We start from the raw sequence: 144,179 nt of genomic DNA, 5'->3' as shown, positions 1-144,179 counted from the left end.
GAAATCATCTATACCACTACTGTCTGAGATGAGAGGCATCAGTAGGACCAAGAGTTAAATTAAGTTAAATTAAGGCATCTCAAAGGCCCAGTGACCCAAGCATCATAGGGCCCTACAGTGTTAAGAAAATCAGCAGAAATAAAAACTACAGGGATCATCAATAAACTCTACTCGGGTCCCCTGACTTACACTTCAAGCCAAAACAGCCGACAGTATTTTATTTCCCCTTTGGTAAGCAAACCCAATGAAACCATCTAATTTAAAGGCTGTTGTTTTGTTTTTTATTAGAAACCAGGGGAATGTACTGCGTATCCCTCTCTAACAGTCTCAAGCAGGTCCCCAGGCTCAGGATGAGAGGTTGTTGGAGGTGCTGTGGTGCGTTTCAGCTGCACCTGCTTCAGGCCCAGAAGGAAAGGTGGTAGCAGCAACAGAGGATGGCAGGAACTGGTGTTAGCCAAACCTGAGAGCCTGGACAGCCCTCTGCCTTTCTTCCAGCTCTATGCAAGGCTGGAGCATTTCAGAGCGAAAATATGGCTGGAGGATAGGGTGTAGCAGTGCCGTCTGAACCCCTGGCTCTGGCTCGGTCACTTGCCTGCCCACCACTCTTCTTGCCGTTTAGTGATTAGGTATTTGAAGAACTCATACACAGACCATGCGATGGCTGTGGAGGGGATCTGGTAAATTACTCTAGCCTGCACCCCTCGGAAGTAGGCAGTCACCCCACCTACTTGATACACCGTCCTGAAGGCACTAGCCATGCCTGTGATGTGTCCTGTAATGTTTGAGTTCAAAGCCAGGGATTCCTGGGTGTTGAGCAGTGTTTTGCAAACGTCCAGTGGGGTTGTGGCAGCAGCAGCTACAGCTCCTGCACAGGCTCCGGAGAGGACATGGGAGCTGGGGTTGTACCGTCTCTGAGGGTTAAAGTGCTCCTGCAGAAATTCATAGGTCATGAAGTGAATGGCTTGGAAGGGAACATTCATAGTTAGCTGGGTGGTGTAGCTGCGGTAAAAGGCTCCGGCCCCTTCATTTTGCCACACTGCCCGGACACAGTCTGTCACCCGGTGGTATGGTGAGTTGTACATCTGCATTCTCTGCTTGATCACTGGAGTTCCGTTAGCGAGGAGGAAGGAAATGGTGACAGCAACAGCCAGTGACCAAGAGTGTCCAGATGCAGGGTCCAGAGTCAGCATGTCAGCCAATGAAATGGAGAGAGAAAAAAGTATGAGTGAGCTGCCAATTAACCTGCTAAGTTCATGTTTCCTTTTTGTGAGGGCTGGGAGAGGCAGAGGGGTTGGTAAAGAGTAAAAAATAACGTGTCCTCCCAGGAAGAGCTCTTTAAAACCAGCCAGTGAACACACAGGATAAACCTGTAAGTTAGTAACTCCAGACGGTCTTCTTCAAATGAATACCTTTTATTATCTTTCACAACCCCGACAAGAAATGACTTAGAGACAGTGAATGTAATAATTAATACGGAGCCCTAACAATCCCAATCCTCAGGGATGAGGAGCACCTAACTCTTAAAAATATGGTAATAGTTATTGTCCCAAAAGAGAAGAATTGCTACCAAAAAGAAGATTCTTAGCCAAAAGGAGTTGAATATCAGTTTCCAAACATCTCCTGCTTTTTCAGGTACATAACGTGGTAAAAGATCTACAGCTTAGCTTTGACCTTTTTAGCCCCCAGTCTCGTCCAGACAGACACAGAACTGGTACATACGGAGCATCATCTGACAGTGAGAATGTTGTTGGAGAATTTCCTTCCAACTAAAGGCCAAAGTCAAAGCAGAAATATAAGGCCTGAGCTCTATAATCTTTCATTCCTATCTCAGCTCTCTTCCTTTTCATAAAGCAAACTTTTAAATGTCAAACTTTTTCATCTCCTTGAAGTAATCTGCTAAACTTTCACAAGAGATAAGGTATACTACAAAGGCAGGCCCAGGAATAGGCCAATGCAACCATCTCTTATTTCCAGGGAAGCCCCCAAAACAAGCAAATCCCAATAAATAAGCTTTCTGTCAAAGGGGGGTCTCTCAAGTAGTGAAAATATGGAGGGAGCGCCCTCTAGTGATACAGCAAACCAACATGGCATGATTTCCCACCCAAAAAGACATACTCTTGTCTTTTTTCTACCAGCCGCATAGCAAAACCCTAGACATGCAGATGCAGCTGACCAGAGGGACAGGTTGAGATGTCACTACCTTCTGCTGGATTCATGGCTGCATCATGAAGTAATGTTGCCACACACCCGGCCGCACCTGCAAATGAGAAAACAACTGCCACATGTAAGGCCATGAGGGGGTGACCAATTCACTAAGAGCCCCCCCCCCAAGTGATGGGGAACGACTGTGCTAAACCACAGTGAGCAAAGAATGCAGCTAACAGTCAGTCCAAAAGAAGAGAACCCAATGCTCCCAAATACCTGTTCCCAAAAAAGGAAAAGACTTGTTCCCACCAATTTAGTAAGGTCATCAATATATACTCCACACCCTCAGCAGGAAGGCCCAGAAGAGGCAAGGAAAACAGCTAGTCCAGATTTTATCAACACAGATGGTTTTAGGAATAAATGCAGCAGATGGGTATGGTGGCACACGCCTGTAATCCCAGCTGAGGCAGGAGGATCACTGCAAGTTTGAGGCTGGCCTCGACTACATAATAAGTTCAAGAACAGCCTAAGCTACATGGCAAGACCCTGTCTCAAAAAAAAAAAAAAAAAAAAAAAACAATGCAGCATATGCTCCACATAGGAAGCAGGTACCTATCACCAAAGGAAGCTGATGTATCAAGTGTGGCCAGTGTAGCGAGCACTTAGGCTTCGTGTGGTCAGATCACCATGGAACCCTGCCTTCAATCCTGTTGCTCCTAAGCTGTCTAACCCTTCTCCAAATTTTAGCATTTGTCCACCCACATCTTCCCTTCAAGTCCTGAACTACTGCAGCCTCACCCTCTCCCCATTCAACTTGATTCTCAGGTAACCTTGAAACCCTGAGCTGCTACCCCTTCTTTTGCTTTCATCCATCTTCCAACCTTCTGCATTCTCCAGTCACCTAGCCCTACCCCTGTTCACGCGTCAAGACTTGGTCAAGTCTCCAGTGACAAACTGCCTCTGGTCAGCTGGGATCCTGAAAAGGTGAGATGAAGAGCTGAGGCTCCACTAGTGTCTTCTTTGGGTGCCTGAGTCACCTCCAATCCTGCCCCAAGGAGCAAGACACCACCCAACTATCAAGAAACAAACAATGGAGGCAGTTCAGCGTCTGCACAGTTGATGTCAGAGAGATGACCAGAGAAAGTCAAGTTGGCAGGTAAGGGAGAATACTGTAACCCTTTGTTGAGGTACCCCAATGAGGGACGGGGTCAAAGCAGCCTGCTGTCTGAGAACATCAGGTTTGGAAGTCCCTCCCTAGAATCTGGCCTACCCCAGCCCAAAGTTGTAGCTCCAAACCATACGGAGACCAGGAAGCACTGACAGCAGCAAAGCCCAAAGAGCTGGGAAAATGGGGGAACCAGCACAGGAAGGCTCAATACCATTGGCAATATGGCTATTGCCCCCTGGGTGGATTACATCACTCAATGTCTTTTTCAACTTTTCGTAGCAGGCAAAATAGAGGGCATGGGCAGGCCCTGCGCCTGTTGCTGTGACGTTCAGCCCCCGCATGGGCCTCCACAGGCCCTCCGTTCTTATAATCCTCCAGAGGGCCTCCAACACATTGCGATAGCGGGCAGCGGGGTCAGGCTGTAGACTCTGCATCCGGGTCTGAAATCACAGCAAGGAGAAGTGCAGTGTCAGTGATGCCAACGTCTCACCTCACCTTAACACCCAGGATTTGGGCATTGGGCAGGCCTTCTAGATGGATCTGTGCCAGTTTGTGGAAGCGATACATGACAGCCAGCTTCACTCCTTCCCAAATCTCTATCTTATTTTCCAAGCTTTGGACTTTTCCTTTTCTAGTCATCTGTGATCCTGACAATGGAATATCATTACTTGCCCTGAGAACATTATTACTAATGATTCATTGCCCCAGCAATAAAGTTCAAGCTTGTGATGCAAAACTTGTTTGTGTGTTTTAATAAATTAAGGTGAGTTTCTCAAATGGGCTCTTAATTCAAGTCCTCACCCTATCACATACTTTATGCTTTAATGCTAAACACCAGCCCTGGCCCTGCTTCCTGACCACACAGTATACTAATTAATAAGATGGTGGCTCATCTTGTGATACCTTCTTAGATTATCTGGCATTGCCAGCTGGGCCTATCAACTAGTCTTGGCAGAAGTAACATTCCTAGTAGATGTCACTCTTGTTGCCTGGGAAAGAAAATTTTCCCTCAAAATATGAAAGTGGAAAGTGTTCTAGCTAGAAACCAACTTAGCCTCTAAAAATTAAAGAGCCTTTCAGATTTTTTAAATTTTTGAAACAGGGTCTCACTAGGCAGTTCTGGCTGGCCTTGAACTCACCATGTAGTCCAGGCTGGCCATGAATTCATGCTGATCCTCCTGCTTTAGCTTTCTGAGTGCTGGGATTACAGGTATGTGCCACCTTGCCCAGCCTCATATTTCTTATCTAAATGGACTGAATTCCAAAATTGACATCAGTAAATAAAATCAATTCCTATGAAACACGACCCTTGGAATCTCAGGAAAATTTGATGATTAGAAAGAACATATAGTAGGTAGAAACTTATATGACATTCCCACAAAGTTTTATTTAAATTTAGGAAATTAACCAAGTTTGAAACACTTTGCCAAATCAGACCTTTTTGCCTTTATGTCTCACCACAAAAGTCTCACCTACCAACTCATTTCACGGTTACAGTAGCACAGATACTAATAATTTGAAATCAATGTCTAATGCCTGGCACACAGAAGACACTTAAAATTTGCTTGTTTAATGAATGGTCATAAAGCTGTGTGTACACTAATTCAGAAAGTAACAACTACAGCCATTGATGAGCAAAGAGGGGGAAAATGGTGCCCAGGTAGTTTAAATGCCTTTGTTCAATCACTAGATTCAGTTTGAATTTAAATTGTGAGCTTTCTGTTGGTCAGTTGGACTCCAAGAATAATGCCTTTGCTCCAATGCATGGGAGAAAAAAAAACTAACCAGATTAACAGGTCCTAGTTAGCCACAAGCAATCCACATTCCTTTAGAGTTTTCTCCTGCCTTCTGCCAACACAAAAATTGCACACTTAAAAGGTTAATTTATTGGATGTCCAATTACAAAGATACAACTTCATTGATCACAACTGACACATTCTTTTCCACTTCTCAAAGAGATCCTATGAGTTGCAATAAAGGATGTGCTGTATTGAATGGGTGTTTTTTTTTTTTTTTTTTCACCAGGGATCAAACTAACAACTGTGCGCTTGCCAGGCAGGTGCTTATGCCACTGAGCTAAATCCCTGGCAAATGGATGTATATTTTAACTGAGCTGGTGGTTTAACAATGTTTCAGTATGTTTGTTTGCAACTGATCTTGTTCAGAGGAAATATACAGCAATGGCTATATGCATGGAGTCAATGGTGCATTTGGCAACCAGTGCTGAAAGTTCTGGCCTTGTAGGCCTGAAACTCTTCATCCTCAAGAGAAAACCAGACTTTGGTTAAGGTACTCTGAACATTTTAGATACCCCTCTAAATTTAGCTCAGCAATATTAACTGAATGAAAATATATACTTAGGCAGAGGACCTGAGCATAGGGTATAACAATATAAAAATGAATATAGATGCCTGAATTTGCTGGCCAATAAAACTACCTTCACAAAAAGATGGAATCTCAGAAGTTTTGAAAAGCCTCCATTATGAAAAATCACTGCCTGGCTTTGAAGAAAGCCAAACAAACTAACAAGTGGCTTGTTAAGACAATCCATATCCAAGTCAGAAAGCCTGAACTGAGTCTCAGCTTTGTCAGGCTTTTTTTTTTTTTTTTTTTTCCTGGTACCAGGAATCAAATTTAGGACCTTGCATTTGCCAGGCAGGTGCTGAGCCACTGAGCTATATCCTCAGTTTTGCTGGGTTGTCTTCAGTATGTCACTAAACCTTTTTGTCATTTACAAGGCCAAATGGCTGGTTTCTCAAGCTGCTGTGGGGATTAAAAGAAATAAGGCATGTAAAACTATCGGCAGTTCAGAAGATGCTATAAACATAAGGCCTTTATTGCATTAAAATACAACTCCAAGAATTTACAAATTATGGCACCATTGCCTGTAGTATAAATCATTTCACAAACAGGCACAGGCAACCAACTGGCTCTTAGCCACTAATAAATCAAGTTTAATTTTGTATTTTTTTAATTTTAAAGCTTCTCTGTGGATATGACTTACATGTTTGGCTATTAATCTAAAAGTTACATATTCAGAGAGGAGCTCTCTTGTGAAATCTTTGCCTTCCTTCGCTCTTGAAATCTCTTTTGGGAGGCTACAGGGAAGGCTTGTGAGTCACACAAACTGGGTTCAAATGACTCTACCACTTAAACTGTGATCTTGGACAAGTTAGCTTACTGCTCTCTAAGCCTCCTTTCTTCATCTATAAAATAATGAAAATGGTGTCTATTTCATAAGGTTGTTTCAAAGAGTAAATGAATAAATATATGCATGGTATTTCAGATAGTGCTTGCCACACAAGAACAACTGTCATTTATTGAATATTTAACTATTATTATCACATGCAAGAAAATCAAATAAGCCAATGTTTCTTCCATTTCCTAACCTTTCACTAGTACATGTGTCTAACCGTTTACATCTGGAATCTGGAAAAGATTTTTCTCCCTGCCTTTTTAACTTATTAGGTAAGTTGATACTTGCTTCACCATTGCAGAACCAAAACCAGCAACTTGGTAGTAGGTGGGTCCTTAGATGATTTTGAGCCTGTTCCTGATAAAGTCTGATACTTGCTCTTGAGGATTAGAGGAGACTAGCATTTGTCTGGGTTCCAAAGTCTCCCTATTTGATGATGGAAATCATGGTCTAGCAAGGCAGTGAGTGTTGATTTCCCATGATCCCTCCCCAGGATATTTTAAGTCAACTTGACCCTGATAAGTGGCTGGGAATACAGAGATCTGCATGCCAAGAGGCAACATCAGATTTCATTTGCAAGCACTGTGGTTGCCCTTTAGGGTCCAAACAAATAAGATACCTGCCTCCAGTTTTAGGGTAAGTTTGGGCTGGTTTTCCTTTCCAATATCCATTTATGGTAAAAGTACTGTTAAAGTGAACTGAGAAGCCCTTTCTAAAGGATAGGATTCCACTTTTGCTTTCCTGGGTAAACAAAAGTATTTAGCATAGACACCAATTCATGCTGGTCTTCCCTTTAATCATTTAAATCCCAGAATTAATGACAAGCAAAAATGATTCTTCTAAGGTAAGACTTATGACCATTTTTCTTTCCCTTCTGTAATGTAGGGCCTTGAGGCACAACCGTAATGTTGTATGACTAATTTTTTAAACAAAAATTCTAAAACTTATATAGATGAGTAAGGTCTGCTCTTCAAAACAGCTACCTTGGAAGGCTAGAAATGACTTATTCCAGTACTGTTGTGGTTATGCAGAACTTTCTGGAATTCTTTTACAAGTGTTCCTTCAATGGGTTTATAGGCATCAAAGTTAAACAAACAATCATCTTGCTTTCCTGTCTCACTTTATCTTTGATCCTAAGTAATATTACCCATTCATTTTGAGTTTTCACTCTGCTGTATTTGATCTTGAGCGGTCTCTGTTTCTGCAAAATCAATCATTTAATTGATTTGTTTGTAAGAGGACAAAGATCTGCCCCTATTAACAATATACACCTAAATATTCTGGAGGCATTTTAACCAGGAATTTATAAAATGCTTATAACAAAAGCATTATGTAAATAACACAGAGTATGGAGATAGCCTCTAACTGCAGTTATAATAAGCAACAGTTTAGATTGATAATCTGTAATAATATTTACTCACATTATTACACTGTATTTTCTAAGCCATTCAATAATTTTCATTGCTTTCCCTGATTTCTTTTTTATTTAATACTCATTCTGAAATATAGCACCCTAGACTCTGTACTCTGCTCATAGTAGAAGCAGAGTGAGGGTTACTCTACAGCTAGATCATATTAACTTTTGGATACGTAGCAGTATCAAATTCACAGTCAGTCAACATAGAGTCTTACATAAATAATGGAATCTTTAGTATTTATATATTTTACATTTCAGTAGTTATTTCTTTCAAACAGGTTTCACTAATTCTTTAAGTTGACATGAACATTTAAAATTCTAATGTCCACCTCAGTCATGTGCATTTAACCATTTTCACTGGCTATGGCCTTTGTTAGTTATCTTGTAATGTGCTAGAGTACTCCTGCCAAATCAGTTTACAATGCTTCATGAACATTCTCTCTACTTCCTCACCCACATTACTAATGAATACAAGAAATGGTACTGGAACCACGGAAAAGCAGAGGAGACCTACTTTGTATTGTTCAAGTTGATACTCTCATTCTTTTGAATATATAGTACTGTCCTAATGTACAAAGAAAACATGCATCAAAGACTATCGCCATTGACTATAATCACTAACACGTAAAGGAAGTACCAGACTCATCATATTTATTTCAGCCATGCCTTGGAGCTTTCTTCCACCTAAATTTAGAACTTATTTTTAGTGGCTGGCATATTTACTAATGTACACAGATTAAAAATTATAAAGGACGACAATCTTTTCCCATCTTCAGCCAGCTTTCTTTAAAAGAATCTGACTTCTGTGTCCATTAATAATCCTGTTTAGCTGTGGATGAAATCAGTTTTACTTTCACACTAATTGTGTCATTGCCTCTTCACTTACATCTACTTTCTAATACGGGCACACTTCCCTTCTAGGCAATGTTTCTCTTTTAGTCTTCAGGTACTCAAAGAAACATACTATCAGTTTCACTGCACTTGTGTCGGGACTGATGCATTCCCCGAACATACACAGTCTTAATCCCTGTTCAGTTTTTGTTCAGGAAACAGGGGAGTTATCACACTCTAGGCAGAGAAATCGAAACCTTTTCCTGAACACGATCTTTCCCGTATGACTTTCAGGCTGGAATTCTGACTTCTGACTGCACAATGATTTTCAAACACTCATGCTTTAAGATTTAATGTGTCCTTTATCTAGCTCAAAAATCCCAGGCTCCGGTTCCTGCCCCTTTTTATGGGAACATACAGCAGAAGCCTGTAAAAGCATCTACCCGAAGACCATCTCAAGCCATCAGATCTAGTCTGGTTCAGGCTACCTGGCTTCACCTTTATCAAGTTAGTACCACTTACCTGTGCTTCGGGATTTCCCCTATCCCACCCTACTCCGGTTTAGTCCCAGATGGGATCCAGGGCTCTGGCTGACAGAGTTTTGATTCTGAGTCCCATTTCAGATCTCTTTGACGGTTAGAAATAGGTCCTGGTTGTTGACTGGGATCAACTCCCAGCTGGGACCTTGCTGGTATGGAGTACTGTATCGGCTGGAATCGTGTAGCTGGCAGGAGCCAGAACCAGTAACCCGGTGGGCTCCGGCTCTACATAGGACACCGAGTTGGGTCAACCCCAGGTTGGGTTCGGAGCCTGGTCCAGGTCTCACCTTGACGCAGTCGATGGGATACATCACGCAATGCTCCAGGATGCCCGCCACAGCGCCTGCCACCATGTGCGTGGTGACAGTGGCTCCAGCCGGCAGCGTCTCGTAGTCCGGGCCGGTGTCTGAATCCTGCCGAACCGGGGGCCTGCAGGCCCCGGCCTCCCCGCCGCCGGCCCCCCGGCCCACGCCCCGCTGCAGCCACCCGTCCAGCAGCGCCGACTCCCCGGGGCTCCGCCCGGGCCCAGCCGCTGGTCCCCCCGCCACACCGCCTGCACCCCGCCCCTCCAACTCCATCCACCCGGGCCAGCCGTGGTGCCCACCGTGCCGCCCCCCAGCCCCGTCGCGTTCGCCTCAGGCGCGGCCCAGAGAGCCCCGAGCCTCTGGCTCCCGCTTGCCCCGCGGACACGCCCTCAGCCAACTATTGGTGCAGAAGCCAACCCGGCACCACCTATTTCCTGACGTAAGGAAGATGTGTCTGTAGGCATTCGTGAAGCTACCTGTCACTCTTCTGCCTTGAGGCGTAGCTGTCGCCTAGAACCACCCCCCCTTCCTCTTTGATCTTGGACGTTTCTTGTTTATTGCCCGCTGATTGGCCAACATGTGAGATTAGTCCGCCTCTGACTTTCCAGGGGCGGGAGAAATTTCAGCCTGATCCTCCATAGGTTCCACACTCCGGCTACTTTGGCTGCGGTCATTGGACCACACCACTTCGCTCTCTGATTGGCTATGCAAGAGAAGCGCCCGGGGAAAGATAGCGATTTTGGCACCCAGACTGGCGCCTGTGAGACTGGGGGCTCCGCCGGTGGGGCGGGTGGGCGCTTTGCGGGGTCTCAAGGTCAAACTGCAGGAGGGCGCCTTTAGGACACGCCCTCGGAGCTCCGTTGCCCGGCCTGGGGAAGCGCTGTTCCCGGGGGATCTCGCGGGGCCGGGGCCCGGGCCGACCCAGCTGGGCACTCCCCTCTCTGCCGGGTGCCCGACCCGGGGAGTGGCTGGGGCACCCGGACTGGCTGCGAGCCTGCTTCACCACCAGGCTGACCGCCACGATCTACTGGACCCCAGTCGGGTCTGGAGTTTGGGGCAGACCCCAGGCGACTCCGTGTGCCCCGGCCTCAACTCCCTCGCGGGGCCTTGCACCCGAAGTCGCTCCTTAAGTCTCGCGTGGTTGAATGAATCAGTGCTCCGGGATGCCGGGCGAGGCTGGGCTCTGCGCCAGGCTGGAGGCCGGGGAGGGGAGATGTCGTAACGTGGCGGGTGACTAGACAGCAGCAGGTGGAGAAGTGGCTAGAGCCAGCGTCCCTACCGTGACAAGGACCAGTGCCAACTGGGGAGGATCGGAAGTCTACAACCGTAGCACTTTGTCCCTGAGAGGCCTCACTGACAGACCCTCTGCCTGTGAGAATTACTCTGTGGTCGGATCACGCTCGTTTCTGGTCAAGTCTGTTTTAGAGCAGTGCCATTGCTGCAGGCTTCAGGACTGGTCCAGGGCCGCGACGTTGTGCAGAAGCCGGTGCTGCACAGAGGTGCAGAGGAGCACGCTAGAGCTGAAGCCTCGGCTAAGAAACCCAGACGCCTTTTCCACCTAGTCTGTCCAGCTGCTTCATTCTTCCTTGTCTGGATCATGTTTCCACTAACTATCCCCGTTTTCAGGTCTGTCTTTATTACTTATTTTAATGAGATGATGTAATTGTAAACTTTCCCATATTAAAAACAAAAAGTAAAAGAGAATCTTCACATCTGTTTATAGCGTTTCCTTAGATGGGAAGGAGGTTTTCCATTTTCTCTAAAGTTTAGCTCTTCTCTGGACCTCTGATTTCCTTGCTCTGCCATCCTTTCAGTTCTCTTGTAGTGGTGGTTAACTTTCCCGTCGCGACCTTTTGTAAAATAATAAAGCTACAAATTCACTTTCTCCTCCTTTCTATGTCCCATGTACACACAAAACTTTACATATAATACCTGAGTTGCAAAGTCATTTGTGTACTTCTTAGGCATATATTCACATATACCTTCCCTACAAGGTATTCTCTTGCGCATTTCTCTTGAGAAATGAATAGGGGTCACAGAAAGAAAACCACTCAATCCTGCTCAGTAGTGATTCCCTTAACTGCCAGATTGCTCCAGTAAAGACCTTATGCCTCCTGTTGTAGTCAGGAGTTGTTAGGAAAACAACTACAGAATTTACAATATTATTTTATGATCGTCACCCAGAGTTAAGCACAAAAAGTACAGGAAATCTGTCCACAACACTAAAGACCCAGAATATTCAGCCAAGGGTTTAGATCCCACAGCAATGTCCTGAATGAGTCCAGATGAAGGTCTAGAGTCCATGATGATGCCTCCCACAAGTCCAGCTGGAGGTCTAGAGCCCATGAGAAGCATTCACACCAGTCTGTTTTACAGATCTGCACTGGAAAAGCCTGAAGGTCAGCGGTGCAAGCTAAAAAATCTGTGCCAGCGAGATGAAGGAGCTGAGCCAGTAGGTTAAGGGTTCTACACTAGAACCAAGAAGTCACGTGCAAAATAAGGACCAGGGCTGTTGTGTAGCCATCCTCAGTGACAAGGAGGTCCCCAGCTTCTCTGATAATGAGAACAGTCAAGTACATACCAGAAGGCCAGTGTGACAAACTTGCTCTGGTGATTAAACAGCACCTTTCTTCCCCTCTATAGACAGGAAGCGATGTACAATATAAGGGAAAGAGCTCCCCCAAAATGAACCACAGCCACTCTCACCAACAAGGTCCTGAGCTCCTCTGATGACAATGGCCAAACTCATATTGGAGAAGTTAATCATGACAAGCTCCTCCAGGAGAATGAACAGCTCAAAACAGCAACACTTAAGAGAACCCACAGTGCCTACCTCTTCTTCTCCATGTCTCTATTTATGCTGGCAACTTTTCTCAGGTGGAACATCTATGCTCAGCACCATGCTGATTTAATTCAGCTGATGTTGACTCTCAGTTTTTAACTCATAACACCTCTTATGCCCTTTTCTCTTTAAGCACTATACTTTGTACTCCTTTATTCAGTGACCATAAATGTTCTTTCCAAATTCAATGGCCGTTTTTATTTCCTTTTTTTCAGACAGAAAGAAGAGTCACTCCACATTAACACATTTGTCATTGCAACTTTTCCCTATCATCAACAACAACTCTGTTCTACCTTTTATGATTTCTCAATCTTGTACACTTCCCTAGCCATTGAGGTGGAAGATTCCTAAAAATTTAACTTTTGCCTGTCACTAGTACCTTCAGAGAACTTGGTCATTCCAAACTTCTTTTCTCCTTGAAGCTGCTACCTTTTATTTCGCTATTGTGTGTGTGTGTGTGTGTGTGTGTGTGTGTGCGCGCACACCTGCTTGCACATGCCTCACATGCACAGTTCTGGGATCCGGGTCTTTATGTGTGCTATGCAGGCACTGTATGTCCCCAATCCAATACTGCAGTGTGATAAAAGTGTGACTGACTATATGTGGCCTTGGACAGCTCCCAGAGTCTCACTATATAGTGAAGGTTGGCCTTGAATTTACTATGTAGCCAAGGCTGGCCTCAAACTTGTGGCAGTCTTACTTCAGCTTCCCAAGTGTTGAGACTATAGGTGTGCACCACCATGCTCTGCTAAAGTAGGCATATTTAAAGAGTGGAAAAAAGACTAACGTGAATTTCTAAAAAGCCATTGCTATTAATCTGAGTCTTGGTTATAGAAGCTGAATTTATATCCTGACAGAAACATACTCTTCCCAGAGTACATTTTTCTCTTTGAAAAATCAAAATTCTCATTCTTTAGGGCCCACACATGAAAGTAAGACTGCTTTCTTTAGTCACCTAAAAAGAAACTGACTCCTAAATGATAGGCTATAAGAACTATAGGAATTCACAGGGCAATGAATGATAGGGCAACCAATGAGGACCGAAGAGATGAGTATCATAGTACATGTCAGCAGTTTTCAAACTGGAGAATATGTAGGGAAAGATTTTCCAAGGGATTTGTGGGAAATAGTTTCAAGAGAATCATTGTGTTATTCTTCATTTGCGTGTTTTTGTGTTTCTTCCTAAAATTTGTCTTCCTGAAAAAGTAATTGTTGTCCTTTCTTTCCTCCCCTTTCTCAATCTGTCCTGCCCACTACCAACAAAGACAGGAGTAACCTCACCCATCCCTCATCTTGCTATGATTCATTCCCCTAATGCATTAAAAACCTCTGGAAAGTAATAGACTCTAATCCTGGTGTAGGCAAAGCCTTCTTTAATCAAGATGCAGCTGCAGACCCCATATCTTTCCTGGCTTGCATATATTTCCATTTAGGGCAAACCTTTGCTTTAAGCACAGACATTTAGGCCATTGTGGGAAGTGACTCTTTAATTTAACATTCTAATTCCTGATTATTACAAAAGGATACACTGCTGAGCCAGGTGTGGTGGCTCATACCTGTAATTCCAGTACTTTGGGATACTAATACAGGATTGCAAATTCAAGACCAGCTTGGGCAGTTTAGTGACTTAGTGAGACCCTGCATCAAAATATAAAAAGATTTGGAGAGGGTGAGACAGGGTCTCACTATGTAATACAGGCTGGTCTTTAACTTACTGTGTAGCCCAGGCTGGCCTTGAATTTGAGGCAATCCTCTTGCTTCAGCCTCCTGAGTGCTGGGATTACAGGCATACACCACAGTGTTGGTTACTTTTTCTTGTCACTAGGACAAAATACCTGACACCCAGAATTAAAGAAGGAAAAGTTTATTTAGCTCACAGTTTGTGGAAGTTTCAGTCCATGTTCAGCTGGCTCCAAGGCAGAGTGGCACATGATGGAGGGCAACAGTTCATGAGGGCAGAAGACAGCAAAAGACAGAATTATTATCACCCATTAATTTTACCATGGATCTAAAAGTGTTGCAAGTAGGTATTAGCCAGGCATGGTGGCATATGCCTGTGTTATGGTTTGATAACTAGTGGTCAACTTAACGCCAGCTGGATTACATCAGCATGTATTGAGAGAAGATGCTCCACCTGAGGAGGGTTGCCAGGATAAATAGGTGGAGAAGAGAGGTGTGTAGAGGGATTGAGGCGGTATGGAGGCATTGTTAGTTCTCCTACAAGTTGCTGTCTGAGCTGTTGGTTCTCCTGGAGAAGCTTTGGTCTTCACATCGAGCATTGCTTCCTGGCTCTGGAGGGGAAGACATGTGCTGCCTGGTCTCCAGGGTGAACTCGTCACGCTGCTTCCTGGCACGTTCCTGACTGTGCTTGTCGTCAGAGGAGCTCGGGGCCTCCGTGTTGCTGAGGACAGTTGTGGTTCCTTTCAGGACAGCCCCGTTCTTTGTTGTGAGTGTGACTTCTCAGCTCCAGTGTAGAACCCTCATCCCACTAGCACAGCTCCTTTATCCTGCTGGCATGGACTTTCTGGCTTCCACCGCTGACCCTTGGGTCTTCCCAGCACGAATCCGTAAAAGAGACTGGCATGAGTCCTTGTGGGCCCTGGACTTCCAGTTGGACTCATGGAGGCGTTGTCCTGAGTTCTGGGTTTTTATCTGGACTCATGTGGGACATTGCCATGGGGTTTAGACTCTTGACTAAATAATCTATGTCGTTGGTGTTGCGGATAGATTTCCTGCATTCTCCTGTATTAACTTCTGGTGACCATTATAAAAATATTATAAACTCCATGTCCTGATTTGAATTGTTCTCTGTGTACAACCCCTGACTACAACAGCCTGTAATCCCAGCACGCGGAAAACTGAGGCAGGAGGGTCACCACGAGTTTGAGGCCATCCTGGGTTACACAGGGAGTTAAGGCCAACCAGAGCCAAATAGCACCCTGTCTTCAAAGAATAAATGCAATAAACTCTTTAGTATATCCTTTTGTTGGGGAGGGGAGCACTGCAGTTATATTCCCACCAGTCTTTAAAAAGTTTGTCCTAAATTACTGTATTTCAAAAAGAAAATTATCAGTTTTGATTTATGATAACCTAGCATCTCGGGCACACAATCTAGAAAAATTAGTTTTATTGGTGGTCGTTCAGCAGGAAGCTTCAGTTCCGTATCATAACCATACTCAAGTTGAAAAATACAAGTAAGGAAAAAATTGATATAAAAGTCCATGTTCATTATTGTTTAGGCAGAAATCTCACTGCCATTCATTTTTCTTCATTTATTTCTATCATAGCTTTATTGCTTTAAGGCAAATATGTTGAAATTCTGTAAAAATGCCACCAATTATTTTATATCTTTTTGTAAGTCCTGTACCTGTTAAGTATAAAATACTTTTATTGTTTATTTCTACAGAGAAAATTTCTGTTTCTAGTGTTTACATTTGCTCTTAGCAAGACAAAAGTGTTCCCAAAATGTAATCTAGAATATAATGCCTGGAACTTTAGGAAACTGTTTCATTTGATCAGAATTAATTTCCACTTCTCCAGTGTTCACAGGTTAGCTCTATCAAATATGATTTTAAACTTATGGTATAATTTTGAAATGACAAACCTTATATAATATATTTCTAAAACCAACATCTATCTGTAATGCCTTCTTATGGGACTGTAAAATGGTCTAAGTAATTGAAATAGGGCTATGTTCAAAATCAGCTAAAAGTCTTGAGATGTAAGATTCTGATTTTATGGGTTTTTGATAAGACAAAGTCAAACTACGTAGTTTAGTTTAGCTCTGAACTCACTATGTAGCCCAGGCTGACTTCAAACTCATGGTGATCCTCCTGCCTCAGCCTCCTGGTTGCTGGGATTACAGGTATACACCACCACTCCCTGATATTATAGTTTATTTTTTAAGCACAAGTTTTATCTAATCTAAACTCTAAAATACAAATGACTCACTGAAAGAATAATGAGTACAATTAATCATTGATTGACAAGTTTTGATAAAATCTTTTTGGTAATATTTTCAGAGATAGAAAACGTAGTTATACCAGTGAGTAATGCATCTTTTTGCAAATGAGATGTTTTTTAATTCTTTAACAAAATTTAAGGAGATGAAAGAGCTAAGTAATAAATACAGTATTTAACAAAACTTTCACCCATTCACTTATGGGTGTAAAGAGGCTCCTTGGAACATACATCTATAATAACAAAAATAGAAGTAGAACTAGTGATGAGCCTTGTCTCACTTGGAAAAAAAGATAGTTATCTAATAGTCCATGAAATAAATAAAAATATTTTTAGAGGACAGATCCATTTGTTAACAATGCAGTCTATTTTTACATTTTTTAAAGAGACTTGGGATTTAGGTCAGTGGTAGAGCTCTTGTTTAGCATATGCAATTGGATCCAATCCCTAGTACTGGAATTTTTTTTTTTTTTACTTTTCATGTAGCAGATTGTTATAGCTTATATCTTGATGTTCCCCCAAAGCCTCATGCTCTCATAGGTAGGGCTCCTGGGGGTGACTGGATCATGAGCACGTGATATCAGATTAGTTAACTGACTGGTTTAGCATGGTTCTGGCTATGAAGATGGACTTCCCAAAGAGGAAAGACCCACCCTGGGTGTAGGTGGCACCAACAGATAGGCTTGCAGTTTAGGAAAGGGAATAGGGGAAGAGGGAAGGAAAGAAGGGCCAAGAAAAAATAGGAAAATAATGGAAACAAAGTTTTTGTAAATAAGGAAAGAAGAATTGGAGGGAAGAGAGGGGAATGAGAAAAAAAGAAGCAGCAAGATATATTATGTACAGATACGAATTCCTTATGATGAATATGATCATTATGTATATCTAAAATGTACCAATAAAATAAAAGTAAGAAAAAAGTGAAAGGAAGTTTCCCTGTTCCCTGCTGTCATGCTCCTCTGCCGCAGCACCCTGCCTTGGAGGCAGATAACTACTGACTGAAACTTCTGCAGACTCACATCTTTTAATTTCTGGGTGTTGGGGATTTTGTACCAGCCATGCTAAAGGCAGTAATCGTTCATCAAAATCTTCTTTTATTTTTATTTTTTTATTTTGAAGATAGTAAAATACAACAGAACAAGACAGAACAAAGCAATTGAGACAGTGTAGTGAAATTGGTACAGAACTTCACAGCAGATTATCAAGATAACAGTAATAAGTATCACAGTATATCTCGTTATCTTCACAATAGTAGTTGTTCTTTCAATCACGTATAACAAAATGAAATAAAGTACAGAACATTATAGAACTTATCAAAACAGAATATTGAATATTGAATAGACCATTAATCAGAATAAAGCAAAACAGTGGTAAAAATATTTGCCTTCAAAAAGATAGAAGGAAATCCCCCTTATTTGCTATATTGCAAATGGTCAACCTCCCAAGAGATGCTCAGATCTCTGGTTCCCATTTGCTAAAGGCGGGCAGGGGAAATGGGATGCTTAACTCTAAGCCTGCGCACTGGTAGGCTCACTGTTGCTTAACAGGGGAGCGAGCTGCTTTCTTGGTTTCCCAACATCCTAAGATCCAACACGCCTCAGATCTCAGGAGACACTGGTGGTTCTCCCCCTGAGGCGGCTGCAGCCTGCCACACCATAGCCGCTTACCAGGGAGAGGAGCTGCTTGCTTGGTTTCCCAGCATCCTAAGTTCCAACATGGTGCAGATCTTGGGAGTCACTGGTGGTTCTCCAAAATCTTCTTGAATATCTACTTTAATCACTTTTCCTGATCTCCCCGATTTGACCAGATTCCCTTTCATGTGCCTCATATCTTTAGTAGAATTTAGATAATTATAATTTTGCATACGTTTATAAAATTATTTTATTTATGTCTATATCCACCAATCATTGATATGACTGTTAGTTGTGATATGTTTACCTGACTTAAGTGAGAATCACTTAGCAGATTAGTAAAGCTCTGGATGTATCTGTGGATGATTGACATGTAGGCCACAAACTGAAGAGGGAAGACTCACCCTACATGTGGGATGCTACCAACCAGTATGTTTGCAGCCTGGATGGAATGAAAAGGAAATGAAGGGAGCCAGGGGTTTAGCTCAGCAGCACAAGTGCCTGCCTGGAAAGTGCAAGGTTGTGAGTTCGAAAAAAGAAATGAAGAAGCAAGTCTTCCTTTTATTTTTTTTTTTTTGAAGGAGTGATGGTCTTTGCCGTTGCCTTTGGACATTTATATGTAATTCCTTGAGGCTTCCAGTATAGACATCTATTTTGCATTCTTTCACCCTTGCTGCCATAGGCAGCAATGGGAAGCCTACATAGAAAGTCCTTTATATAATCATATGCACATTTTATGTTAACTCCATTCCTTTAGTGAATCCTAACTAATACAGATTTTGGTACTAAGAGTGTTCTAGAGAATCAGAATTGTACAGATAAGTTTCTCCAATAGGTTTAAGTTCTTGGAGTTGCCTCTGAACTTGAAAGAGACCTAACGTTGCCACGGTCGGTCGTTCTGATAATGTGGAAAAAACTGAGAGTCTGTGATGTGAACTGTTTAAAGTAATATGCAATGTAGGTACATTTGATTACCCTAAAATATCACTTGTGAGATGTGAGGAATTTAGTGACTATACATACAATACTTTTTAATGATTTTAGGAGAGAGAGGAATACAATGATTGTGGCTGGTTGTTCTTTGTGACCCTGGGCAGAACTAGTAAAGAGAAATCATGAACTCCAGGCATAAATAAACAATCTAAAGGCTAAGTGTGAAGACAAATTAATAAAGGAAAACAAAGAATTCAAAGATTCAAGCTCCCAGTTTCAGACACATATAAATAATCCAAAGTTTTCTAAACATGTTCTGAAGGAGAACCTTCTCTTTTTTAGTCACAGGGCTAAAGTTGCAGAAACCCAAACAAAAATCCTTGTATTTCAATTGGCTGAATTACAGCATAAGTTTAACCTATTGAACCTTGAAGTATATCTGAAGTGAAAGTTAGGGCAATAATCAAAAAAAGAACAAGATCCTGTATATTGGGATGCGGATGTTTGGGAGGAACTTGAGGAGGCTTGGGACAATGAGCTTCTAAATCTTGATTAAATTATTTTGCCAGAAGAAGAGATTTCCCTACCCTCTGTGGCAAGGGCATCCCAACACTTATCTTCCTGTGGTATTGGCCTTGCCTCCTATACATGAGGAAATAAAGCTATGTTGCCTATGGAAACAGTAATAACTATTCCAGATGCAGTTACTAATCAAGACAGGGATAATACTCTTAAAGACCCATCCTCACCACTCACTTCTATCTCTGGCAGTCAACTGGAAAACTTAAAAGCAGTGGACTTAATTGGGTTCCAGAAGTGGCAATGCTCAACCACCAAAGATAATGTTCATGTCCTTATTGGAACAGAAGTCTGACCAGTCATAATAACACTGGCTAATTAGTCATGGTGTTTGCAAAAATGAAATAGGTAGGAAGCCCATACATGCAGGAAAATTTTAGGATAAATGAACCAAAATTATCTCAAATCATAGCACAGTGAATCACAAACTCTTAACCAATTCCCATATTTGAGAGAGTCTATAGACCCGAAACCCTTTCAATGATGGGGGGACTAGTTCACTCTTAGAAAGGACCCTGGTGCACTACTAAAAAGTTATACTGTCAATCTTTCTTCCAGTCTTCCCTAAATGGATATAAGGCATTTTACCAGGGTAACTGTACACTGAAAAAAGGGAAATAATCAGACATTTCAGGGACTACTGAACACTGGCTCTGAACTACTGCTGATTGCAAGCGATCCATAACATCATCGTGGCCCTCCAATAAGAGTAGGAGCCTATAGATTCAGGTGATCAATGGAGTTTTAGCCAGGTGATGACTCACAATGGATTCAGTAAGTCCCCAAATTATTTCCTCAGTCCCAGAATGCTTAATTGGGATAGATATGCTTAGTACTTGGAACGTGCCTCACATTGATTGCCTAACCTATAGTGTGAGGTCTGTCATGATGGGAAAGGCCAAGTGAAAATGATTATAACTGTCTCTACCTGGGAATGTAGTAAATAAAAAGTAAGATCACATTCCTGGAGGAATCAAGTTAGATTAGTGCCACCATCAAAATTCAAAAGGTGCATGGGTTATGATTCCTGCCACATCTCCATTTAATTCTACTATTTGGCCTATGAAGAAGAACTTGGAGAATGACTGTGGATTATCATAAGTTTAATCAAGGGGTACTACAGTTGCTGCTGCTGCTGTACCAGATGTGGTTTCCTTGCTTGAGCATACTAACATATCTGGTATTTAGTACACAGCTACTGAGTTGACAAATGCCTTTTTCTCCATACCTATCTGTTATGGCACATGACTGGATGTCCTCCCAAAGCTTCATGAGCTTATAGGGGGGACTTTTGGGAAGTGATTGGACCATGGGTATGAGCTACTAGATTAGTCCACTGATAGTTTTACAGCTGTTGTGATATAGGAAGATGAAGCCTGGTGGGAAGAGGTGGATCTGGTCTCATCCTGCTTTAATTACCCTCTGTTTTCTGCCTGCCATGCCATTAGCTCTTTCTTCTGTGCCATGCCCTTCCATAATGCTTCCCTGCCTTAGAGCTAGCTGACTATAGACTAAAACCTCTACAAACTGTGAACTGAAATAAAACTTTCCTCCTTTAAGACATGAGTGTCCAATATTTTATCCCAGCAACCAGAAAGTAAGACACAATCCATTCAGCTGACAAGGCCAGCAATGCTGTCCTACTTCGGGTGTATATTAACTCTCCAGCCGAGTGTTACAACTAGCTTTGCAGGCATTTTGATCACCTTTTTCTTCCACAAGGTATCAAACTGATGCATTACATAGATGACATTATGGTGATAGGACCAAGTGAGCAAGCGATAGCAACCCACTTTGGCTTTGTAAAGCATTTGTGTGTCACAGGATAGGAAATTAGTCCAACAGAAATTCAAAGTCCTCTATTTTAGTAAAATGTGTGAGGCAGAGATATTCCTTCTAAGGTGAAGGAAAAGTTATTGCATCTGACTTCTCCAACTCAAAAAGAGGCATAACACCTAACGGGCCTTTTTTAATTTTAGAAGCAACACGTTCTTTGCTTGTGACTTAATGACCTGCAGGTTTCCAGTGGTCTTAAAACACAAGAAGATTCTGCAACAGGTCTAGGCTGGTGTGCAGGCTGCTCTGCAATTTTGCTCATGTGATCAGGCAGGCCCAGCAGTATTTAAGCGGTCAGTGGCACATAGGGATATTGTTTTTAGCTTCTGGCAGGCCCCCATAGGTGAATTATTTTGGAAACCCTTAGGATTTCAGACTAAGGCCCTGCCATCATCTGTAAATCACTATTTTCCCTTTGAAAATACAGCTCCTGAAAAGACAAAGAAAAGTAGCTCCTGCTCTGCTATTGGGCCCTAGTGGAAACTGAATGCTTGACCATGGGCTACCAGGTGACCATGTGACCTGACTCATGAACTGGGTGGTATCTGATTCACCAAGTCATAAAGTGGTATGTCACAGCATCATCCTTCATTAAATGGAAATGGTATATGAGTGATTGGGCCGAATAGGTCAGGAGGCACAAGAAAGTTACATAAAGAAGATGCCCCTAATACTCATGGTTCCTACTCCTGCTCTTTTGTGTCCCCCAACATGGCCTCATGGGATTATACCAAATGATTAATTGACAGAGGGAGAGAAGACTGTGGCCGGTTTACAGATGATTCTGCACATTATGTAGGTACCATTCCAAAGTGGACAGCTGCAGCAGTCAGTCCCTTTCCAGAACACCCTTAAAGGACAGTAATGAAGGATAATCTTCACCATTGGCAGAACATTGAGAAGTGCACCTTCTCGATGCTTGGAAGAAACCCAGCTAAATGTGCAAGTATATATTGGGCTGTAACCAATGGTCAAGGACTTTGCAGGAACATGACTGGAAAACTGATAACAAAAATATTTAGAAAAGTATATTGGTAGACCTCTCCATATGGGCAAAGGATATAAAGATATTTGTGTCCCATATAAATGCCCACCAAAAGATGACCTCAGAAGAGGCCTTTAATAATCAAGTGGGTGGGATGGTCCATTCTTTGGACAGAAATAACCCTTTCCTCAGACACCCATGTCATTGTCCAATGGGCTCATGAACAAAACAGTAGCAGAGATGGGGCTATACTTGGGCTCAGCTATATGGATTTTGCTGACCAAAGCTTAGCTGACTACAGCCACTGCCAAATGCCCAGTTTTCCAGCAGCAGAGACCAACACAGAGCCCTTTATGTGGCACCATTGCCTGGAGTAATCAGCCTGTAACCTGGTGGCAGGTTGATTATATTGGACTGCTTCCATTATGGAAAGGATAGCACTTTGTCCTTACTGGCTTAGACACTTATTCAGGTGTAGACTTGCCTCCCTTGGATGCAAGATTTCTGCCAAAACTACCATCTATAGTCAATTTATCTTTCTTTTGGTCTTTTTGTCAGTACTGGGAAATGAGTTCAGGGCTTGTGCATGCTAGGGAAGTGCTCTATCTCTGAGGTATATTTCAATCCTTTTTTCATTTTTATTTTGAGATAGGATCTAAATTATCCAGACTGTACTTCAAATTGCAATCCTTCTGCCTCTGCCTCCTAAGTAACTGAGATTACAGGTGCACAACTATTTTTAGCTAGAATTTGTTATATTTTTTAATGCTCCATAGTACTGAATCCTTTCTAAGTGTGTAACTTATCAAAGCAATTATTTACGGTAATAGATGCAGCAAAAACATGAACAATAACAAATCATTATTAACAAAAAAGTAATTATGGAGCAGATATGGGCCTCGAACTCAGAATCATTGAATGGCTAAGTGGTTATTATGTGATTTTCCCAGTTATTCTCCAGGTGCTATTCTTTATTTTTTTGTAGTGCCCACAGCAAGGCACACGCTAGACAAACGCTTAATAATCGAGCTACATTCCAACCCTTATTCCCATGTTTTGCTACTTTTTTTAGAGGCTCATCCCTGACCCTCTTACCTTATCTTCTGCCTTTCCCAGTGCTCAGTTGTTCGTTGCCTCCTTCTCATCAGTCAGCTCTTTCCTCTTCACCCTTTCATTGTACTTGCTTACTCATTACAAATGAGGGTGTAAAAACCCAGAAATGTGTATCTATTGCAACAAAAAAGATTGTTAAATATTATAGGAAGTGGGAACTTATTCCCATAAGTTTTTTAACAGTGACTGTAAAAATCACCTTGGATTTCTACTTAATCTGACTTCGTTATCTACTGGACTTTAGTTTTATGTGCCCACACTGTGCAAAAAGGGCCAAGAGGAATGAAGAGAGGCAGAGAGAGTAGTTCAGTCCTCTGAAACTTGCAATCTCTATGTACTCATTATAAAACAATGCAAACTAACGGCTGACTGTAATGATGGGCTTAATGTGCCAGCCAAGGAATGCACTGTTTCATTTAAATCTTATCTAGCTGTATGTTAGTTATCTGTTGCTTCATGACAAATTACCAGGAAACTCAGTGGCTTAAAACAACAATACACATTTATTATCATTTCTGTGGTGAGAAATCTGATACAGTTGGCTAGGGTTATAGACACCTGAAGATTTTGTTGGGGCTGGAGAATATACTTCCCCAGTTGTTGATAGGTGACTGGAAAGCTGACATTGAACTCTTAGCAGATGGCCTCACTTCTTTTTTGTGTAGGTCTCCCCAGGGAGTTGCTTAAGTGCCCTCATGACAACATAGCATATTGTGCCACATTCTTGGCAAATGATTGTATCCCTTTTTACTATAGCCAATCTAGTGAATATGTAGCCATTTCTCGTAATTTTAATTTGCATTTTTCTAGTGACTAATGGTATTGAAGTGAACATATCATGTGTTCCTGTGCTTGCCATGTATATATTTTATGGATGAAGAGTCCAAATCTTTTTTCATTTATATTTGAGGGGTGTTTTGGTTAGTTTTGAAAAAAATTGGTTTTTTTTTTTTTTTTTTTTTTTTTTTACATTCTGGACACAAGTCCTATATTAGACATGTGACTCGCAAATATTTTTCCCCAGTGGCTTATATTTTCATATAGTGTGTTTTGAAGAGAACTTAAAAACTTTTTTAAGTTTTTCTTTTGTGGATCTTGATCTAAGGATCTAAAATAACTTTGTTAAATCCAGGCAACCAAGATTTACTGAATTTTTTCTTTTGTGAGGTTGTAGTTTTAGCCCTTACATGTAGGATTCCAATATATTTTAAACTAGCTTTTATATGTGGTCTTAGGTATTTGTTAACTGTCAGTTTTTTTATTCAGCATTATTTCTTTGAGATCTTCTCAAATGTATACATGAGCTTCCTTGTACAATTTTTATAGCGAAATCATTGCTCTGATGCAGTTGTTATTCTAGTTGTGAGTAGACAGATAATAAAACTGTACTATACACTGCAGTAAATGATGACACAGGAAGGGCAGTTATAATTTCCAACAGAGTAGTTAGGGAAGATCTCATTGAGAAATAGGCATTCTAATAAAGACTGAAGAAGGTCAAGAAACAGAGCACCAGGTGGGGAGAACAGATACACAAAACCTCTGGAGGAGGGAACATAATACAAAACACCAAGCTCCCTGTGTTTGGAGTAAAGTGAATGAAGCAAGTAACAAAAATACAGGCTAGAGCGGTAAGGGGGTTGCACTGGGTAGATTGCAGAGCTTTTTAGGCTAAGAGGGTTAGGTTTTTTACTCTGAGAAAGACTGGAAGCTACTGTAGGGTTTGGAAGAGTGACCTGATCTGATTTAGACTTGAAAGATTCATACTCTTAAAACCCTTCAGAAGAGACCACAGGGAGGAGACTCATTCAGAAGCTACTGTAATTGTCCACTAAGAAATGGTGTGAACCATGATGATAGTAATGAGGTTATGGAGAAATAGCTCGATTCTGGATGATATACTACTGTTTTTTTTTGTTTTTTTTTAGGCAGGATTTTGCTATGTTGTTCAGGTTGGTATTTAACTTGATATGTAGCCCAGTTGGGCTCAAACTCTTGGTGTTTCTCCTGCCTCAGCTTACCGAGGGCTGGGATTACTCCATACATGTTACAGGCTTTCTGATGGACTGGATGTGAGATGTAAAGGGAAGAGAGGTATTAAGGATGACCCCAGAGTTCTAAGTCTCAGCATATGGAAGAATGAAGTCCTTTTACTCCTTCTTCACCAACATAGTATATTATCAAATATTAGTTTTTGCTAGTTTTATCAAGGACCTAGTTTTATTTTTCTGCAAGTATCTCTATTTTATTATTCCTAGATTTGTCTCTCTAAGATTGTAAGGTAGCTATAGCAACTCCAGGCATCATATCCCTAAGATTATTTCAAGGGCCAGAGACATAGCTCAGCAGCATGGAGCCTGCCTGGCAAGTACAAGGTCGTGAGTTTTATAAATAAATAAATAAAATAAAATTACATCCAAAAGGAAGAAAAGAAGTCTTATTTATCTTACCTTCTGAAAAACTACTTTTTTCCAGGCCTAGGGATTGAAGTCAGGGGCTTGGAACTGAGCTCTAGTTATTGTCTTTTTCTTTCTTTTCTGGTACCAGAGATTGAACTCACAACCTCGTGCTTACCAGCAGTACTTTTATTTTTATTTTTTTTGTCTTTTTTGAGACAGGTTCTCTCTATGTAGTTCAGGCTGGCCTTGACTTCACTTTGTAGCCCAGGCTGGTCTCAAACTCAAAACCATCCTCCTGCCTCAGTCTCCCAAGTGCTGGGAATACAGGCATGAGCCATCATGCCCAGCTAGTATTTTATTTTTTAAAAAAAAATTTAGACAGTGTTCCACTAAATTTCCCCGACGAGGCTCAAACTCAGGATTTTCCCATAAAGAGCTTTCTCACCACCATTTCCCCCACAGCTTCGATGTTATTAGCTAAAATTCTACCACAGGGCCAGGGATTTAGCTCAGCAGCTCAAGCACTTGCCTAGTAAGTGTGAGGTCATGCGTTTGATCCCTGGTACAAAAAACAAAACAAACAAACAAAAATCTCCAACAACAAAAAATTCTACCAAATGCACATGTTTAAACTAATAGTTGGTGAGGGAACCATTCTAAACCAACTACAGTTTATTCCATAGAGCTAGAATTGGAGCCCAGCGTTCTTGAAACACACAGCCAAACATAGGAATGTGGTTATTCTGCAAGTTACCAAGGTAGAAGAGCGAGTACTGGCCTTTGGGACACGTAGGCAGCAAAGTGTACCACACCAGGCTAATAGATTTGGACTACACCCTGTTGGGATAAGGAACCACTAAAGGATTTTCAGTCAATAAGTAGCGAGATTAGACTTCACAGTAATGTTAGAATGGAGGGGCCCTCAGGAGGGACACCAGTCTGGAAATATGGCTATCAGATGAAAGGCTTTATTCAAAGATATTAGAGCCAAAACTACTTTGAAGGCAATAAGATTCACTAAGATGCCCATTCTGGTTTGACTATTGTCTCCTTTGGAAGTCCTGTAATGTTTACAATGCTTAAGTTTTATTGGTCTTGTTCTCTACTGTTTTGTTCAACTTTATAATACCTAATGAGATAGACAATTCTTTTTAAGGAAACAAGAGACATTATGGTAACCATTGTTGATAACCTTGTACTCTGTTCTTACATCATGTACTATGTCTATCCTTGATTTTGACTGACAGCTTTGTTTTGCCATATTTGACTTTATTCTCTTCCAAAAAAAAAGTAATAAGAACTAAGGAGTAATAAAACCCAAAATGTGTAAAATTTGTTGTAAAAAAGAGAGGGGAAAAAAGTGCTCTAAAGGATACCACTGCAAGTGTGTTTAGGGGTGTTAAATAGCTAACCATATTAATGTTTTTGGTTGGATCACTGAACACAACTGTTTGCAGTCTCTCTGTTTGAATGTTCACTTTGTATGCTTTGATACTGTGATGAGCAACTATCTCTAAGACGATAATATGTAATCTATTAACTGGTGATTTCTTACTGTTTTTTTTTTTTGTAGTTCTGTATTACTTGTACCCTTACACCGCTTTGTTTTGTTTTGTGTTTTTCTCTTTTTCCTTTTAAATAAGATTAAAAAAAAGATTTTAGAGCCAAGTGTGGTGGTGCACACCTGTATCCCCAGCATTGGGAGGCTGAGGAAGGAGGATCACTGCAAGTCTGAGGAAAGCCTGGGCTACAAAGTGAGTTGAAGTCCAGCCTGAACTGCATAGTGAAACCCTGTCTCCAAAAGCAGAAAAAAAAAGATTTTAGACACTTAAACCAAGAATATCTAATATCCAATTGAACGGAAGTGGGAAAAGAAAACAGGGAAGAGATTCTAGAATGACTGTCACACAGGCTCCTGGTTGAGTGAATCACAGGGTATTTTGTTAAAGATGGCAACATAGATGAAGGCGTCTGAGAGCACAATAAGAGTGAAAAGCTAGTAAGTTTGGTTTTGAATAATGTCCTGCCTTAAAGACACATGAAAACATAAGAGTAACAATGGAGTGTAAACTCCCTCAGAGGTTAGAGCTGGGTGGAGTGTGGGAGGAAAGAGAATTGGTAATGGGAAAGGGAACAACAGAAACCAAGGGTAAGCTATTGACATGCAGTATGACATGGGTTTGGCTGAGTTAGCGCAGGGTTGAGCATCAAGGGGTTCTTGAGAAAATTTTAAATGTAATTGTAGACAAGCTTTTAAACAGAAATTAAAAACCTGTTTTGAAATATGGGTTTCTATAATTTGTTTCAACATGTTGAGTTACAGCAAATGAATAGAGATGGTATCAACCCTTTTTAAATTTGGCCTGCTAAATGGAAACCTCAGAACTCAGCCTTGTGAACTAGTAACCAGATAAACATTGCAGGTTTTTGTAAAAAATTGTGCTTAACAAATGCCGATGGCATGTGCAATTATTAAAGGAAGTATGTATGGTCCAAATTAAACAGTCAAAGTAAGTTTTGCAAAAAGTGTAATGTGAGTCTTAGGACTAAATGTAGAAGTTTTTTTCCTGCTTTATAACAGTAATTATTTTTATCTTCTACTTTTAGAGAATGTTTCATTGTACTTTTGAATATCTACATAGATTAATCTTAAAACTCAAGAAGACAACTTCAATACAGTTTTAAAAATTATTTCATAAAATTTATTGAGTTCTTTCTATGCCTGCCTTATTTTAGGAACTGAATTAGAATGAATGAATAAAAATGCCTTAGAATGCTTTAGAATAAAAATGCTTTAGAATGAATAAAAATGCCTGGTACCTACTTGTACAATTTTGTGATTAATCCCAACTTTGCATAACTATTTTACTTGTACTTTCTGAGACCTAGATAAAATTTAATATTTGAAGCAACCCGGCAATTGAGGGACAGAAAGAAATCTGAGAAATGAGAATTGAACGAGAAAGAATATGTTAGAAAACTAACTAGACTGAGAATGCCTGAAGGGAAAACTAGTCATAAGAGACTGATTATATCAATTGGACAATGCCAAACAATTAGAACCTCTTACAACCTCTGCAGCAATCACTCCCAGAATGGTCAGCACTTACCAACGACGGCAGCCCCATGTTTGCCTATCCACCCTTAACGTCAGAACCAACGAGAGATCATAGCATATGCTCTCCCAAACCAACCACATAAAATGCCCTTCTTCTATTTAGCTGGCCCCTAGCTTTCCCAAGTTAATGCCTAAGTCTGGGTATAAGCAAGCCCTCTTCTCTTTTTCCTTACACACGGAGCTTTCGCACTCTTCCGACAGCCTTTAACTCTGCTAAATGCAAATAATATTGACTGTTTCCGGTTATAGCCTGTTTTCAATAAAGTAGCCTTTCTGTTCTTATATGTGTGGTCTTTGCTGTTCCCCACATTCATTTATTAATCATACAGTAGTCAAGTTGTATGTGCCAGACAGTGGCCAGTTCGGGAATAGGTGGAAGCCCTCAAGCATATTCAGAGTGTAAGTGAAAACAGAAGGCGTTTTATAAAGGAGGAGTAGGTTCACAGGTCCAGTAAGGCTTTCAGAGGATGATCCTTAGGCCAAATTGTAAGGAATGCGCAAGAGTTGGCTAACAGGCAAGGGAGGTTATTCAAGGCAGGTAGGGGAAGGGGGATAGAGACAATAAACAAAACCTAAGAGGCCAGAAATATCGAGGCTGCCGTGCTGGGAGGAGAGGTGCCGCAGAAGTTACAGTAGTGGCAGGTCATGGACAAGCAGGTCATGAATGTGAACAGTTCGGAAAAAGTTAGGTTTTCTGATGTTCAAGGACTCCTTCTCGGAGTTAAGATCCAAGGCTGGTTTAAACATAAAGCAGCTGCCTTTGTATGGCTTCACTGCAAGATCCAATAGGGTACTGATACAAAATCTCACAATGTGTGACACACTGTGACAATAAACGCTGAACGAACGGAGTTAGGCACTTGGGTGTAAATATCACTGTTTCTAATTTATTTTTTCAAACAGGATAAAGCAATAGAAATGGTACATCAGTTTGGGAGGCGATAGGAAGGTTTAAAGGCGAATCACTGCCATTCCGGAGGGAAAAGCAAGTGGGCATAGAATCTGCACAAAGTTGTGGATAATTTTTACATTTCTTATCGCGAACGCTTCGAGACCCACCAGAGGGACTGGAGTCTCCCTATTCTGGGAGTGCACGTGGGAAAAACTGCCCGCAGAGAATTCGCATCACCAAGACAGCTCCAGACCCAAACCCAAGTGCCCAGTCTCCCACCCCTCCAGGCGTAGTCTCGGCATACGCCCTTCCGATTGGACGCGATTGGAAGCGCTAGGCTGGGCATTAGAGGTCAACACTCTCGGGGATTGGCCACACTGAAGCCGCCGCGTCGTGAGGGGGCGGGCCCCCTCCCAGGTCCCCGTCAGTCATTGGCTCCCTGCCGTTTCCTTGGGGACGTGGCGCCGCTGCTGGCCAGGCTCTTCTTCCGCCTGCGGTGGAGGCCTCGCGGGCAGCTCTGGATTCAGGCAAGCGGGACTGAGGGACCCTCAGCTGTTCAGTCCCGTGAGTGGGCGCGCACGAGAGCCCGGGGCCAGGAGTGACTGGGAGCGGAAGTGGGGACCGCACCACCTGGGGACAGCGGGTTCTCCCGAGGACGCCGCTGGTATTCAGGAAAGTGCCGCTCTCAAGATGCTAGGTAGGTCCGCTGGGCCTGAAGACCAGAGCGGATGGACTCAGAGGAGGCCGTAGCGTCAGTGAGAGATATGGCAGACTGTAGTAAATCTGTCTTGTGATTGGTGTTGGAATTCTGAAACACAGCCAACTCTTTCCAGGTGGCACATTTAGGAGATGCCTGGGACAAGAAGGCCAGCTGCTCAGGGCAAAAAGAAAAGGAGGTGACAAACGTTGAGTCCACTTAAGGAAACCCATGGCTAGGTAAGAGTGCGTACCTTCTTCACTGCAGGGGCCTCACTGGAAGATAGCAGGCAGGCATGAGGGGCTTTGTGAGGTTACGAGTGTGGGCCTGAATTTTGCATTTTAGTCAGGTGTATGCAGAGATGATGAAAGTTGTTCTTTTGAAGGCGGGCATAATAATAGTTTCCAACGCATAACCCCATGGATAGAGTGGGCTTAAAGTCTGAGAATTGCTAGGTTATAATGTTTGTTCAAATTTCCATCTGAGTGAAGCAAGGCACCCATTGAGAAAGTTAAACAAAGAATTTTCTTTTTTTCTTTGAAAGCACATAGGCCAAGAGATCCTCTTAAATCAGTATGGAAAGTAGACTTCAGATCCGAATACATTTATTCTTATATGATACTACTGTAACGCTTTTAAACAGCATTAGTGTGGATCTACATGTTCTAGTTTGGGGTAGGTGAGAAATAGAATAAGCGGGGGAAAGAGGCAGAACAATAGATATGACATATTTCTGTAAAACCAAACGATGGAGATACACAGAGATATGTTACCATGTATATTGCTATATGCTTATGTCTGTATATTCACAGAATCTCCCTGGGAAAGTACTTAGCAACTGATAGCAGTGATTGCCTTTAGGAAGTTGTGGAGCGGGGGGAAAAAGATTTACTTCTCAGTATATGCTTTTGAGTTGGGTTTTGTTTTTATCATGCACATATGTAACAAATTAAAACATTTAAAAATGAGTTGACTAACTTGACTGACTTAATAGCATGCCTGGTAAGAATGTTATGGTTGCTCCGAAACTGGCCTTATCCAGGTGCCTCAAGAAATCTTTGCATTAGCATAAAATTCTTTGAACTTTACTCAGAAGTGCAGTGTTTGAAAAAAGAACTGATAGCCTTTTCTAAAATTTGAGACTAAAATAATATTTAGATTTCTGTTGGCAGTGGATTTGTGCCTTTATAGTTTCAGTCCAATTTAAAAACGAGTTTTAAGCACTCAGTCTTACATTTAACTAATTTGTGTCTCATTTCAGGATCAGTTTTTCTTACCTCTGCCCAGCCTCCTGCTACTTCACTGTTCCCACAGTGAGCCCATTTCTCCGTCAGCGAGTAGCATTCTTGGGAGTATTCTTCATAACCTGTCTCCTTTTATTTATGTTAATAATGGACTTTCAACATTGGGATGCTTCACTACCAAGTGACAGGTTGTACGAAAGGTGAGTCAGCTTTAGATCAGTTCGATTAGATTTGCCACTGAAGTCATAAACATTTTGATAAGCCATTCAACACACTATTACCTTTGACCTTTTTGGGGGTATTTTGTTAGTAAAGTTGCATGCTATTTATTACAAAAGGAAGATCTTACACCCATTTTGAGTACTGTTTTTGAGACGTGGTCTCACTGTAATTCAGGATAGCCTTTGAACTCATTGCATAACCTGTGGTGGCCTCAAACTCATCAAGATCCTCCTGGCTCAATCTTCTAAGTGCTAGGATTACAGTTGTGTGCCACCATACCTGATATTTGAATACATTATTATAATTCCATTTTGTTTCTTGTTGGCTTGTTAGATAAAGTACTTTTTTAAGTGCCTTTTCTAGGGTTTATATTATGGATCTTTAATTTATTGCAGTCCACATCTTCATGGATAATATAAGACTCTGTCTTGGGGCTGGGAATTTAGCTCAGTGATATAAGTACCTGCCTGGTAAGCACAAAGTTATGAGTTTGATCCCCCATACCAAAAAAGAAACAAGCAAACAAAACAATCTGTCTTGGTTTTTTTTTTTCTTGTTGTTGAGACAAAATACATGATGTCCAACATGAAGGAAGTCAAGGTTTATTTCTTACAGTTTTAGAGGTTTCAGTCCATACTCAGCTGGCTCCAAGGCAGGGTGGTATGGCACATGGGCAGTTGTTCATGGTGGCCGCAAACGGCAAGTGCCAACCCAGCAAGAGAGACACTTTCCCCCTGTTTCACCGTATGGTGGCTCCACTCCTAGGCGAGTATAGGACTCACACCACCAGTCCGAGCACTAGACAACAAACCAGTCACAAATGCTAGATTTGGTTATGTCCATAATTGCTTGAGGCTTGGAGGCCACTGACATAAACCATGACATTCCACCCCTGACCCCCAAAGACTCATGCATATCCTTTATACAAAAGATATTTAGTCCATCTCCAAGAGTTGCCAAAATCTTAATAGTTCATCATCACTGAAAAGTCCCAAGTATCAAGTCTCCTTGGGATCTAAGGCAAACTCTTAACTGTAACCCCCCTGTACAAATGAAACAAGGTTAAACATTTCCAAAATGTAAAGGCACAAGATAAACATTACCATTCCAAAAGTTACAAACAGGAATACAAAGCATTAGAACCAAAGCAAGTCCAACATCCAGCAGAGTGAACATTAATTCCTGGAGTTCCACGCTCAGCATCTAAAGCAGTCTGGTTGCAAACTCCAAAAGGCTTGAGTGACTTCACCCCACAGCACTTTCAGGGATTTTAACTGCCACAGCTTCTCTCGTAGGCCCATTCTGCTCAATTCTTGCAGCTTTCCTTGGATGATCCACTTTCCTGGCTTTTCCAAACTTTTGGGGGTCTCCATTGCACCTTTGACTTCACACTTGCAGATTCACGTACTCTATTCCCTCAGCAGCACACTTCCTGGCCTTTCAGGCCCTCTGAAGTTGGAGTAAAAACTGCCTTAATCTCAGAACTTGTACCTTTACCTTGCACTTAAAACCAGTGCCATGTGGATGCTACCAAGGTCCGCTGCCAGCTGGAGCAGTAGCCAGGCTTTTCCTTTTTCTTGGCTGTAGGAGTCAAGTGCCTGGAACACTGAGCTGTCTGAACCTGATGGTGAGGAATAGCTTCTCTATGCTGTCGCCATTCTGGAATCTGGTGTGGTCATTGCCATTTTGGAACTTCACGCGTGAAGGGAGAAAAGTAAAAGTATTTGAGCAATACGTGTGACAGAGGGGTCTGATGGTTCTTTTTGTGGGGTGGGTAGTGTTACAGAGGCTTGAACTTAAAACTTCATGCATGGTAGTCAGGCAAGCATTCTACTACTGAGCTACGTCCCTAACCCTGACCCAGCAGTTCTTATAGCAGTGTACCCCAAATGACCAGATCCAGTGTATTTTGATTATTATATGTCTGGGTATAGCTCTGTTTGGGTTGTAGGTAGCTGGGGTCCTGAATGCTTCATACATCTGAGTATCTTTACCTTTTGCTAAATTAGAAAAATTCTCCTGGATTATTTCTGTGAGTAGCTTTTGTAGTTCATTTGTTTGTGTCCCTACTTCTTCTTTAATGTTCTTAATTCTTTAGTTCTTAAGTTCTTAAGTTCTTTATGTTCTTAATTCTTAAGATCCTCTTATCATCTTCTAGTCTTTGTATTATTGCTGTTTGTTTCTTTGTTATTTTTAAGAAGTTTTTCATTTCATTCTCCCATATTACAAATCTAGCCTCCAGTTCAGATAATCTATCCTTAGTTTATTTCAAGCTGTTATGCCAGTTTTTGATAGTTTTTAGTTTCCTGGTAATCTCTTTGAACCTGCTTCACATATTCTATGCTTTCTCTCTTTTCTCCATCAAACAGTTCTCCCCTCTTTTTCTGTTCTTCCGTTCCACCCTCTGTTTTTTCTTGGGTGGTACTTAGCATTTCTCTAACTATTCTGCTTATTTCTAGCTTCAGGTCATTAATAACTTCATTCCTGAACTTGTCTATGACGCTCTGGAGATAGCGCTTTATGTCTATTGGTGCAGTGTCCGCTATTGCCTGTTTCTCAGGATTGGGGGCCGAGGGGCCTTTCTTGTTGCTCCCTCTTCCCATATTCTTTGTTCCTTATATATCCAAGCGTATATAGGAGGCCCAGCTTCCTTCCCTGTTGGCCACAGTCTGATTGAATTGAGCCGGCTAGGTGTTCCCGCCCACCGCAGCGCACCAGGGAGTTATGGACCAGGCAGCCTATGCGGGGCCTGCCCCTCCAGGTCACCTTCAGGTGCTGGGACCTGGGCTGTGCTAGCCTACTGGGTCTCAGCCAGCAGCGTCACGTAGGCTAGGCACTGCTCACCAGTCCCGCTTGAGAGGGGGATATGTGACTGAAGTCACTACAGCGCCCTGTTCCGGCAAGTCTGCCTGGTCCCAGAATGTCCTCTGTTGGAGCCTCCTAGATCGTGGAAGAGTCCCAGTTTCTCTCACTCACCGCAGGTCGATGCACGGCTCCCCGCCTGTCCTGCTCTCAACTCGGTTCACCGATTCCCGTTCTCAGAGCTTTCGCGCGTCTGTCTCCCTGCTGAGCCGATTCAGACGCAGCTGCGGCGGCAGGAAACCCAAATCGCGGTTTCCAATGGCGCAGGCTCCGGTTTCCACGCTGAGGCTTTATCTGTTCCTGTTATAGCACCAGGATTGCATTCCCAGCTGGTTTCTCTCAGCCCAGTTTGTTCTTGGGTCAGCAGGGCATATCTCCTCTCTTGCTTAGGATTCCTCACTCCGCACCATTCCTGGATTCTAAGCTGGGTCTTTCAGAGAGCCTCCGTAGCTGCTGCTATCTGTCCGCCATGTTCTCCCGGAAGTCCAGATCCAGTGTATACTTGTTATGTTAAATTTATTGGAACAAGTTGCCATAGAGCTTAAGAACTCACAATTGTTCCACTGTAATGATATTACTAAAGTCCTAATTCCCTGTAACGTTCAGGTTGAGTAGCCATGTAAACTAGAGCTCCTTGTTTAATAAAGGTTATTAAACTTTTGGCAGCCTTCAGGAGTCTTTAGGAGGCAAACATTTGCTGAGAGCTTGCTGCATGCACAGCACTGTATTTGGGGCACAGGGTACAAAGGTGAATAAAATGTGGCTCCTGAACTCAGAGTTTATACTCTAGGAAGGGAGGCAGACTTGAAGGAATAATTATTTCCTGGTTATAGTACAGCTTGTGTATAGTTGTATAGGATCAGGAACAAAAAATCAGGAACTGCACAACAAGAATCAGGAACAACGTTCTGACTCAGAACGTAATTGGAAGAGGCCTGTGAGTGATAACTAAATTCGATATCACTCACTTCATGTCCTAAAAGTTCGTGCCCTTTACTGATAAAAGCCTCTCATGTAAAACTTTCTTGCTTCTCTTTTACATACAGTTTTAATTATTGTGGTTCTCGATCTCACACACAGCAGGTGATTAGAATTAGAATGGTGGAAGGTGAATGAGAGGGTATCAGTTAGATGAAGGTACACAGATGACAATAATTAGTAATACCTGGCATCTTGACAGTGAGGCAAGGAAAAGGGAATGTATTAAAAATAGAATTAGTACTGCGGAATTTCTGCAGACAATTTCTGTATTGGTAAACAGGTCTGTGCATTTTATTAAAACTTTTATTACACTAATAATTTGTTAATGTTGACTTAAAGAATTAATTTTTAGTTATTATCTAAATCACTTGAGGATCTTTAACAAATACTATGCAAATAATAGGACTTCAAAGGGATTGTAATATGCAGCTTGGGTTGAAACCCGTTAAGGTAAGGTTCCTCTATATTTACTTGGAGGAGGCAGTATTGTTGTACTAGGGAGAAACTGATTTTTAGTTCTAATCGTTTGCAGTCAAGTAATCATTGGCATACCCTTTACTGTTCTGAATTCTCATTTTCTTTATGTATATGTTGTTTGAGTTAAAAGTAAGGTACCTGGACTGCTTGGTACATTGACTAATCAAATGTGAGCCCTAGAATGGTGTTTGATTTTCCTATTACTTAATTCCTTTCTCTGCTCTGAAAGTGTACACTAAAGATACTAAGCTGCATTATCTCCATTTAAAATTTTGCTTGCGTAATTTATTTATTTTTTTGTGGCAGCTGCTACTCCTTAAGCACTGGTAAGCAATAGCTGATGAGAAAGTGATTAAGCAGATAGCTAGGAATTGATGGAAATATTTATCACTTTAGTCCAGTAAGTAATAAAAAATATCAAAACTGGTGCTTCTAAGTTACCGTTATATTACGTGCTTATATAATATAGTCTTTCCCCCCCTACTTAAATTGTTTCTAAGTCATGTGATGAAAATTTTATCAGTATTTTGTGGTGTTCTACAGAGTGTGCTGTGTATCCAGGAACACTCAGGTGTCTTCACAGGAGCAAATTTGGAAACCTTTAACCCAGGAAAATGTGCCTAGAGGAACATTGCATTCATTCTTCTGTGGTCTTGATAAATAAGGCATTGCTTTAATTAGAAATAGTGTTCTGTCTTGGGTGTTGCATTTTTTTTGGCCTGCTCAGTTTCTGGCCTCGCCCCGTTCACGCTTCCTTAGGTAATCTGGTGTTACCCTGATCTCGGGTGGTCACCATATATATGCCAGAATTGTTACAGACACTTGACTAGTATAGCACACTAGAACTACTGGGTGCAAGTGGTTTTCCCATCTCAGCCTCTCAAGCAGCTGAGACCAAGATATGTGCCACTGTGCCCAGCTGTTGTTTTAAATATGTATGAAATAATGTTTAAAAAATTCTAATCTTTTTTCCCCTTTTTTCATTAGTATATGTTTGTGATACATAATAATTATATTCATCTTGGGAAATCGGTACATGTGCATATTGAATCTTGACCATTTTTATTCCTCCTTCCCTTCCCTTTCCCCTCTTTCCTCCCTTTTCCCTCTTTCCTCATTTCCCCTTCCTGTCTCCACAGAATCTGCCTCCCTACTTCCTGCCTCTCTTTGATTTTGCTCTTTATTTGTATTTTGGGCTTCTCATAGAAGCAGTGTAATATTTAACCTTCTATGTCTAATTTATTTAACTTAACAGGGTCTCAGGATTCATCCATTGTCCTACAAATGACTGGAATTTATCCTCCTCAATGGCTGAGTAGTTCTCTACAGTTTATCTATTCTTTTGTCTGTTGATGGACACGTGGGCCACTTGCATGATTTAACTATTGTGAATTATGTTGCTATAACCCTAGGTGTGCATGTATCACTTCAACTCTGAGGTATGGCTTAGTCAAATGCAATTTGTATTTTTAGTTTTTCTAGGAATCTCCATATGATTTCTATATGGTTGTAGTAGTTTTTGAGGAATCTGCATACTGATTTCCACAGTGGTTGTAATGTAGAAGGGTTCCTTCCTCCCACAACCTTGCAATTCTAAACAATTCTAAGCTTTGTATGAAACTGAAAAGGGACTCAGAATAGCCAATCCTGAGCAACAAGAGCAAAGCAGGAGATATCACGATTTCAGATTTCAATTTATATTTCAAAGATACAGTAATAAAGACAGCATGGTACTGGCATAAAAACAGACATGTTGCCAGGCATGGTGGCACACACCTCTAATCCCAGCAGTTGGATGGCTGAGACAGGAGGATTACCATGAGTTTGAGGCCAGCCTGAGCTACACAATGAGTTCAAGACGAGCCTGAACTACACAATGAGACCCTGTCTCAAAGAATCAAAAATAAATAAATAAATTAATTAATAAAAAATGTAAGGGTCGAGGGTTTGGCTCAGTGGCTCAAGTGCTTGCTTGTCTGGGAAGCACAAGGTCGTGAGTTCGATCCCCAGTACCACCCTCCCCCCAAATTTGCTTATTTTGGCAAGAATCAGAAAGGCTAACAGGATACTACTTTGGAAAGCTATTGAAACTAAGAGTCCAGTTGATTTTGAGTATAGCTGTACAAAGATATGGAGACATTATTAATAAACAAGCAGCTCCGTTGTGAGCTCTGTGACCAAACCATGTAGAGAAATGTGAGAAACTCTGACAATATTGATATGAGGCACCTGCTCTTAAGACACCAGTGGTCCCTAAATGGAGAAGTAGAACAAACAGAAATTTTAGAGGCTTATATAGAAATATAAACAAATTACTCCAAGGGAATAATGACACTGCACATTTTAGAACAAAACAGAAGCCTTTTCAAACCATTGTGGATATTCTCAGGGTTGACGTGGTTGAGTGAAGCTTACACCATTTTTGTGGATATCATCAGGGTCAGCATAGTTGTGGGAAACTTCTGGAAGCCATGTCAAAGGAGACAAGAAAAGAAATAAGTTTTTAAAAAAAAAAACAGGTGAATGTTAGAAAGTTGCTTTTTAGAAGTTGGTGAGGCCAGAACTATTTTCATAACAACACTAAGATGTTACTTTTTTTTTTTTAAATCGTGGTTAAAAAAAAAGATAACATTCACCATGTTAACCAGCTGTACAGTTCAGCAATGTTAAGCATATTTACATTGTTGTATAACAGGTGTCCAAATGTACACAGAGTGAGTGAACAGCTGTTTCCCTCTCCTGACAGCCACTCCTTCCTGCCCTTTTACTTTGGTTTCTGAGACTCTTGACTGTTTCGGGATACCTCACCGAAGTGGAATCATGCAGTATTTATCTTCTAATGACCGGCTTGTATCCATTAGCATAATGGCCTCTTTTTTTTTTTTTTAGTTTCTTTGTTAAAAATTAATTTTGTTAGTATTTTTTGACATAATAATGATTATATTCATCTTAGGGAATTTGTACCTGTTATATGATACATCTTAGCTTTCTTTTTCCCCATTCCCTTCTGGGCCTTTCACTCCTTCCCTTCTCCATTTACAAAACTTTGTTTGTATTATCCTTCCTTCTTTTTAATGTTTTTTATCCCTATTCCTTTCCTCCCTTCCCCCTCCTCCCTCTCTTATTCCCCTTACTATTTAAACATTTTCTTCCTACTTCTCAGTGTCCTCCATTTTGGTCCTTATTTGCTCTTTGGGTTTCTCATACAAGAGAAAGAGTGCAGTATTTAAACATGTATGTCTAATTTGTTTATTTATTAAAAATTATGATCTCAAGGTACATCCACTTACCTAAAAATTTCTCAAGTTTGTCCTTTATGGCAGAGTAGTACTCTGTTGTATATAAAAACAGTTTCTTTATCCATTTATGCATTGATAGAGATACAGGCTGTTTCCAAGATTTAACTATTACAAATTGTGCTGCTATAAACATGGGTACGCATATATCTCTGTGGGATGATATCTGTGGGATATCTTTTTTGGAAAGATACCTAGATGGGGAATAGTTGGATCCGTGGAACCTAGTTTTAGTTTTTTGAAGAATCTTCATACTGATTTTTATAGTGGTTGCACAGTTTACACTCCTATCAACAATGGAAAAAGGATTTCTTTTTTCCCAGTGTTGTCAGCATTTGCTATTGGTTGTTTTTGATAATAGCCATTCTTTCTGGAGTGAGATAGAATCTCACTGTTGTTTTAATTTGCATTTCTGGAATGACCTGTGATGAACATTTTTTCGTATTTCTTTTGCCATTTGTACTTCCTCATCTGAGAAATATTTAGTTATTTCAGATGCCCATTTTGGATTGAATCTTTAAATTTGAGGGTTCTGACTTCTGAATTCTTTATATATTCTAGATATTAGTCCTTTATCTGAGGAATAGCTGGTGAATTTTTGTTTCTCATTCTTTGGATTGTCTCTTCACTCTATTGATGGTTTCTGCGCAAAAACTTTAAAATGATGTGATTCCAGTTGTTGATTCCTTTTAAGATTTCCTATGTGATCAGAGTTTTGTTCATAAAGTCTTTGCATACATCTATATCTTCAAGAGTTTTGTCTGTTCTATTTCCCAGCAGATTATTTCTCGCTTAATGTTTAGATCTCTTACCCATTTTGATTTCAGTTTAATGCATGGTGAGAAATATGATGTTGGCTTAATCTTTGGCATATGGAGAGCACTTTGTATGGTGTTCTGAAGTTTTGTCCATGTAGAAGCATGTGACAGAATTTATTTCTTTACTTTTTTTTTTTCTTTCTTTTTTTTTGGTACCAAGAATCAAGCTCAGGATCTCATGCTTGTCAGGCAGGTGCTGTACTCTGAGCTCCATCCCTGGCCTGATTTCTTGTTTTTTGAAAGCCAATAATTCATCACACATATGCATACATTTATTTATTTCTTTATTCATTCACTTGTTCATTCAGTAGAGGGGCTGGAAGCCAGAGGCCTCTCTCATACCAGAGAAGTACTTTATCACTGAGCTATGTTCCCAGCCGTTTTAAGATTTTAAGAGTGTCCTTCTAAGTTGCTCAAACTTGCTGCAATGTTGTAATCTTCTTGCTGAAGCTTTTTGAGTAGTTGGGATTATAGAAGTCCAACACCATCTGGCTCACATTTGTGAAAATTAGTTTATCCATAGGTTGCATTTGGGTTGCTTCCATCTCTTTAACTGTTGCAGGTTATCTGCCTTGTTCAGCTGAGTTGACATTTGTTCTAATGGTACAAAAGCACTGTGGGATAAAACTTCTGGTGCCTTAAATAAATGGAGAGAGAAGCCCCAAATTAAGAGTTATTACTATATTCTTCATTGTCACATAGTTTTAATGGGGACAAAAAGTAGCTGGTTCTACTTCATGTCTTTTGTGATGAGATGGAAAGTATGCCTGAAGTGCTCAGGTACATACTAAAGTTATGTTGAGGAAAAGTGCTTCCACAGTTGAGCTATGAGCTAAATCTAGCTGCTTTTATCGTGGGGCAATATTTTTTACTTGAAAAAAGGACTGCCAGAAAAGCTAGTTTTTAGACATGGGTAGCTGATGGACATTGTTTTGAAAATGAAAGTAAATGTGTTATGGCAAAGAAAATGATTGTTACCAGGGATAAAATCCGAGCTTCCACGTGGAAATTAGAATTTCGGAAAGCTTGTCCTTGCAGCTGTGAATCTGATAACTTTCCAGTGCTTAGAAGACTTCACTGGTATAATGAGGTGGGCTTTTTTTTGTTTGTTTGCTGGTTTTGTTTTTAGAATGAAATGTGTCAGTGTTAGGGAGATTTACATAATTCAGTGAATCAGTATTTCCAACTTATGATTTTATAAAATTATGTTTAGGTAAGGCCATTCAGAAGTACAATATAGCCAGGCACAGTGGCACATATCTGTAATCCCAGCGCGGGGAGGCTGAAACGGGAGGATTGGCACAAGTTAGAGGACAGCCGGGCTACGTAGTGAGTTTGCAGCCAGTCTGAACTACATAGCAAGACCTTGTCTCCAAAAAGGAAAGTACAAGATGGGCACAGTGTCCTCACCTATAATCTAGCTACTTGAGAGGTTGAGGTAGGAGGATTGGAAGTTTGAGGTCAACAAGGGCAGCTTAGTGAAATCCTGTCTCAAAATAAAATTTTGGAAAGGATCCAGATGTGTAGCTCAGTGGTGTGTACAGCCCCAGGTTAAATGAGCACTGGCTTGAAAAGTTCCTAGTGTTTTAAAATTTTGAGACAGTGTCTCACTAATTCACTGAGTTGCATGGCTAGTCTTGAACTTTTGATCTTCCTGTCTTAGTGTACACCACACACCCGGCAAAAATACAGCGCTGTATATAAATATATTATGTTAATAGATAAAGAATTTATTGTTTCAGCTAAATCAATAATAGTTAAAAATCTTGTTTATTTTGTAATATGCTAAATATAGATAGGCAGAACCCATGTACTCAAACGCCCTTTGGATTCGGTAATTTTTAAAACTATAAAGGAGTTAAGCTGTGAAGCACAAAGTTTGAGACCCATGGCACTAGGAAATAATTATTCAATAAGCAGGAAGGGATGGGAGCTAGAATCTTGTCAAAGAAGAGTAGAAAGGGATGATTTTTCAGAGATGCAAACAGGGAAAGATCTAAGAGTGCTGTGATAGGAAATGAAAAGCCCTCTTTTTTTTTTTTTTTAAACTTTTTATCGGTACCAGGGATCGAACTCAAGACTGCCTGCTTGCAAGGCAGGCCGCTGAGCTAAATCCCCAGCCCTGAAAAGCCCTCTTTGAGCTTGCTTGTTTTTGTTTATTTAAATTTGTCAGTATTTGTAAGAATTCTGTAGCTTGAACACACTTCTGTCAGCTTTCTTATGATAGCAGTGAGCTGTTACGAATTGATTGGTGAATTCTGAACCCACGTCAGCCCAGTAACTTGATTACAGTGCGTGAGTACATGGTGAAGCAAAATCTCCAGGAATGTGAACTTTTCTAATTTCACAGATTTTTGCCACCTACTTGATTTCCCTTAACTTCCTTCCATTTCACATCCAGAAAAACAAAAATTCTATATACCCTACCTTATGCAATAATTTATGGCATTATGTTGAAGGATAAATGTATGGCCTTTTTTGTTTTTAAAAAATGCATTTGCATTGTTGAGTAGGATAGGCATTCAGTTCTACTTCTTCATTTCAGAACTATTTCTTAATGCTCTTCTTTTCATGAAGCTTGCTTTTCTGTCTAAAGCAAGAAACTCAGCAGTCTGCATAGCAATGTGAAGTCATGAATAAACATAATAGGCTAGATTGGTTTGAGGACTGTAACCTGTGATTTAGTGTTCTGATTGGATATGGACTTACAAGAAGCTAATATGAAGTATCTTTACTTCAAGGCTCTTTACTTGCATGGGCTCCTTTTGTATTTTAACAATGCAGTTTTTTTTTTTTTTTTTTTTTTTTTTTTAGGTTTTGCAAATCACATTAGCTTCACGGTGAGCTTCTCGGAGATCTAGGACTTAACTCTAATGAAAATGTTGGATGAGCAGATGGATTTGAGAATTTAGCTATAATACTTGAAAAAACTCACAACATACTTTTCAGAGAATTTATACAGACAATTATTATCCCATTCTATAGTAATACTTATTCAAATCTCAAGGAATTTAGATGATGAAATTATCGTCATATGATGAAGTTCTGTCCTCTTTCTGGTTCTGACAAATTTTGATGTTAAAATCTTGATGTTAAAAAAAAATCTTGATGCTCAGGAGCATTCACCAACTTTTAGCCTTCTTTCTTTCTAGACTTTTCCTTAAGAGTCTCATGTTTGCCCATCTAATGTTTATCTTAGTAGTAGTTATGGTAGCACAGAACTACTTAACTCACTGACTTACATTCTCTTTCTAAGGCTAAGTAACTTTTTTTCTTTTCTTTCTTTCTTTCTTTTTTTTTTGTTTTTGGTGCCAGGGATGGAAAATGGAACCCTGGGCCTTGCATGTGCCACCAAACACTGTGCCACTGACCTGTACCCTAGCAGTCAGTCTTTAACTCTCCTTGTTTTACAGATAAAGAAACTGAGAGAAGTTAAGAAACTTGCTGAGACTCAGTCCTTGATGTATTTGATGGTAGCACCTTCACTTGTTTCATCGTCCAACCATATGTATATGAGTGAAGTTCTGAAATAAAAATCCAACACAAAATACTAATGTCTTAGGGCTTAGAAGCATTTTTTTCTTTGAATAGTGTAGTGTTTTATTTTTAAGGGTGATAGATACATTGCTATGTGTTTTATTGTTATTCTTTACATTTTATACCTATTTTATAAGTATTTTTATATCTACAAAATATTTTATTTCCTTCTTTAGTGGTAGGATCAAACTCAGGACCTCATAAATGTTAGACAAATGCTTTGTCACTGAATTTCATCTTCAGGCGATACAAAATATTCTCAAAGATTACAGAAAAGAAATACATTCTTACATGTTTTTTTTGTTTTGTTTTGTTTTGGTTTGGATGCTGGGATCAAACCCATGACCCGCATGCTTGCAAGGCAGGTGCTCATGCTGCTGAGCTAAATCCCCAGCCCCAAGATTCTTATTAATGCAATTCTACAGTAAAGTATGGAACAACCTTGCCCCTCAAATACAAATTAAAAATACCACTCAGACACTCACTTAACGTGGCAGTCATTACATAGTGTTGTTTATAATTATGTATAGAGAGGACAGATAAATAAAAAATAAATGATTATCGTAGTCTGGTGTGACAAACTACAGAGAACTTGGTGGCTTATCACAGCATAGCCCAGCAGTTTAGTCAAACTCATAAACTCTTCGACACTTGATAAAAGATTAGCCCAGCCATTTTCAAAACTGCCCCAAACTTAGGCAAGTCTTTTTTTTTTTTTTTATCTGCTTGCATTGGTCTTTAGTCAGGCCAACCAGCTGTTGCTCCATGTACAGCGCTAAATATGGCCAATGTGTTTTGTTTTTCCTTCATTAAGACTTCATGAAGACTACATGTGCTTGACACATATACACAGGAAAGACTCATGAACCAATGAAATAAATGATAATACCTTTTATTCACCTGCCTGATTTCTCTTTTTTGCTTGGTTTAGGTATTTGGCTCGGGTAGGGGAGCTTGAAGCTACTGACACTGAAGACCCAAATCTAAATTATGGACTTGTGATAGACTGTGGTAGCAGTGGCTCCAGGATTTTTGTGTATTTCTGGCCAAGACATAATGGGAACCCTCATGACTTGCTGGACATCAAACAGATGAGAGACCGCAACAGCCAACCTGTGGTTAAAAAAATCAAACCAGGTACTAATAAGAACTCACGGTATTTTGTTGCTCTTTTTGTCTGCTAAAGAATGAGAGAGGATAGGAAAAAGGGGGGAGAAAGATAGCTACCCTTTTCTTTGTGGAAGTCCAGGGTGTAGAAGGATATGTTTGATTTCCCATTGCTGGAACAAAATACCTAACCCCTGCAATTTCAAGATGGAGAGATTTATTCTTGCTCACGATTTGAGTGAGTTCAGTCTATGCCCAGTTGTCTCCAAGGCATTAACAACATGGTAAAGAAGGATGGTGGGGAAAAGCAGCTCACAGCATGGTGACCAGAAGCAGAGGGAGGAGGGAGGATTTGGGAATGAAAATATATACCCTTCCAGTTCATGCCCCTAGTGATCATTCACCTGTTGTGATCAGGCCCAAACTAAGACTTCTGGGGACATTTTAGAGCTAAACCATAACAGAATGGCATCCTATTCATTGTCTCCCACTCCTCTCAAGTAAATTAATGTGTAGGACCTTAAGTAGAACCTATGGAGTATCAGTTTTCTGAATTGGAGCGAAGTTCTGAAAAAATCCCACACAAAATACTAATATTGTGGGGCTTAGAAGCATTTTTTTGTTTGAATAGTGTAGAGCTTCATTTTTAAGGGTGAAGGGTACATTGTCATATGATCTGCTTTTAAAAGAAAATATTTTATTTTACTTAAGGAATCTCTGCAATGGCAGACACTCCAGAACATGCCAGCGATTACCTTCGTCCTCTGCTGAGCTTTGCTGCTGCCCACGTACCTGTGAAGAAGCACAAGGAGACACCCCTTTATATCCTCTGCACCGCAGGCATGAGGCTCCTTCCTGAGAGGTGCCATGCAGGGTCTGGGAAGCAGGAAAATGGGTGTACAAGAGTTGAAACATTGAGTGTGCTTCACCCCCTGGTTCCCTAGTCTCAAGATAGATGTGTACTCTATGCAGAGCTCACAGGTAGCCCTAAAAAACTCCTTGCTCAGAAATAAGGCAAGAGGTAGCCCTATACCTGGTTGTTGTATAGTCAGTTGATTGTATTTCCATGTCATTTACTTCTTAGCTTGTAGTAATTTCACAGTTTGGATTGAGTTTTGGAAGTGATGGTGATTATATTGGAATTATGAAGCACCCAGAGAGAAGACATAATTACAGAAGTTAGTGAGAAGACCACTTGAAGATCTGGATATCTGCTAGGGCTCTCATGACAGCTTGGTTAGCAGCGCTGCTTTTTCTGTAACTCTTTTGGTCTTGGTGATAACTAGCGAGTCCCTCCTCTTGAAGCTACAGAAAGCTACAAACCAATTTTCTCAGTCTTAGCCAGGCTTTTCCATTTGACAACGTCTGTTCAGCCTGATGTCTTGCCAACTGCTTCTCTTTTCTACGTTAGGAAAAGAAAAGGAGATTGAGAAAGAGGAAAAGGAGGTTATATTTAGGTCAGGGCGCTCCTTCTTTGTGAATTTCCCCTTTGACACCTCTGAAATCCCACTGCATGGGATGGGAATGAACTTCCTGAGTTTGGTTTTCCATGATTTTTTTTTCTTAATGTGGTAGGAACATTTAACATGAGATCTACCCTCTTACAACATTTTAAACTGTATAATACACGTTAGCTCTGTGTACAGTGCTCTATAGCATATCTTAGAGCTAACTTATAATGCTTAGCTGAATCTTTATGCCTGTTATTTCTCTTAATATAATGAGCATAAGTGCCTTAAGGTCTGTCCATGTTACATATTTCAGGATTTACTGCTTTTTAATACTAAATAGTATTCCATTATATGTATATACATATAATGTGTACAGAAAATACATTATATATACATATAATGGAATATATTTTCTGTATCCATTCATCTGTGCATGAACATTTAGGCTGTTGCTACATATTGGCCAATGTGAATGGTGCTGCAGTGAACGTGAGTGTGTTTGAGATCCCAATTTTAATTCTTTTGAATAATTAACTAGAAGATCATGGTAATTCTTTTGAATAATTACCTAAAAGATCATGGTAGTTCTTTTTTAATTTTTTATCCCTGTGCTAGGGATTAAATCCAGAACCTCACATATGCTAAGCAGATGCTCTACAATTGAACTGTATTCCCAGACCTTCATTTAAAGTTTTTGAGGAATCTCTGCATTGTTTTCCATAGCTGCCATGTTGCGTTACATTCCTGCCAATAGTACACAAAGCTTCCAACTTCTCAGCAGTCTTGACAACACTTGTCTTTTGTTTTGTTTTTATATATTGGCCTTCCTGACAGGTGTGAGATATTATCTCACTGTGGTGTTGATTTGCATGTCCCGATGAGTCGTGACCTGGAGTATTTTCCCATGTACTGTACTAGTTGGCTGTTTGTCTTTGGAGAACTGTCAAGTGTTAAATCTGTAGCTCATTTTAAAATGAGGTTCTTGGAGGTATTTTTACTATTGAGTTGTAATAATTGCTTTTATATTTCAAAGAGTAACCCCTAGTCAGATATGGTTTGAGGATATTTTCTTCCATTCTGTAGTGTGCTTTTTCACTCTATTGATTGTTTCCTTTGCTGTGCAGAAGAGTCCCACATGCTTATTTTTTGCACATTTGGTGTTGTAATAATGAGGTCATTGCCAATCCTAACTTTGGAAGTTAGCCTCCAGGAATGTTCATAATGTCACAGGTACAGGCATTTCTTATTAGCTTAAATATTTCCCATTAGTAAACAGCAGCTCCCTCACATTTTAATTTTTATACATGGCCTTCTTTTCTTAAAATGGCAACATTATACGGCTATGGTGATATATGCCTGGCCTCTCCACACTCTAGGAGACTGAGGCAGAAGCATTGCAAATTCAAGCCCAGTGTAGGCACCTGAGTGACTTATCAAGACTCAGCCCCAAAATAAAAAGTAAAAAGAGCTGGCCTTTTCCGCTGTGAGTGCAAAGGTCCAAATAAATAAGAGAAAAAAAAAAACTATCAGCAATAATAAGAAAACCTAGCCTCATGCTTTCTACCACACATGCCAGACAGTATAACATGTATCAACACTTCTTTCAGTGGAATTCTTTCCTCCTGTTTAGACTCACAGCTCATGTTTTATTGTCTGGTTTGGTGTTGAGAAGCACATTATTTATATAACCATTTCTCAACAGGAAAGGCTTTCTAGTTCATTGTTAATTTCTTCACGTCTTGGTCTTTTAAAAATCTTCAGTTTGTGTTTACTTATTTTTAAAACCAAACAAAATATTATAGCTGCAACCTTAAATCATTAAAGGAAATCTTTAAAGCAAATCAATCAGGATGAACTTTACAACTTACTACTCAGTCAAAAACTATTTTGTCTTTGGTTCCTTCTCACTGTACGTGTATGTGTATATGCAGTGTCTGTGAAGTTGTAATCATATGGCAGATACAGTTTATTTAGCATTTTTATTTTTGACATTGGTAATATTCACATCACTTAAAAATTTTTGGAAACCTGGGAAGAGTATATGACTCGAGGGGATGCCACATCACAAGCTGTGAATGGATGAAGGTGTCACCACCAAGGAATGGAGAGGAAGGCCAGAGAAAACCTAATTTAGAGATCAAAAAGGCAGTTCAAGGCTGCAGGTAGAGGAGCCTGGGGCAGTGACGTGGGTATCTTTTGTGTGTCTGGAGCAAAGGAAGAGATTGCCTCATCTCTTGGCACTGCCCAGCATTGCCTCTGTTTGTTAAAATTTATATCAAACCCAAATCAGCTGTGTAGCCCTACTTCCTCTGTCTGTGATGTTAACTATTAGATTAGAAGCTCTGAATATTAATATTTATTTTATCTTAAGAATTTTAAAGGGGTTTTGCCTTTTTTTGTTTTCTGATCACCTCTCTCAATAATGTACATTTCAGGTCTGGGCTTCATGAAATCCCTGCTGCCTCTAAGGCCAAGCTAGTTGTGACTGTCACTGTAAGAAACTGACTTACATTAGCATTTATGAGTAGTGTTCATATGGGGTTGAATCTCCGGGACTGTATTTTGAATGTATTAGAACTTGGTTTTATTTTGTTTGTCAGTGATTGAACAGAACTTTTTTATGCTTCCCTCGTATTTTGTAGTGGAAATTCCCTTTAAAAAATTACATAGGCAGCTGGATGTGGTGGCACATGCCTGTAATTTTAGCTACTTGGGAGGCTGAGGCAAGAGGACTTCAATTTTGAGGCCAACCTGGGCAATTAGTGAGATTTTTGTCTCAAAATAAAATAAAAAAGGGTTGGGAGTATAGCTCAGGGGTAGAGTGTTGCTTAGCATGTGGAACTTCTGCCATTACACGTTTTTAAAATAAAGAAACAACACTGACTTTTATAGAATGAAAGTTTTGTCCTATTCTGTACAGTGTGTGGTGAAGTTTTTGTTTTTAAGTGGGATCACATTATACATACTATTTTGTAACTTTGTAGTCCTCCACAAAATAATATTAAACGCTTTTATGTAAATAGAACTAGATATAAATTCAACTCATTTCTTTTAACAACTATGAATATTACGTTGTGTGATTGTACTATAAATATCAGTCCCAAACTTTCAGTTTGTTGTTGATTTTTCTTTTCCTTTTTAAAATTTTTTTGAGACAGGGTCTTATCATGTATCTTAGGCTGGCCTTGAACTTATCAGTCTTCTGCCTCAGCCTCTGAAGTGCTGGGATCACAAGTGTGCACCACCCTGCTTGGCATGGTCATTATTATAAATAAATTGTGCTGTAATATTCTCTTCATTCCTTGGAATGAATTTTTTAAAGTATAGTCACTGGATCAAAGATAAGTATGTTTAAAAATTTGGAACAAGTGCTGAGGTGCTCTTTAGAAAGGTGGTATTGGTAATTTATGTTCCAAATAGCAATGTAGGTTGGTGCCCAAAAGTTCTTCCATATCGTCATCAAACCCAGCAAGCCCCACTGTGGGTGGTTTAGAAGCATCTCCAGTAGAGAGAAAAGAATAGCGCACCTTGTTTCCCATGTGAAAATCTTATAAGAATTGAATACATATAACAAAGAACTTTTACAAGAAACAGTGCTTGGCATTGTGCTGACAATTATTACCTTAGTGTGATTCTGCTTACTAAGTCATGCTGACAATTATCTGAGCCAGTAGCCAAATCTATTTTTTCTAGCTTCATATTATTATTTCCTGCTTTGTTTCTTTGTGTTTCTTTGCCTGATAATACTGATAACATACTTAAGACTTTAAAAGGAAAAACAATCCATGGATACAAAGTTTCAGAAATCATCCCCAAATTGGAAATACTGTATTATGAATTTTAGATTTTGAGCCTGATCTGGATTTTTCAAATGATTAGATTTTACAGAGAACAAAAAAACCCTTGAAATATGAAAAAGGACATTAAAATTAATGCCGAGGCAAAGAATTATATAAAAACTTATGGAACTAACTGTACTTCTTAGATGGTAATGTGAGGTATTGTTTCTGCATTATTTAAGATTGAGGATGAGATTGTGTTCCCTAATTTACATTTTCTTTAATACTAATTAAGAATAATGTAATTTATTTATTTTATAATTGTGAAATTATGATACAGTTTCTTGTGGTTTATTATCACTCTCTAAGCATCTTTTAATACTGTTTGAGTTATAACATTATCTAAGGGAAAAGGATACTATGAGTATATTGCTCATATGTTGGAAACTGTCTTTGGGAAGTAGTTTAAGCCTCTGAAATCAAAGGAGGTAGCTGGACCTCTTGGCATCTACCTGTAATCTCAGTAGTGTGAGAGGCCAAGGCAGGAGGATGGCAATTTTGAGCACATTCTGGTCAATTTAGTGACTTAGTGAGATCCTGTTTCAAAATAAAAAAGATTTAGAAAGGCTGAAGATATAGCCCTTGGGTTTAATCCCTAATTTCTTTTGGGAAAAGAAAAAAACTACCAAAAAGAAGCAAGGCTGGGCATGTTGGTAGGGTGGATGAACAGTAATGACGTCATAACAAGACTAAATGAAAGGACACTTATTTGAGGCCGTTTGCAAGGAGCGACTTTCTTATTTTGCTTTTTAAAAGATGGCATTTTTTGTGTTGCCAGGCTGGCAGAGAAGTGAGGACCACAGGCCTGCTGCGTTATACCAGGTAAGAAGAGAGTTAATGGAATAACTTTTGGATTCTTCTTTTTTTGCAGGAAGCAGTTGGCTATCTTGGCTGACCTAGTAAAGGATTTGCCACTGGAGTTTGATTTCCTCTTTTCTCAGTCTCAAGCCGAAGTGATCTCTGGGAAGCAAGAAGGTACTGGGTCTTGAGGGGTGCAGCAGGGTCATTTTTCGGCCATTCACTATTTACCTTAGTTATTGCATGTTTAGAACTAGAAAGGGAAACTTTAACACACACACACACACACACACACACACACACACACACACACACACACACACCAAAAAAAACAAAGCAAGCAAGCAAGCAAACAAACAAACCCAAAAGCACTCTCAACCTTTTTCTGCTCTTTGGACCAGAAAGTAATGTCTTGAAGTTATTAATACCCATACCTGATGCCTGCTTTCCTATTCCAAGTTGCTTTTGAGTCTAGGCCAAGAAACATTTAGTGGGGGAAAAAATGAGAGACTTGCTGCTGGGTTGGGGGTAAATTCTGGCTTCTTTCTCAATGTGCTCTGTATCTTTCACTTCCAGAGTTCTCACAAAGCTATTGCATGCATTCTGTGTAGAATTTCTCTTTGTACCAAATAGTGAGACAAGATGGAATGTATTTCTTCTACCTTGCCAGAAGTAGAGCTCAAGGATTTACATTTTTTAACATCAGTTTTTATAGTTATTCATTGCTATAAAAAAGGAAATTTGGAAGATGCAAGTAATTTTTTAGGAAATTTGGAAGTTGCAAATAATTTTTTTTTAAACTTAAAGATTGGATCTTTTTCATTCTAGGCTTTAACTAGCTTTATAGCTCAAGCTGGCCTTATCCTCACAGTCCCTTCTGTCTTAGCCTCTTGAGCAAATAGTTTTAAAAGTGGGGAGGAATTACAAGATAAAAGACTTAAAATCTATACACGGCAAGTATAGAATAGAATGCAGTGTTATGACTATTTTCCCTAAGAAAAGGGAAGAGAATAGCCCTAGGAAGAGATGTACACACAGTGTAGCAGTGGAGAATTAAGTGAGGCTTTTTATATCTTCTTCTTAGGGGTTTATGCATGGATTGGTATCAACTTTGTTTTGGGAAGATTCGACCACGAGGATGGTGAGTAATACTATTTTATGATAATTCTCTAAGGGCCTGCGGTCTAAGTCATAATCTTTCTGTAGTGTATAAGTGATAATTTGGAGTTGTTTCTCTGTCAGTCTTGTGTGTGGGAATTGAACCCAGGGCCTTTATACATTCTCAGGCCTTTACTTTTTTTTTTTTAATTTTGTGGCAGGGCCTGTTATTTTACTGAGTTGCTCAGGTTGGGCTTGATTTTCTCTTGCCTCAGCCTCCCTTAGTGTCAGAATTACAGGCATGTACTACCATGCCCAACTGTTTTTCTTTCTTAAAGTTTAAGCTGCTTCAAAACACACACACACAAGTAGACCACCTCATTTTATAGTCCTAATTTGCTTTCTTTTGTTTCATTTTAACTTTTTCATATGTACAAACATTTATAAAAGTAGAATAATAAAATGAACTTTCCTGAACTGATTACCTAGACTTAACACTCAAGGTTTTGACATTTTTTATTTCCATATTTCCTCCACAAAATATGTTTTCCTCTGTATTTTTTAAATACAAATACCATATGTTTCATTTCATATTCAGACTAGTGTCTATCTCTAACAGATATTTACAAAACAAAACAGTGACACAAGAACCCAAAATGCCATTCTGAAATTAACAGAATTAACAATTCCTGATTTTGTACAGTACAGTATCTTCTAATACCCAAATAGAGATTTTACTAATGTTTCTCGAGAATATTTCTTTGTAGTTGGCTTATTTCAAATTAGAATGTGAACTAGGGTCCATATTGCATTTTCTTGATTTATTTCTTTAGACTCTTAATTTTTGACAAGAATCTTACCACCCAACTCTTGTACTTTTTTGCAAACCATTCATTAGAAATAAAAAAGCCAAACCAAGTCATTTAATAGAATGAATTTGCTACCTTTTGAAATTGGTCTTCTGAAGTGGTAGTGAACTTACGGCACATGTGCCGTAGTGGATACACAGAACCCTCTCTGTGCAGCCCAGCATGAGATAACACTTATTTTTTATAAAATAAAACCTCACTATTCAGGTTTAATTGCAGTGTTGGCACTTTGCAATAGATAAGTGGGTTTTGGGTTGCAGTTTGGGCACTCAGTTTCTCAAAGATTACCATCACCAGTCTACTGCATCTTTGTGGGATCTTTGACAGTACCCTGATTCTCACTGTGTCCTCTATGCTAGAGGTCAGATCTAGATTGACTAGGTTGAGATTCAGTTTCATCTGTAAGGTGATGCTGTGTGTTTCCTGCTGCCTCATGTCAGGAGTTTCATCATATATGGTTGCCTCACTTTTAGTCATGTTCAAACTGATGAAGGGAAGGTTCAGGTATTATTGGCCTGATCTAATCTGTTATAAAAATTCCTCACCCACCATTCACCTGATGATTGTCAGGGCCAATTGTGATCATTACTTAGATATGTGTTTGCATTAGAGGTTGTAAAATAGGGATTTTTTTCCCTACCATTCCTTCTGTATTTAATAGCTGGGATTTTATATATTGAAGGTCATGTCTTCAGCTCTTTTGGTTATCTTGAAATACAGTTCTTATGAGAAAAACAGGATAAATCCTTATTATTTTCCTTTATTTATTAAGCTTTTAAACAATTTCTTGGTGTCCTAGCACTTTTCAAAGATAAACAGTGAACTTTTTTAAAACCTCCATGAACTAATGCATTTTAATATATTTGATGCTCAGGGCCCATCACACTGAGGCTAGAGGTCTAGCTCAGTACCTGTCTAGTGTGTAGGAGGCCTGGGGTTCATTAAACCCCCAGGATGGGGCAAGGGTAGGGGAGGTCATCGTATCTTTAGGAGTGCCCAACACTTTTGTTATTTCTTCTGCTATCTGACGTACCAAGGTATTCCATCCTCATCTTGGATACTTTTCTACCTCAGACCTGGCATTGGCCATTATTTTTTAAGAAAGTCTGGTTTATTTTAATGAAAAATAATATGTAAAGACTGGTATAGATTCCAGGGGTGCTTATTTCTTCCTATCAGTTTTTAATTTTTTCAGTGATCAGAGGAAGGGTAACACGATTTTTTTAGGAAGGAGAAAAGTGAATCATGATACTGATACTTCCAAATTCCAGTATTTACGATTATGAAGTTTTATTTCATGTCTTTGATTTTATACCTGTATCTTTTTCTTTTATGCTTATCTTTGTTCCTAAAGATAGTTATATAAGCTGGGGGTATAGCTTAGTGGTAAAGTGCTTGCTTAACTTGCTCAAGGCCCTGGGTTTAATCCTGGCACCAAAAAAAAAAATTAATGTGTATGTTTAATTTTAAAATAATGCCAATAATATTATACTACTAGAATGCAATTTAAAATATTTGGGTTTTTTAAATTTTTAGGATATAATTTTCTATGAATACACAGCCAAAATATGTTTAAGTCACTTGAAAGAATTCTCTGTAATATAGTCAGTAGCTTTAGATGAACTTGTTTTAGTTTGCTTCCACATTTGTAAGGGATTGCTGTTTGTTTTGAAAGGGGAGGGCTTTTCTTTTTGCCTTTGGTTTTTACTCACTAGGGCCTTCTGCTTCCTTATCATTTCAGAATCGGGTGCTGAGAGTCCGCAGGAATCAGGCATAGGACGCCGCAGGACAGTAGGGATACTGGATATGGGAGGAGCCTCTCTCCAGATTGCTTATGAAGTTCCTACCTCAACCTCTGTCCTTCCCCCCAAACAGGTGTTTTGCTGTTTATGGAAGTTGTCAGAAATAACAGTATTGTGAAAAGGAAGAGCATTGTCTTTGGACAGAAAGCAGCCTATGTGGGTCCAGATATTTGTTTAGATGCTTGCTTGTGTTATTTTGAGTTGCTTCTCTGAGCCTTAGTGTCCTCATGTGTAAAAAAGATATAATGATAGTTCTGCCTTATAGAGTTGTAAAGAGGAGGTAATACCATGTGTGTGAAGCATTTAGCAAACAGGCTAGTTGGTAAGTATTTGATATGTTTTGGCTGTTACAACTAAAACTCCATATCTTCCATGGTTACCAGAGGAGTAAACATAACATGTGTAAGTCCTGGAGCGCAGTATTTGACATATACCTTTTGTCCCATAAATGGTATTTCTTTTCCCTTACTAATAACTCAATTTCGGTGCCTCTAATGTTCCTTATTGTACCAGAATGTGAGGATGTATTTTGAGGGAGAAGTTTCAGCATAGAGAGGAGAAAAATGCAGTTTTTATAATTGAGTATCTACTATGTGCAAGAAATATGAGAAGTTAGTTATACTGCTCTCCCAAATTTATAATCTGTCAGTGGAGGTAGACTATGACAGTGCTGTAATTTGATCCAAACCAGGGTTTCTCATCCTTGGCATTGCTGACGTTTTGGACTGTATAATTCTTAGTCTTGGGTTGTTGTGTGGCATATGATGTTTAGCAGCATCCCTAGCTTTTACCAAATGCCAATGATAACCCTGCCCATTCCATTTTTGACAGTCACCTGTGTCTTCAGAAAGTGTTAAATGTACACCTGAGGTAGGGAGAACTGGTTGACACTCTGCAGTTTAAATAGAGAGCTTTCACAGTGTGGCAGCAAGCAAGGTCAGCCTCATTTGCAAAGGTTTGCATGGAAGCCATTGATCTCATGAAAGATGAGGGATTTTCCTGGGCTTAGATGACAGCAGGTTTCACACAGTGGAGGTTGAAGGAAAACATCTGCACGAATGGAACAGTGCACAAAGGGACAGGAAGCAGCAAAGAACCCAGAATGCCAAGCGATGATGAATAGCCTGTTGCAGTATAAAGTTTTTAGGTATGGTAATGAAAGATAAGTGGAAGTAGATTCATGAAGAGTCTTGCATGTCATCCTGTGGGGCTTGTTTTTTATTTCTGTAGATAGCAGGGAACTAGCAAAGGTTTTGAGTAGGGAAGTCATATGTTTCAACTCCATCATGAAACAAATTCTGAAGGTCCTTTCCATCTCTTAAGTTTTGTGACCATGTTGGCTATGTTCTGATGCTTTTTAGTCAAATAATTCGGTGTATGTAGGAGAAAGAAATGTAGGGCAGGGAGTCTTAAATGAGAAGTGGTAAGAAGTTGAACAAGACCATGTAAGTAGAAATGGAAAAGAGGAGACAGAATTCAAGAAATGTTTTGGAGTAAAAAACCAATGCGATTGTAATTGAGTGACTGGTTGTGGTGTATAATGGCCAGTGATGCTGACAGTCCAGGAAGGGTACCTGGGAGGGTAAGGAACTAGGATGCTGAGAGAAGACACAGGGGAAAGGGCAGAGTTCATGCTAAGTAAACAGTAAGGTCCTTTGAGGTTTGGGTGAGAACATCTATTGGTCTCCTACCTCTGAAGTCTTAAAACTAATGAGTTCAATTTGGGTATGTTGAATGAAGAATGTGTATGTAAGAATTTCACAGAACTGTTGGCAATATAATTTGGCAATCAACAGAGATCTCCGTGGTCGGGTTGAAGACTCTGGGAACTTTTTAGTCTCTACTTGTTAGTACATTCCCCCATAGATGAGTGAAGGTATAGTTCTGTTTCTTTTTTTTTTTTTTTTTATTTAAAGAAAAGGAAACGAAAAAAAAATATATAAAAAAAATACATGGAGATTAAAGAATAAAAGGGTAGAAAAATAATACTAAATTATAGACAAACAAAAGGTAATAAATTGCCAGTTGATAAGTTACAAATTGTCTTCTTCGAAATGGCTGTTTAGGTTATAGAATTAAAGTATTTAGAATGACATTCAAAAAAGTGACCCTACAAACCATTCTGCTCTATGGCCGAACAAAAGCTCCGTAATATGATTATCAGTCCCACCTATTTGTTTTACATCTCTAAGAGGATAAGGTTAACCATATCAAAACAGAACAGAACATTTAAAAAAAAAATAAAAAACTATTTAAAGAAATACAGATTTCAAAGCAAGTCCACTGGAGATCTACCTTATCTAACTGTCTCTAGCTTCTTACAGATAGTTGTCCCTAACTTCACCCACTTTCTATACTTATTGCATATTATAGAACTAATCAAATCATTACAGGATGATGGAGTCTTTTTAGGTCCTCAAGTTCCAAATTAGGGAAGACATTTCCAACTACCATCGCATCTCTCATTCTCTTTGTGATAGCCGTCCCCATCTCTGCATATGCTGAAGTTGAGCTGAAGAAACCAGTCCAGAGTCATTTTAATCAGCAAGCAATAGGTTGCTAGAATTTATATTATAATGCTACAAAATAAGCCTCGGGTTTTTCAGGTCTCTTCCTCAGAGTATTTGTTCCTATCCTCTCTGTATTATAGGGAAAACCAATTCATAACAAGACAGCGAAACAATTTCCTAGATAAACATGCAATGGATAAGACTTACAAAACTATAATATAAATGATCTTCCGTAGCTACTATGTTTTCTCTTGTTATTTTCAATAGATTTGTCGACAACACTGGCTTATTATAGTTAAATATACTATCACCTATTTTTATAAAAACTTATCTTTGACTGCATTGTAGTATTTGAGAACTGTTACTGATTCATACCAGTATGGATATCCTTTACATCCTGTCATGCTCAGAGTAGTTTCCTCTACTTTTAGGGTTGATTCTAACACGCATACGGATTTCAAATAGGATCAGTCAAGGCCAACCAATAGTCTTATGATTCAGATACAATTAAGATCAGTCATAGTAAGACAATGTAAGTAATACAGGGTTTCAGCTTAAGTCAATAGGAAAGTAAGGATGGTTACCATGGTATAACCTGCTATTTTTGGTTCTAGAGGTCTGTGTCTTCAAATCTGATATGAGTAGACAGACCAGAACAAATTTAATTCAATCTAAATATGGCACTAGGACTACTGTGTCTTTTAAATCGTTATACACCATTAGCAATGACCTCTGCTTTTTTTTTTTTTTTTTTTTTAAATATAGTTTCAGAGCTGTCTCTACCAAAGACTAGCTTACCGTCTCTGCCTCATGTCTGCTACTCCACTTTTCTGCTATAATTTGTCCACCTTATTCCCTCATTCCATGGTCTGCCCCGTACACTGAGGCCTCTCTGCCACTGTAGCTGTAATCCTGATATTTCTTCCTCTCTTTCTCTGTAATGTCCTTCAGCGCTCTGTAGGGTTGGATTGGTGGCCACGAACTCCCACAGTTCCTCCTTGTCTTGAAAGTATCTTATTTCTTCATTAATTTTTAGAGAGAGTTTTGATGGATATATGAGCTTAGGTTGCATATTTTTTTCCTTCAGGACTTGGAATATTTCTCCCCACTCCCTTCTTGACTTAAGAGTTTGTGTTGATAAGTCTGCCGTTATTTTGATAGATTTCCCGTTATAGGTAACCTGCATCTTTTCTCTGGCTACTTTTAATATTCTGTTTTTTTGGTGGATTTCTGGGATCTCGATTATTATATGCCTAGGCGTAGATCTGTTTTGGTTGTAGGTAGCTGGCGTTCTGTATGCTTCTTTTATCTGGATATCATTTCTTTTTGCTATACATGGGAAATTTTGCTTTAATATCTCTGTGAATATTTTTTGTATTTCATTTTTGGATGTTCCTGCTTCCTCACTCACATTCTTTATTCTTAGGTTATGCATCTTTTTATCATCTTCCAGTTTTAGAATTGCTTCTTTCTGGTTCCTTGTTATTTTTAAGAGGCTTTTTCTTTCACGTTCATAAGCCCTAAATCTCTCTTCAAGTTTCAGAAGGTTGTCTTTAGTTTCTGTCAAGGCATTTTGCCAATATTCAATGGAGTTTTTAATTTCCTGATTTTCTCTTTGGATCTGTTTCATGTATTCTAAGTTATGCTTAAATTCTTCAGATGCTTCTCTTTCTTTTCTGATTTCCTCAGTTCTTCCATCTGTGTTCTCTTGGGCAGGGCTTGTCATTTCTTTAATTAATCTCTTTATATCTTGCCTCACTTGGATCAGGAGTACATCTTTAAATTCCTCTATGAGATCATGTAAATACTTTTTAATTTCGGCTGATGCTGAGTCGAGCAATGGATGGTTACTGTGCTTGTTCTCTTCAGTGTTTAGTTCTCTTGGGTTTAATTTCTCCTGTTGAACAGCTGGAGATTTTTTTTTATTTTTATCTCTTGTCATGTTTCTGGTTTCTTTCAGACTGTCCTGGAGTTCTCTGGCCCTCTCCGAATTGCTTAGGGCCTTTCAGAAGCGTGCCGGCTTGAGTTTTTGCTGTCCTCCCCAATTTGCTGTTATCTGGGGTAGGCTGGGATGCAGGGGCGGTACAGTCTAGTCTCTAGCCTCTGTGTCAGTTAGTTCATAAATTAGGCTGTACTTTCTGGTTGTCACTGAGTTGTGACCATTCTGCATCCGCCCATTGGGCCCCAAGCAGAGGCCTGATCTAGCCCCAACAGCTCCTGCCAGTTCTCCCTGAATCAGAAGCAGCTGGGTAATGGCACAGGATTCTGCCCAGGTCCCAGCCGTTCTCTTCCAAACCTCTCTGTGATAGGAGCTCTAGAAAAGCAGATCTGCCCAAAACCAAGATGGCTCCCACTAAGTTCTCCGTGCGGAGCTGAAGCCAGCAAGCAATCAGACTCTGCCAGGACTCAAGATGTCTCCCACCAGCCCTCCCTACAGGGGGTCCTGGTGATGTCACCAAGCTGCGATTTCTGCCGCCAGGCTAATATGTCTGCACCAGATTCTGTGTTATTGATTTCCCCGTGGTGGCGGGCCAGCTGTTCTCTGGCCAAACCCAGCCGCCGCGGGGTTTTCTATACTCACCAGAGTCCGGTGCAAGTCCCCGCTCCGGGACCGCCACACACCAAGCCGTCCACTTTTCCCCACCTCGCGGCTCAGCGCTGACTGGTCAGATTTCTGTGCACCGTTTAGATTCGAAACGCCAGAGCTCTGTACATCTGCTCTGGTGCAGCGGTGCAGAACTGGCTGCTGCCTGGAGTCTCGATCTGGGTCTCAGTTTCCGCAGTCCCCAAAAGCAACTCAGCTTTTCGTGTTGGGTCCACGAGTCTGTTCGTTGATTTAAGGGCGCGGGATTTGCAGCCTCCGGTCTCAGCACGACTTTAAATCCTCCAGCTGTACTGTCTTGGTTGATAAGAATCGCTATGGATTTGTCTGGTCCTCTCCATGCTGTCTTTTTTTTTTAGCTTTGAGTTTGAATTCTCTGGAGAGATTCTTCGCTCGATCCCCTAGCACGCCGCCATTTTCTCTCTCCCCCCCTATAGTTCTGTTTCTAAGGAATAGGTGATAAGTGGCACTGGGGTGTAAATTCTTAAATGACTTTGTGTGTGCAGATTTAGAAAGCAACACTGTTACAGAAAGTACACTTGGGAGCAAGAAATTAGGAATATACATAGCAATGTAATGACATAAAAATGGATCTTAGTACTTCATGAAAAAGGAAAGAAATAATGAGACATATAAAGCATTTTTTAAAATTTAAATGATCCCTAAATGTATTTTTACATTTACATTACATTACATGCTTAATGTCTTTTTTGTGCCATTCAGAAAGTTATGCATATGCACAAAGTTGTACCACCATCACTTTTGAATTCCAGAACATTTTCATTACCTCAGAAGGAAACCCCGTATTTCTTAACAGTTACTTCCTGTTGTCTTCTTACCCCCTGAGAAGCACAGATCTACTGTGTGTCTCCTAGAGTTCTATCTGTTGAGTTTTTCTTACAAATTAAATCAGACAGTGTGTCCATTTGTGTTTACCTGTTGCTTAGCGAGGGGTTTCCAGGGTTTGTCTATGTTGAAGCACATATCAGTACCTGATTGTTTCTTATGGCTGAATGATACTCCATTGTATGACCGTGCCATTTTTGTTTATTGAATAATCATTCAATGGACATTTGAATCATTTCTACATTTTGGCTATTCAGAATAATACTGCTGTGAACTTTGACATAAACATTTTTGTGTAGACTTAAGTTTTCAGATCTTTTGTGTATGTACCTAGGAGTTGCTGAGTGTAATAGCATTTTCATAAATTAAAAATCAAAAATAATAATTTCTATTTTACAGCAATACACATGGGGATTTAGCTCAGCAGCATAAGCACCTGCCTGGCAAGTGTGAGGTCATGAGTTCGATCCCCAGTACCAAAGGGGGAAAAAAAAAGAAACAAAAGAAAATTACTCATTAAGCACACTAGAATAGTTGCCTGTGGCAGGAACTAGGTTAGGTGTGGTATGAGGATAAATGGGAATAAATAAATAAATGCAGTGACAGTGTGCCTTGAGCTGAGGAATATGATTATTTGCCTTCTGCACTAAAAGAAAAATTTTTAAAAAGCACTTTTTTATTGGAGGTAAAATGAAATTGAACCTTCCCAATGCCCAAATTCATCACAAGAAATACTAGGAATTCTTTTTTTTATTTAAAGAAAGACAAAACAAAACAGCAAATGGGCAGAAATAGTACATACTTTCAAAGAAAAAAAATAAACAGTAATAAATCACTAGTTAATATTTACATATTGTCCCCCCACAAATAATTGTTCAAGATACAAAAATGGAGCATATAAATGGGAATTCAACCAGGGAGACTTCAAACAGTTCTGTTCAGCTATCCAACAAAAACTAAGTAATATGGCTATCAATCTTATACACTTAGACATGTATGCATTTATCCATATCTTCATTTATGTTGAGAGCAAACAAAACATAATAGATTAAAATCATTCTGAACAAAGCTTAATGGTATTGCTAGATTTCACATCATGACACTCCAGAATCAGCACTGGGTACTGCAATGCCCCTTTTTTCCCTTCAAAGTATTTGTTCATTTCATCATGTGTCATAAGATCAGTTCTCATAAACTGTTTATAGGTTTTACTCAAGCATGAGTCTTAGCATGTATTTCTATCCTTTCTATATTAGAGGGAGAAACAAAACAGAACAAAACATATTCCTATAGACACATAAGACTAAAAAGACATGTAAAACTGCTGTACAAGGAGTTCTATCATGGTTACGTGCTATCTCTTGTTATCATCAGAAGAATTGGCTATATTTTCAGATAAAGTATAATTGAATATATCAGCTCATTACAGAATTAATAAAAATACAACTTTGTAGATAGTGTAGAGCTACAAAAATAAGTAGTCAAGTCAGAATGGGTATCGTAGAGAATTATTGTCATTTTCAGTATAGTTGTCTATACTCTCCTTGATACCATCAACCAATGTTTTGAGTAAAATCTGTCTTAATAATAAGCAGCAATCAAACAAATCAGATTTAACAAGATCAGTCAAGATACAACAGTATAAGTCATACAGGGATCTGGCTTAAGTTAATAGGAAATTAAAGATGACCACCATGCTGTATCATGATATGTTCGGGACAGCTGTCTGTGCCTCACATCCAGTGCTTATATACAAACTGCGAAGAAACAAGTTCTATCCAAGCAGACTGGTGCAAGTAATATGGGTTTTAATTCCTGATACACTATTAGCAATATCTTCTGCTGTCTTTTTTTTTTTTAAAAACTATTCCTCCCCTTTCACTCCCCCAGGATGTACTTGTATTTTTGGGTTTCCTCAACATTCTCAGTTTTATATTAGGGGGGCAACCTGCTATTTACCTAAGTGTGTCCGAACTTTGTCATTCCTGGATTTGATCTCTAGTTGTATTTCTTCACTTATTAAAGCCTGTCTTTTCAACCTATCCATAAGTACTGGTCTATTTGCCCCTATTACTCTCTGGTTCCTTACCACATCGAGTTCTGTTTTCTCATATTTGATTTTGGTCCATATACCCTTCTTCAGGTTAATTATATTCCCTATAAAGAGCATCTCAATGGACCCTACCTCTTGATGCACTCTGCCTGTGATTTTCTCTTTTTTTCCTTTAAGTTAGTGTATCTAGGCCATCTATATTAGAAATTACATCCAACCTTCTCTGCCTCATCTCTGTTGAGCTCTTTTTCCATCATTAGTTGTCTGTTTGTCTTCTTCATTTCGCTTTTTGTTCCATTCACTGGGGCCTCTCTGCCACTGTTCCTGAAATCTTGGTGCTTTTCTCTCTCTTTAGAATGTCCTGTAGTATTCTCTGTAGAGTTGGATTGGTGGTTGTGAATTCCTCCAGTTCCTCTTTATCTTGGAAGCATCTTATTTCTCCATTTCTAGGGACAGTTGTGCAGGATAGATCAACCTTGGCTGGAGGTTATTTTCTTTCAAGGCTTGGATTATTTTGCCCCACGCTCTTCTCAATTTGATGGTTTGTGTTGAGAAGTCTGATGTAATTCTGATGGGCTTTCCCTTGTAAGTGATCTGTTTCTTGTTTCTGACAGCTTTTAATATTTTGTTCTTATATTGGATTTCTGGAATCTTGATTATTATGGGCCTGAGTGTAGTTCTGTTTTGGTTGTAGGTGGCTGGCGTTCTGTATGCCTCATACATCTAAGCATCTTTTCCTTTTCCTATGTTTGGGAAGTTTTCCTTAATTATTTCTGCGCCTTTGCAGTTCCTTTGTTTGTCCCCCTGCTTCTTTATTCACATTCTTTATTCTTAAGTTATAGATCCTCTTGTCATCTTGTAGCCTTTGTATTGTTACTGCTTGTTTTTTTTTTTTTTTTTTGTTATTTTTAAGAAATTTTTCCTTTTATGTTCCCACACTGCAAACCTATCCTCCAGTTCCGATAGTCTATTCTTAGTTTCTGTCAAGCAGTTTTGCCATCTTTGAGTGGAGTTTTTAATTTGCTGGTAATCTCTTTGAACCTGCTTCATGTATTCTATATTTTCTCTATTTTTTCCATCAAACAATTCTCCCCCCCTTTTTTGTTCTTCCATTCTTCCATCTGTTTTTTCTTGGGAGGTGCTTAGCATTTCTTTAGTTATTCTACTTATATTTTGCTTTACTTGGTTAAATACTTCACTTTTGAACTCGTCTATGAGGTCCTGGAGATACTGCTTTATGTCTACTGGTGCCTTGTCTGATACTGCATGTTTGCTGTCCTCATTCTCCTTTGCATTTACCTTTCCTGGATCAATGTTCTCAGGATTGGGGACTGAGGACATTTTCTTGTTGCCTCCTCTTCTCAAGTTTTTTGTTCCTTCCATTCAGGTATATATAGGAGGCCCAGTTTCTTTCTTTGCTGTTTACAGTTTGTTTGAATTGTGCCCACTGCAGTGTACTAGGGACACAGACCTGGGCAGCCAATGCTGGGCCCGCCCCTCCAGGTCAGTCAACCTGCTGAAGGCTTCACTGCCTTAGGGTTCACTGTCAGGCATAGGGACTTGATTTTGGCTAGCCTGTTGGGTCTTAATCCACGGCGTTACCCAGGTGGAGTACACCCCGCCATTCCCGCTTGAGAAGGGAGTAGCCCGCTGAAGTCAGCGCTGCTCCTTGTTCTAGCCTGTCTGGTCCCAGAATGTCATCTGTTGGAGCTCCCCCTTCTCTATGGAAGAGTTTTTATTCCTCTCACTCACCACAGGTTGATGTGGGGTTCCCCGCCAGCTCTGCTCTCAATTCGGTTTGCCATCTCCCACCCTCGGTGTGAACGCCTCTCCAGTGAGTTGAATCTGGCAGGCTATCATGGCTGTGCCAGTTCAAGCACAGCAGCAGCAGTGAGTCCAAGCAGGGAGTTCAGGCGGCAGTGCTGAGACTGTAGCTGTTCCAATTGTATCACCAGGACTGTATTTTTAATTGGTTTTTTGCAGCTTAATTTGTTCCTGGATCGGGAGGGTGTAACTTCCTCTGTTTGAGACTCCCCATGCTATATTATTTTTGGAATCTAAGTTGACTATCTCAGAGAGCCTCTGTTGTTTGCTGTTATCTCTCTGCCATCTTTGGGACTCTCAATACTAGGAATTCTTAAATAAAGTTTAGAAAAAGGCATAGAATACATCTCATGATGGACCTCCAAATTCCTTTCTTAATAAAAGATTTTTTCCCTCATTATGAAAATAACACATTTCTATTATGGACAGTTGGAAAAGACAGAGCAAATGATAATGATATCTGTAATAATTATTACATCTGTAATAATTCCACCTCTTATAGCCAAAGATACTGTTTGAGTATGTAACAGTACCATAATACTGGTACTAAGTTTTCAAACTTGGCCTTTAATTTGTACATTTTGGTGCTGTCTTGTCATTTCATCTCTTAAAGGAATGGTGTGAGGATGACAGGATGCAGTAAGGCATTTTAGAGAGTAATTCTGGAAAATGAGGCCTAGTGTGTTAAAAGTGTCATAACTTTCTAGAAATCAACTTGAACTAACATTCTCTTTGGTCTTTTAACACCAGGAAGAAGCTGCCAAGATCCTGCTGGCAGAATTCAATCTGGGCTGTGATGTACAACATACCGAACATGTGTACAGGGTTTATGTCACAACCTTTCTGGGTTTTGGAGGCAACTTTGCCCGGCAGCGCTATGAAGATCTTGTGCTGAATGAAACTCTTAACAAAAACAGGTACATAGGTTTATAAGAAATAATAATATTCTGCTAAGGTAGATAAGAGCTTGCTTCCTTCTTTCTGATTACCCTGCTGATGGGTAGCATCTCTCTCTTTGGGAGAGACTACTTGGACGAGGATGCCTTCTGCTGTTTGTTACTAGAACTCGGGAAGGCACAGTAGCTTATTGTGATCTGTCCTGGTGTCACACAGGCAGGCATGGCTTCACAGTGATAAGTGAAGCTAATTAAATGTTTAAAATGTGCAGTATAATGTAGCTCTTCCTGATTTCTTTTACATCGTAGTGCTCAAAACCTTTGTTGGTTTACAGCAGAGTAGATCGTCTTATATGAGAGCTAGCTTCCGCAGTATGCCTAACAGAGGAAACATTTGTAGTTAAAAATCAACTTTTAAGATAAACTTAGTAAGTCTAGAATATCCAGTGTTTCCTCCAGCATTGGACAGATCACTGATCTTTCATTTGAATTCCAGGTGAATTAATTTCACCATAATACTGTTGTGAGATGCCTGTTTTTATTTGAAACTATTTATCATTATGCACATTGAAGGAAAGCAAAATGGACAATGATTGTTTTCCACCAAAAAAGTATTTACACTTATTTATGTAGCCAGAAACACTAGCTTGAAGAGGTACTGGTGTATCCTGTTCATAATAATTTCTCCATAGTAATTAGTTATCATATGTTTAGAGCATGTTGAAGAAAATAATTATCATATAAGCCTAATCACTGCCAGTTCAGTGTGGGAGAATCCTGATGTCCTGGGTGATTGATGATAGCATTAACATCGAGTAGTGTGCTTGTTTTTTGAAAAGAACTTCTGAATCCTTACAAATATTGTTGGGTTGTGACAGATTGCTCCTCCTTTTTCTTTTTTTTCCCTTTATTGTTCTGTTTGAATATTTCTGTCTGGTGTTCTCGAATCCCTCACAATTTCTTGTAAGGCCACATATTTTTCTATGCGTTTCCTGGCCAAGTGTCTTAAGTCACCTGCTTCAGGAATATGAGGAGTAAAGGCTTTTGTAGCTGCCAAACTCCTAGTTCCTTTAGAGTCCTGCTGTGTAGTGCTGCTGGCCTTGAACTCACTTTGATAGCCCAAGCTGGCCTCAACTCACAGCAATCCTTCTGCATTCACCTCCAGATTGCTAGGATTACAGGCATGGGCCACCATGCTCTGCTCTTTCTCTCTTCTTAATAAGGATTTTCTGAGTTTTCCTTATAGTTAGTGTCATGTCTTTGAAATAGCCGGATTTCAGTTGTTCAAAAGCATCCTGCTGCATTGCCTCCTTCCCATTGCCTCCTTCAGTCTTCACTCTTGCAGGTGCATTTTCATGCTAGACTGCACTTCACATCTGCTTGTTTAGGAACTGATGAACAATTAACTTCAACTCACAGATTTATTTATCTCCATGTAATTTCCATCCTGCATATTAATGTCTAGGAATTGAGAACACAGTTTGGGGGGAGGCGTACTGGGAATCGAACTCATGACCTCACACTTGCCAGGCGGGTGCTTATGCCACTGAGCTAAATCCTCAGCCCAAGAACACAAATTTTAGACAAGTAGACTAGATAACTAGAATTGTGTGATGACCATGGCAGGAATGAGATGCCATCCCTCCTCTGTCTACTCAGAGGCTCCTGTCTCTGCAGGTCACTCCCGGGAGCTGGTGCTCCACTGGTTCTGTCTCAGTACTGGCCATTCAGAGCCAGGTGTCCCCACTGTGCCAAGGCTGCAGTCCTCTCCTCAGGACACCCTCCTCTAGCCCTTCCCACTTTGCCTCCTTGTAGTTGTATTTTTAAGCGTAAGAATGACAGCTAGTGAGAACCTTACACTCTTTAAGAGACATGGAGGAATGAAGTTCAGAAAAAGAACAGCTGATTCACATCTGTAGTTTCACTCTGCTGTGAAATGGACATGTTGACAATAGGGTTGAATAAAACTGATTATTGACCTCTCTCCTCCTTCTTCCACCCCCTCTTATTCTGAGTTTAATGAACTTAATTAAATGTACATGTGATGCTACTGCATGCTAATACTGTGTTCCACCCTTGTTTCTAGGGATGTCATGAAAACACCAAGGTATCTATGAAGCACATTGTATTTATTCAGTAAAATTGAGTTCCTTAGTCTTACATTTTGTTTTTGTCATTGTGACAGATTGCTGGGTGAGAAGACAGGCTTGAGTCCTGACAATCCGTTTCTAGATCCCTGCTTACCTGTGGGACTGACAGATGTGGTGGAGAGAAACAACCAGGTCCTGCATATCCGAGGAAAGGGAGACTGGGCAACTTGTGGGGTGATGCTGAGCCCCCTCCTGGCTCGCTCCAACACTAGCCAGGCCTCACTGAATGGCATTTACCAGTCACCAATCGACTTTAACAACAGCGAGTTCTATGGCTTCTCTGAGTTTTTTTACTGTACAGAGGATGTTTTGCGCATAGGTGGCCGCTACCATGGGCCAACATTTGCCAAGGCTGCTCAGGTAAATCATTAATCATAAAGATGACTCAGCATTTATTGGATGTCTAACTTTGTGCCAGGCACTGTGCAGAGGGTTTTGCATGCATGATCTCACTTGAGACTTTGCAGGAGCTCTATGAGCCCTCACTTTACAGAGGAGACAGGGACTCAGAAAAGTTAAGGAAGCCAGGAGTGTTGGTACATACCTATAACCCCAGCCCTCAGGAAGCTGAGTCAGGAAGATTGCCACGTGTTTGAGGCCAGCTTAGGCTTCATAGTGCATTCAAGGCCAGCCTGAACTACATTCTAAGACCTTATCTCAAACAAACAAATTTACAGAACCTGCTATGCTAATCTTCCTTCTAATTAATTAAGTTTAGGTTTTCCTGGCTGTCATATTACCCATGTGTAAAATTGATATGGTAGCTAATGGTCTTTACTCTTTAACTTCCCAGAAGTCTTGTTTAATGTTGATGGCTTAAAAGTATCAACTCATTTATTTTTCCCTTTGCTGGATGTCTTAGTTACAATGTGCTTCTGGTGATGATGTCATACTGGTAGACAAATCCATTTTCTTTCTCCTGGTTTGAGGTCTTAAGGGGTCGGAGTGGTAGGGAACCACTTAGAATATTAGATACAGTGAAAACAATGATGGTAAGAGTATTATTTAAACTTAAAATGGGGGGTTAAAAATTCACTTTGTACATATATATATATAAAAACTTAAGCATTTATAGACTTAAATCATTAGTTACCCTGACAGGTAAAAGTTTAGCTGTCCTTCTTTAGCTCCCTGCCTTAATTTTGAGTCTGCAATAATCAACTTTGTGTGACTATAACAAAACATCTGAGATAATCAACTTATTTTATTTTGGCTGACAGGTTACAGTTCATGGTCAGTTGGCCTCTTTGCTTTGGAGCTGTGGTGAGGTAGCACATCATGTAGGAATGTGTGTTGGAACAAAACCATTTATAGCATGATCCAGACAGCAAAGAGAGTGAGGAGGGAGCTGGGGCTCTACAGTCCCTTCAGGGGTGCTCTCACAGCTCCCACTAGATCTCACCTCTAAAGGTTCTACTATCTGCCAGTGTGGCCACCTTGGGGACTGTCTTGGTTATTTTTCCCACTGCTGGAACAAAATGCCCAACATCTGCAATTTAGAGAAGGAGACATTTATTTTGCCTTACACTTTTAGTCCATACTGGCTGGCTCCAAGGCAGAACGGTATAATGGGCAACCCAACCTCCTCTCTGGGGAGAGGAGAGCTGCTCATGGCATGGCAGCTGGGAAGCAGAGGGTGAAGGGAGGAGCTGGAGAGGCAGATAAACCCTTTCAGGCCTTGCCTCCAGTGACTCCCCCCTTCCAACTAGATGCTACCTCCTAAGAGCAAGTCCCCCATAATTCAGTAGCCCCCATAATTCAGTCACTTTCCCAAAACCCTACCTACAAGAGCGTGAGGCTTTGGGGGGACATCTAGATATAAACCATAACAATGACCAACCCTTCAACTATAGCAGTCATGTCTCTCTCTCTCTCTCTCTCTCTCTCTCTCTCTCTCTCTCTCTCTCTCTTTGTAGTGGGAATTGAACTCAGGACCACGTGCGTGCCAGGCATGTGCTGTACCACTGAGCTATATACCCATCATCTCTTCTTTTTTGTATAACTCTTGACCTGTATCTGCCATCAGAAAAAGATATGAAAAGAATATATCCTCTTGTATTTTTATTCTCTCCTTTTTGTCTTCTCATAATTCTTTAGGGTTCTCTTGGTTAAAAAACAAAAAAACAAACTTCTAACAGAATATCATCCACATTGCTCTTTCCTCTGCACCCTCCAAAAATTTCTGTTTATTCACTTTCCTCTCTGGAGCCTCCAGCTTCTTGGCTGTCCATGACCTGAGGTTTTTTTTTTTTTTTTTTTTTAAATCTCAAAATTCATTCAAATTCTATTCCCTTGAATACCAAAGGGCTCAAGTTATTCCTTATCCAGTTTCTTAGTAGTTTAATAATTTCCCTTCTTCAGGAAAAATAGATGAGTTTGTTCTGTTTTCTAACTCTGACTCCAAGGTGATCTTCCCACCTCCCTTGGTCATCCTATCCAAAATTATAACCTTCCCATATTACCTGTTGCCCTTTCTTGTGTTTTCTGATGAGCATTTATGTCATCTTACATACTTACATGTGTATTTGTATTTGTATGTGTGTGTGTGTGTGTGTGTGTGTGTGTATTTGTTGACTCCTACCAGTAGAATGTAAGCTTCATAAGGACAAGAATTTTTAGCGTTTTTCACTGCTTGATCTCCAGCATCTAACATAGCACTTAGCACATGATGTCTTGTTACAGTGGCTTGGTTACTTTTCTCTCATTGCTGAGACAAAACACCTGAGGCTTAAAATGAAGGAAGGAAAGGTTTATTTAGCTTAGTTTTTGGAGGTTTCAGTCCATACTCAACTGGTTCCAAGGCAGGGTGGTATGGCTAAGTGGCAGCCATTTATGGCAGCTGTGGCAGATTCTAAAAGCAGCAAAAGGCAAAAGGCAAAAGGGGAAAGGCAGGCCTCCTGCCCTCCGTTACATTGTATGCCAGTTACCCGCCCCTGGGTGGGTGCAGCACTCACACCACCAATCCCAGCACTAGGCAATGAACCAATCACAGATACTAGACTCAGCCGGCCTGATCTCCTATGATCACATGAGGCTTTGAGGAGGAGAACATATAAACAAACCACAACAGTCAGCAAATAGTTTTCTGAACAAACCAAAAGGAGCGATTTTGGTGAGAATTACAGTATGGAAGCAGCATAATGATAGGTTTTTTTACCTTTATTAAAAATTTTTGATTAGTACATATTTATATACATAGTGCTCACATTCATCGTAGGGAATTTGTACTTGTACATAACGTATCTTCTTTTTTTCCATTCCCTTCCCTTCAACCCTTCCGTTTTGTAGTTATAGAAGCTTTGTTTCCATTTTTTCCTATAGGTTTCTAACCATTCTGTTTTACCTGTTCTCCCTAACCCCATCAGTGCTACATAGAGTAGAATGAAGGTTTTTTTGGCTTTTGATGTTGCTATTTCTAACCTTGGCCCTTTCTGAAACCTAGTAAAGGTTCAGAAGCCAGCTTGGGAATGGGAATAGAGTTACATGTAACAGCATCCAGTGAATGAATGTGTCATTTCTGTTCCCTTGCTCTCAGCTAGTAGTCACAAATAACTCTAGAAATGGAGTAGCTGTACCATGAGGAAATGCCTCCAATTTTGTGTTGCACTGTTTCTGTGTGTGGTTGTTCCAGGATTACTGTGGCATGGCTTGGTCAGTACTAACTCAGAGATTCAAGAATGGCCTCTTTTCTTCACATGCAGATGAACATCGACTCAAGTAAGTCACTTTCATTTTCTCTGTAGGTATGGCCTTCAAATATGGATGGCAGACTGTGATGGAGAGTGATTCAGCAGTAGTACAGATGTGATTTTATGTTGAAGGAGAATTTGATTGTTTCAGAATTTGATTTTCAGAGGGAACAGGGCCCAAATAGTGACCCAATTTCATAAGCCAAGGGAAATCAGTGGTTACCAGAGTTCTTACCAAGTGACTTGAAAGCAAAATAGATGTTCTTTTTTTATTTTTAAACATTTTACTCTAGAGAAAATGTGCAGAAAAGTTGGAAGAAGAATAGCATATAAATAGAACCTAGCTTCAACAACTATTGCCACTTTGGCAATTTGATTCATTGGTCCTCTTACTCTAAATTTTTAGTTTAAAATTTTCTTTTTTTTTTTTTTTTTTTATTATTGGTACCAGGGATCGAACTCACGACCATGCTCTTGCAAGGTAGGCATTTATGCCGCTGAGCTAAATCCCCAGCCCCTAATTTTCAAAGTTATATATAAAAATAAAAGAGTATATAATAAATTCCTAGGCACTTTTCACCTAGAATCTCCACTAGTAGTAACTCCTGGCTGCTTTTGTTTTTCTCACTCACTACCTGCCTCTTACAGCAGACTTCTTTTGAAGCAGATCCTAGATATAGTCACATTAGTAAATATTTCAACATGTTCTCTGAAGATAAGAATTCAGAAAGAAAGAAGAAAGGGGAAGAAGAAAGAAAAGAGAAGGAAACCAGAGCTACAACATACCATTATTGCTGAAAGGCAGTTTTCATTTTTGTAGTAAGATGAAGGAGACTGAAATTTGGTGAGGAAGAGGGCAGGGATAGGCAAGTCTTTTGACATCCAGTGTGAATATATGGCTTGTTGCAAAGGAAAATGTTGGAATTCTTTAAGAATTTAACTTTTTTTGTCACATCAGATATCAGTGTTTTAAGTCAGCTTGGATGTACCAAGTCCTACATGAAGGATTCCACTTTCCCTATGATTACCCAAACCTACGGACGGCTCAGCTGGTTTATGACCGAGAAGTTCAGTGGACGCTGGGAGCGATCCTCTATAAAACACGATTTTTACCACTCAGGTAAATGCAACTGACCATGCTGACGTGTGCAGTTGAGAGAATGTTAGTTGATGCCTCAAAAGAGATTTAAATGATGCCCCTCTCAACCTTTGCCCCCAAATAAACAGATTCCCATTCCAACTGCCATGTAGGCTACTGTTCTAACCAGGCATGCTGAAACAGAAAGTTAAGAATTATTCATTCAAGAGATGCAAATTAAAATAATACTGAGATTCCACCCCATCTTGGAAAGAACCACTGTTCTCAAGAAATCAACCAGTAACAAGTGCTGGAGGGAATGTGGGGGAAAAAGAAACCCTTCTCCACCGTTGGTGGGAGTATAGACTGCTGCAGCCACTCTGGAAATCAGTGTGGAAATTCCTCAAAAAAACTAGGATTGGAGGTCCCATTTGACCCAGCTATTCCCCTTCTGGATATCTTCCTAGAAGAATTAAAAACATCATCCCACAGCAGTACATGTACACTCATGTTTATAGCAGCACAATTTGTGATAGCTAGATGTTGGAAAGAACTTAAATGCCTCTTGACTGAGGAATGGATTAAAAAGATGTGATTTTTTTAATATAATAGAGTACTATTCAGACTTAGAATAAACTGGAGACTTATTATAGGTAAAAGGATGCAACTTGAGACCATACTCATAAGTGAAATAAATCAGATAAACGTGTAAACGTATTGTCTCACTAGTGTGAGCTGAAACAGTATATGTGTGTATATATATATATATATGTATATATATAATATGCAATGTATATACCATTGTTAACCCCTACTTATTGAGTTTTGAAATTTTTTTTCCCTCTCTCTTTAAAATAGATATGAAAAGAAAAAAAAGAATTACTGGTCTGGAATCTGTTTCTTAGCTTTGCTTTTTCAGTAAGTCAGGTTTACTGGTTTAGCTTCAATAAGTCAGTTTTTAGGACTGAGTTCTTAGTGATCACCTCTAGAATGCTAACTGATGAACTGAAATGTCATTCTTATAGTACGCTGAAAAAATGTGACCTGACTAGAGAAAGGGACTAGGCTGTCTGGATAGAGTAAGCTCTCCTAAGGGGTAGAGTCACTTCCTTAGATTCTGGATGGTTTGTGCCTGCAGGCTAATTACGTGCGCCCCAAAAAGGAAAGTACAGAAAAAAAATCACATCAGCTTCGGTGATAGGGACATTTTTCACCTTTCCTTGTTCTGGGGAACTGGAACCTTGGAATATTTGTGTGGACAGCAGTAGGCCGTGATAGCAGAATAACTGATTTTCTTTGAAACTAACTGTTCTTTCCACTTTCCTTAGGGATCTTCGACAGGAAGGTGTCAGACAAGTCCATAGTAACTGGTTTCGTCTGTCCTTTGTCTACAACCATTATCTATTCTTTGCCTGTATCCTGGTGGTGCTACTGGCCATCATCCTGTACCTTCTGCGACTCCGGCGAATTCACCACCGACAGACTCGAGCCTCAGCTCCCCTGGACTTGCTGTGGATTGAAGAGGTGGTCCCAATGATTGGGGAACAGGTGGGGCCATGAGGCTGGACTAGAACTGGAGAAACAAAAGTATTCCAGAGTTGCTGCTCATCAAATACTTCTTTTTCTTCTTCTTCTACTTTTTTTCCTTTTTTTTTTTTTGGTATTGGCCTCAGATGCTTCTCTTTGGCCTTGGAACATCTCCTTTAATTAATTTCCATGTTAATTCCATCCTAGTACCCAGGTCTTCTTCTCAGAGAGAAGCTATAGTCTTTTATTTGTAAGTGATAAGAGATTGGTGCTAACAAAAGTGACCACAATTAGTACATTGGAAGCATGCTTCTGTACTCAGAGACCTGGTATGTTCCTGGGATCTAACAATTTTTCCCTGGCTAAAGCATCAAGTGTGGCACTGGACATAGTAGAAGCCTGGTTGAAACCAAATTTAGAATGCCTGATCTAAAGCCAGACATTCTATCAAGTGCAACAGTCCCTTCTTTCTCTGTAACAGAGATAACATTTTGTGGACATCCACAGCCTTTAATAAGATCTCAGATCTTTGCAGTTCAGTGGACCAGATAAGATTTTAAAGCAACCAAAATGACACAGCTTCCTTGCTTACTTGATAAAGAAGCCATTATGTGATATGATCTAAAAGGTTAGAACCTTTTCTAAATGGATGGTCCAATAAAATATTACAGTATTTTTTATCTCATGCCTGGTGTGACTAGGATAGCAAACGTTTCTATGTCTAGGTGCCTCAAAGGCTGTTTGGGCATTAATTTTGCTTTTTGAGCCTTACGTGTGCTTGTATGATAGAGCCACTGTGATGGGAATTGGAAATCTAACTGGGTTTGTCTAGTTATAGGGCCCTGTCCCATAGGCATATTTTTGTGTACAGATTCAAAGACATTTCCTATATTTCACTGCTAGAATCAGTGTGTAGTTTGGGAAAGCATGTACTTGGGTTGTTTATAAAGATGCAAAGAGTAGTATCAATGGACAAAGGAGTTTTTTGAGAAAATTTTTCTAAATTTTTGATTCTTAGAATGTCCGAAAGAGAGCAAATTCTAAACTTTGGAATAAACAGATAAATTTCCTAAGAAGCTACTTGGCAACTTTCAGAACATCTATTAAAAGACTGCTCAAGTTACAGATAGCACTTCCACTAGTGAGGACAGCAAAAGCCATAATAATTTTCATCCATTACCTTTAGGAGTTTTGCTTCTCTACATTTAGCTTTCCCATTGAATAAGGATTTTTCATTAACTTTGGCCTTCCCCCATTGGAGTCTTCTTTATACTTCACCTTTTCCATAGCCATGGGGGTCCTTCCCATGAATATGTGCCCAAAGTTAAAGTAGCTTTTTATGGGTGTTTGCGTGTGTGTGGGTCTTGCACGTATGAGGCAAGCACTGTACCACTGAGCTATGTCCCCAGGCCTCTGATTTCTAGGATTAGATACAGAGAAAGAGGTCTCTGACTTCAAAGAATAAAAGTGGAACTCTTCAAAAATGAATTTCACAATAAAAAAAGGACTTAAATCCTTCATAAAACAGTGAAAAAGAAATTAAGGTCCTCCTAGAAATAAGCTGAGACAAAAATAAGCCCACTGACTCTAAATTAGTAGGAGACAGAATATTGAGTCTTGTTTTCAAGTGAGATAAAAACATTTTATCATTCATTAGGGCTTATGTCACAGCAGTTTCCGTTAAGACTTGACTTGCCTTTACTTCTTAGTTTTGTTCTACGATCTTTCATCTTGTGAATGCTGCTTAAAAATCTCAAAACATGTTTTTGCTACCCATGCCTACTCAGGTAACTTTATCTTCATTTCACTTTGGTTTCCAAATACCACTGTTTTTCACTTCCTTAGATCTAGTCAGTGATCTAGTAAAAAGCTGTATGATTAACAGTGATTGTAGTTGTGTGTTTAAGCTGAAGATGGAGCAGAGAGGTAGACTAGTTGATATAAAAGGTCTTATTAGTGAAGGTACCTTTCATCCTTATTGTAATAATGGTTGTCATTTGTTAAGCAATTATGTACCAGATACTCTTAAGAATTTTATGTATGTTATTTCATCATTGCAACAACCTTGCAGATTGATATGACGTTTTACAGTTCAGAATCTCAGGCTACTTATGTTTATCATTTTTTCAATATAAATATATTTCTGATTATTTTAATTGGCTTTTGAGTTTTTGTTTAATGTATTATATCCTATTTATTTTTTAATATGGGGCCTAGGTTTGTCTTTATTACTTGGCAAAGTACTATAGTATAAAAATGAGGAAAATGATTATACCCTTCAGAACTGAGTATTTTGTGTTGGCAATAGTTTGTGTTCTCCTTTCATTTCTCCCAATTAGTAGATTTAATGAAATTTCATTAGCTAGAAAGACAACCCACTTATTCTTTGCTGAAGGCCAATTAATTTAAATGCATTACTTCCACATAGGAAATACAAAAGTATAGGACCAGAAATCAATCTTGCCATACATTTCATTCTTTTAGCCTTCCCTTTTTAAAGATTTCTTTTTGCATGGTGAGTGTTCCTGTGTGAAGATAATTATGGTGTCATACAATTCACATTCCATTGGTCCTTAGATTTTCCCAACCACTCCTGATAACGGGAACAGAGAACCTGAATTGTTTAGTACTTTTGTTATTACAGAGACAGGGCACAGATGTCAAAATTGGAGTCAATGGCTTATTTTAGTGATGCTTTAACTTTATGATGGCACAACCCATCATTTTTCTCTGAATTGTCACTAGAACATATTTATGTGTAATGTCACGTGGCATTACATTTATATAAGGTACAGTTAACTCTAAACCAAACTGTATCTCTTTCTCCCTATATGTTATATGCTTGAACTGAATTTCTTTGAGTTGGCGAATTATAATTATTTTCTGCCAAAACTGTATTTATCTTCCAAATGTTATCCAAAGTATTCTGCCCCTTCCTGTTCTGTCTGTAAGATTCTTTTAAGACTTTGAGTAGAGATTACTGAAATGTTGATTGAAAGCCTACTATGCACTAAGCTAATCTTTTTAGCCATTAACACTTGTTACTGCATTCATATTTACATTTTTGCAATCAAGTAACTTCACTTACCACTATTATCTAAACAGATGCTCCGCCTGACACACCCAACAGTTTCAGAGTGTTGTGTTTTGGATTTTCTTGGCTGAGACAAGTGGATAATATCATTTAAGAGAAGAAATATTTGTATTTAATGAATAGTTTACTTGGACTCTAGTCCTGGCGTTGTGACTTACTAGCTGTACCCCACAGAGGTCAGTTGTTCTCTATGGCTCAGGCCTAGTCTATAAGAACAGTGGCCAGACAAGACAAGGAACTAAAAGCAGAAGAGAAGATAGATAGATGAACAGTCATGTGGTTTCAGAGAAAATTTTGGCCCTTGGTTTAGACGATCAGCCTGAAACAGCTTTCTGTTTTATTCATCACCCCTGACATTACAGTTGATGGGAATGGAGTTTCCAACAGTAACCACTAGAAGGAAATTTCAGAAGATGAAAAGTTTTGTTTTACATTTTTAATTTTAAAGAATAGAGATTTATTTGGCTCAAGATTTTACAGACTGAGAAGTCAAGAGCATGGGGCTAGCATATGCTTGGCACCTGCTGAGTTTTCCTGATACATCATAACATGGCAGAGACCTGTGACAAGACAGGATGGAAATTTGAAAGCTGGAGTGTGAAGAGATCATCTGGTCAACCTTTTTTGATTTTTATGGATAATGTAATTGAGGACTAGAGCAGCTGTAATATATGCAAAGTCACAGTGAGCAACCTCCTGGACCCCAAGTTTCTCCTTTATATATACATCCCTCAACATTTTGACAGCCACAATGGAATACTCCTTGACAAAACCCATGAGTATATGTTAATATATAGTACAGCTGGCTGCAAGTAACCGCTCAATCTTTATAAAGGATTCTGCTCTTCATTTATGACTGCTTTGCACACATTAAAGAATACACTTTGAGTTGGGGATTTAGCTCAGCAGCATAAGCACCTGCCTGTCAAGTGCTAGGCCATGAGTTCAATCCCCAGTACAAAAAAAAAGCTCACTTTGAAAGGAATACTTAGAAATAGTCGCTGGGGATGGTAGCAAAATTCAGTAATCCTAGCACTTGGGAGGCTGAGGCAGAAAGATTACCATAAGTTTGAGACTAGCCTGGGCTATACAATGAGTTCAGTGCCAGCATGAACTACATAGCAAAACCTTGTCTTTAAAAGAAAAGTACTAACTTTTCATCATGTCTGTTTTAGTTTCTGTATGTCTTTTTAATGCTTTTAACTTGTAGATGTTTCTTTCAGGCAAAATTTGCTTAATTTTGCACAATTTTCTTAACCACAGCATGCAAGTAATTAATGTGATGGTTACAATGAAAATGAAGACATAAATAAATGGCTGTTAGGCATGACAGTATGTGTGCCTGTAATCTCAGGAGACTGAGATTTGAGGTGATGCCTGGACAACATAGAAAGATCCTACATGAAAACAAAACAAAAACCAAAACGACTGCAATATACCTACAGCATTTGTCTATATGCATGAGTCCCTGGGTTCAACCCCCAGGACCACATAAAGAAAAAAACATGTAATACCTGAGAAACTTGCTTGTAATTCTTGGGGCAATTTTCAGAGTTTCTTACAAAAAGTGTTGAGTGTGTTCTTTTGTCTTTAAAACTAGTTTGGAAACTAATTTCCCTTTTCATTATAGCATTCGGTATAACTTCATTTCAGTAGGGATTAAGAATTAAGGCAGAATTAAGATATCTCAAGATTCTCCCAAAATAGTCTCTGAGTTATGCACTGTCTTGCCATTAGGACAATATACATTTGTCAAACTTTTGAGCATTTCATTGGTTTTATAAAAAAAAAAGTTTAAAAATAACTCAAAACCAAGTTTTGGCTCTCTTCATTAACAGAGAATAACAATGGCAAACATTTTTGTAAACAGTGACTGTATCTGAAATCAAATACTTCTAGGTAATGATCTTTATTTCTTATGGTTTTGTAGTTGGTTTTCTTTCCCCTGAAGATCTAGGCTGAAAAGTTGTAGTACCTTGTTGAAGCCTCATCTTAAGCCTGATTGTCTTGTCTTTGTATAATTACATATTTCCTTTTTCCCTAATTCATTATTTCCCAGTTTGTCAATGTTATTATGGATACAGAAAAAATAATATACCAGCAGATCATTTTGATTTTTGGAAATTAAGCAATAAGGAGATCTTTTTATCTGTAAAACAATTATTGTTCATGTTATAAGAGCTTTCATTTTAATTATATGATCCATCTTTGTCTGTTATTTTTATAAAAACCAAAGTTGAATGTATTGTGAATCACAGGATGCTTACAGCCCTTCATGAATGCTATCAGGTAAGCCTAAGACACGCTGCTCCTGAGCCTGCCCTTTTAGGTGGGACAGCCACGGAACACTTCTCTGGTGACTTACTACTCTTCCACTTGTCAGTCAAATTTCTGTTACTATAATCCTATACCTGAGATAATTAATACAAAAGGAAAATGTTTATTTTGCCTTTACATTTTGGAGGTTCTAGCCCAAGATCAAGTGGTACCCTTTGCTTTGGGCTGTGGTGAGTTAACACATTACAGTGTGAGTGTGTGGTGCAGCAAAATCGCTCACCTCATGGCATAGGTAAGGAAGCAACTGGAATCTTGCAATCCCTTTTGCTATGATCTCAGTGACCTACAAACCGACTGAAGCCCTGCCTCTCAAAGGCCCTACCACCTCACAAGAGTGTCCCCGGGGCAACCAAGTCTTTAACACACATGAGCCCTTTTTGGGACATACCAGATCCCTACAGCACCACTCTAAGGTAGTCCTGGTACTTTCCTCAACATTCCCTACCACGTAGCATCTACCAGATTTTGGCCCACTCGTGGTAAAGTCTGGACCTTATCAGTTTCATAAGTCTTTGTCAGGAGGGATCCCAAATACTTTAATTTCTAATATTTCTGTTATACTGTATTTGAAATTTTCATTCCATAGTTCACATTAAGTTGAAGCTGAGGTAAATGTTACATCATTATCATTTCTACCTTGAGCAACAGCCTCTGCAAAGCATGCTGACAGGCATCTTTTTTATTAAGATCCACAAGTGGACATTACACTTTATTTTGTTCCTTGAACTCACTATGATGTAGCCAGGGCTGGCCTTGAACTCTCAGTGATCCTCCTGCCTCAGTCTCCCAAGTGCTAGGATCACAGGCTGTATTAACCATGCTCAGCTACTACACTTCTAAAGACCAAAGGCTGCCTATTTGCATTGCTTAAAGGAAGAGGCTGAGAAGACTGGTCTTAGTGATTCAGGTAACATTAAGTAAGAATACTTTTGCTGAATAATCCTTAAAATTCTCACTGGTAGACATCATGTCAGTGTTGAGAAAAACATTCAATGCGTGTAAGAGGTGACACAGTCACCCTTATTGCAGGGACACAAGTATATGTGTTACAAATGCTTATATTTAATCAACCACTCATCCCAAGACCAAAAGAATAGCTCCAGGTAATGGTTCCCTAAAACCAGTATCAATCAATGTTATCTTTACATTCAGCATCACTGGACAATTGCAAATCATTATCCCTGCCACAGTGGACAGCATATGTCAATGTTGGTATGTCAAAGAGAAAAAATTGAGTTGACTGAGTTAAACATGTTTTAATTTCCTTCATATTTAACAAGAATTGTTGAAAGACCTTTGAAAATATTAAGGGAAAATCATTTAAACCTACAGGTATGTGATTTACAGAGGTTTTTTTTTTTACAGAGGTATTTGAGATATCAATCAGTAATAGTTTTTCATTAATTCATACAATCATTCCACTCAGTTATGTGTCTACTGGCTCTGGGAATAACACAATAAGACAATTTCTGTTCACTAGGAGCTCACAGAATGCATAATGTAGTTACATAGCTAAATATAAGATGTTTTTCCAAACTTATTCAACTGTAATAAAACAAAAATGAAGTAAAGTGAACCTTGAACTTACTCATAGGTTGCCACTTTTTAAACTGTAAAAGCATTAGTCTTCTGTTCTTTGGGTTGCATCATACTGCTCACACTGCTGTCTCAGTTATTGACCAAGGAGAACCTGGATTTCAGGGTTAGGAGATCAAGAACCTGCCCCAGTAACTGCAGTTCCTTTTCTTTAAGGAATTCTATTATCTAGAGGAGATAATATACTGTTATGCACAGTAAGTGAGCTAGAGTAGATGGAATTTTGGAAGGAATAGAATGGTTAGAACTTTCTAAGGTAAGCAGGCTGTGAAACAATGGCCAGTGGTCCCCACTTATATGTACATTGGTATCACTTGGAAAACTTGAAATCCAGCCTCCTATTGTTCCCAGCTGTAACTTAATTATTTTGGGTGAAGTTTGGGCTTTGAGATTTCTAAAAGATTCTAATGTGACAGAAATTGGGAATTATGTCTAAGCATAACAATAAGCCCATCAAGTGCTGGGACTTTTGGAACATCACAGACAACTATCTATCTTTATTTGTTAAGAACACCTGAGAATGTACACTGGGTCTTACTGAAATTAAGAGCTGAAAGGGAACTGAGATCATTTAGTTCAGATACTACAAACAGGTCATGTTAACATTTTTAAAAACTTGAAATTAGTTTGTATTTAATTAAGAGTTTCCATATAAAAATCTAAAACTTGGCTCTTAAAAAAAAAAAAAAAACAAAACAAGAAGATCTGATAACCCCAGACTTTAGCAACAGGCCAGTGCTGAGCTACAGTTTAAACTCTTGACTAGGGCTGGGGATTTAGCTCAGCGGCATAAGTGTCTGCCTTGCAAGCAGGCAGTTGTGAGTTCAATCCCCGGTACCGATAAAAAGGAAAAAGACAAAAAAAAAAAAAAAAAAAAAACCTCTTAACCTTACTTCTAGGGGCTGGGGACTTAGCTCAGCGGCATACGCACCTGCCTTGCAAGCAGGTGGTTGTGAGTTCAATCCCCGGTACCAATGGAAAAAAAAAAAAGTATAAACTCTTGACTGGGGAACTGCTATCTTACTGTCTCCAACAGGTGGACCCTAGTGAGGAGGACACTGGCTCAAGGAACAGAAACCATGCTTGTATAACCACGAGCCTGCCAAAAAACTGAGATAAGGCTAATAAGAAGTAGACATTTTTTCCTATAAACTCGACTTTCAATGTGAAGTATAACATTTAAAAAGGAATCTCTTAACCATACTTAACATTCTTAAGCCAGTGACTATCTCAAAATAGGCAAACAGTTTTAAATCATGTGACCAATTTGGAAACCACTTGGCCTGTCATCCTCACAGGAAAACCCAAGTTGTGTTCTCTGATGAGCTCTCAAAAGCAGTTTCAGTCCTAAGAAGCTGATCTTTAAAATTATTTGGGAATTCTTCGTAGTTCATTCATAAACCAAAGGGCACCACTAAGCAAAGCCAAAGAGCCTGACTGGTGAGTGGCAGCCAGAGGAGTTGGAACATACATCAGCAGAGTGCTAATGCCCAAGATCACCTGTATAGAGGAAAGATACCAGTAAGAAAAGTAGAAACCACATATTTAGACTGAAAATGAGTGGGCATGGATAACCAAATATATAACCTCTACATTTTCCTAACAGAACATTAAACAGATAATGTACATCATGCAAATATAATTACAATAAAGAAATTTCAAACAGGATAGATAAACCCCAAGTTCCCTTAATTATCTTCCTACCAGTGATGGTGAATTATTAGAGCATTCAATAATATAAACAGCCTGGTGTGATGAGTATGCCTTAGGTTTGCCACCACAGCTCTATGTCATCTCAGTTCCCCAAAGGTACTTACCATTACCAGTTTCTACACATCTGTGTTTTTACGTATCTGTTTACAGTGATATACACTTTTTTTTTGCTGTTAAATACACTGTTCTGTCACTTATTTTTAACCTAAGAATTGATATCTTAAAATCTTATTTTAAGCTGCTGCACATTATTCCAAAGTAGATTTATCATGGTTGTTTATTTTATACTTAAATTGTTCCCGGTTTTCTATTATCACAAGTCTGTAATGAATTCCTTATACAAAGCATTAGGCAGGGGCCGGGATTTAGCTCAGCGGTGTAAGGGCCTGCAGGGAGCTTGCACGGAAAGCTCAAGGGCATGTGTTCCATCCCTAGTACCAAAAAACCCAAACCAAAACAAAAAACAACTTAAAACCCAAAGTATTAGGTATACATTAGAATATTTCTAGGGGCCAACTGATGGGCCAAAGGGTTATGTATTTACCATCTTAAATGATACTGCCAAATTTCCCTCTGAAAAAGTTATACAAACTCACACTCACCAGGAATAAAGGTATCCATTTTTCAATTCCTGATCATTTCCTCCATTTGTTTTCCTTCATTTCTTCCCAAATTGATACTCAATTTTCTCCTTTCTGATCATGAGTGAAGCTAACACGCTTTTCATGTTTATTAGCCATCATTCCTCATGAGAATAGTATATTGGTAACAGCTAGTTTCTTGGTATTAACCTTTTAATGTATTATAAATATTAAAAGTACTTTGTTTCAGTTTGTCACTTTCTCACTTTGTTTAGGGGATGCCACAGACCAAACAGAAGTGATTTATACCTGTGTGTACGCCAAAGCTAGCAGCGTCATTGCTGCCATCTTAGTCCGTCGAGGAAGGGGGATTCTCTGGGACAGGAAGTAAAGTGCTGTAACAGCAGTGACAGACGTGATTCCCTGTGGGGAAGAAAGACTCATTTCATGAGCTGAGCTTCACTCCCATGCCAGGACTTCCACCAAATTTACACGTCTCTCCTCTGGAAGCACCGAGCAACCATAAACTACTTTCTTTTACTGCTCACAGCACCACCCTACAGCTAGTTATACCTCACTCACTCCTCCTTGGTCTCTTCTTGCAACTTACAATGTCAGTGTTACCTAGGGCTCCTCCTAAGATTCTGTGCATTCCACTTTATACACATGCATTCTTCTCAATGATCTTAACTCACCTTCCACTGTGGGTGTCACCCTAGATGTGGCCCTCACTTTTTTCATTATTTTGTTAATACTGTATTAGCTTCTGCAATCAAACCCACACCAGTATGGCTGTTAATTTAGCACAATGTCAACTCAGCACTGTAAACTGGGATACCTTTTCCAACACTGAGAGTATAGTTTCTAAAATTTCAAATTATACATAAATTATACATATATGTGTATGTATACAAGGTGTATTTATATTTATATAAAAGGACCAATAGCAGTATATTATGCATCATAAGCAACAACTTTCCCAAGTTCTGCAGTCATCTAAGCAAAATTATAGATATCCAGCATATTTCTTAAGAGAAAAAAAAACCAACAAAGTTCTGTTACTGTTTTGGTAACCTGTAGTATTTTTACTAGCTTTTCAGTCATCATCTGGAAAGAACATTCTAGAGCAGTTATCACTGAAAAAGCTCTGATAAAGCATTGTATCATAAAGTAGGCAAAGGTATTTTACATTTACAGAGGTAAAATACAGTACTGTTCTGTTGTAATACTAGAAGTTAAAAATGGATTATTTCAGACTTGATTCTACATTTCCAGCAAAGTGGCCTTCACTTTTTCAATCATTGTTTAAAAGAGCCTTATGGCTAATTTTAATTTACATTATTAAAGCACACATGAGGACTGGACTAGGTGACAGTGCTACTAGCTGCTGCCAAAAACTGATTTAAATCTTATTTTCACTTCTGCCCTGTTGGAACAAGGGTCTGGAACTGGCGTTAGAGTCTCTTTTCCTTGTCCATGATGTCAAGAAGAATGTTTTCCTACCTTATTTCCATGCCTGTCTCACTCTTTGTTTTGCAGAGTTGTCCACAATGACAATTTCTACCAAACTTTTACTCATGTCTCCTATGCAGAGGTAGGTACTGAGCCCACACAAGATAATGTGCTCTAGCCTTAGACCTCTTGGCTGATTCCTCTGAACCTTTTTAGATGTACTACCATCTCACACTCAGCAAGCCTTAATCTAACAGCCTCTTTCACACTAGCTCAAAACTCACTCCCGTGGTCCCACTTCTGTTGTTTTTTTTTTTTTTTTTTTTTTTGGTCTTTTTGAGACAGGGTCTTGTTATGCAGTTCAGACAGGCCTTGAGCACACTTTGTAGCCCAGGCTGGTCTCGAACTCGTAACAATCTTCGTGCCTCAGCCTCCCAAGTGCCGGGATTATAGGCATGTGACAGCATGCCCGGTCTGTTGGTTGTTTCTTAAGCATGGTGCAGAAGAAACTTTGGGATCTTCACTAATTGTTCACCATTATTCCTAACAGCCTAGTTTAACTCTGATCTTTTGAAATATCTTTGGATCAAGTCCACCTCCCACGACACAGCCTTGTTACCCAGCACTTTGCTCTGCATCACTGCAACACATTAGTACCACTGCTTCTCTGTGTTGTGCCAATTCATCATGCCCAGTTGCTATGCCTATGTTACCATGCCAGGCCCACAGCAACACCTCAGGTACCCATCAGCTTAAATAAAGTATTGGTGAGGCTCCTGCTCTTTGGAGTTCTTGATAACTGTATGTGTAGCAACCACATTTCTGCACTTTTCTCTACTCAACCTCACAACTACAGAAAGGACTGTCCAGTTGGGCTCAGGACTAAGGGAGGTTATCACTTGCCAGGTGAGGAAAGGCATATTTAAGCTTTAAGAAGCTTGCAATATCCTGCATAGAATATCCTTCCCTACAATATGTGGAAGGGGTATAATGAGGACCAAAACTGGTTTTCAAGCTTAAGAATGAACAGGAAATACAGTACCTGCCCAATGACTACTGCCATCGGTGCTTCACAACACTGAATTCAAACCTGTGACCAGCAGCAGGAACTGCTAGCCACACTTACCAGAACCCGATGATCAAACTGCACCATGGTGGGATTCTCAAAAACATTCTTCAGGATGGGGGAGAAGGTGAAGAGGTCCTCTGGGATCCAGGATTCTCCCATTTTGGGGAAGGAGTTGTAAACCAGACCAGCATCTAGTCCTGCCACAAAAGCCCCTGTATTCCAAGGTAAGTGAGACTTAAAATGAGAGGATACAGAAAAAGTCTCAAAGTTAGAAAAGAGGATAATAGCTCTGTAACAAGGGTTCTCAAATTGGGAGTGTACATCACAATCACCATGGGAACTTAAAAAAAAAAAAAACCTAACTCAGCAACTGTTGCACACATTCCCACCTAAGACTCCTGCACGTCTCCTTTAGAAGTTCTGTAAGGAGAGCTATGTTATTCTGGGAAAAGTCCCCAAGGACTCTGATGCCCTCCCACTCTCACTCAATATTCTTGATATATTTTAAACATAACTCTTCCTCTGAGAATTTCTTCCCTCATTTCCTCATGGCTCTGTTCAAATGTCACCAGACTGAAGAGATCTCTCTTGATGTCCTATGTAAAATGGCACTCTTCTACTCTGCCTCACTGTACTCCTTCATCCTGCTTTATTTTTCTTTATAGCATTGAGTATTTGACTTTTGGGGGGGTAATTAGGGATTAAATCAAGAGACTTCACACTGAGCTACATCCCCAGCCTTTTGTTTGTTTGTGTGTTTTGAGACAGGGTCTCATTATGTAGTTCAGGCTGGCCTTGAACTTTGTGGTAATTTTCTTGCCTCTCCCTCTCAAGGTTGGATTACAGGCATGTGCCACCATGTCTACCTCCCTCAACCATTTTTGAATTTTAATTTTTAATTTTTCAGACAGGGTTTTGCTAAGCTGCTAGGTTTTTTAGTCTGGCTTCAATTTGCAATCCTCCTGTCTCAGCTTCCCAAAGTAATGGGATTATAGGCACATGCTGCCACGCCCAGCCCACATTATATTTTTATTGTGCATTACCTGTCTTCCCCAAGTACTTGGTGTTTGTTAAATGAACATAAGAATTAGATAAAATTCAAAATTGTACATTAAATCCTGAATAAACACAAAAGGGCATCTGTGAGTTAATGGATGACTGAGTCATTGTTTATTATCAAGGAAGATTCGAAGTTTGGATCACACTCCTCATTTTTGTGAATGGCCACTTACATGGTCATATTCTCAGGGGTGAGAGGTATAGCGCAGTAACATGGTGCCTGCCTGGCAAGTGCGAGGTCCTGAGTTCAATTCCCAGTTTAAAAAAAAAAAAAAAAACGGAAAGACAAAGAGGACAAGAAAAGGCTGGGTGGATCACTGGTTTAAATAAATATGGTTTTCATTCAAAGCTGTGTTGCCCAATTCAATGAGCACTCAAAATGTGGCCACTATGACTAAATAAATAGATTCTATTCCATCTTAATTAATTTGACTAACCAAATAGAACTATGGATACTATTATGCAGTTCTAAAGTGGCAGAGGCGAAAGTGAAGTTGTGAAAAACCTCTACAGGTCTTTCTGCCCCAATGAACTCCCTACTTTTCATCATCTCCAAAGGCAGGCCTTTTGTCTAACCTATCATGGTATAGTGTAATCATTACAATGTTACAGCACACTAACAGCTAACCTTTATGTAGCTTTTGCTTCATGCCTGGTCCTATTCTAAGAAGGTCATATATATTGCTATATTACTCATAGTATAGTCATCATTTCCACTTGACAAATGAGGTCACTGAAGCCCAAAGAGGTCTGTATCTTGCCAAGGTCATTCAGGTCACAGGTGGTGAAGCCAAGCTTTGAGTTTGGACAGGCTGATCTAGGCAGATGCTCAATATGGTGAAGATGGAGGGAACAAAACAAGTATGAAATGGGAAGATGTGGGAGGAAGGGCAAAAGCATTAGGCAAGAGATCCTACCTGGAAGTGAAACAAAACCACATCATGTTTGATGAAGAGTCTTACCTGAGAGAGCTGTCAGGAATACTAGACCTGCTGTTCCACCAGCAAATCGTCTCAACCATACGAGTTGGCGGGTTTCAGGTAACTAAATAAGGAAGAAAATCACAACTGGATTGCAGGGACTAGGAGAGACAGCAAAGATCTCAAAGGCCAAACACAGGTACCAATTTAAGGTCAGAATTTCATTGGTTTCTAAACTAGGCTAAGTACACTCAACAGATATTCTTGTTCTAACATGTATATTTCATTATGATTATGCATTCAAATTTGTCTACCACCTTGAAAGATTTGTAGAGGCAGAAACCGCCACCTGTCTTGCTTGGCATGAAGGTACTCAAATAATACTCAGGGGAACAATGCTTTTCCATGTTGAAATGATGTAAGTTAAGATACAGGATTGGCTTTTCATGTTGCATGTGGTATTAGTGTTTAGCAAATACAAGCAAAATCTGAATTGTGTAAAGTATCTAGATGGTGTTTTTGGTAAAGGCAAAATTTGTTTTTCTTTCTATTATAGCCAACTTCCGATGTCTATCAGTGCATCAACAATTATTAACTTTCTGAACAAGTCATTACACAGATACAAAGGAGTTAAGTTGTGCCTTCAAATGGTTTATAATCTAGAATATGAAAAGTTACGTTTCATTAGTAAGATATGACAGGAGAGTATATTAATGTTATTGGTGCACCAATATAATCCTAGCACTCAGGTGGCTGAGGTAGGAAAACTGCCTTGAGTTCAAGGCCAGCTTAAGCCACACAGCAAGTTTAAGGCCAGACTAAATTACAGAGCCAAGACCTTGTCTCAAAAAAACAAACAAACAAACAACAACAACAAACCCAGACCCAAAACCAAAACCAAAGCAAAACAAAAAAATGAAAGGAAAGCCAGGCAGGAATTGAGCACATGCCTATAATCCTAAACACTTGGGAGGCTAAAGCAGGAGGATCACCATGAGGTCAAGGCCAGCCCAGGCTGCATAGTGAGTTCAAGCCCAGCCTGAAGTACGTAGCAAGACTTTGTCTCAAAAAAAAAAAAAAAGTATAATTTCAGCAAGTGTATGTGTAGGTATGTATACCTAAGTATGTTGTTATGTGTGCATTAGTGTATATAGAGCAGTGAGTGGAAGCCAGGTTATGGAGACTGAAATAAAAAGAATGGGTTGTCAGAAAATAAAAGCTATAGACACAGATGATATATTTTTGAAGTTTGGCTTTGAAAGTCTATTAAATGTTTCAACCATTTGACTTCTCTTTGGTGATGACTGCCAAGCTAATATATCAAATTCCTACTGGGATCCAAGTACCTAGATCCAAATAGCTATGGTTCCATCCATGAAGAGTTGATCTTTGTTAGTGGTAGCAAACCTACATGTGGTGGGCTGTTTGACTGAAAGCTATAAAAGGTTCACCATCAATGATCTAGGTTAACCCATAATCTCAATACCTAATCTAATAATCACTGGCTTTATATGTTTTGTTTTTTGTTTTTAGTGCTGGGAATTAAACCTGGGTCTTTGTGCATGCTAGCCAAGCACTCTACTACTGAGCTACATCCCCAGCCCTAATCACTGTTTTAAAATACTAGAAAACAGTGTTCTGTAGAGGTGTGGTTGAAATCTCTATTATAAACAATGGCTTCAAAAATAATCATATCTTTTTTCTATATTAAAGTATAAAATGTAAAAACTCTTAACCTTCCTAAAGGAAAATCAGCATACAGAAAACTTTTAGACAAAATTGGTTAGGTTTAATATGTGAAATTTGAATGGCAGGTCCCTACTTAACAAACAATATAATATGTACACCCCCAAAAGTTTAGATACAGATCTTTCCTGGCCTGCCTTGCCTTCCTTATCTACACCCCCACCTTCTGTGAGTCAGAGTTAAAATGTCTGGGATGTCTCTTATTATTACTCCTCACCTTTCCGCTAAAATTTGTATTTGCACCTTCTCCAATAGACAGTGCAGACAAAATACTCAGCTTCTATATGATCCAGCAATTCCACTTCTAGATACATATCCAAAAGAACTAAAACCAGAAAGATACTTTGCACACCCATATTCACAGCATTATCCTCAATAGCTAAAAAATGGAAGTAACATGTTCACTGACAGATGGGTAAACAAAATGTCATATATATGTACAATAGAATATTATTGTGCCATAAAAAACAATTCCTGATACATGCTACATCATGCATTAACTTGGAGGACATATATGAAATAAGCCAATCACTAAAAGACACTGTATTATTCCACTTATATGGGGTATCTAGCGTAATCAAATTCATAGAGATAATAACTTATAATTGAAAAGGGGAGTTATTATTTAAGGGGCATCAAAAATTTTTGAAGATTGGTTGTACAATATTGTGAATATATTGTGAATATATTTCACTTTAATAAACTTATACTTAAAGATGGTTAAAATGAGCAATTTGTTATGTATATTTTACTGTATTCAGCTCCTGGGGCCAGGGATTTAGCTCAGTGGCATAAATGCTTGCCTGGTAAGCACAAGGTCCTGAGTTTGATCCCTGGTACCAAAAAAAAAAAAAAAAAAAATTCAGCTCCTATGCTAATTTCCCTTTAATTGTTCTCGCTCAAAAACTACGTAAGTATATGTTTTGCATCTGCAGTCTCAAAATTATCTTAAGTCCCAATGTTCAATACATCTCTCAACTGTAGTACAATCTTGTTTCTGGAAAACTGACAGATGCTACTTTAAGGGAATCTGAAGTTTGCCTTGTAATTTCTTGTTAGAATCAGAATTTCTTGCTCACGTCTGTACAGATGTAGTAAACATGCAGACTGATTTTTACCTTGTGCTTAGGAAGCAGCAGGGAGAGGGAGGTCCACAGGCTGGCACAATAAAGAACCAGGGCTGACCCCAGGTGGGCCGCAAGGCGGTACTGACTGACCCGAGGGATGTCACAGGAATCTGGTTTTTCTTCTAATCCACTTTTCACCATGTACCACCCCAACAGACCCTAGAATCCAGAAGAAGAGGGGCAAATCTAAATTGAAACTATTCTGTTTTATTCCCTTCTAGACCTCACCTTTCCATATTCCAAGAATCATGACCCACCCACAGTTTCATACTTGGCACCATCAGTACTTTACCACTATTTAATGTTTTATTGAACTATAATCCAAATATAAAAAGTACAAAAGTTTATCACTGTATGCAAAACTTTACACATAGTTGAGAAAATCTGACATATAAACCAACGATAAAGAGTTGACTCTGAAAACTACATTGCTTGCTTTGAAAAAGCTTAATTAAAGTAACTGCTTAAAAACTGTTATTGTCACGTGAAGATAAGGCAATTAGAAAAGTTTTGGAGCTGGGTATAATGATGCATACCCGTCCTCACAGCACGTGTGAGACTGAGGCAGAAAGATCATCATGAGTTCAAAGCCTGAACTACATAGTGAGCTCGAGACCAGCTTGAACTACATATCAAGACCCTGTCTTAAAAAAAAGAAACAAAGAAATCTTTAGGGGGAGGTCATACTATAAAGTAAGGCTTACACACAGATTGCTTTGCAAATATCTGAGTTCCCACGTTTTTCTTTTTAAGGGAAATAAAACTAGAAAACAGTTTAGGTAAGTACAAGAAATATGAAGTTGAACTCTAATCTGGGGACTCAAAGTAAAGCCTCAGTTCTAGATTGAAAAAAATATGACAATGAAAGTACATGTCTAAATTTAGATTATTTTCATCGTGTCATATTTTATGATTCTATGTTGTAACTGGCTTTTTCAATCTGTTATACTGCCTATTCCAATTATATCAAACATAGTACAATTCTTTCATACTCATTCTCCTAAACCAGTAGAATCAAGTTGAAGAGCTGGGATTCTCCCACTTCTTCCAAATATATACACCCCGGAAATTATTTTGGGTATTTCTTTCCCCTTCAAGATTACATTGGCAATTCTAATTACCCTGCATAAAACATGGGAAGATGAAGGCATATATAGTATAATGCACCAGCCCTAACTTTTCTTCCTTTCATAACTTTGACATTTTAAATTTCTCCTTTCTTGCAAATCTACTTTTAATATTTAATTTTAAAACACGAGGTTTCATTTTGTTTTATCTAACTTCCCCTAGTTACTATTAGACCTTTTTTCTCTCTTTTGGTTTTTTGAGACAGGGTCTTGCTACGTACTAATGGAGATCCTCCTGTCTCAGTGTTACCACATCTAGCTCTATTAGATTTTTATTAATGTGTAACTTACTGTTCCTATTGCCTCCTTAATCCCTAATTGGCTCATTATCTTGCCATTAAGTTAACCAACTAACTTCTTCCTGATCAAACTGATACTCTCTCATAATTCCTCTTCTTGCCACTCAGTTTTACCCAATTTCTTAAATGTGGAAGTCTTTCAGAGCTTTCTTCTTTTAAATGAATTTAACTTAACGATTTTAAACACTATTTACATCTGAATATTTCTCAGGCAAATCCGTATTCTAAGATCTTCTATTCCACAAGGTGTTTTTCTTTTTTGGTTTTCCTATTTGCTTCTGGGGTTCTACGCTCTTGGAAAAAAGGAAAAAACCCAGGGGACCTTTGAGGGGAATAAACTATACTTATGATACATGAATATGTATTTTTTGAGTATTTACTGACACCAGGCACTCAGATAAATGCTTACTATATTACCATCTAATATCTACAAATTCTAAATAACAGTTACTATTATTATCTGCATTTATAGTAAGGAAATGACAGTTAGCAAAAGTCAGGTAACTTGCCCTACTAAATGGCAGAGCTGGAGCCTGAAGTCAAGCCTGAGACACTAAAATGCATACCCTTACCCACTCTGTTACAGTGCTTCAAAGATTACTTCCTTAGAAATAATGCCAGCTAGGAAGCTCCTTGAAGCATCTCTAGTTTCCAATCTTGAATAAATCTTACCTGGAAGGAGACTAAGCCACAGAGAGCAAGGACACGGCCTTTCATGCCACGACTGAGCCAGCCCTTTCTCCAAAAGTAGGCAGCAGGCAGGATGTACGCAAGACCTACAACACGACCCCACATACGGTGTGAGTACTCCATGTACCAGATGAACTTGAATTCGGCCAGTGTCATATCATGATTCAAGCTGGGTGAAATGGAAGTCAACAATAAAGAAAAGGGATACATCCACCTAATGCTTATTTCCATGTGGAATGCAGAAACATTCTTAGACTTGCAGTTTAGTAGGTCTGCCCTGTTCTTCATTAGTAAGTTCAGAAGTTTAGACTTCAACGTGAGATTAGGTAGCAGATTAATTACTGAACCAAAGATTAAGAAATAGAGGAATCCGGTCAGGCACAGTAGCATATGCCTGTAATTCCAGCACTGGGGCAGATGAGGCAGGAGGGCTGAGTATGAGACCAGTCTAGCTGCAGAGGGAGTTTCAGGCCAGACTACATAGTGATACTATGTCTCAAAGAAAAAAGAAAAGGAATCTAATCATTCTATAGGGTTTCAAATAAGACCAAAAATGGGTAAGTGGATATTTACTTGGTTTTTTCTCAACTTACATTTTAAATTCTGGAAACTGCTGGTATTTTTGGAATTCTGCTTCCCATTCCTGTTGGTTTGTAGGTGGCTTCATCTCTTTTATTAAATGCCAATCTACCATGGAGAGGCCAGACTCTGTCAACCTTAGAACAAGAAGTAATTTTTTGAGTGTATGATGCTAAATTATTCATAAATGGTTTATTGCAACAAGTAGATCATAACCCCCATAAAAGTGAACACACCATTTTATTGTTTCTTCTTTTGATAGCTTTTTTTCTTACTGCTTAGAAGTTGAAACAGCTGCCATTTGATACCAATTCTTTTACTCTCTTACTTGCTCAATTTTTTTCAGTCAATTCTCCCCACTAGCATAACCAGACAGGCAAAACTACTGGAAATGTGTCCTAAATGCATGAACAGCTGTTTCTGTTTTTTTGTGCTGGGGCTTACATGTGCTCTACCACTGAACTACTCCTTCAGCCATAACCAATATTCTTTTTTAGACTGTAATTATCAACACCTATTAATTTTACAAATTAGTGAGTTTCACTACAACACTTACATACATGCATGTATTTTGCTTTGATTGTGTTTACCTTCTCTTCTCCCTCCCCTCTATCTCCACTCTCTCTGATAACTAACTTTCTTTACACAGGGAAAACAGACTTCTTATAGGCACACAGGTTTAGGTTCTCTGGGGATTTAAAGACAGTAATATTCAAATCTGTTGTTACATAGCTTCCTAGAGCAGGCTATATGGTACTTATGGTACAATGAAACAGGGGAATTAGAAGAGAATATGGGAAACACACAATTTATGAAAACCAGGTGATCCAGAGGTTCACAACCTCTGGTACAACAGAGCCACTAGCAGGAGAGTCCCGAGAAGAACTTCCATTGTCAGCGGAAAACAAGCGGCAGTTACTGGCTATGATGACTCCGTACCTTGGATCTGGATTTGTGGCACCTTTCGTTATAGTGAGACACCAACCGCTTAAGAACTAAGCATGTTTAAATTCATTCCCTTTCACAGATGTAAAGACTATCGCAAGAAGTGTAATCTCTTTGGAAATAGATCAAACTCTTGAATTCACAAGATATACAAGGTACGTTTGTAAATAAACTGATGACATAAACAAATGAGAGACAGAAAGAGACAGAGAGACAGAAGTCAGCATCCCTAAACTAAAAGCTAATTTCAGGCTTTAGGCAAGAACTATACAAGATAAACCTAGACACCTCATGATACCAGAAAGCAAAGAAATCATCAAAGATAAAACTAGGGCCCTGTCAAAAAATACTAGAACTAATTTTAAGAGATTCCTACTGATTAAAGATGGCACAGTTTAAACAAATCATTTATATTACCACCATGGACTAAAACATCAAATGTGCTTAAATCTCTTTGAGTTTAGAATATTTAAAAACTCAAACACTTTATTGCCTTTGGAAAACCTTGCGAAATTATTATTTTAATTTTTGTTTTTTGAGACAGGATGTCATTCTATAGTACAGACTGTCCGTGAACATGCTTATGTAGCCTAGGTTGGCCTTAACTCATGGTGATCCTCCTGCCTCAACTCCTGAGTGCTGGGATTACAGAATGTACCACCATGCTTGGCTAATTTATTATTTTGAAAATTGGTAAATAAAAGGAAAACATCAAGTATTCATCTTGCCTTTTCTATAAGAAAACTATCTTTGGATAACGGAATTGCTAAGGGAAAGTTTCTCTTTAAAACCAAACTAATAAATATTATAATTTTGTAACTTTAATGAAATAATGGCTCTAAGCAATAGTAATCAATGGCTGCTGAAACCTTTTAAGAGACTCTAGATGTTTGTAAGTGTTCTAATCACCTATTAAGGCTTTTACTCCTTTATCCTTAATCTGAATCTAATCAAGAATGACCTATTTACAGGACACACAAGGTAGAATAGGACATGTTAAGTAAACAATGCAATCAGTAAAATCAAGACTGTGGATTGCTATAGGAAAATGTCTTGGGTGTCAACAACAATACATCTACAAAGTCTGTTTGCAGTTAAAGAAAATTTAGAGGGCTGAGGATTTAGCTCAGCGGCATAAGCGCCTGCCTTGCAAGTGTGTGGTCTTGAGTTCGATTCCCGATATTGACAAAAAAGAAAAAGACAAAAAAAAAAAAGAAAAGAAAAAGAAAATTTAAGACATATGGACCAACTGTGATATGACTGCAATGTATTGGGATTAATTCAAAGAACCTGAAAAAAGTTCAAATAAAATTGAGATTGGAGGGGGAAAGTGACTTGAGAAAGGGAATCCACTGACGACATACACAATCCAAAGCCGCTAGTTAAGACTTAAACCAGTCTTTGTAACAGGCTCCTACTAATAACATACTGACCTGTTCTATGGCAGGGAAAACCATGGATAGGGTCCCTTTTAAAAATCTGTTTCTCCGTCTGTAAAATGAGAGCTACACTAGATGACCCCATCAAGCATCCTGTGCTTCTAAAGATAACCCAAATATCTGACTCATATGCAAAGTACTCACCTAGTGACTCCACCAAGAATTACTGCTCCAGCCACTGTTGCACTGCAGACCAGGAGCCATCGGCCCACTACCCGCTCAGCTGCCTTTGAGGGAAGGGACACTGTTCCCTTTCCAGACTGCAAAGCCACTTCAGTAATGGTGCTGTATTGCCCTGGCCTCAGATGGCGCCTGATGCCACAGCTGCAACCACACTAAGGACCAAAACAGACAATTACAACCGAATAAATAGGGAAAGGCTGCGACCCACACTCAATGGCTGCATCTCCACAATTACTATGCTGACAAATCGTCGTTACTTGGACTGTTTTTCAAACTTTCCAAAATGGATTTCCGGCCTCAAGTCTTGCCTTATGCCAATCTGTCCACACTACATCAACTTTCTGTTCTCTGCACACTTTCCTCACTCTACACCTAGATACAGAGCACAATCCCTATCAAGAGTTCTTAAAACACTGATTTGCCTCTGGCACTAATTTAGGTGCTGTGGATGGCAAGGTCTGATCAGTCTTAATTGTTATCCTGCTACTACCTTTGTTTCTAAGGCAGTTTCCTTATATAACAAAACCTTAATAAAGAGTTAACAAATGAACTGTGACGGAGGAAGTCTTTGTAATATTTATCTTTCTCTTCCAGTTCTTAACACATAATAACTTCCCAATTGTTAGTTAAGCGAATACATCTGTCTTCTGGCTCTATTTGCAAAACATCTGTTTAGTTTCCTACTTCTAATTAACGGAGTAACTTTAGACAGGCAATTAAATTAAGCCTCGATTTTTTTTTTTTTTGAGATAGAATCTCGCTACATAGTTCAGGTTGGCTTCGAACTCACGGCAATCATTCTGCCTTCCAAGTGCTGGGATGACAGGCATGAGCCACCACAGCTGGCCTCAACTTCATTTTCTGTGCAATGGGTTTTTAGAGTAGTTCCTGATTAACTGGGTGCTTTCAACAAACACGCAGTTAAAAATTACTAAACTTTTGCCTCGTACTAAAATTTTGATATATATTATTTCTCACAACAACCTTATTGAACAGGTACTGCCATTCCCATTTTACAGATAAGGAAACTGAGGCACAGAAAATAACATGGCCAGTAACATAAAACTAGCGAATTGAATTTAAACGTACGGCGTTCTGTACACAAGGAAACGCGTTATGAAACGTAGGCTCTAAGGTAACGTGAAGTGGGGCTCTCCACGATCTTTATCCTCAACTCCCTCTATGATCGGCGACTATGGCGGTGCAGTACCTGGGCCTTTGGAGCCACCCTAGGAACCAGGAGCCGTACACACCCGCTCCACATCACGGCCTTCAACGGCGGAAGGAGTAACCGCTGCATACTGACAACGCACCGCCGCCACCTGTACACTCCAGTGCTCCGGGATACCCTTCCAAGGCTCCCTGAAGAAACAGCACTTCCGGGTCAGGCAGCGCGCGCGGGCGCGCGCCTGCTCAGGCTGGCGATTGCGCTTGCGCCAGCGGCTACGCTTCCGCAGGGTCTGCGGGGGCGCGGGCGTCGGGGACGCGCAGGTCGCTCGCCCCCGTGTAGGAGGCGCTTCTTGGGTCGCGCGCACGGCCTTTCAAACTCTGAGTGGAAATCGAAGGCGCCCAAGGGAAAGACGTGTGGAGCATGAAGAGGCAGGGGACCTCCTTGGAGCGGAAGTTGGCGCGGATACAGTCGGGGACGGCCGGTGCGGAAGAGGCGGGGTAGGGGCGGTCGGCCGACTCGGCTCCCCCGCGGACCAGTGCGGGCCGTGGCCGTCACGTTTCCCGGAAGGTTTCCTCCGCGCCCCCGCACTGTCCCTGCGGTTTGAAAAGCGTGGAAAGCTTGCTAGGCCCCGGAGCTGCCCGGGTGGGTGGGGGTGGTGTTCAGAACCCAGCGCCACACGCGCGGTCCGGCGACCTCGAGCGAGTTGTTCGAGTTCTCCGAGCCTCGCGGTGCGGCGGCCACACGAGGCCCTGCGCCCGGCGCTCTGGGGCCGCGTACCTTTCAGGCAGCGCCCGGGAGCTGTGCGGGGCGGGGTGCCAGCCTAGCCCGCTGCAGAGTAGCCGAGGCTGCTCTTTCTGCCGCGCCAAAGTAACGTGACAGGCTGGAGACAAGCACGTGCCTCTCCTGCTTGGTGAACTCGGTTTCTGCACAGCAGCGGGCTTCACAGTTCTTGTTCTCGGGACCCTTAATCTGAAAATCACCAAGAACCTCAGAAACTCTTACAGCTATACACTTTGATCGCACTAGAAATTAACACAAAATCATTAAGTGGAGAATAATCATAAGGCAGGCATAGTGGCTTACACCTGTAATCCCAGCACTCGGGAGGCTGAGGCAGGAGGAGCTTTGCGAATAAGAAACCAAGGGTTACAAAGTGAGCTCAAGACTACTCTGAACTGCATAGTGAGACCTTGTCTCAAAAAAGGCAAAAAAGCCAAAAAAAAAAAAAAAAAAAAGAAAAAAACCCACCATAATAAACCTATTAATAAACAAATAACTTTAATGAAGAATAAATATTCCTAGGAAAAAACAGAAGTGGCAGTGTTGTTTAGTTTTGTAAATCTATTTACTTAATGACCTAATGAAAAACAGCTGGATTCTCAAAACTAACTTTTAAAATTCAATCTTGTCAAGCAGCCTCCTGAAACGTCCATTTGTGAATGAAAGTAGAAAAGGCAAAGTCTTACATTGGTATAAAAATGGTTTTCATTCCAAAGACTGAAAGGATCCCAGAGGGGCCCAAAGTTATCTAAATCCATCATCTTAAGCACTATTGCTTCAAGCAAATGTCCTCATCTTTCATCTCTATAAATAACTTTCTCAGGATAGCTGTTTACCCTGCCTGCTGTCATACTGCATTTTGTGTGCATGTCCACCTTCTGCTGGCCAGGTTTCTTCTGTGAAGCTAGTAACCGTGCAGCACGGTCCAGTTCCACTGATGTAGCAGTGGATAGCAGCTATAATATGCAGTATTGTTGGTTAAGAATAACAAGTTTTTCAATTTGGTACTAATAGTCTTTTAAATAAATGACAGTTGCAGTTAGATATCAGCTGGTGATAGATTTTTGTTTTTAAAAAATTGGTTTAATTTTTCGTTATAAAAGCAATATTAAAGCCTGGCAGAATGATGCATGCCTGTAATCTCATTTATGTGGGAGGCTGATGCAAGAGAATTGCAAGTTCAAAGCTAGCCTGGGCAACTAAGATCCTCTCAAAAAATACATTAATAAGGCTATAATAAGTTAAAGACATCATACACAGTTATGAATGCATACTATCATGTTTGCAACAGCACAGTTGATAATCACAGCTTGTATGTCCATTAACATTTGATTGGATAAAGAAATTGTGCTGCTTATACACAATGGAGTACTATTCTGTCATCAAGGAGGATAAACTTGAATCATTTGTAGGAATAGATGCAACTTGAGACCATAACGTTAAGTGAAATAAATCAGACACATAAGCTTCAACAGTGAATGTTTCTCTTAGTTTAGAAACTATGTATAAATAAAGTGCAAAACAAAGGTAAAAGCTAAAAAAGAGGAAAAATGTTACTGTAATCCAGCATGGATGATGTTAAAAGAATACCTAGATTTAATATATTTCTCAGTTATGTGTTTCATATTTTTTTGCCTATTAACCTGTTGATCTGCATGTGTGATAATTAACTTTAGAATATAAATGAGTGACTGAATCTGACCAAAAAAGGGAAGGTAGAGGGAAAGAGGAAAGAGTTGAGATGTGGTAATGTATATATCCTAATTTCACACATTGAATGTAATCATTATGTACTGAAATGTACTAATAAAAACTTTTTTTAAAGAGCTGGTAATAAAGCTCTCAGATCAGTCCTGGGTTCCATCCCCAGGGCCACAAAATAAACACACAACTACCATATTGGGTGGCTAAATTCAGCAATATAACCAAAGAAGAAAGTAAAAATCCAAATCTGCTAACAGTTACCACCACGTGGTGAACATTCTTCCATATATCATTGTATGAAGTACATATACAGTATTTTAAATTAAAAATGAATTACATCTTTAACTTACAGGAAGCACTCAAAACTAATTTTTGATAACAGTATACAAATTTACAATTATTCTGCTTTTAGTAAATAAAGTGACTATCTTGTAGCAGTGCTAATACTGCTTGCTTTAGGTAATAATAAAGATTTACATAAAGATCTTAGGAACTTCATGTCAGCTAAGTGTAATCTGACACTTACCTAAATAAATAAGAGGTAGAGGGGCTGGGGATTTAGCTCAGCGGCATAAGCGCCTACCTTGCAAGCAGGCAGTCATGAGTTCTATCCCCCCTACCGATAAAAAGGAAAAAGACAAAAAAATAAAATAAGAGGTAGAAAATAAATACTGTTTTAAGGAGGAACATATACCTGATGAAGAGTTAAATGTGTTGAAAAGGGAAACTGAATTTCCTATTTTGAGAGGAAAAAAACAGAAATGTGGCTTGACAGTTGGAAAATTTTAGCATTAAAGATGAATCTAGGATTTTGTGGGTCAAGAAGGCATAAGCAATAGTGAGGATGAATATTGGAGAGAACTGGAGACATAAAGAGGTGACAATATATAGTTTACACTGTACTATTTAACACTGTACTATTTAAATTCTTAGTGGGTACTATACCCTCTACATGAATTTAGTCATTTACTCTCCACTACTGTTATGTAGGAAACTTAAGAAACTTGTCTAGAATCACACAATCAGTGGTGGGAGCAGGATATGTCATCATTCCTGCTTTTAAACACATATTCTCTATAATCACGTTTAAACATTATACAGGAGTTGAGAAGCACTTTTGGAATTTGTGGTAGGATGTGATGATGAGGTCATTGTTTAAGGAAAAATAAGGCATTCTTTGTTTTTCTCAGTATGATTTCTTGCACATGTCTGTGTACATCATAGTTATACATCAATTAAAATGATGTTTTATTGCGTTTATGGTGTCTAGTGTACTTATCTACTCGCTTCATTTGACATTTAGGTTTGGGTAGTAAAATGTTTGTTTTTGTGAGAGATTCGTCTGAATAGTACCTTCATGTAATTCTGTTCTCCATGTATTTTAGGAGCACCAAATGGATTTCTCATGGAAGTATGTGTGGATTCAGTGGAGTCGGCTGTGAATGCAGAAAGAGGAGGTAAGAGAAGTTAGAGAATGAGTGACAGTTTGGCCTTATAAGGGTCTAAAAATGATTCCTGTGAACTGATTTCAGAAACTCTCATCTGTGAGGATCCTAGTAATCCTACTGGAAAATTATGGTCCAATCTCTTTCCTCCCCAGGAAGGCCACGTTTGAATACTGTTCACAGTTATGCTTGCTCATTGACTAGTTTTTTTTTCCTGAGGCAGTTTTTCACTGTGCAGTTCAGGCTGGCCTTGCGCTCGCTTTGTCGCCCAGTCTGGCCTTAATCTTGCAGCAGTCCTCCTGCCTCCGCCTCCCCAGTGCTGGGATGCACATGCCACCCGCTCAGTCTATTCAATTTTTATTTGAACATAAAAATATTAAAAATTCTAAATATTTGTTTAAATTGGTTTTATAGGAGTTTGGGAATATACCTCAGTGTTAGTGCTCTTGCCTAGCATGCACAGGTCCGTGGTTCAAACTCAAGCAAACCTCACTTCCCACTTCAGAAATATTAAAGATTGTTTTGGAGACATTATTTTTACCCCAGTGTTTCTTTTGTGTAGGAACTATAGACATTTTTCATCATCTCATGATCAGAAAATTTTTAAATTTTTATTATGAAAAAGCTTTAAGTATATACAACTACAGAGTAGTATAATGAACCCCCAGCTATCCATCACTTACCTTCAGTCATTTTTGTTTCAGCTGTATCAGTGAAGAGTCTTGTAGTGCTTATTTTCAGCCTTGTTGGGTGCTTTTGGTTTTTTTTTTATCGATGCATTTTAGATACACATAATAATCATGTTCCGCATCAGGAATTTGTACCTGTAAATCATATATCTTGCTGCTGCTTTTTTTCCCCACTCTCCTCCCTTCTCTTCAATCTCTCTTTACAAAAGCTTTATTTCCATTTTTTCTTTCTATTCTCTTTTTTCTTTATCCCTTCTTTCCTTTCTCCCTCCCCCTCCCTTGTTCTCCTTCTTTTTGAACATTTTCTTCCCATTTCCCAATATCTGTTACACATTTTGGACCTTATTTATACTTTTGGCTTCATACACCGAAGAAACAATGTGGTGTTTGAACATGTGTTTCTGATTTATTTCACTTACGAGTATGGTCTCAAGGTGTATCCATTTTCTTATAAATGACTTGTTTATCCTTCTTTATGGCAGAGTAGTTTTTGTATAAAAAATCCCTTCATCTTCTTTATCTATTCATTGGTTGATGAACATTTGGGTGGTTTCCAAGACTTAGCTGTTACAAACTGTGCTGCTATAAACTAGTATGCTATAAGCTATTTGATGCTTTTAATTCTTTTGGGAAGATAATGAAGAAAGGGAATAGCTGGGTTGAATGGAATCCCTAGTTTTAGTTTTTCAAGGAACTGCCACACTGATTCCACAGTGGTTTCACCAGTCTATGCTCCTACCCACGGTGGAGAAGGGTTCCTTTTTCTTCACAGCCCCTCTAGCATTGGTTACTGTTTTCTTGATGATAGTCATTCTTTCTAGAGTGAGATAGAATCTCAGTGTTGTTTTAATTTGCATCTTTCGAATAAATAGTGATGTTGAATATTTTTTCATGTATTTACCATTTCTATTTCATCTGAGAGGTGTCTATTCATTTCAGATTCCCATTTTTGGTCTGGGTCTTTAAATTTAGAGGGGAGGTCTAGATTTTTTGCATCTTACATATTTTAGATATTAGTTCTTTATCTGAGGAACAGCTGGAAAAATATTTTTCCCACTCTGTGAGTTGTCTTTTCACTGTGTTTGTGGTTTCTTTTGCTGTGCAAAAACTTTTTGGCAAATTGAGATCCCAATTGTGGTTTCTTTGTGATATTTCCTGTGTGATTGATATTTTTTTCATAAAGTCTCTGCCTATGCCAATGTCTTCAAGAGTTTTACCTGCTCTATCTTCCAGCAGATTTAGTGTTTCTGTTTTAATATTCATATATTTGGTTCCATTTTTGATTTTAGATTAGTGCATGGTGAAAGATACAGGTCTAGTTTTCATCTTTGGCATCTGGAGCACCAGTTTTTCTAGCACCATATTAAAGAGGCTCTTTCTCTTCCACTGCAAGTGTTTGGCTCCTTTGTCAAAGATAAAGTGGCTGAATGTGTTTGGAGTTGTTTGTGCTGCATTTTTGTAATCTGTTCCATTGATCCTCAAGTTTTTTTTTTCCCCAGTACTGTGTTGTTTTTTTTTTTTTTAATGATAGTAGCTTTGTAGTATAATTTAAAGTCAGAAATTGTGATATCCCCTGCCTTGCCTTTCTTGCCCAGAATTGCCTTTGCTAATCTATGTCTCTTCTGATTCTAAATGAATTATAGGATTGTTTTCTCTTAATTTTGTGAGGTATGCTATTGGTGTTTTGTTTTGTTGGTGCTGGAGATCAAACTCACAACCTCACGTTTGCCAAGCAGGCACTTATACCGCTGAGCTAAACCCCTGGCCCTGCTATGGGTTTGACTGAGAATGAATTAAATCTCTATAACAATGTTGAAGTATGGCCATTTCCAGTATATTGGTTCTTCCTAGCCAAGAGTAATATTTTCACCTTGTATTTGAGACAGAGTCTCCCTCTTGTTCTGTAATTTAGGCTGGCCTTGAACTCATTATATAGCTTGAGCTGTTTTTTGGATGCTGTTGTGAAAAGTGTTGTTTCTGTAATTGCTGTCTCAATGAGTTTGTTATTTGTGTACAAGAATGCTATTGATTTTTGAGTATTGACTTTGTGTCTGTGCTACTGAATTTGGTGATTATAGCTAGAAGTGTTGGAGTTACTGAGCTCTTCCATGTAGAGTATCATATCGCCTGCAAATGATGATAATTTAGCTTATTCCTTTCCTAGCATCATACCTTTTATTTATTTTCTTTTCTAAATCCTCTAGTTAATATTTCCAGAAGTATATTGAATAAGAGTGTGTATATTTGTTATGTCCTCTTTTGTCTTAATCTCTTTAAAATAAAAAAAATTAAAGAGAGTGTGTATAGAGGACATCCTTTGTCTTGTTCCTGATTTCAGAGGGAAAGCCTTCAGTTTTTTGACCATTTAGTACGATGTTAACTGTTAGCTTGTCATAGCTTTTATCAGATTGAGATGAAGACCATGTATTCCAATTTTCTGTAGAGTTTTTTAAAATCATAAATTGGTGTTAGACTTTTTCTGCATCTATTGAGATGATCATATTTTTTTATCCTTGTTTCTGTTAATGTGGTGTATTACATTTATTGATTTGCATATGTTTAACTGTCTCTGCATCTCTCAGATGAATCCTTCTTGGTCATAGTGTATAATCTTCTAAATGAGTTGCTGCATTCTGTTTGCCAGTATCTTATTGAGGATTTTTGCTAAAATTGTTCATTAGGGAGATTGGTCTTTTTTTTTTATTGGATATTTCCCTGGTTTTGTCAGGGTCATGCTTGCTTCCAGGAATTAATTTGGGTGTATTGCTTCCCTTTCAGTTTCATTCAAGAGTTTGAGAAGTAGCAGCATTAAGTGTTCTCTAAATTTCTTGTAGAATTCAGCAGTGAATCTGTCATGACTTGGGCTTTTGTTTGTTTGTTGGTAGGTGTTTAATTATATCTTCAATTTCATTGGTTGGCACTGGTTTACTTAGAATTTTTATATCTTGATTCAGCTTTGGTAATGCATGTATGTCTAGGAATGTGTCCATTTCTTCTGTGTTTTCTGTCTTAGAAATATACAGGTTCTCAAAGTAGCTGTTGATCTTCTGGTTTTCTGTAGAATCTTTTGTGATTTCACTTATTTCACTGCTAATTGAGTGAATTTGAATCTTTACTTTTTTGATAGGTTTGACAAAGAATTTGTCAGTTTTATTTAATCTCTCAAAGAACCAACTTTTCTTTTTTTTTTTTTTTTTTTTTTTTTTTTTTTTTTTTTTTTTTTTTTTTTTTTTTTTTTTTTTTAATTTTATTTAAGGAGAAAAGAAAAAAAAAGCAGGGAAAGGGTACAAGTTATACAGATTTACAGAAAAAAAATGAACAGTAGGAAATCACTAGTTAATGGATTACATATTGTCATCTTAGAAATAATTGTTCAAGTCACAAAATTAGAGCTTGTAAAGTGGACATTCCATCAATGATACTGCAAACAGTTCTGTTCATTGATCCAATAAAACTCTGTGATATCATTTTCTATCTTATACACTTAAATATACATGCAGTTATATAGTTTGGAGCACTTTCTTTTCTTCTCTTTTGTACCATGACTATTACACATTTTGGGTTTCATTGCTCCCACGGTTCTTATTACTTTTTTGGAAGAGAGTAAAACCAAATGTGACATAACAGAACAGAATCGGTCAAGTCAAAAGGGTGGACATAATAGATAATGTAAAAACATAATACAAGGTGATCAACAATGGTTACCATAATGCCTCCTGCTATCTCTAATAGAATTGCCTATATCATTAGTTATAATACAATTGAACAAAACAGTAAAGAACAAAACCGACAAAACCAAAACATTGGAGACATTGTAGGTCTTCAAAAGTAGACAAAAGTCAACAAGAATGGGCGTCATAATGAATCTCATTATCTTCACAGCTGATGCCTAAACTTTCGAACCTGATACTATCCAGCAAAACAGAATAGGGGAACATCAGTTAAAAACCAGATGGTGAGAGTAATACAGGGCTTTAAATCAAGGTAATGAAAAGTCAAAGTGGGTTACTATAATATATCCTGCTATTTTTTTCCCTTTAATTAAAAGGATAAAGATAAAAAAGTAGATAATGGAGTGGAGATTGAGATAAAAGAGGGCATAACAACGAAACAGCGCAGATCAAAACATAACCATTTAAGCAGAATAGTGTTTCACCACCAGATAATCCTAACCTAAAAGTAGTTACCATATTGTTTCTTTCTTTGAAATCCTTGAGTACAACTTCGTATACTGTAGCATTAAGTATATCAAAACAATGTAAAACCATTCAAGAGAATGACAGCATTACAGAGTATTTAGAATCGACTAACAAAATGAACAATGGTTTCTGTATAATCTCCTTGTCTTTAAAAGGTTTTTGCTTATACTATCGTACATAATAAAATCCAATAAGATACAGCCTATTTAGACCATTGGAGACAGAAGGACAAAAGCTAGATGAGACTTCAAAACAAGATGATACTAAATCTGTATTACCTATTAAGATGTCATTTTCTCCAAAATAGCTGTTCCTATCATCCAATCTTCTCTGCCTCATTTCTGTTAAGCTCTTTTTCTGTCCGTAGCTGTCAGTTTGTCTTCTTCATTTTGTTCTCTGCTCCATTCGTTGTGGCCTCTCTGCCATTATTTCTGGATTCTTTGTATTTTTCTTTTTTTAGAATATCCTGCAATGCTCTCTGTAGAGTTGAATTGGTGGTTGCAAATTCCCCCAGTTCCTCTTTATCCTGGAAGCACCTTGTTTTTCCATCAATTTCCAGGGACAGTTGTGCAGGATATCTCAATCTTGGCTGGAGATTATTATCTTTCAATGCTTGAATTATTTCCCCCCACGCTCTTCGTGATTTGATGGTTTGTGCAGAGAAATCTGCTGTAATTCTGATGGGTGTTCCCTTGTAGGTGGTCTGTTTCTTTTCTCTTACAGCTTTTAATATTCTGTTCTTGTATTGAATTTCTGGAATTTTTATTATTATATGCCTGGGTGTTGCTCTGTTTGGGTTGTAGGTAGCTGGGGTCCTGTATGCCTCATACATCCGAGTATCTTTACCTTTTGCTAAATTAGGAAAATTCTCCTGGATTATTTCTGTGAGTAGCTTTTGTAGTTCACTTGTTTGTGTCCCTACTTCTTCTTTTATGTTCTTAATCCTTAAGTTATGGCTCCTCTTATCATCTTCTTGTCTTTGTATTATTGCTGTTTGTTTCTTTGTTATTTTTAAGAAGTTTTTCATTTCATTCTCCCATATTACAAGTCTGCCCTCCAGTTCAGATAGTCTGTACTTAGTTTCTTTCAAGCTGTTATGCCAGTCTTCTATAGACTTCTTAGTATCTTGGTAGTCCCTTTGAACCTGCTTCACGTATTCTATGCTTTCTCTGTTTTCTCCATCAAACAATTCTCCCCTTTTTTTCTGTTCTTCCATTCCACCACCTGTTTTTTCTTGGGTGGTACTTAGCATTTCTCTAACTATTCTGCATACTTCTAGCTTCAGGTCATTGATAACTTCATTCCTGAATTGGTCTATGAGGCTCTCTATATGGTGCCTTATGTGTATTGGTGCGGTGTCTGCTATTGCCTGTTTCTCAGAATTGGGGGCCGAGGAGCCTTTCTTGTTGCTGCCTCTTCCCATGCTGCCTCTTCTTCTCTGTTCCTTATATATGCAAGCTTATATAAGAGGCCCAGCTTCTCTCCCAGTCAGCCACAGCCTGATCGAATTGCGCCAATTAGGTGTTCCCGCTCACTGCTGCGCACCAGGGAGTTACGGACCAGGCAGCCTACGCGTCTCCCCTCCCGGCCACCGTCAGGCTCTGGGATCTGTGTTGGGACAGCCTACCAGGTCCGCCGGCAGCGTCATGCAGGCCAGGCACTTTTCACCAATCCCGCCCGAGAGGGGGATGTGTGGCTGGAGTCCCACTGCGCCCTGCTCCCGCAGGACTGCTTGGGCCCAGAAAGTCCTCCGCTGGAGTCAAACTGTGGTAGAGTGTCAGTTTCTCTCACTCACCTCACCACAAGTCAGTGCACACCTCCCTGCCGTTCGCAGATTGCCGTTCTCAGAGCTTCTGCGTGTCTCTCTCCTTGCCGAGCCACTGTAGAGGCAGCCAGCCGCCGCGCGGCGGGAAACCCAAATCGCGGCTTACAATGGCCCGGTTCCAGCCTCCACACCGAGTCTTTTCTGTTCCTGTTTTAGCACCAGGACTGCATTCCAAGTTGGCTTCTCTCAGCCCAGTTCGTTCCTGAGTCAGCAGAGCATATCTCCACCGACTTATGTCTCCTTAGTCCGCACCATTCCTGGCTTCTGAGCCGAGTCTTTCAGAGAGCCTCCGGTAGTTGCTGTTATCTGTCCGCCATGTTCTCCCGGAAGTCTAGAACCAACTTTTCAATTCTTCATATTTTTTTTTAGTCCCAATTGCATTAATTTCTGTTCTGATCTTTATAATTTCCACCCTCATACATGCTTTGGGTGTAACTTGCTTTTCTTTTTTCAACATTAGGTTCAACATTGGGTTATTTATTTGTGTTTGTTCCGTTTTTCTGATATGTGACTTCACTGCTGAAAATTCCCCCTGTAAACTGCTTTCGTTAATAATGGCTGTTACCAAGAAATCAACCAGTAACAAGTATTGGAGGGGCTGTGGGGGAAAAAGAAACCCTTCACCACTGTACAACCACTCTGGAAATCAGTGTGGAGATTCCTCAAAACACTAGGCAATCCGATTTGGTCCGGCTATTCCCCTTTTGGGTATCTTAAAAATTAAAAACACTGTACCACAGTGATACATGTGCACCCATGTTAATAGCAGCACTATTTGTAATAGCTAGATCTTGGAAACAACCTAAATGCCCATTAACTGAAGAATGGATAAAAAAGATATATTTTTATACAATGGAGTACTGCTCAACTTTAAGCATTAACTGGAGACTTTTATAGGCCATACTCATAAGTGAAATAAATAAGGCTCGCATATGTAAACATCATATTGTCTCCCTCGTGTGAGCTAAAAGAAATTACATGTATGTTTGTGTGTATATGTATATATATATATATATGTATGGGTGTATATATAGTAGCTAAGATAGTTATACTACTAACTTCTCTGGATTCATTGAAAAGAAAGGTTTGTGCTTATATTGTACAGACAATTAAATGCAGGTATCTTGTACTCTAAATAAAGATAACAATATGCAATGTATTCAACATTGTTAACCTCAATTATCGTATTTTGAAATTTTGGTTTTTTTCTCTTTTTTTTAAAGATTGCCTTCATTATATCACATGAGTTCTGGTATGTTGTGTTGGCATTATCATTTAATTGTAAAAACATTTAATTTCTCCTTTGATTTCATTTATGACCCGTTGATTTTAGTTAGTTTCTTTTGCCATTGATTGCCAGTTTTTCTTTTTTTTGGTTCCGGGAATTGAACTTACGACCTCGTACTTGCCTGGTAGGCACTTACACTGCTGAGCTAAACCCCCAGCTGATTTCCAATTTCGTTGCAGTATGGTCTGATAATGTACATGGGATAATTTTAATTCTTTTGCCTTTACTTAAGCATGTTCTATGAGGTAGTTTGTGGTCTCTTTTGGACTGCTGAGAAGAGTGTGTATTCAGTTGTTGTGGGTGGATCACTCTGTGGATGTCTTAAGTCCTTTTGTTCAACAGTTTGGTTTGGTTCTGACATTTCTTGGTTGATTTTTTTTTTTTTTTTGTCTAGTTGATCTATTTGTAGCAGTGGGGTATTGAGGTCCTTCATTACAATTGCATTCGTACTTAGTTTTTTTAATGTCTGTTAATATTTTATATAGTTATAGGTATTTGGTGCATATATATTTATGATTGCTATCCCTTCCTCTTGAATTGTTCCCTTTACAAGTATGTAGTGACCTTCTTAATCTTTCTTAATCAGTCTTGCCTTGAAATCTACTTTGTCTGCAAATAGAATAGCTACTACTGCTTTTTCCAGGTTCCTGTTGTATGGAGTAATATTCTCCATTTTCTTTGACTTTCAATCTGTGCATTTATTTTTTATTTAAATGTGCTTGTGTGGGCCAGGGCTTTTGCTCAGTGGCACAAGTACCTGCCTGGCAAGCACAAATCATGAGTTCAATTTCAGGTACCACCAAAAAAAAAAGTGCTTGTATGTAGCATATTATTGGATCTTGATTCTTGATCCATTCTCTTTCTTTTGATTGGTAAATTAAGACCATTTACATTGATGATTACTATTAGGTATTGACTTATCCTTGTGTTTTTTTCCAGTTGGTTTTTTTCTTTCTCTGTTTATTTACTTGCCTTGTCTGGTAGATTCATTCTGTGCGGGTTCATGGAGTTGTAGACTTGGTTATCTTTTTCTTCCTTCAGAACATTTTGGAGTCTTGGTTTGTTAGTCATGAATTTAGGTGTTCGTTGTCATGGAAATACGTATTTCTTTATCAGTTTTGAAAATTAGTTTTTCAGAGTACATCAATCTGGGCTGGAGGTTTTCTTTTAGGGCTTGAAATACTTTACTCCAAATTCTTGTTGACTTGAGTGTTTGTGTTGAGAGATCTGCTGTGATTCTGATGGGCTTTCCTTTATAGATGATTTGTCTCTTTTCTGTTCTTGTGTTGAATTTCTGAACTCTTGATCACTGTCTTAGTTATTTTTCTTGTTGCTAAGACAAAATACCCATCAGCAAAACTCCTTTGGAAGTTATAGTTAACCCAGAGTGTTAAACAGATTCAGGTGAGTTTTGACAAAATTTGTTTAATGAACAACTTCCTGTTGGATTCTGTCAGGAAGGAGTCTTGCCTTTTTCTATTTTATGCTGTTAAGGTTCATCAGTTGATTTGGTTGTTTTAATCTTTCTTTTATAAGTTTTTCTAGTAGCTTTTCACCTATAATTTTAGCAATCCATACTTTAGGAGGGGTTGCAAAAGGTGATATATTAAGTCTAATATTTTATTTTTTTGTCCGTTAGCTAGAATACACCTATAAAGAACAACTTTTCCTAGTCTGCTGGTTGGTTATGCAGAAATTTAGTTTGAACTAAAAAGAATAAATGCTTGCTTCTTCCCCCTACTTTTTTTAGTAAGTATTTTTATTGGTAAATGTTCTTTACCCTTGTTTACTAATATTTAGAATAATGAGTAGTTTCTCTATTCTTCAGTGAATTCTTTTATTATTATAAACCTAGGATTAGACATGTTTTATATATTTAATCCAGTGTAGTTATTTTGCTTATTGATGCTTATAAAATCATTCTTTGGTCAGGGAGAGATTCTTCAAGATGGTTACAGAGACCTTTTTCTATAACCTCAGTAGTCATGCTTTCAGCATTCCCTATTTCTTGAAATTATCTTGATTTAACTACTCAAAAGTAACTGCATTTTTAATGGCTTAGAAAAATAAAGAACTACTGGGGAAAAGATAAGGTTATTTTCTTACCAATTTGAATCCAACATTTCACAATTCAAAATTTGTGAGTCTATCAAGTAACATCTTTATTCTAAGTCACTTCCATTAATACAGAAGTTTAAGAAAAGTAGCTTACCTTGAATTATCTTTTAAATTTGACTATCAGAAATATAATTCAAAGCTAGGTGTGGTGGCACATGCCTGTAATCCCAGCATTTGGGAGGCTGAAGCAGTAGGACCGCTGCAAGTTTAATGGTCAGCCTGGACTACAGAGTGTCCTGGCCTGTGGGTAAGTCCATGGAGACCCTAGAGGGGGAGTGGGGATGAAAAGGAACAAGAGACACAAAGAGCGGAGACAAGATGAAGAATTCCAATCAAGTCTCATTTATTCACGGAATGAGTAACAAATATATAGGGTATTGAGGAGGAGGGATTTGGGTTCTGAGACATCAGCAGGTAACTTAGCAACAGTGGTAGGACCAATGGTTATAGGTCAATTCAAATTTCCTGGGCGCAGGCTCATAAGGTGGGCTGATTAACATAATTTAAAGTGGTACGGCCTGCAGATGTTAAGGTGGTACAGCCCACAGATGTTCAGGTGGTACATAAGGTGGCAGCCAATTGCAGGGCTTCCCACAACAGAGCAAGACCCTGTCTCAAAAACAAAACAAACAAACGAAAACAGAACAAAACCTCATAATGTGAGGTGCAAAGAATAGTTGAGATAACTGCTGCTTCTGCTCCTCCTCCCTGCCTTTTCTTCCCCTCTTCTTCTTCCTGCTTCCTGCCTCCCTCTCTTTCTTCTTTGTGGTAGTACTGGAGATTGAACCCAAGGCCTTCACACTGACCTATACCCCTAGTATCCCCGCCTTCCTATATTTTGTTTTATGTCTTTTTAGATGGGGACTCCTTAAATTACTGTAGATTGTCCAGGCTGGGCTCAACCTCATGATCTCCTACCTCAGCCTCCCAGAATAGTGGGATTATAGACTTGTGTCACCAATACCTGGCAATGTCTTACACAACTTTTAAAATTTCTATATTTCGTAAAAAAAAAATTGTGAGCCATTTGCTATTGAATAAGAACCTTTAAAAATAATTGTGCTGAGCAGTGTTTTTTTTTTTTTAAATTACAGGTGCTGGTCGGATTGAATTATGTTCTGGTTTATTGGAAGGAGGAACCACACCCAGTATGGGTAAGTGCTGAGTTTTCACATTTTCTTTTAGTTTATAGAACCAGGATACAGCTGAATATCAGTCTTGTTTGGGTCCTTTACTAATATAGGGGTTAAGAATGGTATGAATATGTATCAGTTTAAAATGCTTATGATTGCAAATAACATAGTCAAAGATTTGATCATTTTTTTCCTCTAGTATCAAAAAGCTGGAAGGTACATAGCTGCTATATTACAGTGATTCAGCTGCTCTGCAGTAACATCTATCTCATTTATGTTTGAAAAATATTTTTGCTAGATATAAACTTCTAGGTTTACAGTTTTTCTTTTTTCTTTTAGTTCTTTGGAGATGTTTTTTCACTCTTTTTGTTTGTGTTGTTTATAATAAGCAACCTATCATCCACATGTTTGTTTTTCTCTATATGTGACTTTGGTTTCTTTTAAGACTTTTTTCTTTATTCCCAGCTTTGAACAGCTTAGTTCTGATGCACCTAAATGTTTCTTAGATCTGTGCACTATTTTCCATCACATTTGGAAAATTTTAAGCAATATGCTCCATTCTCTCCTTGAAAGACTTTAATTATATCTGTTTAGACTACTTGAAAGTGTCCCAGAACTCACTGACAAGCTACCATTTTTTAAAGAAAAATCTCCTTTCTGTGTTTTATTTTGCGTCTTTGTCTGAGATATACTCATCTTTCCTCCTGCAATGTTTAATCTGTTAATTTTGTCTGGTATATTTTTCGTCTCATATATTGTAGTATCTAGATATTTGAATGTTTTTACATCTCTCATGTGTTTTCTTAATGTTAGTGAACATATAGAATAAAATTATAAAACTTGTTTTAATGGCTTTATCTGCTAATTCTAGCATCTATATAAGTTCTAGGTTTGTTTAATTTGATTGACATGTCTTAGTTTCTTGCCTAGTCATTTAATTTAGCATATGGTAAAAATTGTATTTTTTTGATTATTGATTGTATTTGCATTCAAATAAATATTTTTGAGCAGCTAGGTTACTTGGGAACAGTTTGGAACTTTCAGGCCTTTGTTTTAAAATTTATTAGGCAGTTCTGGAAAAGTGATCAATTTAGATCGTATTTTTTTCCACTACTGAGGCAAGCCATTTCTTTATATTCAGTTCATTGTCTGTGATTGTCTTGGTTACTTTTCTCTTGTTGCTGAGGCAAAATACCTGATACCCAAAGTGAAGGAAAGAAAGCTCACTGTTTGTGGAGGTTTCAGTCCATAATTAGCTGGTTTCAAGGCAGTGGGGCATGGCACTGGAGTAACACTTCAAGGCAGCAGCCAGAGCAAGAGGACAGCCAGAGCAAAAATAAAACAAGCCTCTTCTGGTTTATATGGTACAGGCCACCAACTGGGAGCCACAGGGCGAGGTTGTTACAAGGTTCAAAAGGAAATGGCATCACTGCTCACACAAGACCAAGTATTTCTGTCCCCTAAGGATTCCAGCTTTTTTTTTCTTGGTTACTTTTGTCTCATTGTTGAGACAAAATACCTAATGCCCAAGATTAGAGAAGGAAAGGTTTATTTATTTTACAGTTTTGGAGGTTTCAGTCTGTAATCAGCTGGCTCCAAGGCAGTGTGGCATGACACTGGAGCAACACTTCAAGGCAGCAGCCAGGGAAAAAGGCAGTCAGAGCAAAAAGGTAAAAAACAAACCTCTTCTCCTGGCTTGAACAGTAGGCAAGCCACCAGCCTCCCTCCAGGGCAGATGTAGCTCTCACAAAATCTCCTTGCCCTTCTTTGCACTGAGTGAGGATATTTACAAAGTAAGAACCCTGGCTTCCTGCTGAGTCTCTGAGTTAAACTGCTCAAGTTGACACAATGTAGGAATCATGACAGTGATTCTTGAAGTTTTTCTATGTAGTTGATGGGAACAGGTGTGGTATAAATGGCAGACATTTTTTCTTATCCTCTCCAGTAATTTTTTTCTGGCCTTGTGTAGTTTCTTTACATGTATCCATCAGTCAGTATTTAGCTGAATATTAAATGGGGTTCTTTGCATATATCTAGAGTTCTTTTTCTTATAGCTGTAGCTACCTTCGTTTTCTTAGATTCCAAGCTTTGTCTCAACTCTGAGAATTCTCTAGGCTCCATTGAGGTTCCCTGTTCCTGTGCAGTATCATTGAGTCTCTCCAGGCAGTAAACTTGGTCAAATATCAAGTGAATCTTACTTCTTTTCTGTCAGGGATCAAAGTATTTTGTTGTTTGATATTCAAAGCATTATTTTATGTATTTTGTCCATTTTTTGTTACTGTGGGACAGAGGATAATCTAGTTTCTATAACTCTGTCTTAACCAAAAGCAGAACTTTATTTTTTGGTGGTGGGGGGAGAGAACTTGCAACCGTGTGCTTCTGCACTTATGCTACTGAGCTAAATTCCTGGCCCCAAAAGCAGAATTTTTTACTCTAATGTTATGCTACTCTGATTTGATGATAGCATTATTTAGTATAAAGATTTTATATATTCAACAGACCTTTAGAAGCTTCTCACCAAAAACAGGCAATCTCTAGCCATTCTAAAATCTCTGCAGTATCTATAAATTAGAGAATGATCTGTTTTTTTACAATACCAGTCATGAGTCATTGCTTGATATTGGGCACATTTTTCTTCTGTGCAAAATTTGGTTCCAAAAGAGGAAAAAAGGGAAAAGAAGATTCATATTCAGTAAACAACTACTGGTGCTTGTCATAAATCTTGTACTGTTGAGTGTTTCTGAGTTGATCACATTGTCATATGTAGGTACTTCTGTTGAAATATCTCTGCATACTACCAAAAATAGGTAGAATTTTGTTAACTTTTAAGTATCTCTTTCAAAAATAGGTTTTGCTAATTATCCAGTTAGGGAACATAAATTTTGGAAATAGTTAACCGTTTATATAGTGGATTTTAAATAGAGCTATAATCAATTAGGAAGGAGCAACTTGGTCCTGGGTAATCTATTAACAGAACACTGAGCCTAGTAGTTAATATACTTTCAAATGTCATAACCAATAAAAGAGTTCTGAGTGAGAGTTTTTGTTGGGGAAACTGACAAGTGCTTCTTTATTGTGTCTTCAGTTTTCTAAATTGCTTGTTTTTTTTTTTTTTCTTTTTCTCTTTTTATCAGCACTGGGGATCGAACTCATGACCACCTGCTTGCAAGGCAGGTGCTTATGCCACTGAGCTAAATCCCCAGCCCCTTAAATTGCTTTTTTTGCGGGGAGTGGGTACTGGGGATTGAACTCATGACCTTGCACTTGCTAGGCAGGCACTTACGCTGCTGAGCTAAATCCCCACCCCTAAATTGCTCTTTTTAATTCTTGACTTTCCTCTTGCTTACTTTTCCCCAATATATACATTTTTCTTCTTATTAGCCTTCTATTTTGTCTACTTTTCTCTAGTTTCCTCAGTCAGTTCTTTCTTTTGGAAGTAGTAAGTGTTGTGCTAAAAAAGCTAAAATACAAAGTTAAAAAGATTGTTATTAGCACAAAGAGCTTTGTCATTCTGTGCTATGCTTATCGCCCTAGTAACCATGTACCTGTAGCACCAACCACATAGTTATATAGTTATAGATTAACTGAGGCATCACCATGGTGTTCTGTATGCGTCATCACCTTAGTAACTTGTTTGCTGTGTCAACCTTTGTTCCCTTTGTGAGACACAAATGATGCTGTGTCAACCTTTGTTTGCTTTTGTGAGAAACAAATGTTCCTAGAATTAGTACACCAAGGGCTGTAAATTAAGGGAAAACAAAAGGGCTAACCACCAACTGCAAAGCGTCTCTGACCCCAAACAAAGGGGAACAAAGGCCTTCCCCATTCTTGGTCTCCTCACATCAGTGGTTTAATTGTTGTAAAAGTATGTCAAAATTCTAACCCAGTTGCATAGCTTCACAAACTCCATCTGCACTGTGCTGCTGGTGCCAGCTTAAATAAAAGCGCTCTTTTAAAAAAAAAAAGACGTCCTGCCCCGGTTTTGTTTTTGTTTTTGTTTTTGTTTTTGTTTTTGTTTTTAATAACATCTTGGGGCCTCGTTTTGGGGGTACAACAATAAGAACAAACGTACATGTAATATTTTATTGACTTTCTGGACCCTTTAGCTCACATTTGAATTTGAGTTCGTTTTCTGTTCTCACAGGTGTCCTTCAAGTAGTAAAACAGAGTGTCCAGATCCCAGTTTTTGTGATGATTCGGCCACGTGGCGGTGATTTTTTGTATTCAGATCGTGAAATTGAGGTGATGAAGGCTGACATTCAGCTTGCCAAGCTTTATGGTGCCGATGGTTTGGTATTTGGGGCATTGACTGAAGATGGATATATTGACAAGGAGCTGTGCATGTCTCTTGTGGGTAAGAATTTGCATCTGAGATGACTGTATTTATGCTCCCAGTGCAGAAAAATATCACAAACTTACTTTTCAGTCATACGTGCAGATACTTATCCTATTTTAAGCATTATTTAGATGATCTACACAGTAACTAAAAAAAAATTAAGAAAGCTTTTACCACACATAACCTCTACCTCAAACATCTAAATCACTGCATTCTGTTTAAAATAGGTAAGATGTGTCCATAAGTGTGACTGAGAAGTCAGTGTTGTAATACTGACCTTGGTTGCTTTAACCACTACACCAAAAAACTTTCAAAAGTTGTTGCAATCAATGGGTATGGAGAGACAGGGAGAGGATAGAAGCAAACTGTTATATTACTAAGGTAAGTATTCTTAAGATCCTCAGAGGAACAAGTAAGTAGCTGATATAATGCTTTGTTTATGGTTGCCAGATGTTTTTATTTGGTGCCGTTTAAGGTGTGGATGATAATATTTTATCTATAAATCAGAGTTTAGTAAAAAGAGAGCACTTGAATTTGTAAGGCTGCTGTTCTGTTTTAGTTCACATTCTTTACTTCTTAGGAGAAGTAAGTATAAAGTTTCAGCTAACATGGAAAATAGAATCAAAGATGACTTTTTGTTTTTTCTATTAGTATGTGTTTGTGATATATAATAATTACATTCAGCTAGGCATGCTTGTAATACAGCACTTGAGAGGCTGAGATAAGAAGATGACCAGCAGTTTGGAGCCAGCCTGGATACATAGTGAGTTCAAAGCCAGCCTAAACTACAAAGCAACACCCTGTCTCAAAAAATAATAATAATCACATTCATCTTGGGTAATTGCATATCGCATCTTAATCATTTTTAATTCCCCTTCCCTTCGTTATCCTCTTGTCTCTCTCCGTTTCTAGGTCCAGTTCCTATCCCCAGAGACTCAGTCCCTGTCATCTGTGTGGTGTTGTGTTGTATTTTATTGAGATAGGGTCCTGTCCTGTAATCCAGTTTATTCTTGAACTCATTATGTAGCCCTCCCTGATCTCAAACTTGCATCAGTCTTCCTGCCTAAGACTCCTGAGTGCTGAGATTATGGGCATGAGCACCATGCCCAACCAATCATGTCTTTTATTGTATTCTTTATTTATACTTTGGATTTCTCATAGAACCCATGTAATAAGATATTTAACCTTCAGTGCCTGATTTATTTTACTATTAGCATTATGGCAACCTAAGCTATATCTATTTTTCTACAAATGACTCAAATTTATCCTTTATTTCTGAGTAGGACTCTATTTGTTTATCTATACCACATTTTTTAATCCATCCATCTCTTGATGAGCCTCTAGGCAATGTTTAAGATTTAGCTGTTATGAGTTGTGCTGTAAACCTGATACACATGTATCACCTGTCATGTAAGGGGTCTTTAACTGTTTCAGGAAGATAACTGGAAAAGGTTTTGCTAGGTCAAAAGGAATTTCTAGTTTTAGTTTTCTGAGGAATCATCATACTGATTTCCCTAGTTTGTGCTAGTTTATATTCTAACTAACAAGTAAAAGGATTTTTTTCTCCTAACTTCACCAACTTTTTTTTTTTTTTTTTTTTTAGTTTTTGGTGATGGCTATTTGTTCACTGTTGTTTTGATTTGCATTTCTCTAATGGGCAAAGATTCTGAACATTTTTTCATGTAATTATTGACATTTGTACTTCTTTTATTTTGGGTGGGAGCTCTACTTCCTCTTTTGAGAAGTGTTTATTCAGTGATTGTTTTGTTTTTAATCCTGTTATATGGCTTTCTTTTTATAGCTCTTTGCCGTCCTCTGCCAGTCACTTTCCATAGAGGTGAGTTATTTCCATTTTAGAAGTTCTGTTGAATGGTATCAGTTGTCTGGTGTCACCTAAGGATCACAGTTCTAAAGTGTTTACAGTGTTACTAGTTGGTCTCTAGAAATTTTGAAGGGTCAGTTAAGAAAAATCGTTGAAAGTGATAGTGCAATATAAGAGTAGAGGGATAGGTTAAATATTGCTTGCAATTGCATATATCTATCCAAGTAGCTGTCCTAAGATTCATTTTAATTTGAAGTCGTGTGTACTGCTAAGAAGAATAAAATACTGTGGCAGTGAAATGTACTGGCAGACCTAAGCCAGACAAACCTATACTGGAGCTAGAGGGTGGTAAGGACAGTGTTCTCAGATAGAGGCTTCATGTGGGGAGAGAGGTTGGCTATTTAAAGAAAAATTGGACACTTTTAGGAAGGGGAAATCCAAGAAATAGTTGCTAAATAGTCAACTAACAGATATATACTGTAGTACACAAAATTACTTTTCATGATTGTTAACTTGTATACATTGTATAAGAAATGCTTCTTGTCTACAAATCAGGTAGTTAAAATTCCTATCCTCTGGTTAATTCTTTTTCTTTTAATTTCTACTTTATTGGCACATTTTAGGTAGATAATGATCACATTCATCATCAGGATTGTATTATCTTGCTGCTGCTTTTTTCCCTTCCCCTCACCTCCTTTTAACGCCTCTTCCCCTCATTCATAAAAGCTTTGTTTGCATTTTTCCTTTTATTCTTTTATTCTTATCCCTTCTTTTGCTTTCCCCTTCCCCCTCCCTTATCATTTGAATATTTTTTCCCATTTCCTAGTGTTTACTATACATTTTGGTTCTTATTTATACTTTCAGTTTCTTACACTAGAGAAACAATATGGTATTTGAACATGTGTGTCTAATTTATTTCACTTAAGAGTATAATCTCGGGGCTGGGGATTTAGCTCAGTGGCATTAAGCACCTGCCTTGCAAGCAGGCAGTCATGAGTTCGATTCCCAGTACTGATAAAAACGAAAAAGACAAAAAAAAAAAAAAGAGTAGTCTCAAGGTGCATCCATTTAGTTAGAAACGTGTTAAGCTTGTTTTTCTTTATGGCAAAGTAGTACTCTATTGTATAAAAAATTCAGTTTTTTTCAGAAGATCCTATTTTATTATTTTTTATTTTCAAAACAGTAAAATAGGGCCAAGGATTTAGCTCAGCAGCCTAAGCTCCTGCCCGGACGGTACAAGGTCCTGAGTTCTATCGCTGGTGCCAACCCCCCCCCCCCAAAAAAAAAAAACAAAGCCAAACAAAAAACCAGTGAAACAGATCACAACAAAATAGTGGGAACAATATTGAATTTCAAAAGTAAGACAGAAGGAAATCTGTCATATTGCCATATTGCATATCGTTATCCTGTAAGCAGATACTCAAGACTACTGGCCCCAGGTTTGCAAAGTCAGTCAGTCAATTACAAGCATTAAGTTGTTTTTGTAGCTCAGTTACTATCATCCCAGCTTGTGTTCCTCAGAATCAGCCAGTTGCCTACACAAGGGGGAGAGGGAAAGAGGCTCTTCTTAGCTCCCAGCCTGCATGCCAGTTGGCTCACAGAAAGGCAGACTGACTCCCTGGTTCTTTTCCCAGCCTATGGTCACTGCTGGCTTTCCTGCCCACAGCTGCCGCTGGCTCACCAGAAAGTCATACTGACTTCCTGGTTATTTTCCTGGCCAATGGCTGATTCACAGGAAAAGCAGACGCACTTCCTTGTTCTTTTCTCAGCCCATGACTTCTACTAGCTCCCCCAAATCTTGATGGACATTTGGGTTGTTTCCAAGATTTAGCTATTACAAACTGTGCTGCTGCAAAAATGGGTGTGCATACAGTACAGTATGATTCTTTGGCTAATTCTTCAAGTAGATGAGCAAATGTCACCTTTACATTGGTACTGCACATGAAAATAAGGTAGTCAAATTTTTGCAATTTTTCCTTGATTATATGCTTAAAAAGGTTTTAAATGCCTCCCCCTTTTTAGAATAGCTTTCAGACCGTGGGAGCAATGAAACCCAAAATGTGTAATAGTCATGGTACAAAAGAAAGGAAAAGAAAGTGCTCTAAACTATATACTGCATGTATATTTAAGTGTATAAGATAGAAAATGATATCACAGAGTTTTATTGGATCATTGAACCGAACTGTTTGCAGTATCATTGATGGAATGTCCACTTTACAAGCTTTAATTCTGTGACTTGAACAATTATTTCTAAGATGACAATATGTAATCCATTAACTAGTGATTTCTTACTGTTCATTTTTTTTTCTGTAAATCTGTATAACTTGTACCCTTTCTCTGCTTTTTTTTCTTTTCTCCTTAAATTAAAAAAAAAAAAGAATAGCGTTCAGAGATTAGAGTGCATATCAATATCTATATCCAGTTATAGAAGTTAGGTATAAAGTATTTGTCATTTTTGTTTCTTTTGAAATGTATGGCATGACCAGAAAAATATTTTGCTTGACTTGGTGTTAGCAGTACTTCTTATAAAGCAACAATAAAAAAAGTTAGGTTACTTAAGGTCAGCCTCTTGAGGCCAGCCACATACAAGAAAAAAGTATTTTAAATTAGTGAACACTTACCTGAAAAACATATAGTTTAAAACTTTTATGTACTAAATAATCTAAAAGCAAACCAGGTCTATAAAATATATTTTTCTGTTTGTAAACTTAGAAAATGATTTCAAATTTCTGTTCATTTCCTTTTCTCCAATAGGTTTAACAGGAATACTTGCATAATTTGTAGCAATTTTGCATTGTCGTAGTACTACACTTTTTGCCCTTATTTATTTAATTAGGTAGTATGATAGTATAATCACTAGTGAAAAAGTGTTGTTACTGAAAAGAAAAATCTTCTATAGTAGTTTCACTCCTTTTGTATGCTAAAGGATGAAAATAAGAAGCCCGTCCCAGGGAACCATTATACCTGCTAACCCACATGAGAACTTTTGTGTCATATAATAATGGTGGAGCCAAAGTTTTTCTGTTTTGAGTTTTCTAGATCACTTTCCTCTCTCTTCCAGGGAGCAAAATTTCTTAGAAAGTAAGATAAAATTGAAATTTCATATAGTCTCTTGAAAATAGTTGTCCTTATGCTTAAAAGCATTAAGTATGTCAGGTAAATGGATTAGTATAAAACCGTAATGAGAGTGTGAGCCATTGTTTTTATTAGAGCTAGTGAGTATAATGTTTCATTTTATATAATCTAAGTTTTTCTGAAGTCTTAGAGCAGTTTCCCATATCTAGCCACTAACCTATTACACTTAACAATTTTATCATATTGAATGCCCCCTTGTGCACATTTATTTAATAATATTCTTTAAAAGAAATCTTAAGTTTATTTTAAAAAGAAACTTTTATAATTACTGAAGAATTGGGAACTGTTTGCCTTTTATGTGCATTTAGATAGAACAGTTAAAATGTGTACCACACGGGTGTGGTGGTGCATGCCTGTGATTTCATCATCACTCTGAAAACTGAGGCAGCAGTATCACTGTGAGTCAAGGGCAGTGTGAACTACATAGTAAGTTCAAAACCAGCCTGAAGTACAGAGTAAGACCCTCTCTCAAAGATAAGAAATATATTCTGATAAAATGATCGGGCATATACTAATGGTATTCAGGCTATAGTGTGCTAATAAACTAGCACCTGGATAAAAAGACCTCTGATTTTCACGTGTGTTCTGATTTTTGTGGTTTATATACCCCATCTTGATTGATTTCAAGGTGCCATTGTGTTAACAATCTGACTTGAATTCCTATTTAATTGGGTTTATAAACCAGTATACTCTGGCTTCAGTGTACCACTGTATGTAAACTATATAGTACTGCAGTTTTGCACATTTGTTCAAAATTTATTTCAGCTTTTGACATGGTTCATGATCCAATGGCAGCTCTTGAGACCCTCGTAACATTAGGATTTGAACGAGTATTGACCAGTGGATGTGACAGTTCAGCATTAGAAGGACTACCTCTAATAAAGCGACTCATAGATCAGGTATAAGCAATTTTTTTCTTCCTAAGACTATTGTGGTTACTCCTTTCTGTTGTTCAACTATGTTGTAAAACTAAATATTATTGAAGGAAAAAACAACCAGGTGATGATGTTATTTATATAATTCTTATTTCTGTCACATGAGTGTTTTCAAAACACAAAGCTCTTCAAATCAGATTGTAAATACTGCTAATGATCTGATGTAATTTGAATAAGCACAGCAAATTTTACATTTCTTTGCCATCAGCATATAACTTTAAATCATATTTAATGTTAACTTTAAATCATATTTTTTTTCATTATCAGCTCATATATACTCAGGTGATCTATATAATTTCTGAGAAAAATCTTTTGCAAGTAAATTCCAAAATTAAAATTACATTTTTTCATTTTCCCTCATTTTTTTGTCTTTTTTTTATTTTTATTGGTACCAGGGATCGAACTCACGACTGCCTGCTTGCAAGGCAGGTGCTTATGCCGCTGAGCTAAATCCCCAGCCCCCATTTTCCCCCATTTTTTCAGTATAGTAGCAAATACATTTTACTCTTGTATGAGTTCTCTTGATGAGCTAGCATCATGTGTAGAGTAGAAGGGGATAATTTTGTTGTTGGAGTATGTCTGTTTTTTACTGACACTTCTTAGTACAGACTTTGAGATGAGAGAGTTCTGTGTATGAGACTCAAGTCTGACATTTATTTGCTATATGATATTGAGTAGCTTACTAATTTGTAAGCCTTTCTTGTCTTGTATGTGAAATTGAGATTAATTTTTCCTTCATAAGGTTTTTCTAAGGATTCAAAGAGATTAAAATATGTAAGAGCCTTAGCAAAGTGCTCAGTGTGTAGTAGGTCTTAGTAATTTTAGTTTGACTACTATGCTTTTTTAATTTTTAAATTTTATTAGAACATGTTTACAATACATAATGTTTTCATTCCTTATGTGGAGTTGGTAATGTATGTAACGCATCTTAATTCATTTTGTTATCACTTTTCCCTCTCCTTTCCCTTTCCTCCATCTCTGAATCCCCTTCTCATTTGACAAAAAAATCTTATCTCTCTACTTTCTATTATCTGTTTTATTATAATTTATATATTTTTAATAATTTATATGCTCTTTATAATTTGGATTTCTCATATAAGAGGAACCATGTGGAGCCGGGAATTTAGCTTAGTGGCTCAAGTGCTTGCCTGGTAAACGCGAGGCTATGAGTTTGATCCCCACTACCAAAAAAAAAAAAAAAAAGAAAGAAAGAAAAAAAGAGGAACCTTGTGATATTTAACCTGTGTGTTTGATTTATTTCATTTAACGTTATGGTCTACAAATGACATAAGTTTACCTTTCTTTATAGCAGAATGTTGTACTACACTGTGTGTAAATACTATGTTCTCTTTTATCTATTCATCCATTGAGGGACATATAGGTTCTTTCCAAGATTCAACTATACTATTACTTCTTTTATATAATAATATATTTATCATTGTACTGACATTTGATTACTTTCACTTTTCTGTAGCCATGAAAACAACTTTAAGAAATTTTACTTAATGATCATTTTGCTACTGTGGAATTTATTGAATTTTGCAAATATTTATTAAGTGTATATTAGTACAGTGTATTGGCACTATGGTGGTGACCAAAAGATGAGGGGACTATGGTCACTGCCCTCACACTGTAGTGTTCAACTTTTTAATAGAGAACAGTAATAAAAGGTGCTGTGGGGCACATTGGAAAGGAATTAACTCCTTGTATGGGGGGTGTAGGTAGGCAGTAGCAAAAGCTTCCCAGCAGAAAGACAGGAAAGCTGAAATGTACTAATTTGAAGGCTGTTTGGGAGTTACCCATGTAAAAGTAGTTATAGAGAGAGTAGGGGAATTGTTCCACCCCAAAGAAATAAATGTAAAGGCCTGGAAACAAAAGCAAGCATAGTTTAATATACTGAAGAATGATCAAAATGTTGAAGGTGAAGAGAATAATAATATGCATAATTTGGTACAGTAGGTAGGACAAAAGCATTTTAAATTAGAGTTGATGAATTAAGTTTCCATTTTAAAAGGTTGCTAACTAAGGAATAGAAAAAAACATACACTTGAGGGCTAGGAGCAGACTGATGATGAAAGTATGTTATGTGCCTGTATGACTCTGCCAAAATGAAACTCACTAATCTTTATAATCAATAAAAAGAAGATATAATTATCATAGTTATGTGTTACATTTCAGAATATTACACAGAATATGTGTATATATTACACATATCTATGTGTATGTATGTTTCTCTGTGTTTTATATGGTAGTCAACGGTTGGCAGGAAGAGGTAGATTAAATATTTTCATACAACTAACTTCTGAAAGTCACTACCTAGAAGTATAATACACAGGCCAGAAAGTAGGCTTGTAGGATTATAATCCTGGCTTAAATCCTGATTTTGCTGCTTAGTAAGTGACATTGGGCAAATTACTTAGGCATCTGAAAATCTCACTTTCTTCATCTGCAGTGTTAGAATAATGATAGCACTTGTGTTACGGAATAGTTACAAGGAGTTGCTTTGGAAAGAAAGCACAGTATCTGACACATACTAAGTGCTTTATATTATTAAGTGACTGTGATAGCCTTAAGTAAGCAGACAATTCTAAATAATCTTTTATGGATCTATCCCACACCTCAACATGATAAAATTCATCTCTTAAAATATCATTTGTGTTTATTTTGGAAAGCCTCCATTTGGGAAAAACAGGTAAATGCAACTTTATTTCTTCCTAAACTTATTTCAGCTTTATAGATAGTAAATGTTTTTATGGATACCTTGCTTTATTTAGCACATTTGACAGTATGAAACATCCCAGTTCCCACTTAATTTTTCTAGTACTTAGTAAATTCATTAAATAGACCATTCTCTTTTATTCTTTATTTCATTACATTGCTTTCCTTTTTCATTGTACTCATTACCTGAAATTTTGGTGCATAAATATACCTGTCTGTTGACTGTCATCCTTGAATGAAACTTTCTCTTGAAGAGAAATAAAAGAAGAAATTTTCTCCTGTTTACTTATTAAGAGGGTTTACTACCTTCTTATATTTAATTCTTTAAGGACCTATTAATTAGCTGGCAAAGATACATTAGCAGGAGAAAAAATAGATTGAGTGTATATGTAAGTATATATACTCTTAAATACATAAGGAAGTTTATAAAGAAATATGCCTCAAAGGGATGGTTAGAACTTGGGACCTATTATATATAACATACTAGTAAGAGTAGAGGAGGGAGAAAAGGGATCTTATAAGTGAAAAAATAACTTTGGAGAAGCTGAATGGGTCCTTAGAAGCATAAATGGGAGATAATCCCAGAATTATCAGAAATTAAATTTAATTCTTATAGTACCAGTTAAATAAACACATGGTTTTGTTTAATTGGTATGATAAATGAAAGAATTTAATTGAGGATATAAGATTTGAGTGAGTTGCCCCTCAATATTCTAGAATCATGTTATGCTTTCTTTTCTATTAAAATCTTTTTTCTTTTTAAAATACATTTTATTCATAACTTTTAATTTTACAGAACATTAGACTTCAGTAGGGGTATTTTCATTTATTGTGTATAACACATTTTTATCATAGCCAGCTCCCTGTTGCTCTCCTCCCCATTTCCTTCCTCTTGTCTAAGTCTTCTTTCTGCTTTAATGCTGTGTTTTGTTTTGGCTTTGTTTTTTAGACTCAGCATATGAAGGAAAACATATGATAGTTATCTTTCTGAATTTGGCTTATTTCACCTAACACGATGGTATCTGGTTCGATTTTTTTTTACAAATGACATGATGCTGTTCTTGTGTTATTCCATTGTGTCTGTATATTCCACATTTTCTTTATTCATTTGTCTGTTGATAGACACCTAAACTGGCTCCTTTGTTAATGTGTTGTGGTTTTGTTATTGTTTTTGTTTTGTTTTATGAGATAGACTTCTATATAGTTCATGTGTTCTTCAAACTCACAGTTTGTATTTTTGCTTCACCCTCCTGAGTGTTGAGATTTCAGGCATGCATCACCACACCTGATTTTAGTCTTGTTTGAATTTGGCTAGTTTCATCTCATGACATACTAAGTACTCAGAATTAGTGTCATTTTTTCTGAATTTTTTGGATGATTTTTTTGTTTGTTTGGGTTTTTAAGGCAGGATCTTGCTAGTGGTTCAAGCTGGTCTTGAACTCATGGTAATCCTCCTGCCTCAGTCTCCCAAGTGCTGGGAATAAATGTATATACCACCGTGTATGGCATATGTGTCATTTTTCTGTAAGGCTTTTCTTAAGGCAGTGTGATTATTCAGTATTTATACAGTGGACTCCTGACTTTCAAACTCATTTTGTTTTCAGGAGCTGGTTGTAACTCGACTTGGTTGTAAGCCAAGACTGTTTCTCCTATAAGAAATAATACAAATACCCACCATGCATCCTGAACCTCCCAAAGCACATGCTCCCTTAACTTCTTCGTAATAAAAATGGGTTGTATAATGTGCTTAATTTACCAGAAACACCAATAATTTTCCTAGTGTATTCACCAAAAAGTTATAAAGTATGCTATATCAGAAACAACAATTTTGTACTGTACTCACCATTCCTGTTGCCGTCTTTGACTTGCAGGAAGGGAGGATGAAATGGAAGGTGGTTATTGTTTGGAAGTACAGTCCCCTTCCATAGGAACATCAGCAATCTCTGTCCTTGGGAGTCTGTAGCCCACTAGGACCTGCGTCTAGCTCACGAGGTCTCAACCTTTTCAGAACTAAAAACTTTTAAAGTTGTCTGTTTCTGTCTTTTAACACTGTTCTGTAGTATGACATTGTCATCAAGCAAGTCAAGGCAATGATTTCCACCCCCTGCCGTGGATCTTCTCTACAAATGTTTGCAGCTCTGTCCATTTTTTTTCAGAATTTGCTTTATTTCAGAAGATCTTTGCTGCAGATTATTGATACTCACTTTTCTTTTCAGAAAGCTCCTCAGCTGCCATTCTCTGTTGCTTAGCTGGAAGTCACTGAAGTTTTTCTGTAGATAGTTCCTCTGAGTGTTCCTCTGCCAGTTCCTCAGCATCACTATTGTCTACCTGTAAGCCTGTGGGCTCTGCTGCAGTGACAGTGTCATCAGCCAAAGGGTCAACTGAAGACTCAGGCTCCTCTACACTGCTTTCAAAGTGTCTCTCCTGTGTAATTTTAGGCCACATTTTCTTCCAGGAAGATCTCAGTGTCCTTAAACATTAGCCCAGGATTTCTCATTACTATAACCCCACACAGGAAAGGATGCTGTAATATTCTTTCCAGTACTCTTTAAGGTTAAATCTGTATCTGAGACCATCTGGAAGCCCTTTAGGAACAGTTCTGTGGTGTATAGCTTCTTAAAGTTAGCTTTAAGCTGTTGGTCCATAGGCCACAGTAGAGGAGTTGTATTAGGTGAGGGGAACTCAACTTGAGAGCCAAGGAACTTCTTCAGCCAATTCTTCTTTCAAATCTCATGGATGAGCAAGAGCATTGTTCATGAGGAGGAGAGCCTTGAGTGATAAACTTTTGTTCTGTAGATATTTCTTAACAAAAAGACAGAAAGCCTCCCCATAGCATTCAAGAAAAACTCCTCTTGTTACCCAAGTGTCTTAGTTATTGGGACAAAATACCTGACACCCAAATTAAAGAGAAAAAGATTTATTTAGCTCACTGTCAATAGAGGTTTCAATCTATAATCAACTGGCTCCAAGGCAGGGTGGCATGGCACAAGGGCAATACTTTAAGGTGGAAAAAGACAGCAAAGCAACCAGAGCACAAAATGGGGATGCAAGCCTCTTTTCTCCCTTACAATATAAGCAGGCTGCCTGCCCCTGAGCAGATGCAGCTCTCACCATGTTTGGGTCCTCCTTTTGCACAGCCTCAGGTGGTTTACCAAGTGAGAACCCTGGCCTCTGCTGAGTTACTTAAACTTCTAGACTTCTCAAGTTGACACAGTGTACCAACCATTATACCAGGCTTTTGTTTTGCATCTACATATGACCCATTGCCTAGTCTTCATTTTATGTTTTCTGAACACTTTAGGGGTCTCAGAGTGATAAACCAAGAGAGACTTTATCCTGAGGTCACCACTTGCATTGGCACATAGCAGTAAGGTTAGTCTGTCCTTCACAGGCTTGTGGCCTGGCATTGTCTTCTCTTCCTGGGTAGTATATGTTCTCCTGAGCATTTTCTTCCAGAAAAGGCTAGCTTCATTATAGGTAAAAACTTGAGCAAAAGCCATTTCTTTGTGTCATCATTTCAAAGTGGTGTATGTACTTTTCTACAGCTCTTTTATCACCACTGACTGCTTCACTATGCCTAGTTATGGTATGAGCCCTAGTTCTCACTTTAAAATTGTGAAACCAGTATTTCACCGGTATCACTCGGGATCTGCATTTTTAACCCTAGCTTTTTCACAAATTATAGACTTAGGCCATAACCTCCCTCTGGGAGCCTTTCTACCTCATCTGACACTGTTAATCATGACTTAGTAATTTGAGTAACACGTTTAGCAACACTAGCTTCCACAATTTTTTTCTCTGTAAGATTGTCAAAATGGATTTTGACATGCTGTACATGTTAGCAAATGCCACTCTCATATTTCTCCATAGTTTCCTTCTTTTTGATTGTGATTGCTTTCCTTTCCCTCCTTTCCTTAGCTTTTTTTCTAGCTTTTATGGCACTGCTTTTTTTTTGGGGGGGGGTACTGGGGATTGAACTCATGACCCTGCGCTTACAAAGCAGGAGTTTATGCCACTGAGCTAAATCCCCAGCCCTATGGAACTGTTTTGATAGCAGTAGTTAAAGTGATTATGTAAAGCACTGATTAAAATCATATCTATAAACACGTGCTTCTGGGCTTAGACTGATGCTTATGTACACTAGCATATGCTTTACTACAATTTTCTGGCATTGTCTTTGTTTACAGCCATGCAGGCAGCTGGCATTCAGGTGCAGTTCAAGACTTTGGTTGTAAGTTGAACCTAAAATTCCAATCATACCCAAGTTGTTTATGTGTGAGGTCAGTTGAAACTGAAGGGTCCACTGTATTGAATCCTCTTCTAAAGGATAGCTTTTATTGTATCCTATAATCTGAGTTTTTAAAACCATATGGTAAAAAAAAAAAGGGAAGAAAGTGATCTAAAGGATATAACTGCAAGTATATTTAAAAGTGTAGGATAGAGAACCATATTGCTGAGTTTTTGTTGGATCATTGAACAGAACTGTCTGCAATCTCACTGTATTAATGTCCACTTTGTATGCTTTAATTTTGTATTCTGGACAACTGTTTCTGAGATAACAATGTGTGATCTGTAAACTGGTGAATTCTTACTGTATATTTTTTCTCTTGAATTCTGTATTACTTCTAGCCTTTTACTGTTTTGCTTTGTTTAGTTTTGTTTTTCTCTTTAAATAAAAAAAAAACCATATGGTAAAATAATTTTGTAGACAGAAGTTAGTGTTGGACATCCTGCTTGCCCACGATCCCTTCCCCAATATAGACAATACTGAAAATTAAACTTTAAAATTTAAAATATAACTTTGATTCATTTTTCTGTTCTTATCACCTTTTCCCAAATAAGAGAAAGCTATTAAATTTCACTTTTTTTCTATTTTTCAGGCAAAAGGCAGGATTGTGATAATGCCAGGTATTTATTTAATCTCCATTTATTAGCATAGTGCTGGACTGTAATGGAGCACAGGCATCAGGAAAACATGCGAGCAAGTATTATATAGCATGATGTTCAGAGAGAAGACTATAGTTTGATTAAAACATTTTATTGCAATATATGTAATAGAATTTAAAACTTTCTAACATTCTAACAATAGCTCTTAGAGGAGTAAAGAAGGAAATAGGTTAGGATTGGGATTTCTCCATGTTTATATTTCCAGCATAAATTTAGATGCTCATTTCTGGTAAGACAGCTATACTGTCATTTAAGACCAAATGATTAAATGACATCCCTAGTAAATATAATAATTCATTATTTCATGAATAATGATGGTCAGATGTTTTTGTAGTCAGTATAATTTGAGCATATTCTCCTAATGATAACCATAAGATCAATTAAGCACATAAAGTCTTATTAGAAAGGAAGAAGTGGGGTAGTTTTTAAAGAATTGGATGAGGTAAACCTGGAATCAGAATAAGACAAATATAAAAGCAGTTATTTTTTTTAAGAAGCAGTTATTTTATTTTTTTTTATTTTCACAAACATAAAGAAGAAAGCAGAACAATGAATGATTATATGCTCATTCCCTAGTTTTAACATTTGTCTTTTATACTGAGATATTTTAAAGTTAAATTAAAGGTATCATGACATTTTATCTTTGTGCATCTTTATAAAAAGATTTTACTGTAAAGATTTTATCATCTTTATCAAGATAAATACTAATTCTTTAATACCATTTAATGTCTGTTCCATGCTATTCTTCTATTGTTGCAAAATATATTTTATAGTGGACATCTGCACACTAAGATCCAAAAAAAAAAGCATTGCATTTATTTATCTTAATATTCTTTAATATGGAAGGTTTTTTTTCTTGCTTAAAAGAAAATGCCATTTAAAAAGTTTGGCCATGCCTGGTTACACACACATACACATAATCCCAGCTGCTTAGGGGACTGAGGCAAGAGTATTACAGATTGGAGGGCAGTTCAACAATTCAGTAAAACCCTATCTCAATAAAAAGTAAAAAGGATTAGCTCACTGGTAGAGCATCCTAGGTTTGATTCCTAATTATAGAAGAAAAGAAAAAATTTGTACCACTTAAGTTAAAGAATGTCCTACTTTTTGGATGTATCAGGTTGTTTCTTTTTGATACTGTTTAGCTTATTCCTCTGGCCAGAGTATTTCCTATAACTGGTAGTTAAGAGTGAAAAGTTTGACTAGATTCTGATTAAATAAGTTCAAAATACTAACAACTACATAAAAGGCAACTTATATAAAGAGGCCAAGTGGAATGTGTTGTCAGATATTGGGAAATCTTTGACCGGTAGCTAGTCCTTGAAACATGAACAGATAGAAAACGCATTTTATCTGTCAAAGTGAGGTAATCCGCTGGTCCGATGGCATGCATGGGTTATCAGAACTTATTAACATTAGTGTCAGTAAAGTTGATATACCACTCCCCCACTGCTAAATTTGACTGGCTTTAAAAAAAAAAAGTGAGGTAATCAGGGAACGTAAATGTATTTAGTCTTAACAAGTTCAGCTTCTGACAGTTGTTTATTTTAAGAGTGCCTTTGCTTAATACATAGTGAGTTATCTGCTATGTGCAAAGCATTACTTGGGATGCAGTTATGCTTCCTGAAGAAGCTATCAGTCTTAGGTGAGAAGATGTTATATAGAACAAAGTTTGTGATTAATTTATGTAACCTAAGGAGCAATTTATTTAACCTATGTCAATTATAATTGTATGTAGATAATATGAGAGGTGTAAAAAATAATTGAATGTGAAGTAATCCTTTTACTTGAGCTTGAAAAATAGAATAGTAAACAAATTATGACATTTGAAATTACAAGCGAGTTAAAATTCCTGGATAAATCAATCTGAAGCACTAATGAGTTACACTTAGGGGAAAAAAACTTGCATAAATATTTTAATATTAAATTTATTGAGACACGATGAGATTAATACAAGTCACCTTTGGCCTCTGCAGTTGTAAAAGGTGCTTAAAGTGGTGACCATTAGCTTTCAGATTTTATTAGCACAGCAAACTGCTGCATGGGCTTTGGTCATTGAGATTGCTACACATGCACTTTCAACTTCTTTACAGGATAGTAGTGTAGTAGGTTTTCTGTGATATACGATATCCTCTAGGGTCCCCCATAAAAGGATAACACCACTTCTTGAAAAAAATCATACTACTTTTCTTTTCCTGACGTGTGTATGCATTTTTCTTGGGCAGACTTTGTATTTAGACTCTAGTTTCCTCATCTATAAAGACAGGAATATTGAACTAGTTTTTTGGGATCCCTTTTAACTGCAAAGCTTATGTTAACTGTGTTTGGAAAATGTAATCCCTGTATATTAAAGTTGTAGATAACATGTGCTTAGTGCCCAGATGTTTTATTTTTTTTAGAAAGAAATTATATGTGTGTTTATCGATTGATTGACTGATCAAACTCAGGGCCTTACCACTGAGTTAAACTCTTTGATTCTTTTAAAAATTCAGGATCTTTCTGGGTCATCCAGGCTGGACTCAAATTTGTGATCCTCATGCCTCAACCTCGTAAAATGCTGGGATTATAGGTGTGCCTCCACAATTAGTCTAAATTTGACTTTTCAGCCTATATTCTTCTTATGTTTCAGCAGTATGACTGAACCACTAGTTTTAACAACAATGAGTTAAAGTATTTGGTAGTGTGATATTAATATAGTAGAATCAGATCTTTCTGTGAAATGAAACAAGTTGATTTGGTAATGAATAAACTAGGTAGCACTTTACCTTATTCCCATTTCCAGTGAAGTTAGGTAAACTCTCTGAATCCTGAGCCAGAAGGAAAACCTTATAAATTATAAATTCTTTCAGATGCATCTCTGAGGTTAATTTTCTATACTGTTTTCCTCAGATTTATCCTTGCCTTTCCTTTTACTTTGACTTTGCTTAAATTGAAGAACTAGTGTGGAGCACTGAATGGTTTTTCTTGCCCCAGAACGGTCTTTTTAAAGTCAATAATATACAATATAGCATTGCTATATAAACTAATGAATATAAGAGATTCTATTGTATAGGTTCTGTTGTTTAACGGTGCTCTAGAATCTATAGTATACATCTTTTATTACTTTTCTCATTCTTTTTCATTCTAATGTAGAGAGAGAGTAGTTTTTAGTCAATGAGAAATTTCACTATGAAGATTTTTCAGTAAATAGTATTGTTCTCTATATTTTATGCAAGATTTTGTTCCACTTAATATATTACTTGTTCTTTTTACTAGGAGGTGGTATAACTGACAGAAATCTACAAAGGATCCTTGAGGGCTCAGGTGCTACAGAATTTCATTGTTCTGCTCGGTCTTCAAGAGACTCTGGAATGAAGTTTCGGTAAAAATGTATTCTTTAACTCATACAAGAAGGGATGAGATTATGTTTATTTCTCTGAATAAATAAACTTTGATTGATGCTGTGGTTAATGAGTAGATGTTATAATTGGTACATAAATGTTGTCATTTTTGCAGTTTGAAACATTTTTGTAATGTTCTTGTTATGCATTAAATGAGTAGGAATTTCTGAAAGTTCCTGGGTAAACTTTTACATACTTGGCATAGTCTTACCATCACTTGCCCTTATTGTAGTTCTTTCAGGCTCCTGCTTGCTTTTTCCACACAGAGCATTAATCCATTATCAGTGAGCTGATGGCACTGAAGGTCTGAGTTAATAATAATGAACTTGGCAGCTAAGCTTCAGATGAGACATACACTCACGTGCCCATTCCCCTATGCTTTTGTTTTACAAAGGTAGAATCTGTAATGTAAAGATGGAAGAATCATAGGCATTTGTGTCCCTCTTATCATTAAGACTGATTAGTCTTCCCTCACTTTTGCTCTGTACTTTTTAGTTATTTTGAAATTGTATCTCCATTAAGGAATTGAAACTATTATTTTTAAAATTCTTGATAGAGTTCCTGTAACTTAATAGTTGAATCCTTCCAAATTGGGAAAAAATGTGTTGTAAAAGAAGAAAGAACCTTAGAATTTACATTTTCAGATGTAAAATCAAGTACCTTGCTAGATTCAGCTACTTTACTTTCAAATAGACCTTGACCTTATCTTTTTTTGTTTGTTTGTTTGTTACTGGGGATCAAACTCATGACCTTGTGCTTGCCAGACAGGCACTGATGCCACTGAGCTAAATTCCCAGCCCCTTGACCTTACCTTTTTCTTGAGGTAGCCTGTAATGTGCCAGTAACAAAGGCTCACTTAATCTTCTCTTCCTTTGCTTACATCTATTACAGAAATTCCTCTGTTGCCATGGGAGCCTCACTTTCTAACTCGGAATATACTCTAAAGGTAACAGATGTGACAAAAGTAAGGACTTTGAATGCTATTGCAAAGAATATTCTGGTGTAACCAGACCTTTCCAAGAGACATGGAAATCACAGCATAAAGGTAGAAGTATACTCTACAATTTTCTATCTTACAGCTTTTGATCTTTTTGGCTAGGACACAATCTTTTAAGTTTCATAGGGCAATGGAGGATGTTTTCAAGAAGAAAAAGAAATTGAAATATACTGTCACTTCTTTTGCTAAATTTTGCCAGCCAGTACTGTTACCATGGTTAAATCTGGTCTGTACTTCTTCCATCAAGACTTAGATACCAGTGGAACTAATTAATGAATTGGGAAAATTCACCTGTAATGTATGCATTCAAAGTGTCGCTTTGTGGTCAGTTCAGCAGCAGTATTTTGCCATTTCATTTGTAAAATAAAAATTCCCACTGTGTCATGGTGTGATCTCTCTTTTTTTTGTTGTTATGGTGTAGTCTCTTGTTCTTACTTTGAATACAGTCTGTAGCCAAGGATGAAAGGAAAGATTGCATTTTGTTTTGCTTTATCCTTAATTTTTTCTTTCATTGTATATGTAGTCACCTTGGGCAAGATGCCAAGGTTTCAGAGTTAAGTGTGCAACATAAAAATTCCCAGACTTGGAATGCAGGGTAAGAAAGTTCTTAGACTCAGTGTCACATACAAATGCAAGTATAGATAATCATATTTAATATATTGACCTGCCCCCTCCAGTTGAAGCCCTTACTTATTTTGTGCCCTCTTACCATGTGGAGCATAATGTAATCCCTTGATTTTTCTGTACTCCAGCTCTGTTTTAAAATATTTACTGATAATTTCATGTGTGTATGTTACTTCTTAATAATATTTAACATTTCAAGGATAGGAGCTGTGTCTTCTTTTGTGTGTCTTCCATCACGCTTACCATATTGTATACATATCAGTATCAATTACTTTGAATGATGGAAAAAGAACACTGGATTTGGGAGTTAGGACCTATCTACTGGTCCTTTCTCTCATGACTTTGGTAACTGTTCTGTGTATCTTCTCTTAGTGCTTGTAGATTTATTTCTATCTTTGTTCTGCTTTGTGCCCTGGCAGGCCAATATGTATGAATTACATCAGTGGCTCCTTGCCCCTCATATTTTGGTTGGGCTTCGTCAGTAGAAAGCACCAACGAGAGTTAGGAAGGTGGGAAGTACCATCCCTGTCATACTGTTGTGAGTTAGCTGTGTCTTCCCTGTTGTTACTCTTCGTGCCCTGTCTGAATTCTGATCACTAGTTCCTCCGCCTTGCCTTGTGAGGCTATGAGTGGTAATAACTGGCTTTGAACTCACTGTGTAGTTCAGGCTAGCCTTGAACTTGCAGCAGTCCTCCTGTCTCAGCTTCCCAAATGCTGGGATTACAGATGTATTCCATCACACCTGGCTCCCTTGTTGGTTTTCTTATGCTCATAGTTTTATGTATAGTTCTTTTACCAGAGTTTCTTGAAATTTCTGTATTGAATTATGCCATCTGTCATCTACCAGGACTATGACTGGTAAGTAATGACAACCGTGCATAGTGTACATGCTTGTAATCCTAGCACTCAGGAGGCTAAGGTAGGAGATAACCATGAGTTTGAGACAGCCTGAACTCTGTAGTGAGACCCTGTCTAAAAAAAACAACAATCCCTAGAGTTTAACTTTCCAATTTTAAATTCTTTTCAGTTTTAATACTGTTTCAACCATTATATACTTTTCCATAGAAAAAATTAGTAGTAGCAATCATATTTCATCTTTAACTTTTTTGTATCCTTTATGTAATACCTCAGAGAAAAACAGAGAGTAATTGCTCCATATCTACTTTAACTTACACGGAGTTACACATCCTAACAAAAACTCCTACTAAATAACAGCTTAAAATAGCCGTGTTGGGCTGGGGATATAGCTTTGCAGTACAACTGCCTGCCTGCCAAGTGCGAGGTCATGAGTTTGATCCCCGGTACCAAAAACAAAAATAGCTGTGTCTTTGGATATTTACATTATTTCTATACTTCTATGTAGTATCTTAAATTTTATCCTTAAGGTAACAACATCGTGTCACTTCTGGTGCTGATTTACTCTTGGCCTGTGGTGATTTCCCATCCTTCCGTACTTGATTATAGTTTGGTGGAGGTGATTGAGATAGTGTGTGTGTTACTTTGTAGTGTCAGTGTCTCACTTTATAGTGCAGATTGGCCTTGAACTCACTATGTAGATAGGCTGGGCTTGAACTTCTCACAGCTATCTTCCTGCCTCAACCTCCCAAGTGCTGGGATTACAGGCATGTGTTCATCATGCCTAGCCTCAGGTTTGTTTGTTTGTTTTTTTTTTTTTTTCCTACTTAGCCACCTCTCAGAATGTAGACTGATCTTTGTTTGTTTGTTTATTGTTTTCTGGACAGGGTCTTGCAAAGCAATTCAAGCTGTTACTGAACTCTCTGTGTAGACCAGACTGGCCTTAAATTCCCAAAGATCCTCCTGCGTCTGCCTTTCGAATACTGGAATGACCGGAGTGTGACACCACATCTGGCTTTAGACTGATCTTTGTGCTTATACTCTCTTAGTTATTTTTACTTAATACCAAAACATTCCAGCAGTAACTATAGACTAAATAGTTATGGACATCTTTAAAGAAAATTTCTTTTAAAATTATCTTACTTGGTTAAAACAAATGTATTTAATAATGAAATAATAAGTACTTGTGTCCTGAGATTGGACATGAGACAAGGTGCCCACCCACTATCACCATTTTCATTTATTATTGGTAACTACAGTTACTATAGTACAGCAAAATAAAAAATTTAAGGATTAGAAAGAAAATAAATTTTTGCAAAACATCAAATCATATGAAGAACATCTAAAAAACAGAATTAATGAGTGATCAAAGAGGTTTCTGCCTACAGAGTTAGAAAATATATAAAAATTGTACTTTTTTTTTTTTTTTTTTTTTTGTCTTTTTGAGACAGGATCTCACTATGCAGTTCAAGCTGGCCTTGAGCTCATGTTGTAACCCAGGCTGGTCTTGAATTTGCAACTCTCCTCCTGCCTCAGCCTCCTGATGGTTGGGATTACAGGTGTGTGCCACTACATCCAATTTGTACATTTTAAATATAGTCAGTATTAATACCTCAATAAAGTTTTTTTAAGGTTTTTTTAATAGAATGTTTTTAAAATAGGGATGAATCTAATGAAAGAAAAAGTCTTTAAAACCATTTAAAATTTTCTCGCTTCCTGCTTTTTATTATGAAAATTTTAATGTATTCCTGGATCCCACTGATGTATTTGCTGGTTTTTTCTCCTCTCCTCTGTTCTCTTTCTCTCCCACACACCCATAATGAACTCAGCCTCTGCAGAACATTATCATTATCAGCATTGGCAATTCAGAATAGTAAGTCTGGAGCACCATGGAAAAATCAAATCTCTGTATTACATTCTAGTCACCATATTTCATTTTAATTTGGGGTCATCTATCTCCATGAGATCATCTTTAAGTAGAAAGCTCATATTAACTTGTGTCTTCTCTCCAGTATTTCATACAAAGTACAAAGTAGGTGCTTTAAAGTGCCAGTTAGTGCTTTATTTAATAACAAAATATAATTTCTGATTGTGGTTCTCCTGGTACTTGAGACCCCTATTACACAGAACTATAGCATTCAATCCATTGCGTGAGCTAGGGATCTGGCTCAGTGGTGATTCACTTGCCTAGCATACATAAAACCCTAAGTTTAATTAGTACGGCAAAAACAATAACAACAAATTAAGTACATAACCCAGGAAAGTGTAAATAAATATCTATACAAAAACTTGCCATATGAATATTTATAACATTATTTATCTTTCAATTTAGAGAATTACTACTTTTCAAGTCCTAATGAAAAATCAATTAGAGATAATCACTGCTATAATTCAGATAAAACACTGACTAGGAACTAAATTTCCACATGGTATGAGAAAATACCCTATAGACAGTGTTCTAGTCATAATGTTACCATCAGCTGAGGGTTGTTTTACTTAATTAGGATTAAATCACAATGCCAGCAGTTTTCAGCTGTTTAGCAGCCCTGTTTGCTGCTTTCTTGGCCATCAGAAGCCAGTTCTGTACATACCAGCAGCTCTCTGGAACTCTTCTAGCAGCCAAAGCCAGTAGCTATCAACAATTTTACATTGCTTTTCACCATTCTCTGGCTGCCACCTGACCTCAGTGTTACCAGCCCTGGTTGCTGATCTCTTTTAGCACTAGCAAGTTTAGTGTTACCAGTTGCTGGTATAACCTGCTCAGCTTCCTTTAATAAAGGTAGAAATCATAAAAAGGCAAAATACACTATCTATAAAAGAGGCTTTATTAAGTGTATGCTTCAGCATAAGAGGAAGCAATACACAGACTGCTCAGATAAAGGTATGGGAAAAGCTGCTTATGTAGGCAAAAAGCAGGGTTACACAAGTGCAGTAGCCTGCCAGCTAACAGCAGAGTTTTGCTTAGTCATGGTAGGGCAGGAGCCCTCACAGGCCAGATTGGAGATGGCTGCAATTGTTGTGAGTCATCCAGAGTGGCTACAGGGTGGAGCCATTTGGGATGGACCTGGGGCTACAGCTTGCTATAATCAAAGCATAAGTCTCCACATGGCTTCCAGGTGTTTAGTGCCTCTGAAACTGTCAGAAGTGGAAGAAAAAAACTTTTTTCAGAGTATCTCAGAGGGAACATTGGGCCCTTCTCATATTTCTAAAGTAAAAACTTGAATTATAATTGTCTGGTTGTTGCCAACTTAACCCAGTAACCAAACTTAATAATACTAGTTGTGGAAGAGCATGCAGCTAAAGAACAGGATTTCAGGGACTGAGACAAAGTACAGAATGTGGTGATCAGCAGTTGATCAAGCAAAAGTGAACTATAGCACCAATTCATTATAGTGGCTAGCCATCCCAGTTTGCTTAGAACGTTTCCAATTGTAGAAACGAAAGGCCTGCGTCTTGGGAAAGTGGAAGATTGGTTACCTTACCAGCTTAGTAAATAATCTTCATACCTTTGCCCCTGGCTCTTAGCTCCCCATCCCAATAGGGGAGGAGGAGTTAAATAACATGGAAAAATACTAAAAGAAGTGATATTTTGTTCCCCAGCAGTAGCTGATGTCTCAACCATGAAAGAAAAAAAGCTTTAAATTAGATTTGGAGTATTTTTGTGAAGTGATTTTCCAAATTGCAATAGTTGTATTAACTCTGAATGTGTTAAAAATCATTGACTTGAACGCTTTTAAGTAGTCGAATTGTACTTAATTTGTATCTCAATAAAGCTGTGTTTAAAAATAGATGTGAGAAAGTTTTGATTAGATTGGGCTGGAATGTTTTATACATCAGTGAAAGAGATTTGACATAGATGGAATGGTTAAAGATGTCAGTAGAAGCAAAATAGTATTTGTTCTCCAGCTTATATCTCAATAAATTGGCTAAAGTACTTTAAATGGAATTATGTTCCCTACAGACAAGAGTTCTAATGAAAATATCCAAGGGATATTCATTTCGTTCATACTCTTGCTGGTGCTGAATTTTAACCTTAGGTAAAATCGTAAATAGTTGGGCTGGGAATTTAGCTCAGTGGCATAAGCTCCTGCCTGGCAAGTGCAAGGTCAGAGTTTGATCTCCGATGGGAATGGGGGGTAATGCAAAATCATAAATAGTTGATCATATTCCTCTGTGCCTCATTCTTAAAAAGAAAGCCATATTGCCAATTTGCCATATTGCAATATGCCACTGGTCTATACCAGCAATGTATTAGAAAAAAAGCTGTATAAAATATACGGCTATGTTATTAGGTCCTTAAGTCTTAGTCTTAGGCATAGACTTCTAAACAATGGCTTTGTTTATGTTTTATGTATGTCAACTTACATTACTATAAAACTTGTTCTTTTTGTCTGCCTTTTTCTTTCAAAAGTTCCACCTGAATAACAGTGCTTTCCTGCTGGGATTATCAGTCAGATGGCTTCACTTTCCTTGCACATGGGAAAGGAAACCTTTCCCAGGGTAGCCAGTCAGAATGCCTCATTCTTTTGTCCACATTTCCTGGTCGAAAGATGGGAACAACAGAAACAGGGCCATTTAGAGTCCTACCAAAAATCATTTTCTGAAGCTGTCAGAAAATGTTTTTTCCTGCTATTGGCCACAGAACCATGTATGATCAAAATTTTTGTGACCATTTTTAACAACTGGTAAAAGCCTTCTTGAAAGTGGAACTAATGTACAGATAACACCCAGAGGACATCCAGTCTCTATAACTGTTTTTAAAGCCAGATCCATGCATGGATTTTCGTATTAAATGAGCCTATATATTTCTTTTTTGTTTTTTATGACAGTTTGATTTGGATCTTTGTCACTTGGAAACCCAAAGAGGCTTGATTTACTGACAGTGATTATTTTGCTCTTTTTATTGACAGGAAGCTCATAGTTAAATTTGCAGCCCACATATTAACAGGATCATATTGAGTGAATTTTGTGTAATTGGCTTGTGTCTTGTTGCAACTTTTTTCCTTTTCTTTTCCATATTTTATGTGTTTTTGAAAGCTACTTTAGCCCTTTTTACAGTTAGAGATTATCTCCCATATTATCCTGAGTCTGAACTAAAACAAAACTAAAGGTTTATTTCTAGTAGACATTTATCACTTTCTGAAAAATCTTCATCTCTCCCTTCTTTCCCAACCCTGATTTTTGTTGTAGAAATGATTCTAACATACAGTTTATGTTATATTTTATAGGGAAGATTGCATCGGCCACAGCGTCAGGGATGGGCCTGATTCTAGAGTAAGGTTATCCTCTTGGCAAAGAATTAATTCAGGAATTTGTACCACTGATAAGCAAGTTGGTGTTTGCTAGTGGATTCTACTGGAAGATGAAAAATGTTCCTTCATTTTACAGTATGTAGGTATGAGCACCGAAACTGCTGGGATCATCTCACACATCTATTTGAAAATAAAGCTGATACTTAAAAAAACAAAACAAGAAGAATGAGAGAGAGCCGAGCCACTGAAGTAAATTCTGAGAATTGAACTGTTTGAATTTTGGCTTCTTAAGCCAATATGTATTTCATGGAATAATCTAATATATAGAGGTCCTAATATAATTGGTGTGTGAGCCAATTGCCTTGCTAGCAAGTTCTATGGTTTCATAGCAACATTGCTTATTATGATTAAGTAGTTCCAGAGCTGTATGACTTTCAGCTGCAAGAGATATCCTTGTCTGAGTTCAAAGGCTTCCAAACCTTTTTACAGCTTGCTTAAGCCATTTACTGCAGTCAGCTTCTTAAGAAAATGCACTTTATACTTTGATACTGCTCAGAAACTGTTTTTGTGAAGATAGGGATCAGAATCAGTCAGGGTTTACTAGAGAAACAGATATAACACAAGATATGCAAATGTATGAGAAATCACAAGATTGGATTACATTGGTCAGCCCCGGAGTTAGATGAAGAAGCCAGCAAAGTGTGTCTACATGCTGGAGACCAAAGGGTCCAGTCCAAGGTCGAGAGCTCACTACAGTGTTCTGTGTAAGACAGTATCACGAGGCCAAAGAGTCTGCAATGGAATGCTGAAGAATCTATACTGGAAGGTTGAAGAGTCCCAGGTGGAAGCTGAACAGACTGCACCAGAAACATGCAAACAACATCCAAACTGAAGACAAAGACTGGCGCTCCTCCAAGAACCAGTAGTCAGTCCTTTCTCATTTCCCTTTTATTGTATGCAGAGTACCTGCCCTGGGAGGGGAGTCTTTTATACCTACACCATCTCAGTGCCCTCCTCTTGCACGGGCTGGGTCCTGGGCCCCTGCTGTATTATTTTGTTAAACTTCTAAATTTCTCAAGTTGACACAGTTGATAGCGTCCTAGAGCAGTAAGGGCATGTCCTCTACACCCCAGGATGCACAACTGCTGTGTTAAGTAGTTAAGCTTCTAGACTTCTCAAGTTGACACAGTGTATCACCGTTACAGCTCATCCCTTGTCAACTTGGGGACCAAACAATATTTTTTTAAATTGGTCTCCAAATAGAAAAACTTGATTTTAATTATGCCTACCTTGTTAGAACTATGCTGCATACAAATGAAGATGCACCAGTTCCCTCACCAGAATGGAAAGTTGGATGACGCTTATTATCATTTTACAACTTGAACATTTTACACAGATTAACAATCCTTAAGAGCCAGTGTTAAGTCTATCAACATTATATTACAGTAGAACCATTCTAGGGGAAAAATAGTACAATTATAATTCTCTTTTCTGTAGCTGATCAAGGGGTCATAGCTGGTATTTAGACCTGCCTTCTTCCATCTGCCATTCTGTATTCCCTTGACCTTCAACAAACACCTTGACAGGTCTTGATTCTTTCCTTGGTAGAGTGACCCATACCTTCATTCCTGAAGGCTCTGGGCCATTTTTTATTCTGCCTATATTAGGTTGTAATTTCCCACTGACTTTAATAATGGCATAGCAATACTAAGAGGCACCCTAAGGGCTCTCGCAACTCCATGTATATTCTTAATTTCCTCCATTATAAAGTAGTAGTCTAATTTACCCTTGACAGTCACTGCTGACAGCACTGTGACTCCCTTTTTAGCTTGTTTCCTCAGAGGCATGACCAGGGCATGACCATCATTGTGCTTCCTGGTACAAGCCTTCCTGGAGTCAACATGCAAACTGAAGGCAACTAAGTTTCTGGAACTAAGACCTCTAAGCCTGCAGAGCATAAGGTCATGAGGACAGAAAGCAAAGGTTTTGCTAGTGGATCACTATGGGTGGTGAGTGGTACCATTCCTACCTCTACCCTTTGACTCCTGCACCCATGAATCTGGCTATGGGCAACATAATACCATACAGTGGGTGCTGATACACATATGCAGCCTTACCCCAGCCCTGCAAGCTAGTGCCATCTAGCTGACACCATAAAGATGTCTTCAAAAGACCATTTCACCTTTCTATCCAGCTGCTTCTGAATGGTGAGGAACATGGTAAGACCAGTGAATTCCATGATCATGAGCCCATTGCCTCACTTCTTTGGCTGTAAAATGTGTTCCTTGGTCAAAGACAATGCTATATGGCATTCTATGACAATGGATAAGGCATTCTGTAAATCCACAGATAAGTAGTTTTGGAAGAAGCATTATGTGCAGCAAAGGCAAATCCATATTCAGAATACATGTCTATGCCAGTGGGGACAAAGTGCAGTCCTTTCCGTGATGAAAGTAGTTCCATATAATCAGCCTACCACCAGGTCACAGGTTATTCATTCCAGGGAGTGATGCCATATCAGAGACTCAGTGTTTGTGAAGGACTACCTGGAAGACTCTCCATGTAAAAAGATCAACTGCCTCCATTTTGCCTAAACCTGGTCCTAATCCATGTACTGATAAGTACAGAGCTGATTAGTCCATTTCCTTTCCTGCACTTTGTGGATAAATATGGGTTAATGTCTTTATCCTCATCGTGGGTTGCACTGGAAC

The 144,179-nt window shown here is 38.5% G+C and overlaps 4 protein-coding genes across 15 annotated transcripts; 2 read left to right on the top strand and 2 right to left on the bottom strand.

Moving 5' to 3' along the window:
* Positions 1 to 258: 258 nt before the first annotated feature.
* Positions 259 to 9,930, bottom strand: Slc25a28 (solute carrier family 25 member 28). Of its 4 annotated transcripts, none has more exons than XM_063245064.1 (4): positions 9,584 to 9,930; positions 3,525 to 3,753; positions 2,201 to 2,275; positions 259 to 1,102 (listed from the first exon to the last, which is right to left on the bottom strand). In XM_063245064.1, exons 1-4 carry the CDS (start codon positions 9,872 to 9,874, stop codon positions 585 to 587), a joined length of 1,113 nt encoding a protein of 370 aa, XP_063101134.1. In that variant the 5' UTR covers positions 9,875 to 9,930; the 3' UTR covers positions 259 to 584. The 4 variants fall into 4 exon arrangements, with proteins under 4 accessions (XP_063101134.1, XP_003479615.2, XP_023417247.1 ...); XM_003479567.5 differs by having other exon boundaries at positions 2,201 to 2,257; positions 9,584 to 9,925; XM_023561479.2 differs by lacking the exon at positions 3,525 to 3,753 and having other exon boundaries at positions 2,201 to 2,257; positions 9,584 to 9,905.
* A 20,466-nt stretch (positions 9,931 to 30,396) lies between these two features.
* Entpd7 (ectonucleoside triphosphate diphosphohydrolase 7) lies at positions 30,397 to 76,315 on the top strand. Of its 2 annotated transcripts, XM_063245057.1 has the most exons (14): positions 30,397 to 30,583; positions 30,720 to 30,822; positions 31,845 to 32,027; positions 44,952 to 45,157; positions 45,839 to 45,989; positions 51,289 to 51,392; positions 52,300 to 52,356; positions 54,924 to 55,057; positions 65,570 to 65,736; positions 67,901 to 68,225; positions 71,497 to 71,582; positions 72,006 to 72,035; positions 72,513 to 72,674; positions 73,961 to 76,315. In XM_063245057.1, the coding sequence occupies exons 2-14, from the start codon at positions 30,815 to 30,817 to the stop codon at positions 74,190 to 74,192; spliced, it is 1,845 nt and encodes a 614-aa protein (XP_063101127.1). In that variant the 5' UTR covers positions 30,397 to 30,583; positions 30,720 to 30,814; the 3' UTR covers positions 74,193 to 76,315. The 2 variants fall into 2 exon arrangements, with proteins under 2 accessions (XP_063101127.1, XP_012998936.1); XM_013143482.3 differs by lacking the exons at positions 30,397 to 30,583; positions 72,006 to 72,035.
* A 4,317-nt stretch (positions 76,316 to 80,632) lies between these two features.
* On the bottom strand, positions 80,633 to 97,522 carry LOC100725081 (cytochrome c oxidase assembly protein COX15 homolog). Of its 3 annotated transcripts, none has more exons than XM_003479787.5 (9): positions 97,326 to 97,522; positions 96,077 to 96,267; positions 93,563 to 93,685; positions 92,952 to 93,138; positions 90,845 to 91,012; positions 88,023 to 88,104; positions 86,059 to 86,213; positions 83,790 to 83,903; positions 80,633 to 82,686 (listed from the first exon to the last, which is right to left on the bottom strand). In XM_003479787.5, the coding sequence occupies exons 1-9, from the start codon at positions 97,413 to 97,415 to the stop codon at positions 82,555 to 82,557; spliced, it is 1,242 nt and encodes a 413-aa protein (XP_003479835.1). In that variant the 5' UTR covers positions 97,416 to 97,522; the 3' UTR covers positions 80,633 to 82,554. The 3 variants fall into 3 exon arrangements, with proteins under 3 accessions (XP_003479835.1, XP_023417255.1, XP_063101128.1); XM_023561487.2 differs by having other exon boundaries at positions 97,369 to 97,514; XM_063245058.1 differs by lacking the exons at positions 96,077 to 96,267; positions 97,326 to 97,522 and having other exon boundaries at positions 92,952 to 93,055.
* A 43-nt stretch (positions 97,523 to 97,565) lies between these two features.
* Positions 97,566 to 140,004, top strand: Cutc (cutC copper transporter). Of its 6 annotated transcripts, XR_010046296.1 has the most exons (11): positions 97,568 to 97,767; positions 101,156 to 101,227; positions 112,429 to 112,488; positions 116,612 to 116,821; positions 118,605 to 118,640; positions 122,526 to 122,659; positions 125,368 to 125,387; positions 129,601 to 129,644; positions 130,294 to 130,321; positions 133,616 to 133,721; positions 134,632 to 134,674. XR_010046296.1 is itself a non-coding variant. In XM_063245059.1 (10 exons), exons 1-9 carry the CDS (start codon positions 97,707 to 97,709, stop codon positions 134,744 to 134,746), a joined length of 822 nt encoding a protein of 273 aa, XP_063101129.1. In that variant the 5' UTR covers positions 97,572 to 97,706; the 3' UTR covers positions 134,747 to 134,785; positions 137,104 to 140,004. The 6 variants fall into 6 exon arrangements, 5 of the variants coding, with proteins under 5 accessions (XP_063101131.1, XP_063101130.1, XP_063101133.1 ...); XM_063245059.1 differs by lacking the exons at positions 125,368 to 125,387; positions 129,601 to 129,644 and adding an exon at positions 137,104 to 140,004 and having other exon boundaries at positions 97,572 to 97,767; positions 134,632 to 134,785; XM_063245060.1 differs by lacking the exons at positions 125,368 to 125,387; positions 129,601 to 129,644 and having other exon boundaries at positions 97,570 to 97,767; positions 122,556 to 122,659; positions 134,632 to 135,118.
* Positions 140,005 to 144,179: the final 4,175 nt, after the last annotated feature.

The sequence above is a fragment of the Cavia porcellus genome, unplaced genomic scaffold (genome assembly GCF_034190915.1).
Source record: "Cavia porcellus strain 051 isolate PalLab524CR breed Dunkin Hartley unplaced genomic scaffold, mCavPor4.1 scaffold_2, whole genome shotgun sequence".
Taxonomy (NCBI): Eukaryota; Metazoa; Chordata; class Mammalia; order Rodentia; family Caviidae; genus Cavia; species Cavia porcellus.
This window is presented reverse-complemented; position numbering and strand designations above follow the sequence as displayed.

Bases quoted from the DNA above. Each gene is read 5' to 3' on its own strand.
- Cutc (XM_063245059.1), top strand. From the start codon at position 97,707: ATGAAGAGGCAGGGGACCTCCTTGGAGCGGAAGTTGGCGCGGATACAG. The intron at 118,641-122,525 runs GTGAGTTATTTC...AATTTATTTCAG, and splicing joins GCCAGTCACTTTCCATAGAG to CTTTTGACATGGTTCATGAT. The intron at 130,322-133,615 runs GTATTTATTTAA...TCTTTTTACTAG, and splicing joins CAGGATTGTGATAATGCCAG to GAGGTGGTATAACTGACAGA.
- Entpd7 (XM_063245057.1), top strand. The intron at 55,058-65,569 runs GTGTTTTGCTGT...TTTTAACACCAG, and splicing joins CTGTCCTTCCCCCCAAACAG to GAAGAAGCTGCCAAGATCCT. The intron at 65,737-67,900 runs GTACATAGGTTT...TCATTGTGACAG, and splicing joins GAAACTCTTAACAAAAACAG to ATTGCTGGGTGAGAAGACAG.
- LOC100725081 (XM_003479787.5), bottom strand. From the start codon at position 97,415: ATGCAGCGGTTACTCCTTCCGCCGTTGAAGGCCGTGATGTGGAGCGGG. The intron at 93,139-93,562 runs GTAAGTTGAGAA...CATTTCACCCAG, and splicing joins CAGTTTCCAGAATTTAAAAT to CTTGAATCATGATATGACAC. The intron at 86,214-88,022 runs GTAAGACTCTTC...CTTGGAATACAG, and splicing joins ATTCCTGACAGCTCTCTCAG to GGGCTTTTGTGGCAGGACTA.
- Slc25a28 (XM_063245064.1), bottom strand. From the start codon at position 9,874: ATGGAGTTGGAGGGGCGGGGTGCAGGCGGTGTGGCGGGGGGACCAGCG. The intron at 2,276-3,524 runs GTATTGAGCCTT...TACATGTGGCAG, and splicing joins CAATAGCCATATTGCCAATG to TTGTTTTCTCATTTGCAGGT. The intron at 1,103-2,200 runs GTAGTGACATCT...ACGGAACTCCAG, and splicing joins AGCCATGAATCCAGCAGAAG to TGATCAAGCAGAGAATGCAG.